The sequence below is a fragment of the Neolamprologus brichardi genome, chromosome 23 (genome assembly GCF_056152115.1).
Source record: "Neolamprologus brichardi isolate AB-2024 chromosome 23, ASM5615211v1, whole genome shotgun sequence".
NCBI lineage: Eukaryota > Metazoa > Chordata > Actinopteri > Cichliformes > Cichlidae > Neolamprologus > Neolamprologus brichardi.
The window spans coordinates 11,295,607-11,401,420 of NC_142125.1; the positions used below are offsets into that span (position 1 = coordinate 11,295,607).

The following is a 105,814-nucleotide window of genomic DNA, read 5'->3' on the forward strand; positions in this document are numbered from 1 at the left end:
AGATTTTTTGATGTTCTAAAGAAATACTAGTCTGGATCCAGATATGATTACAAATTCAGGGCCTCAATTCACATATAGTGTGGGGGGGATTTTTGGCCTTGCCAGAGGCTTGTAGTCTCGCACCACTCTCAGCGTAGGTTGGGCCTGACCCAACCGGAGCAAAAAAGTCATGTGACCCTTAAAACGAGCACGAGGCATTGCGTGTTGCAAGCTGCTCACAGCAGCAGCAAGTCCAAGCATTCGTGGCTGCACTTGTCTTTGCAGGTTGTTGCAATGTTTTTACTCCATCATAGTCAAACCAGCCATCCATACTTTTTTTTTTTCATCTTTATTTCATCATTTTCATTCCTGGTCAATGGCCAAACAGTTTTCCTGTAACTACTCACAGTGATGTCAAAGCACTTGTGGTTGGACAAGGTGTCGCAGTGGGATCTCACCCGTCATAGGTGCCACAGCCTTTCGTGTCTTGGTAAAGACTGTGCCTGGGTTTGTTTGTCAGTTTTGGATAAGTCCAGTCTACCTTTAAAAAGTGAAAATGGTGGGATGTGTTCCCATAGCCTCATTTATTGTGGGATATGTTTATTCATTTATGTTCTTGTAGGGCCATCTGTAAATATGTTGTAACAGTACATATGTTCTGTGTCATTCTGAAGTACAATACAGCATGTCGAGAAAACCACAAACCATGCATTGCTGAGTATTTAATCATCACAAGGGCTTTAACATTAACAAATGCATTGGGAGAGATCAGTCACTGACTCCCGGCAACCTCCGATTACTGGGAAAAATGCGTACACTCCCACCAGTTGGTGAGTGGTTGCTGGAAGTTGTTGTCTCTTGCAAACAGGTTGCAACCCTAAAAAAGTCATTATGATTGCTTTGATCACAAGCAGATTTCCATGGTTACCCAAACTTTGCATGGAAGATGGCATCTTATCTGCAAGCACCTACTAACTAACCTACACAAAGTGCATGCAACCACAGCAATCTGCTAGAGGCCAAAGCAAACACAAGGAGGTTTTCACACCTCTTTGCAACCAGTTTGACCTAATGAACTACTGCATCTAATAGGCAGGGAATATTACCATGTTTCCTCACAATGGTGGTTTCCAGGCGGATGTCAGCTGGTCTCGTGGCCTGTGTGAGTGGAGCAACTTCAAACCTTCAATCATAATAATACATTTTCAGTTCTCTCTATAGGCACCAAATAAAGCAAAGTCTATAAATTAAAATGATGTAGTGCTAGAAAAATGTGAATTAGAATCATGCGAGTATAGAAAAAGGCTGCCTTACCTGTTAAATCACATGTTTTAAACTAAAGAAAAAAGGAATTTACTTTGAAAAATGATGTTGGGAAAGCCATTGGGAAAGCCTTGAACAATACAGAAAAAAAACTAAATAGAAAAAGGTAAAAGAAAATAGTTTTAGCCCATAAACAGACTGGTCTTAGCTCTCCAAAGGAAGATACGTATGCTAGATCAGAATTCGGTCCTCCTGCACATATACTGCTGTTTCATTATGTTGCCATAGCCGTCACAGAGAGTCCAATTCAAGCATTCAATTCAATTCCTGCTGTCAGCTGTTTATTTTTAAATAGACACTCACTGGTCCTGCAACAGCAGGAATTTAACTACAAACTTTCTTTGCCCTTATCAGTGCTGTTTATTCTGCATTGCACCAGTGTTCCCTGTGGGTGATTGAAGTCGCTTAAGCACTTTATTTAGTTTGTCTCCTTGACCAATAAGATCGATAAGGTCTGTGCACTCAGTATCCACGAGTGGGTCAATTAAGCTGTTTTATCTTCATGTCATTCCAAACACTTTGTCAGCATTTATCAACCAACAAATGAGACATCATCTGGTTAAAAACAGAAAAGAAAAACTTGATGAAAACTATTAAAAATAATAGGCCACGTGATGATAGTTAACTCAACCTGTGCATAAATGGATATCAATCTGCACACTGGATAGAAAATTAATACGTACACAGTCACTGCAATGATGGTCCAATGTAAAATTCAAAAAACATTAGAGCCTAAGTTAGTGCATTATCTCCTTTTCAGACACGGAATAATTTAGCTGGCCATGACTGAACGTATTGAAAAAGAAGCAGGAAGGACATTTTTTTCTAAAAATGTTGGTGAAAGACACAACCGCAGTAGAGCTATTGCAACAAAAACCACCATACTATCTCATCCAGATAGTAAAGTAGGTAAAGATCCTACAGTATTATAGAGAAACCCTCAACAATTGACAATTCCTTATAAGCAAGCACTTGGCAACAGTGGGAAGGAAGAACTTCTTTTGAACAAGGAGAGACCCGGGATGGGGAGCTCTAGGAACCAAAAGCAAGCCAGCAGTCTGAGAGAGCTCAGTGCTCTATTGGGTTAATGTGGTCTTTTGACAGGGTCTGGTTATTCTGAGAACTTAACTAGCTAACAAGGAGAAGGAGAATTATGGTCTCTTCCTAGTCCCCGTTAATACCCTCATTGAAATGTTTTAACTAAAGGCTTTTCAAGGAGCTTTTAGCAGAGACTAATAATCACAAGTTGCAGCAAGTGCGCCCTTGAAGAAATAACGAACCAGTTTTTCAGCATCACTCTGAGACAATGAGATAGTCAGAAATAGTGCATAAGTGAAACAAAACAGTCCTGCATATTCATTTAATTATAATTCAAATACAGTAGGAGGGAATTAAAATTACGTTTTTACTAAAGCCCATGATAATGCCTTTCAGAGCCATTGTCTGGTTAGCCAACTAGTTTTTCTTTTTTTTCTTTTTTTTTACAGCAATATGCACAAATCTCACTTTTGACCAAATTTTTAAGTAGAAAATGACATTTGATCCAGGCGTTTATATATAATTTATCTAATTTGTGCCTCGTGGGTTCACAGTTAAATATAACACAGCATCATCTGCATAGGAATTAATATGTGTAATATGTGTAGAGATTAATATCCTGGCATACAACCCTGGCAAGATATGCCACTGTTTCTTTAACAAAATCTGCCTTGGCTAGATCTAGCTTGGAAGCACCTTTCCATTTAATCAATGCAGTCTTCCATGCATGCCACTGGAAAACAGTCAGCTTTGGTAAAAGCATTGGTCTTACTAAAATTAGCCCAGAATCAGATACATTCAGCCTTATCTGTTTCCAAAGAGAGGCCCAACTGAAGAATTAACATTTGACAGATGAACTAAATGATAATTTTTACATAAGGTTGGAAATTGTTGGAATTGGCTATCAATATAATCTGGGAACAAAGCTCTCACTGTGGTGAATGATCTTAGAGATTCCAGTTTAAGATTTTCTGCAAAATGCATATTATTATTTGCTTCAGAGACAAAGGCTTCGATGAGTTTATATAATATCAGTGAACTTTCAAGCTACCTGATAACCACATTATTATCAGGCTCGCCATTTTTCAACTTACCACTAAGCACAGAGCTAGTGGACTAACTTTTCAAGTAATTAATTACTTGAAAAGTAACTATTGCGTTACTTTAAAAAAAAAAAAATGTTTTAACCCTCTGGGGTCCAGGGTATAATTGGCCATTTTTAACTACTTTTGATGTTTTCTCTACATTTCACCTTTAAAAACTATTTACTTTGGCTTGTTTGGTATCATTCTTTTCAGCACAACCTCACGTGTCTGAATTTACAGTTATGTTTTTCATTTTGACATACTGTATCAACACAGCTGATCTAAAATCAGACAAAAAACATAAAATCCGAGTAGAAAAAGTTATGTTTGTTACTGTAACAACCACAAACATGTTTAATGAATCATATTTCATAACTTTAAATGCAAATAGAAATTGTAAATTTTAAAATCAGATGCGCAAGTTTTGCGAACAACAAAGTTATTCGCAGCCATTTACCTTTTACCCTTTTTTATAACCACTTTATTTGTGCCACTCCAAATAGTTCTGTCCACTATAAAGGAGAACATCACAGCCTGATACCTGCAGGTCTGACAGCAGGTGCATCACTCCTCCTGTTTTTTTTCCTGGAGACAGCAGTCGCCTCATTGTTCTGACACACAATACAAAACTATCCACAACACTACACACTAACTACACAAGACAATACATTAACTACACACTCCAAACACGCTAAATGTCACAAATTGCTCACATTTCAAAACTCGCTCTTTCTTTCTCTCTCTCTCTCTCTCTCTCTCTCTCTCTCTCACTGTCACTCCTAAAACTTTCCCCTCTTGGTGGCCATTGAGATAAACAAAATATTCGGGATAAAAATAGACTATTCATTTGATACGCTGTATCTTGGCAATTTACCTAAGGCACTTCCACATAAAGATAATTATTTATTGAAAATACTTTTGACTAGCAGCAGAAAGGCCATAACCCGAAGATGGCTAAAGGCAGACCCTCCAACTCGGGCCCAGTGGCATGGGATAGTGGAAGAAATTTTTGGAATGGAAAGACTTACCTTTGTCCTTAGACTTGAGCTTGAGAAATTCAAGAAGCTCTGGGAAAAATGGATTGTGTACTCCCTTTGTACTGAACAATTGAATATTACCATGATGTAAGTAGATACTAATGTTGGGAATGTGTATGTCTTCCATGCTGACCTAAAGTTTTGTATTCTCATACTGTAAATTAATAAATAAAAAGTTATAAAAAAAAAAACAACTTCCCCCTCTTCCTAAACAACCAAACGTCATGTTGCCATATCATTTTTGAGTGGTTGACATGGTGCATTTTTCCACCAACACAAAAGGGTGGGATTTTTTGTTTTGTTTTGTTTTGTTTTGTTTTTTGACCATGAGCAGAATCAGAATTAGAATCAGAATACTTTATTGATTCTGATTCTGCTCATGGTCAAAAAATAAAAAAACAAAACAAAACAATGAGCAGAGAGTGCTTGCTAGCGCTGTCCTTAGACAGTAAACATGAATGAAACTACACGTATATATTGTTTATCATGACTCTGGTTTTACGTAGCCTATCAACACAATTTAAAAACTGGTATATATCACCTTGTTGCGTTGTCCTCTTGACAAAGTTAGTAACACTAGTAACGTTAGTAACGCTAGTAACGTTAGTAACGCTAGTAACGTTAGTAACACCGTTACTTGTAACGCCGTTATTCCCATCACTGGTCTTAAACGGGTGAATGCTTTTTACACGTCACAGTCAACAAGAAGTCAATTCCAGCCCTACTCTTTGGCAACAGCCCACACAAACCCTATCAGATCTTCAAATAGCCTCTGAAATGGGGTACAGTGGAGCTGGTATTATCTGTTGGTTGAAATTACAGCTTAGTTGAAAGCTACTGCAACTTTGACATTATACTGTTACATCTTTTTTCAGATGAGGCAAACAGAAATGGAAGAGCATTTATGGCAACGACGGAGGTTTTATGGCAACTACACGTTCAAGCACAACACGTTTTTGTGTTGTGTTCTTTCTTATCAAATTTAAACAGAAGATGGAGGTTTACCCTTACAGTTCCAGCCAGGATACACATCTTTTGCTTGCCTTTATCAGCTCCAGCTTTTGTTCCACTTTTGCTCTCCCTTTCCATCATTGCCTCATGTCTCCATGTAATGCTTGAATTCAGACTAATCCCTTCTTCTTAGTTTTTGCCTTTTCTTTCTCCAGTTGCAGATTCTGATCAAATGATAAAGTTCCACCAAATCACTGTGAAAGTGAATTCACAGTGAAGTGAAGTGGAGCCTAGACTACCGCCAGAGGTTTGGCAGTCATAGTTAGTTCTTCAACAGTGCTTCTTAATTCAGCCCTTTCTGACCCTTTTCCAGTTTTTGACCAGCCCAACTCTGCTGCCAAATCAACCATATCTGCTCTTTGAAACTGAGTGAAAGCATTGGAGCTAGGCCTTAAACTCAGATCAGCACATCAACAATAACTAGGAATAGAAGGAAATACCAAAAAAAACATTCAAAAAGCAAAGCAAGACAGTCTGAGCAACACAATATACACAATATCCCCCCAGCAGCACATTCTTACGCACCTGCAAACTCGCTGTATTGGTGAGGAAAAACTGTCACACCCAGTTCTTCAGGGTGTGCTGGAGCTAAAAACTTCTAACCACACAGACGCACAAAAATAACTAACAGGCTTGAAAACAAAAGTCAGCAATTTGTCCTTATGAAATAATTGCTGCTACCGCCTATCAGGGGGACACAATGGATGTTCCAGTCAGACAAAAGTGCAGATTCCCAGAAACGATCGTCCCCAGAGACGTGAATACTACATAACCCACACTCACACCTCACTGCAACTAACCTCTCCAACAGACGTCCCTCAAATATGCAAATAAATAAATAACTCGGAGTCCCCCAAACCTGTATTACACCTGTTTTAGATATTTACTGGTTTCAAGTTGGTTTCTTTTAGGAAGTAAACTCCAGCAGATGAAGACAGGAGGGGGAAACTGTGGCTCAACAGGCTTAGGTTCATCACATCACTTATCTTCAGCACAAAGGAACACACAGCACTAAAAACTGCGTTTCCACAGTTCGTTCTGCGCATTTTATCGATCTAATTGAGCAATTTAGGCTTGAGCGGCTCGCCGCACTCCACATAAGGACAGCGGGAGTTCGATATTGAACTATAAACCTTCTGATTGATGGACAGTTGATGGACTGACTCTACCTCCTGAGCCACATTGCAGCTACTCCAGTCAAGAGGTATTAAATTACTTCTGGTACTGTTACCTGGTGTGTTTTATGAAGTCCTACGATAAGGCTTCAACACATGGATCTGTTATTCATACGATCCCCCCGGATCATATTTCCTCATCGTAAGTGGCGTAAAAAACACCAACCAGTGAAGGCACCTGTGCTGTTTTAAACATGGCAGTGTTTTCGATTTAAACGCCCATGAACGCTTCACCTGTCCTGTGTTTTGGGGTTCCAATAATAAATAAAGTGGCATTAGATAGCGATAAATCTGAAAGCAGTGGCACGTTCAGGTTAAAAGGCAAAAGAGCTAAAATGCTCCACAGCTGTGTTTTAGCATGTACGGCTTTTTGTGTTGTCAAATGCAATATGATAAACTGTGTTTTTAAAGTTTGCAGTGACTTTAAATGGTTTTACAAGGTTGCATGGCAAAGATTTGCGTTGGAGCTGATTTTGATTTCTTTCACGTGTGCCTGCAAACTGTAACTGCAACAGCGGTGCACAGCAGCAATGAGAGACTTCCGTCGTTCTTCTTTCTGTCTTTGTCTCTAATTATGGCAGCGCTGAAGTGCACGCAGCTTTTCTTCGCCACAGCAGAGGCCCACAGTAGCCGCTGGGTGTCAGACGGATGAAGCGGGGTGGGGAGGGTGCCGACCATTTGGGAATGGCACAGAAGAGCTTGGTGACCAAGAGGAGTGACGCAAATCAAAACAGACAAATAGACAGGAAGGCAGGCAGCTAGATATAACAGCAGGTAGGTAGGCATGCAGACATAACAGCAGACAGACTGACATAATAACAGACAGACAGGTTCAGAGTTAGGATAACAGCCGGTTTGAAGTTATATAAGCAAAGGCTTACAGTTTCAAAAATCTTTCAGTGGCAGTAGATGTGTATCGAGGCTGTGCAGATGCATTTTTTTCTTTCTCGCTATTTTCTGTGGTCTTTGCTGAAACATGTAGTTTTTCAGTTAAATAGTATATAATAGCTTACACCGTGCATTATTCAAACCTAGCAACAAAACACAGCCCGTTTGTTTATGAAGGCGGGATTTGGAGACGCTGGTTTCAATCCAGTGATGGACTGACAGCCAAGAGTTGAATAGGCAGTGTGTTTTATATTAACAATGGCTCGGTGATGTAGTGACTGATGCTGTTTAGCTTCACACTTACATGGAAGGTATGATAATCAGTGATCATTTTTCCACATGAGAGTGGTCCCGTGTTCACTCCAACCCCAGCTGCATGCACAGTGACATAAAAAGTGACAGTCTGAAAGGGCAGTTTTTCTTCTGTAAGTCAAGCTGAAAAGGGGGAGGAAAGATGGACCTCGAGTGAAGGAGAAGAGAAGAAGCAGATCAAGGGGCCACTCCGAGTCAGGGCTGACTCATATGGACTGCAGGGCGGAGGGTTCACGGCTGTCTTGTGTTTGGCTGTTTTGAGGTTGCATTCTTCTCTTTCTACTGGCTCTCCAGAACCCCCACCCCACTTCACCGTCGCCACACAAACATATATACAAACATGACCTATACACACACATGCACACACTCACACAGGCTCTGGGGACATCACTGGAGGCAGGTGCCGAGAAATGGGCTGAAAAAGGCTTCCATTCGTTTTGGCGCTGAATTATTCAACCTGTGATTAATTATAATTTGGCCACACTAAGGCAGGGACTGGGGGAATTCCTCTGTTGGTCTGGATCGCAGCTTATTGTGTTTTTCCTTCCTGTGGAGGCCGACGTCGGGGCAGAGCCGAGACCTAACAGGGGTACTAGATGCCTGCACATCTATTGCGGACCCTTACTCGCGAAGCTGTTGCATAACATGAATGGAAAGAGTGCACTCTGCAGACTGGAGCGGGGAAATGAGAATTTAACACTCATTTCAAGGAAAAGAAGACCACTGTGGTTAGAAATAGCTCGTGTTCAAGGCTGTGCAACTACACTGTTTATCTGAATGAGGATAAGCCCAACCAAAACAAAAATAGAGACAGAAAATAAAAGGAAAAAGTAGAAGTATTTTTATGGCGCGACACGAGGCACAAACAGTTTGTATCTTTGTTAGTTGTACACTTGGTTTTATTTAAGGTAAAACACACGACATGGTACTTTTATATTGATATAATTTCAAATTACAGTTTTACACAATTAAATTAAACACTCAGCCCACTAATTTTATTCATTTATTTACTGCCCATCCTGTGAAAACGGGAAACCTTTTTTCCTGTTTACGGTATAATGCACAGATCACCTTGTGCAGTGAGCCAGCATGATAGGTGAGCATGTTACAGGATATAAAAGATCAAAAGTACATCCTTCCTTTACGCTTGGGTAACAAACGCCACAAATGTGACTTACTTAAAGGATCTAGCAGCTAATCACAGGAGCTGTTATACTGAGCTGATCACACTCAGTGATACGGAATAACATGCTACCTCCCTACAGCTGCTTTGTAATTGGAGTCAGATATGTAAGTCCCAGAGAAAGAAGGGGGTTACCCTTGGGTCACTGAGGTGGCAGATTTGGAAAGAGTAATAATAATCCATCCCGCTTTCGCTAACAAGAAACCAGCCAAAGATTTCGCCATGAGACGGCGGCCTTGTGCGAGACGTGAAATACAGTAGAAGCTTTGATCCGACTGCAAGATGATTGCTCTCCGTGCAGAGCAGCGAGTGTGACTTGGCACAGGACGCCGCTGCTGAAGTCTCCCTTGTGATAACCAAGAACGCCCTTGATTAACTCACCGCTTCTCGATCCAAACACAAACCCTTCATTATTTATTCTTTAATTATCTGAACGACAAAAGATCTTTTGCCGCTGAGAAACCAGATTCGGTGACGCAAACCTCAGAGCTGTTTGTAACATCTGCTCTGACAAGACGGCAACAATGCTTCTCATTCGGAGTCAAATTTGTCAGAACTGTGAATAAAGAGGTGCGTGAGTTATGAACTCGGAAGATTATGAGGAAAATACAAGTAGAAATAAAATCAGTGAGAAGAAAAAATGCCCGGCGCTCTGCCTCTCTGTGACAGTGCGAACCAGTGATGGATGCTGTAAACACAGTTCAAGCAGTTTCAAGGTTCAGCCTCTTGTTAATTCAGCGTAGATCGATAGTTGGTGAAAAAGAGTCTTTTTTCCTGCGTTTAATGACATGTTCAGATGACCTTCAACAACATCAGGGTCTGACTCATGTGATGACAAGGTTTAACAGGACAGGTAATAATGTGCTGACCGCTGTCGTGCTACCTGACCCTCGGCCAACACGCACTCTGTGCCTGAAATCCCCTGGTGACGCTCACAGAGTTCATTTCCATAACAGATCATAGAAAACAACAAGCTAGGTGGCAACATTAACTCACTGACAAATCCACAGGGGCCTTATTTTATCTTATTTATTGTGCATAGCATGTCTATAAGCCCTCAGTCATGCAAACCTAGAATCAGCCAGCAACCAAGAAAATGGATGTTGGTGAATGTACGCCAAAGGTAAAGTGCTCACAAAGAGGGTGCTGATGCAAAAGCCTCCTTCTGGCTGCTTTGTTAGCTAGCAGATTGTCAGCAAACACTTGTGCACAGAGGTTTTATTACCCGATGACTCGCTCCCTTTTAGTCTCCTCCTTCTCATTTATTGTCCTGAAACATGGTTGAATCTCTGGAAACATTTGTGTGTGGTGTATGTAACAATAAAGTAACCTGAACATGACTGCAGAAATAATGGAAAGATGCCATGGGACGCGCACAAATACGAAGCACGACTCACAACATACCAGTGCAAGCAGTGTTTAGTGCACTGAGTCTGGTACTTTCTCTGTCTTTGTGTCAGAGAGTGCAAAGTTTATTTCACTGTGATCAAAGTCACAAACACAGAATGAGTTAAAAATGTCACACTATGTTCGCGACCAGAGATGGGCAGTACTGTAATCCGATTACTTTTTTCAAGTAACGAGTAAAGTAAGGGATTACTATTGCAAAAACGGTAATTAGATTACTGTTACTTTCCCGTAAGCACGCTGCGTTACTGCGTTATTAAAATCGTGATTTGTTTGCGAGAATGTCTCATGACAGTGACGCAAGCGAGTGCAACGTTCGTGACAACAGCTGTGTGCAGATCAACAATGGATAATATATGGAGTGCGGGAGAGAGTATGAGCGTGCAGCGTTTAAAGCGTGGAAGTACTGACCTTACTTTGAGTTTGATTCCGTAAAAAGTGACAAAAACATTAGCGTCCGTTGTGCGTGGGAAGAAAACTTCTTTTTACAGCGAAAAAAACCCCCTAAACTTCCAAGCAAGCACCGAGTGCGCTATGACGTAATGGGAAATTCACAGAGAAACTCGCGGATTCTTCCACTGACCGCTGCGGCACACCTGCACCAGGGTAAACCTCCGCCTAACCCACTCCTGCTTTACAGGTGAAAATAGAGCAACAGGACTGCTAGCCTTTGATTTTATTTATTTTCTGCTGTGTTTTACTTGCATCTATTTGAAAGAGTGAGTGTAAACACAATTTTTTTTATTTTATTTTATGTGCTGGAATGTGCAGAAAATAGGTTTAAATGTTAAACAAATTTCTTCCAGTCAGAGAATGTTGCATATAATTTAATTTTTGCTTGATGCATAAAGTTAAAAGATTAAAACTAATAAAACAAGTTTTAAAAAGAGACTTTTCTATTTGATTACATTTTGTATGATGGATTATGCATAAAAAGTAGAATTGGGCTGAAAGATCTATTTCTTTATCCGCTATTCAGGTTGTAAATCGTAAAAAGTAATTAATTACTTTTGAAAATAAGTAATCAGTAAAGTAACGGGATTACGTTTTTGGGGAAGTAATCAGTAATTAGTTACTGATTACTTTTTTCAAGTAACTTGACCAACACTGTTCACGACTTTAATCTAAAGATGTTCAGAGGTAGCCTGGTGCAAATAAACCCAAAGCACAAATGCTATCGTGCAGACACATAGGGTAAGGGTGAAGTTTAAGTTTAGTTGCTTCTATCACAAAAAAACTGAAAATATGCAATAACTCAGTCACAGATCAGGAACACTCAGGGCACATATGACTTTTATGTAGAGTTACAGTGAAGTAGGGCTGTAAACTTTACAGTTTGGAGTGGATTTTATCACAAGACAAGAACATCAGCATTAGAGGATCAGCTTCTGCGATATCTACATGTGGAGATAAACTGGCTTGGTGAAGTTTGATGGACAACATATCGATAAAAGTTCTGGACCACACCTTTAAATCTTCAGGTGTTTTCAGCCCCACTGAAGTAGGTGTACAAGATCACCTAGCTGTGCAGATGGCCCTTAGAAACATTTGTGACAGTATGCTTCATTGTTCTAAAGAGAGTGGCATGCCAGAATCTCCCTTATCCCTAACCCTTTCGCTGAGTGCTGAGAAGATCAGCTGAGCTCCAAACCTCCAGCAGGATTACCATCATCATGGAAAACGTACACCAGGAGCTTCACGGATGATCAGCCCCTGTAGATGTGACGTGTAGGCGACCCAACACACTGGACCATGTAGTGTATGCTTTAGGTAACTAAAAATTCACTGTTGTACAAATTTACTAAATTCTGTTTCCCGTCGTCTATTTTTTAACTACTTCAACTACTGTGAGCTTCATGTGTGCATGAAAGTTGATATGAAATTAAATTGGAATTGAATTTATGATGGAAGATAAACTGAAGGAAAGTCAAATCCACACCTCCAACCTCCACACAAGTTCAGGTTCATTAAGTAAATTAAGTCTCATTTTTACTGCGTGCACAAGAGGCCGATGTGCGTGGTGTGCCTCTGTTCCTCTGCAACTTCACGACCAGCGTGCAAAGGAGGAAATGATGGTGCTGAAGGGGCTAATCGGGCTAAACGGGTTCAGTTGGAGGGGTAGATTTAACTCCAAAACATAATCCACTGGAGGAGATTGCTAGAGTTATTCTAAAAACATACTTACACCGTATTTCTATAACACCAGACGGCTATCTCTGGAGATCCACCTTGAGCGGCTCTTACCCTGGGAGGGGTGACAGGCAATAGTAATAGACAGCTAAGCATTTCTGTTGGTTTTCTCATTATTAGACCAGAGCACAACACTGTTTGTGCCGTTATTGAAAATCAAAACATCACATTTGTTCTTTCCATTGATGTTTAAAAAGTGGCGGTATCACCAACTAGATAGCCTCGAGTTATGAAGCTTTGAGTTTAGCGTTTTCATCATTTCCCGTGTCGTGGGTTGAAAAACACCCCCTGAAGCACACCCTGCATAAAGTGTCTGACATTAATAATGACCATAATTTAAAAAATGAACATCATGCTTAATTCAATATGACCCGAAACTGTGGACTAAGCCTAAAAGCTCTATGAAAAAGTGTTTACTTTGGACGTAATGGAGGACCTTTCCCTCCATAGACTTCTATAAAGCAGCAGTGTTTATATAACCAGAGGTGACGCCCCCTGCTGGCTCCTCTTTGGGTTCACCTTTCAGAACACCTCCATCCATCTTTAACACAATCCACATTAAAAACAAATAACCGACAGGTAAAGGTGCGAAAGCGCTAAAAGTGGGCACTGACATTTAAATTCACGGGATGAAGAAAGGAGAAAAAAAATCGCTCCACAGAGCAAAGTCCTCGCCAGCGTGCATTTCCCATCTCCCCCTCCTCTCTCCTCCTGCGGTCCGCAAACAAGAAGTGTGTGTTTCCCTTTAAGGAGCCCCCACCGTTTGCTTAACAGAGGGAGGAAGAGCAGGCCTGCGGAACAGCGGCTGAGGAGGGGAAAAAAATCCAACGGAGGACGGTTTCAAGTCCCCCCCAGTAGAAACTGTGCCTGATTTGTGGCCAATGTTGGAGATGTAAAAAAAAAAAAAAGAGAGAGAGAGAGAGGGAGGGAGAGGAGAGAGAAGGAGGAGGGAGGAGGAGGAGGAGGGGGAGGAGAAGGGGGGAGTAAAAACACTAAAGGGGTAGCTATGGAGATGGAGCGTTTTGCTGGCTGCTTTCTTTGACAGGTGTTGAGTGGGGCAAAAGTCTTAAAACAGAAGCAGCATGTACGCCAAAGGTAAAGGAGCCGTCGTCCCTTCCGACAGCCAGGCGCGAGAAAAGTAAGTGACCGAGCCGCCGTGTGTGTGTGTGAGCGCGCGGAGGAGCGAGCGGCACAACTTTGTAAAGTAGCGAGGGTAATTTCACAGGAGCCGCTTTACTCTTTCCTCCCTCCTCCCCGTGACCCCCTCGGAGGTGCGCGATAAACTTTTTCCTCTGCTCGTGGCTCCAGTTTGCGTGTTTGTGTCTGAAACACGGCTGCCGTGCGCACACTTCTGTCACTCGTGGGGAGCGACACTGTTGCCGTTTCCTTTCCGTCCTGATACTTTGTTGCGGCTCTCGGCATCAGAACTTCCACGCGCGTGGAGAGGAGCCTGCTCCTGCTCCTCTGGAGGGGGCAGGAGCAAGTGGCGGAATGGGCTGCCTGCTCTGCGGGGTCCCGAGGCGTGAAGCCGGGTCCACGCAGGGAAAGTTCAGTGAGCGGGGCCAAAGTTTTGCAGTCACGGGAAGCAGAGCCTGAATGTTGAACTGCTGCTTCTTGCAGGACGCCGAGGAACGTTAGGCTGAAGTCTGCGCTGTTATTGTGTGAACACATAATATTGGACAAATGATTAGAATTTCGTTTATTGCCTATTTCTGCTGTGCCTTAGTATTTGTCCACATCGTCCTTCTTGCCTGTGCATCCTTCCAGGATTTGAGCTCACTACACAAAGCCAGTGTAACTTTTAAATGCCCCTGTCTCTCGTGGATGGGAGGCTGCCGCCCTCTCTCCTTTATGTCCCTGCTAAGCTGGAGCATGTCTTTCAAAGAGTTGGACCCTCTTTGCATCACAGCACTTTAGATCAGAGCCGTGTTTTATCATCATTAGCTATTAACAGTCTGAGGTTAGAGGAGTGTAGGGATCCCTTCTGGGATGCAATTGTAATCTAAAAACACTGTCAGGTCCTGGGAGGCTGTGCTGTTCCGCTGCACCTCATGCATCTGTAATAGAAGCCAAATTTCTTTAGAGACTCTCTTGTATTTTTTGATGCATTGCCGTGTCATATTCAATTGATTAAGCCTCCTAGAGATGTGGCTCGCTTATGTGCTTAGTGGAAGCTTCCTCGAATACGACTTTGTGCATGCCTTGTGCCACAAGCCTTTGATTTCACTCTGAATTCCCATCAGTTTATTGGAAAATTGAGCAGTTCTGTGTGTGTGTGTGTGTGTGTGTGTGTGTGTGTGTGTGTGTGTGTGTGCTGAGGAGTGAATCCTAAATGAAAACAGTCCCATGTGGTTTTCATGAACAGCAGGCAGGGTGACCTTTGAACCAGCATATGATGCTTTAATATTGCACATGAACCGCCAGCAGACGCCGAGGCTGCGTTTACACCTGTTTGTGTGGCTCAGCTTCATTAGTTTATTTACAATACGCTGAAAGCCATCTATCATTTGAGTTCTGTGTTCCCGTTGCTTGTTCGGGGACTGTGGATTATGCTCCGTGTGTTATTGGGAGTGAAATCAGTGCAGAGGCAGCATGTATTTCAAATGATAGTGTAGGAGGAGATTAATAATTGAACTCATAAGAAATACAAGTCTTTGGAGAGCTGGAAATGATGAATGCTGCTGCGTTAAAGCTGCTTGTGAATAACAGCGTTTCTGAGTTTGTTTTTCTGCATTTATTCCCACCTTTTCTTTACGTCTCTGTGTATATTCGCGTCCTTTCGGCATGTCACAGGCTTACAGGTGTTGTCCACACATCACAGATGACGCCTGCCCTCTCCGCTCACCTGTCTTGTCACCCTAACCTGCCCTGCAGGGCCAACACATGTTTCCTTGTAAGTGTAGAGCTCGCAACAGCTGCCTCAATGCATCACTGAATTGCCTCATATTCATATTTACATATTCATACGACTCTTTACATATTCAGATATTAAACAGAGGGCATCCCGGATGGGCTCGTATCTTATTAAAGCAGGCGTGCAGTGTGGCGTCACAGCTCCAGCTCTTGCGTAGAAGATTATGGTGTGATGTGCTCAGTTAGGTAATCTATAAAGGAATAATATGACTTTACGCTCTTGGTTTTGTACAACAGCTCTAATCATAATAAAGTGTGAATGTTTCCCCACTTTTACTTTTGTGTCCTTTTGATTTTAAAGGAGCTGCACGGCTCTTAGATTTGACACACAAATTTGCAGAGGAACATCAGATCCACATATTTAAGGCCAGAGAAAAATGTAATTAGTTCAAAGCATGTTTTCCTTGTGTAGCTGAAAGCAATTGGACGATTCATGACTGTGGGCAGGCCACGTGAGTTACACCAGGGGAAGAAGTTATAGAGGGACTATTTACTGATAAGTTTATATTGTGTTTTATTAAACTGCTTCCTTGTCTTGTGGCTAAAACGTTTCACGCATGTGCACGTGCATAATTTAAAATCGACAGCGTGTTTTCTTCCTGTGGGGTGTCAGAAATGTGGTGATGGCCAGCTGCTGGAGCTTTTCAGGGATTAACCTCACACTGGAAATAATGGAACCAAAACAATCACGATATGTACACTAATTTTTTTACACCGCTCTGTTTACGGAGCCTAAAAAGGGCCTGTAACTGGGAGCACGCTTCAATACCGAGGTGGCAGCCTAACTTAGAAAGCAGTGCTTCATTTACCGAAGGACTTGTGAGGTTTTGTTCTTGATGAAGTGTTTAATAAAGCTGTTCTGTATTTACAGTACTGAACACTGCAGGTATGTACAGTAGCTCTCAGGGTCACTACACAAAATGTTCCAGCATGCACTCTCAGTTTTGCTGTTAATTGTGTTGTGACATATGTACAGTGTGCTTTTTATTTCCGTCACAGCCTTGAAGCCAAGGCTCGAATCCAGCCCGTTTGCTCAGAAATGCCACATGAAACGGTCACACGAGCGTTTCTCACTTTTGTGGATTCCGCTGCACGACCAAGGCCTCACCATACAGCTGTCTTGAGATCACAGGTAGCAGGAAATGCAGGGGGGTGAGGGGGGGAGAGTGTTTTCTTTGCAGATCCTTGAGAAACGTTGTTGTGATGAGGCGTCTTGTAAAGCGAAAACAAGCTACTAATACTAATAAAGGTGGAGGAGGAACCGGTGCCCTCACAGCCAGAGAAATTAATTACTCTCTGCACTTTTCAGTGTTTTATTTAATTTAATTTGGACGGGAGTGACACAGAAGCTTCCGTATTAATGTCTCCTATGTAACTGGAACCTCTTTGAATTGTGCGCTGATGGAGCCAGCACATTAATTAAAGGCGCCATTCACAAAAATGTTTCACAGATCGACGCCACACCTTATTTTTATTGATTTTCTTCTTTTGTAAACTCGTGTTTGGTTTCTAAAAGAACTTGCTCCTCGCGTTTGTTTTCTAATCCTCGGTTTGTCCGTGTGGTTTCGAGTGCTGTTGGATTTATGCGGGGAAAGAGCTTCAAGAGTAAAGTTAATCAGTTTGTTTTGAACATGGGTTTCTTTACATCCTCTGCTCCTCCCCCGACTCCTCCCATGTATTTACATGCACTTTAATGGGGATCTTCAGGTCTGAATGCATGGTTTTGATTCTACACAGATGGCTCTGCCATCTGCATTTTAGTCTTTTGAAGGAAGCATAAAGAGCTGCGCGCTAACACAAGCAGTAACACTGCTCTAAAAGTAAAGAAGCCCTCGATTTACCCTCAGCACCCTTTGGCTGACTGTGCTTTCATTCAGATATGTCAACAGTCAATTAATGCCGCCTTTCGTCAGCTGCTTCTGGTGCATCCGCACAAATTTGCTAGTTTTCTCACTTGAAATAAAGAAGAGAGTATAAATATTGAAGCTACGTGCCTGAAGTTGTTAATCAGTTTGGCAACAGAGCACACAGATGAGAAGTGCACGCCTTTTATTAGCACACGGGAAAAAGCCTCCATCGAGCAAACGAGGCTCTGTGTGTTCCTAAACATACGTCGGTTACAAAACAAAAGCTCCTTTTTGAAGTTGCATCATGTTATCGTCCTCATTACCTGCTGAGGATGGTAGTCAATCGCTCTCGTCTGCCTCTTTCACCTAAAAACGGCTTTTGTGGGTTAAAAATCCAGTTTTGCTGTTAAACTCTGAGAAAAGTTCCACGTGATTCTGTCAGCAGGTAACATCACAGAGCCGAGAGGGAGCTGTGCTTGTGTTTGTCTAACAATGTGTGGATTAACCCATGGCTAAAGCCACTGCTGTTTACATGCTCGGTGACGCTGATTTGTTTTGACAAAGGAAATGCCATAACTGAGCCCAAAAAATATACACAGCCGCTGCGCAGCGGGAATAAGCTTTAGTGAAACAGCTTCACTCTATCACGGATGTCTCAAACGGGCATCCACCCTCTCATTCACCTTTAAGTGATACATCACTGCATCCACACCGGGCACAGCCGTACTGTGTTTATATGCTGGGTGTAAATGTTTCATATTTAGGACAGAAGATATCGTGCTTTTATCCCGTCGCGTTTTAAAATCAGTATTTATTGTTTCTAAAAGGCATGTATGTGAAAGCAGATGCAGTTAGAGGCCCTGCCTCATCCTCCATCGCTTCCTTCCTCGGCCTGCCGCCGCTCTCGCTGCTGAATTATTGAAACAAAGACATGAGAGTTAATTTGCTAACTGTCTGTGTTTTAGCTCGCTAAACTCAGCCGAGATGCCCTTGTCTCCTGAGGCGAGCTGGGACAGCCTGGGGCTAAATGTCAGGTGTGTGTTTCCCAGGGACGTGACAGTGGGAGAGATCTCCTTGATGTGTGGACATGGAGCGAAGTCTTAGTTTGCTTGCGTGACGTTGGCGACGAGAAAGGAGGGAAGATCAGAAGCGATGTTGTAGAGGGTTTTCATTCTTCTCCTTTGGAGCTGCTTATGGTTTAAAAATTGTTATGAATCATTTTGCGTCTTAAGATAAAGAAGATGAGGACGAGACAGATGCTCTGCCAGTTGGCTTTGTGGCTCTTTTAATACAGCCTGACACACTTTATGTGACGGGCCTCGATATTTAGTCGGCAGTCAAAGCACAGGTCAGATGTTCTTCCTCCCACTCAGACTGATCTCCCACGTCTCATCGACTAATTTGCATCAGCAATTTGTTTTTTCTGTTAAATTTCCTTTGTGAACCTCTTCAGAGGGCGCATAAGCTGCGGAGAGGGCTGTTTGTGCTCGTGCTTTGTCTCGTAAGCATCTCACCTTTTATTCCTGACTGACACGTGTAACCGGAGCAGGGGTCATGGGGAAGCGTTCTCACCGGTGCTGTCCGTAGAGCAAAAAGCCGAGGCCCTGACCTTCAGTTTCCCTCTGCCACAGCTAACCCCCTCACGCCTACTTTATCTACCTGTTCTTCCTCAAGCTCTGCTCCACCGGCTTGCAAAAATGTCTCCTCCTCAGCCGGGTTACACTAACTGGTTCTGACAGGGTAACAAAAGGTGTCCCCTGAAGCCTGGATTGAATGAGTGTTTTTAAATAATGCATTGCAGCCAGGGCAGGTGCCCATCGCTGGGGCACGGAGCCCCTCAGATCACACCAGACTCTGCCATGAAAATTTCATCGGCGCAGTGCTCATGGGAATCTGTTCGATCCTGTACAGCGTAGGTGCAGCATATAGGACCTGGCGCCTGCTGCTGGGTGTTCGCACTGAATAGGCAGGGTTGATTTTGAACGTTACAACATGTGGCAGTCCCGTCTTCTTGTTTTGAGGAAGACCTATTTTTGTTTTCTTGCTCTGCTGCTGTCGTAAAATGGAGCAGCTTCTTAGGAGGTTGTGAAAGGGTCTATTTTGACCTATGATCTTTTGCTGTGTCCCAACTCTAAACAAACAGTGAGCGAAAATAAAACTAAAGAGCAATGAAGGCACAATTTCAAGTTTAAAGACAGAAAACGTGCCAGAACATCGGTAGGATACAGGAGTCGAACCCTTTTCTTCTGTATGAAAGTCCTGTTGTTTATGTCACTTTTAAACTTTTAGGTGGGAGCAGTATTAGCTGTCCCACAGAAACATCACTGAGAAAGCAGTTTAATGTCGCGTGAACGTCATTTTTAGGAGACAGGGTCGCTTGTGGAACCTTGCTAAACTGCAAGTACAGTTTCATTGCGATTCATTATTTAGCATACCTTCTCTCACCCCAACCAGTCACGGTAGATGGCCCCCCCTCCCTGAGCCTGGTTCTGCCAGAGGTTTCTTCCTGTTAAAAGGGAGTTTTTCCTTCCCACTGTCGCCAAAGTGCTTGCTCATAGGGGATCATATAATTGTTGGGTTTTTCTCTGTATGTATTATTGTAGGGTCTACCTTACAATATAAAGCACCTTGAGGCGACTGCTGTTGTGATTTGGCGCTGTATAAATCAAATTAAATTGAATTGAATTCAAATGGCATCCTCTAAATGTGCAGCTGCCAAAATGCAGATGTGAGAAAAAGGACGGGCGACCTGAGTTGGCTTTGGTTGGCTGCTTCCACGCGAGTCCTTTCCCACACGACTGAGACTTTGACTGGAAGAGCGCGTCGGCCTCTGCTGGTTTAAATGCTCAAATAATTAACAACATAACTCTTTTGAGCTTTACATACGTTATTGACGCCTGTGTCAAAGGAGTCATTTTGGTGTTTGATGCTCCAACTAAAGTGATCAGTGTTTCTGTAGCAGCTCGTTTTCACATTATTGCATATTTTCACGATTAGCTCCCCGTGCCAAAGCTGCAGTCGTTACTCTTGGCTAAAAACAGGAAGCTTACAAAGCTTTCTGTGTTTATAAAATTGATTGCTGTGATTATTACCGTGCAATAAACTGAACCGGAAGGCTGTATATGAAGAGAGGGCGAGCAGGCTCTGATTCCTGAGGAAGCTGAGATCCTTCAGTGTGGGCAGCAAAATGATGGAGGTTTGCAGCAAGGCCTGTTGTGCTCTGTGATTGGCTGCAAACTGGACACTGTTGAAGCTGTGGTGGAGAGGAGCCCACTGAACAAACTGTGATCCATCACAGATAACCCCGCCACCCTCCGAAACACAACAGGCAGGGGAGCTCCTTCTCCAACACACTGATTCAGCTCCACTGCCCAAACATGCTTTACCCTTTATATTACAATACATCTGTGTGATAGAGAGGGAGCGTCCAGATATTATTATTATTGGATGAAAATAGTATTTCTCTTTCTCATTAGAAGTTTACATTTTTTGCTAAAAAGCACAAAAATTGAAGATGAAACTAAAATAAGTACCAAAGTAGTGCCGTTTCCTTCGTGTCCTGTTCTAATGAAACACAGCTTAAGGTAAAGTCATAATCTGGGTCATGTTAGAGCCAACAATCCTCTGAAATGTTAAAAAATAAAAATGATTTTGCTGCACATTTTTGCAGATGACTCTTAGTTACAGGCGATTTTCCTGAACACCGAGCTGATCACTTGCACTTCAGCAGAACAGTCGCTGCATCTGAGATCAATATTAAACATTAACAACAAACAATTTGCTCCTAAATGTGACTCTGCACAGAAACCCTGCCCAGCCGTCTTTCATCGTGTCCCCTTTACAAACAAACACACATATCTTTGTGGGGACATCTAATTGACATAATGCTAATTCACATAGCCGCTTACCCTGACCCTGACTATCAAAAATGAATGCCTAACCCTAAACCTAATCATAACCCAATTGTAACCCTGATGCTAAAACCACATTTGAGTCTCAAAAATGCCTTCAAACTCATGGGGACTCGGATTTTGGTCCCCATAAGGGCTGTTGGTCCCCACAAGCATAGCAAACTTCCGATTCTTGGTCCCCACAAAGATATGTAAACACGGCCACACACACACACACGACATATATGTTTTCCTTAAACTGTGTGTTTACATTAGGCGCTGATATGGGCATAAACAGGATGGTTTCAGATGTTAGAAATACCGCAGGTGATGGGATCGTGTGTCTGGCTGAAACTAGTCTGGACCAGCTGCAACACTTTAGCAGATAGTTCTCAAGACGCTGCAGTGACATCTTTAAAGACATAAAGAGTCAGATTGTTCAACTCTGTTCTGGCTCATTATTGATTCATTCAGTATCACCCAGCAACAACCCAAACATCATAACTCTCTGTCTGGTCTGGGCTTGTTGCATGTGATCAGCATAAAATCTATCGCCCCCACCGTACACAAAAGCGCAGCACCTCCCCGCACAGTGCTGTAGAAGCGGGGGGAGCTGAATATAGATGGCTGCATGGTGTGGCGTCTGTCTGCGCTTCTTCATCGTAGTAAAAATATTTAGTAGTGCAGATTTATGCAGATGAATTTGTTGTCTAACCGGGAGTGGGTGCCAGTATTTGAGTTCTTTGTGATAATAATGTTGGTAAATACTGTTTACCTGAGTTTTGTGAGTCTGGCCAAGTGGCAGTAGGATGAGTATTAATAAGGGAAGAGAAAGAAAGTCTCTAAAAACTGATGCTATTTATGATATAAAGTACATTTATGTTTGTAATAAGTCCTTTGCAGCCACTGAGAAATATGTTTGTTTCCTTCTCTGCTGTAACTAGTTGAGAAGATCAATACCACTTTCAAATCTGTGCATCGAAGCGGGGCAAAGACGCTTTTCTTTACTTTCTGTCAGTTTAATTCTGTTACCACAGCACATTCTCATATTAATCACAGACAGAGTTTCATTTAAGGTTGTGCAAGTGATCCCTGTGAGCTAAAAGCTCAGGTTACCGTGAGCTTTTTTTACTCTCGCCTCTGTGTGATGTCAGTGAAAGTGGATATCTTTAATGTGGTCATCTCAGGCATACAGCTGTGGCTGTTTGCACAGCAGCACCACGGGAAGCCAATCAGGAGTCGGCTTAAAGGGTGAGCAGGAAAACCGGCTTGTTTCACACGGAGGATAAACCGAGTGGCTGTGTCGACGCTCCGTATCAGATAAATATTTTTTTGAACTATGAATCGTGATAATTTACTTGACTGAAATCTAAGAGCTGGAAATGTTCATAATGGGTTTAAAGTAACTACGAATAACTATCCTGTATAAAGACAGGAAGCAGGGGCAGGTAGATCACCTGGCTCTGTCCACAGAATGCAACATTTGCCTGTCAGTACCTCTAAAACTCAAATAAAAATCACATGGTTTTAATCTAATGTTCCACAAGCTGACGTAAAAAGAGGATATGGTGGTTTGTAGTAGGATAATGTGTCGTACAGACAAGCTGTGAGAGTGCGAAGATGGCCGAGGAAGGGAGACCCGTGCTGGTACCGAAGAGCAGATCTGTAGTAATTACAGTGGAATAAAGCTGAGGAGCCATACCATGAAGATACGGGAATGGGTTGTGGTCTGTAATGAGAGTAGGGAACAGGTGGAGAAGAGCCTGGAGAGGTGGAGGTATGCTCTGGAGAGAAGAGGAATAAAAAGTAGCAGAAACAAGGCAGAGTACATGTGTGCAGCAGGGAGGATGCTAGCACAGGTAGTGAACCTGGGGTTAACTATCCAAAGCACAAGGGAGGTGAAGAGGAGAGTGCAGGAGGGTGGAGCAGGTGGAGACGAGTATCAGGGGTGATTTGTGACAGAAGGACAGCAGCAAGACCAAAATTGAAGGTTTCCAGGATGGTGGCGAGACACGGCAAAGTCAGAGAGGCGAGGCGGAGGCGCTTTGGACGTGTGTGGAGGAGAAAAGGTGGATGCTGAGGGTGGATGTAGTGAAGGAGGACATGCAGAGCATTAGTGTGACAGAGGAGGATGCTGGGATGGGAGGATGTGGAGGCCGATGATCTGCTGTGGTGACCCCTAAAGGGAGCAGCCAAGAGAGGAAGGAGACGAAGAATGTGTCGTACAGTTTCTTGGCGGGAAGCGATGACTTTATGAAGTCCCACCATCTTGTTGCTAGGCAACCGGACTTTTACTGGTTCTCGGATCGACACATCACATGAGCCGAATTCATTTTCTACAGCAAAAGTTAAAAAATGTGTGTTTTTATTGGTGACTGGTGGGAAACTGTGCAGTCAAAATGTGCACGACTTGTTTAAAGTCATGAACCAGCACTTAAAAAAAAAGATTAATAGTAGAATCGAACATTATTCTTTTTTTCCTGTGCATGAATAAATAGTTTAACTCAGTAGTTTGATACTTTGTGATCAGGCCTCATAGATAGCAGGCTCTGGGTTGGGAGCAGCCGGCTGACTGGGGTCTTTATCCCTGTGCTGATGCTCTGGTTGCCTCCATCAGTACAAAGACATGCAGACTGTGTTAATTGGTAAATGTCACATGCAGGTGTGAGTGTGAGCTTGAACAGCTTGTCTGTCTTTTCGTACACGATTGACTGGCAGGTGTAGCCCACCTCTTTACCCGGTGATTGGCTCCTGCTCACTGAAACCTCTAAAGGACATGCGAGTAAAGCTTCGGTGATGAATACAGGCTGAGCTGCAAAGTGTAAATATGAGGACATAAAGTCTATTGTTTAGTGTGAGAAGAATACACTATATTTCTGATATCAGCAGAAGTGTAATATTAAAGGCTTGTTTGCAGAGCCCCCTCAGTATTTCCAGCAGCTGTGTTTCTGCTCTTTTAGCTGGATGATCCTAAAAGATTTTCTTTTAATGGACCGAGCTTAGACAGCAATATTTGATTTAACATTTGTCTCACAGGTGATTGAAAAGCTGCTAATAATTATCAGCTGTGCTTCCGTCTTAAACTAATTGCTGTTTATACTAATGGATCATTTTTGTCTCTTAAAGAGTGATTTGTGTTATCATTTCCAACACGTAGAATCCACAAGGGTGTGTTCGCGTCTGGGAGTCCTGTCTGAGGATATTCTTCATCCACGTTTTTCTCTGTGCCTCAGCGGCAGTCATCCTGAAACCCGCGCATCACACATTCATCACCCCGTCGCTGTGTATATGATATCTGTACTGTAAAATCACGTTTATCTGAGCGCCATCTCAGATGACACGGCGATTTTCCGCCAGTTGTGCACAAACGTTTGACTTTTCCTTCACTTTTGAAATCCTCCTGAATGAACGCTCACTGTGATCCTCAGCGCTCACTCCTCCTCTCGTCTCTGCTCTTGTTTTTCAGGTTAGCTTTATATGTGTACGAGTATTTGCTGCATGTTGGTGCGCAGAAATCAGCACAGACCTTCCTGTCAGAGGTAAGAAGCTCTTTTAGTTTGACTTCCTGTTCAGCGAGGATGAGTGTGATTCCCCCTCTATTGTATGACTAGGAATGGAATTCACATTATGAGCTGTTATGTGTTCGAGCAGGCAGCTGAGGTCCCGACTTTAAGAAAGTGTAAAAACATGAACATGTTACTGAGCCTAGTCCTGTGTGTGTGTGTGTGTGTGTGTGTCTGTTTTATAGTTGCTGAATAACAGCAGTACTTTGTAGTGTTTGTTAATGTGGGACAATGTAAACATGCTGTCAGTTGGGCTTCTTAATGTGATTAGCATCCCTTCATTATTAGTTTCAGTTTAATCAGCTGTTAAATTGGAGCACTTTGACATGTTGTTAGCTGGTCCTGTTGCTCCTGTCCTGTTCTGACATTTAACAAGTTAAACCAATCGTACCTTTAGTATTGGAAACAATTGCAAACTTAACCATTTGTTTCAGGTCTGATAGACTTATTAGCCTTATATTATGCCCTTGAACTGTCGAGGAGGTAGGGTCTCTAATGTGTTGCATCCTCTTCCTTAATGTACATCCTTCCTGCTAATGGTCCCATGTCCAGGCCTCCTTCAGGAGAACACCTCTGCTGCTCATTGGCTTTATTCATCTCCGCTTAATACAGTCCACAACGCAGAGAGGGCTTTAATGGCAAACAAAGGCGGGCCTGTATCATCCAACTTTAATACCGACGTGATTTATGTGTCGTTTAATCAGATGAAGTCAGGGTGGAGTCGAGTAGAGATGCTGGTGCACATGTGTGCTGCATATCTGATACTGACCCTCAGAGCAGGCTTCCTGCATATTAGTCCCAGCCCAAAAGAGAAATTCAATGAAGACATTCACTAACAGAGGTTTATGGTCTCCGAGGAGGCTTAAGCATCCGGAATCAGCCGATTTCTAGCTGACTGGTGACAGCCAACCGAATGCGAGCTGGTCTGTTTTGCAAATGGGCAACAAGCGCAGAGCAGTGCAGGAGAAAAGCCACATGCACACTAGCAGCCCTGCTAACATGTTGTTGTACGCACTAGAAAAGGATTTAAGCACCTGACCAAATTAGATAATTATTTGTACCTGTTTCCAATTTCTTTTGTTATAAAAGTGTTATAGAGTTATAAAGGTTGTTTTTATTTTGTTTGTATATGCTGTCAACTGTAGTTCTTAGAAAATCAAATATGACCGACTGCCGGTCACATTTAGAGAAAAAAGTTTTCATATCGAAGCTTATAGAGGATTATTTTTCACTGATTTCATAAAATAATTTAGGTATATAGTCACTACATATAAACACATGGATGTTAGAGGAACAACTTAGCCCTGCAAAGCCCAAACCATCAAATAATTACCAGATATTTCAATTATTTTTTAAATTGAGTGTTTGCTGAATCTTTGATAAATTTGTAAAAATTGATTAAGTTGCATCGTATTTGCCACAACAGGCATTTTTGTGCAATTTATTTATGTTTTATTGGGGAAAGAAAATCACACTGATGATGTAGAGGTCTCAAAAGCTCACAAAAGCCAACTTGGAAACCACCAGTTGCTAGGGAAAAATGTGTATTTCCAACTGGTTGGCGACTTGTTGTTGAAAGTGATCACAGACAGATGCACGATGCTGCACTGAAAACCTCTTGTGCCATTGCTTTGTTTGCTAATATTTGCTTTGTTTAGTACTTTACGCTAAACATAGCATGTTTAGTGTATTTATAACACTGAACAGTGAATACAAAAATAAACAAACAGCAAAATCAGTTTTCAAAATAGCAAACATCAGTTTTTTGGAGGACAAATGTCTGACTTGGCCAGGGTGAAAAAATAAGCTGTAAAAGAACCGTCACAGTCAATATAAAATATCAAAATCCCTCATTTAAATCAATAAAAAAGTTTTATCACTCCCAGCTCTGCTGAAAATGATGAGCTTTTCAATGAAAAAACACACACGTACCCGCCTCACATCGCCTTTCCTGGAACACGGATGCATCGGTTAGATATAATCGGTCTTTTTTGCCTTTGCTTCCACCAGCGTGCAGGCAGGCAGGCAGGCAGCAGGGTGGACGGGGCTGCTGGAGGTCGGCCCGGCTGCCAACAACCAGGAGTCTGAAATATGAAGTAGAGATGGTGGAGCGGCACAGAGAGATTAAGTAGCTGAGCTGCAGCGAGCCTCGCTGATTTCAGAGCCCTTGTGGGTGAATCCTCTCCCAGAGATCGAGTGTTATTGGTGAGCCGCTGGAAAGGGGTGAAGTTCTGGGTCGCGTGCAACCCGAGGCACACAAACACGGATCCGCACACACGTTTAAACGGCCTCAAACAGGAATTAAAACATCTACCCAGACAGGGATTAAAACGGCAGACATGCAGAAGAGTCCACATATCCACGAGGCACGCACACTAAGACTGCCAAGTCAGTTTGATGCCAGTTGTCTTAAATGTAGCGCCTGCATCGGTGTACTGCTTAAAGATTTTGAGTATTTCAAGCCCGTCTTCAGGTTTATTTAGTCTCTATATATGCTGAGAGTCAGTCACATGACCTGCGTAACATCAGTCTGTTAGAGTGATGACATCCTGTCATTTAGTCAGATGTTTCCATCCAGCTTCCTTTACCCACAGAAGTGACGGAGAGAGCCACGGCATGCGCACAATGTTTGCATCATCATTATCAACACAAGTCTAGTGAAGCATAGCCACACTTTTAAATGCTAAAATCTTTCAGTGTGTGTTTGTATGTGTGTGTTGCACAGTGTGGTATCTATAAAAGAGGTGTTCGCACCCGTCACACACGCACTCTGAGAGATCATGAATAGTGAAAATTCACCATAGCTCATTCTTAATCTTACTGTAGGAACAGGGCTGTGAGAGTGGTTTATCATGTATGTGTTTGTGCTCTTTAGGAAATATTCAAGAACAGTTTAATGAGCTGAAGAACTCTGACTAATGAGAGAGAAGAGCAGTTGTAACTTCTGGTGTTTGTGAGGCTTTTTTTTTTTTTAGCTTTTTTTAGCCTGATTTTACAGAAATCAGAAATTTTACAGTTTCAAAAGTAAAGCGCAAACGTCCTGGATGATAATTTCAGTCGTTTAATTCCATTAAACTTGACGCCGGTGGTGAGGTCCAGTTCAGTGACTCAAATTAGCAAAGCCGAGGCCTAGCAGGCAGCCACAGCTGCTGCTGTCTACCTTCCTAACTTTGAGCCTTAACATTGTCTAAAATGTCTGAGTTGTTTAAAAACTAAAGTCACACCATGCAGGTGAAACTATTCACAGAGACAAACCTGTGAACCCTGATGCTGGGAAGCTGGCTACATTAATATAGGAGTCTGTGGAGACTCGCTCGCTTTTGGGGTCGGTTTTTGGCACTCCTTCTTTCAGCCTCTGAGGTTTCCACTTAAATCGGACACGTAATGACAGTAACAGTAATAATGATGTATGTGAGCAAACGCAGCAGCTTGGCCTTCCACTTTCTCCTGCCTTAATAAAAATCTAGCCACCTTTAGCCTCCGTTCTATTAGTAGACTAGCTCTAACGGCGAGTCTGTTCTTAGAGCTCAAACTATTATCAGTCAGGAGAGGGACACGTGACTTTCTCTCACTTGCCGTGAATTCTGTGGTCAATCCGCTCTCAGACGAACGTCACGCAGAATTTGTGTGAGCGAGCTGGCTCGGTGAAAGACTGTAAATAGCCAACACAATTGACATTTGCATTCTCTGCCGGGTAACGTTGAGAAAATTTCAGCAGCAAGCAAACGAAGAAAATATCTGTGCCAATAATGAAATTTAACAAATGCCAGAAGTAAATAAAACAAAAGAAAAATCGAATATGTTACGACGACAGGAAAATAAAAACGAGCTAATCTATTATGCTGTAGAGTGCACTGTCAAAGATACACAGCATGCCTGTATTTGGTCCTGTGCTCTGCATTTGTAGCGCGTCTTTAATGCTTCTCGTATGTTGTGCAGTTTTATATTTTATTGTTCCTTCAGAGATAAAAATGTGTGATCTATTGGCCTCCGCATCTCCCAGCCTCGTGCACAGAAAAACACACATGCATGTTTCAGTAGATAAGGGACTTCTATCGTCGCAGGTAGACTGAAGGCGCACGCACACCTGCTCATCTAATGAGAGCACTATCACCTGGACTCTCCTGCCTCAATTAGCCTCTGTTCCTCCTTCAGCGAGAAACACACACACACACACACACACACAAAAACAGAGTCACTCAGGTTTATAGTATACACACAATACACTTCTGTCCCCAAGAGGACTTTGCCATTCTATGCTCTCCTGCACAGTGCAGCACTCAGCTCTTTAGCAGCATTAAATCAACAGGCCCACACCAACATACGGCACATCACATCATTATAGGTGGCACTGGGGAAATGTGGAGAATGGAAAACCTGAAGACTTTTTATATATATATATATATATATATATATATATATATATATATATATATATAGCTAGCGCACAAGACCGAGCACATATAGGAAAGAAATGGAGATCTTCCAGCTGTCATGCTGTCCTCATTGACTGTGGTGAAGGATCTCTCGGGTTGTATATACGAGTCTGTGTGTGTAGAGTCGTGTTAGCAGGAGTGTGTGAAGCAGGCAGTTGGTCTGCTATCTGTCACCGGATCTTATCTCGGTGTCCAGATACAGACAGGAGCTCTGCTGGTTTGTGAGGGCAGCAGAGAGGACCGCCGCTTCAAGACAGTCGCAGTTTCTTATCCACAAACTCGGCACCGCGCTGCTCTGCAGAGCGCCGTGCTTCTGATCGGCCTACTTTCCTATGCGACTGTCGCTCTGTCAGTCTAAAGTTGGGAGGACAGCTGAGCAAAATGATTACATTATGCATTAAATATGCTGCAGTGTCCAATTTTTCATTTTCCTCCTCTGTCTCCTTCAACCCTCTTTCTCCGTCCTGCTTCTTTCTAACAGATCCGATGGGAGAAGAACATCACGCTTGGAGAACCTCCTGGATTTTTACACTCATGGTGGTGGTATGTATACACTGATCTGTACTTTTCTATTTTTCTTGGCTACATACGCTTTTGTTTTTTCCAGCGGTTCACATGTATACTGTAAAGGTACCCTTAATGGAATGAAAGGAAGTGCAGAGGTGGAGAAGGACGGTAATTGCAGGGAATGCTAAGTGCATCATCTCACACATGTTTAAATGCTGCACTCCTGGCATCCCTCTGACTGACAAGTGAGTTAACGTCCCCTGGTCTGTTATTTAAACTGCTTTTTTATACCTCTCATTGAAGTGTGTGCACTGCTCAATTAGAGTCAAACTCGGAGACAGATCCTCTGTCCTGTGACAGTGTTTATAGTAACTCCAAACTGAGTAAAAAGCTAGCTGTAGGGAGATGCAGTGTGTATCTGTTATCCTCTAAAATGAGGGTAACAGCACATATTTTCAGACAGTCTGCCCGAGGAGATGTTGATAGTGTTGTAATGGGCTGTACACATGCGAAGGGTGAAAAATTGGATAAAAAATGAAATTAACAAAGACAGTTGGAAGTTGGAAAGACAGCTCAGTGGCTGTGAGTACCAGATGTTTGGTTTTCAAAATGTTCAGCGAGAACGTAGGCACCCTCTGTCCAATGGTAAATGGCCTGCATTTGTATAGCGCTTTTCTAGTCCCTAAGGACCCCAAAGCGCTTCACACTACATTCAGTCATCCAGCCATTCACACACACATTCACACACTGGCGATGGCAAGCTACATTGTAGCCACAGCTGCTCTGGGGCGCACTGACAGAGGCGAGGCTGCCGGACACTGGCGCCACCGTGCACTCTGACCACCACCAGTCAGGGGTTTTAGAAACATAGACATAATTTTTATAATTTTGCATCTGTGATCTTCCGCGGTAGATCCTAAATCAAATAATCACGATGTGCATGAAGTGCAGACGTTCAGCTTTAATCCAAGTAGTTTTAACCCTAACCTGTTTTTGTACAATGGCCTCCATTTTTCAGAGGCTCATACGTAATCAGACCGTAGACTGACGAGCAGTCTCATAGCCAGGTGAGTCCTGTTCCCTCTTCTGTTTTTTTTCATGAAAAATTGAGCAGATAAGCGATCTGCTGATGATTCCAAGTATTAAACTTGAATTTGATATCAGTTCTCTGGAACTTCCACTGTGAGGTCCAAAGAAGTGTTGATACACGTGAAGTAAGCTATCACTGAGCCAAAAACACACCTATAAGAGGGACAGCAAAAACTTCAGCACTGGCCAAATCAAGAGTTACTTTTTATTGGCCAGCTCAGCAGTACCAAAGGCCTGAAAGACCACAGAAGACAACCAAATGATGTTAGTGTTCTTTACTTGGTTAAGGACATGTGGAGAGAGCGTTCTTAGGAGGCAGGAGTACCACTGTCAACATCTGGGATCAATCAAAGTGCAAACCGCTGGTTACAGCCAAGATAAGACTTGACTTGGCCAGAAAACATCTAAAAGTGTGCCTACTTGTGGAAAAAGATTGTTTGGACAGATGAAACCCAGGTTAACTTTTACCAGCCTGATGGGAAGAGAAACATTTGGAAAAGGAAAGGAAGAGCTCATTACCTGTCAAACACAGTGGAGGCAGTCATGTCTTGGGCATGTATGGCTGCTAATGGAACCGCGTCACTAGTGGTTACTGATGATGTGACTGCTGATAGAGGTAGCAGGATGAATTTTGAAGTATAGTTCTGACTGACTTCCTATCTCACCTGCACCTCTGATGGGTATTGTACAGAAACGTTATGGCTGCAGTGAATTGGTAAAAAGATCCTTGAAATGTGTTTATTCTTTTGGTGTTTTTAGGATGACTCAGGTATGACTATAAGATAAGGAGTGTGGTTTTTGTCACAGCATGCCACGACCTCGCCTGCTGCGTGGCAATATCAGCGGGTTGAACTAAAATAAACAACCCTCTTTTTTTAAAGAACCCTGGCATGCACTTGACTCACAATGACCCTTCACCTCCTTCTGCGTGTCCGTCCCAGCTGTCCTGCTCCCCTCTGGGGAAGCGAGCCTCCCGGTTGGAAAACCTCTGCTCTGTCATCAAGCTTGTTTGGCCTGATGCTTCATTTAATGGAACAAGGCTCTGACGTGGGCCGTGCCTCTTTTCTTTCAGCTCCTTTAAACAAATCTGTCAGATCTCTTAATGCTGGGTAAATAGAAGACAGTGTTTTTTTATCTGGCTGGAAGAACAGGGTCAGTGGAATTACAGCCTGGCACGTACCATGTTTTTCTCCATGTCTGAATTAAAAGGAATAAGAACACCCAAAAGTAGGATTTCCCCTTTCCGCTTGTCAGCCAGCTAATAGAAAATCCAACTCTAATGCGAAGAGGGAGAGAAAACAGGCAGGACAGAAGAAGCTGGGTAGCTGGAACGGACGCAGACAAAGAATCAAGCAGCAGAGCATCAAGGAGGTTGAGAGGCTGAATCCTCAGCAAGGCAGCAGGAGAGGCAAAGAGAAGGGATAAGAGGTTTGACAGGGCCCGCTTTGTTTGTCATTCATGCTATCCTGCTCATCCCCAAAGCCCCCGGCTGGCCCTGTGTAATAAACCCGGACATGCAGCTTCGTTCATTCATCCTCCAGGCCCCAGTGTGTGTTGTGATTGTGTAGCCTGTTGACACGGTTCATAATGGCCCTTAAAGAACCTGGCTTCTCTCAACCTGACAGCTCTCAATTGGATCACTACCAGTAATACTGACAGAATGACATACACAAACATACAGTGCAGCCCAAGTTTGCTCTTGCCTGAACCAATAAGAGCGCTCAGGGAGCCGTGTGTGTGCACGCACGCGTGCGTGTGTGTGTATGAGGCAAATGGAAAGGGAAACTGAGCACTTCTAGTGTATTTTCACTGTACTGATATATTTCAGTAGTGCAGGATATGATACTATGTGTGTGTGTGTCAGAGAGCAGTTGGAGAGTAGGCTGCTGATTAGCCATGCAGGGCAGGGCAGGCTGAAGTGTAGTGTGACCTAGCTAAGGGGCGTCTGTCTGGGCCACGCAGCACGTGGACACGGATACTCAGTGGGAGTGGGGTCTGGGGGGTTGGCTGTGGGAGGAGAAAGAGGGCGGAGCCCCCTGTCCATCCCTAAACCAGCCGGCACCCCCTCTCCCCCCCTCCCCCCTCCAACCTCCAGCCTCCCCCAAAACAAAAGCTCCAGATGGTAGGAAAGCCACCAGCCTCCCTCATCCCTCACCCTTCTCCCCCCACCCCTCCCTCAACCTTTGTCTGGAGGCCTGTCCCTTTGTTTGCGGAAGAGAGACCCCCGAATGGATTAACTCTTTACATTCCAGCCTCTTTTGTGTTAAAAAGCCAAATCTAAGACCCCGACCCCACAGCCACCCCGGCCCCCTCCCCCCCTTTTAGTGTCTCATTGGGGCTTTCTTCCCTCTGTCTTTGCCTCTGTGGCTGTTTCCTGTAGGGCACCATTGGTGGGTAGGTTGGGGGGGGGGGCTTCAGAATAAGAGCGTGGCTCTAAGAAGGGGGAAGGGGAGGGAGGCTGGTAGCGGGGGTCACTCATCCACGTCTGTTGTTATGGGTGGACGGATAAAGAAAAGGCTCAGTGAGGGCTGCAGGTGTTGATTGTGTCATTAGCTCGCTCTCTATTGGCCGCCGCTAGTTGTCTCCTCCTTATCCCAAAATCGATTGCTTTAACCAGTTTTCACTGGATGGCCACTGAATTCTCCTTCATCCCAATGCACACACACACACAGCCACAACAACAGTATGAACTGTAGAGGGATCTTCTCTGTGATAGCCTCTAGCTGAAATTCTTGTTTGTGGGGGCAGAGCAAACAAAGTGAGAGTAGCCATCCGATGCTCCCAAATGTCTGGACTGTTCTTTGACATCCTTCTGTATCTCCTTCTGTTTAGTCCCCTTTATTTTTGCCTAAATAATCATTTATTCTCACTCTTGATTGCTTTTTTTTTCTTTTGTTTTTAAGTGATGGTGATTAAACTGTAATTTTGTTGGTTTATATTCCAAGGGGGAGATACACTACATGTAAATATAAGCTACTTTTAGACTGCTCCCTTACTCATAAGGGGTCACCACAGCGGGTTGCTCAGCACATTTTGATTTGTCAGAATTTCCTGTTTCAACCCCCACGGGATCTGTGTCTCCTTCCAGTAACAAGGAAGCGACACAAACAGGGGATTTTTTGATTCTTGGCTGAATAGTGGTGGTAAATACATGTAAACATAATCCATTATTAATGCTAGCGTCACCAGCAGTGAAATCCTCTACAGTGACAGAGACCTCAACAGCTGTGATAGTTGTTTGGCGGTAACATGAAGTGTAAGCACAGAACAAGGACTATTAAACAAGATGCGCCTAGCTTGCTTGCTAACATGCTAGCTAGCTTTGTGTCACAGGCATCTGCAGCCTTTCTCAGTTTAAGAAGTCTGTGTAGACTTAAAGTTTGAAGTCTCTCCTTCATACTTTTTAGTCAAAAGTTATGAGCTCCAAGTTTAATAACACTGTCTTAGTTTCAGTGGTGATGGCCAACCAATGCATATGCAACACTAGGAGGTAGCACTTTACTATAACTCACACTTAATACAGTCAAATCAGTGGAAACCTGAAAAATCTGAAAAGCATACAGTTTACTGCTGCAGTGAGCTGAATTTAACTTTTCACAGTGTGTGAGAGTTGGATGAACTGAAATCAAAGGTTTCCTTATTCTGTCAGTTATTTCATGGTGCAAATACACTATAAAAGAAAGTTGGTGATTTGGTGTCTTACTTTACTAAAGTTATCAAAAGGTCGCTTACTGAACTTAAATTGGTTCAGTCCAGAAGAATTAGTTCCCGTCACACAGGCCTAGAGACTTCTTGGCAACCAACCGTGTGTATTCCCCGATTGATTGGCGAGTGGTTGCTGGCACTCACCAGGTGATATTAGTCACAAAGAGGTTGATTTCAGTGCGTTGGTTTGACACAGTGGCTGCCAGCAACTTCGCCAACTGATAGGTGAATATACCTTCTTGCCAACTGGTTTCCAGGCCTGTGTGGTGGGGTCTGACTTTCAGATACTACTCTGTCGACCAACTGCAAATGTTTGTGAAATCAGCGAAAGTTGAAAGAATACTATTTTGGGATTCCTAGACAGACAAAATATTTCCTATTAGCCATGTCATGCACAGTTATCCCCCCTGCAAGGAGAGGAGGCCCGAATGTCTTTGCTGTTACTGCGTAATTATTCTGGGCATCATTAAGCTTGATCACTAAGCCTCAGTCACTGCCTCTGTGACTGTTGTTCTGTGTGAGCGGGCTCTTTGTCTTTGGGTCTCAAGTTTGACAGCTTAATTTTTCTCGTGGGTCAGGTTTGTTTTGCAGGACTTTCTTCAGTCACAGTTACTGTATTATTACACCATTTCCAAAGGCAGGTCCTGTGACGGACAGGGAACCTGTTCAGGGTGTAACTCGCCTCGTGCCCTGGGATAGACTCCGGCCGCTCTCTGCTAAATAAGGTTGAGGAAACAGACTGTTGAATGTGCACATGGAGCATTTCTGGTTTATAAGGCACGATGATGATAAAAGATCAATGCGCTGAGTTGTTTTCTTTTATACTCGTGCCGCATCCTGATCTCCATCTCTGTCTTAATTTTTATTTCCGTCTCCCTGCTGACTGACCGACGGACTGAGTGACGCACACAGGATTAAACCAGCTACCAGCAGCCTGCGTGGCTGTCTTTCAGTGTCTTTGTTTACCCTCTTTATTGTACTGGAAAAGCACATTGTAACCACTGGCTCTGTGAGGCCACAGTTAATTGCAAATAATTATCGTGATGGCATTTAATTTTAGTAATTGTCATCTTCTGGACGGCTGGACGCTAATCCTTTCCTCCTCTGTTCAGGATACAAAGAGCGCGTGTTTGTGTGCGCCGGCCACGCTGGCTCGTATATTTTAGTCTTGTTTCTGATTTGAATAAATAAAAGAGTTTATATGACCCCCAAGCTGTAATTTAAATCTCTCCTGTGACTCTTCAAAGTAAGAGCTGTTAAACTTTGCATCCTTTGTACAGAGTCGTGTGGCTTAAACCACTAGTTACATCCCATAATACTATAAAGAGCTTCCCATGATGAGATGATTAGATTGAAATGATTAGATAATTGGATAGAAATTTTACTATAACAAGGGTGTGCAAGATTTCTCGCAGATTGCTGTTGCTAATTAACTGCAAATGTTGACTCCCTAGATCATTTCTACAGATTAGTTTTTCTGAAAAGGATGGGACAACAACTGTGTGTTATTCTTCTAAATGTGGGTGGCCCTATATTAAAAAGGTAAAAAAAAAAAAGCGCTGGCAATGGTCCCATCCTACATATACCTGGATTCGGTCCTACTGATGCACTGAAGCTGCCCTATGGGGTCTAAATTGGGTGAATATTAGAAAGATTTTGCTCGTTAATCTAACACTTCCTCACACTTTCTGCCTCTCTCTATGCAGAAAAAGTGTAAAACCTCAGAAATAATATCAGAAAAATGAAAGTATTTGTTTCCGCGTTTAGTCCTCTCCGGCAGTGATCCTCCTTCAGATTATGCAGAGAGACGGAATGAGATTTGCCTGCGCCGGCTCAGACAGACGCAGGTCAGCTGTTCAAATCGTAATATATTTCAGACTTCACAGGCCAGGAGATGTTAGATCACCTTCCCCTACCCCTGCGACTGCACCTGGTTGTGTCTTTTCTGTAACAAACTGCAACCCGCGTCCCATTTCATTTCCCCGAGAGCTGATTGGATTTGCGATGGTCGCGCCTTCACGCCGCACCTCGTCTCTGACAGAGCAGCAATCTCTTTAACACCAACCGATAGATATGATAATGTACACTGGCTTTATTGCCGAGTGACAGAAGGGCGGCACAACACACAGGCACGCGCACTCACGCACAATGTGTTCACCACCAGCTTTGCACAGTCCCGCCCTGTTCCTCGGTGCCCTCCTCGTCTAGAAGGGACCCCAGCGCGCACTGAACGCCTCAGGGCACCGACTCTGCCTTTTAATCTTTAAATACTCTAATAACACATTTCTATTTTAGTTCAGATGCTTTGAAAGGTTGGTACCTCGTGCTGCGGGGTTCAAAGTTATTGTTTATTGTTCGTTTTTATTTTTAGGACACCCATTGTTGCTCTCTGGTTTCCTTGACGCCCTCAAATAGCAAAGAAAATTAAAAAAAAAAAATCAAAGGACAATGAAGGAATGTGTAGATTGCTGATCAACAATGTTCTGTAATAACTATATTCAAGAGATAATAACACAGAAGCATAAAAATCACGCATCCTGCGCAATGAAAAATGACCAGTATGTGACAGGGTGCTGCCGAGCCACTCTCTGACAGTTACGGGCGATCAGCTAATATTTTCTGCTCCATTTCGCAGTCTGTCACATCAAGTGTCACGGCTGTTCCTAACATCAGCACAAAGAATGCATGTTAGAGTTTATTTGCACCTTTAAGTGGCAAAAAAAAAAAATCCTCCCGTGACTTCAGCATTTCTTGTTTTTAATATTCTGTCCGTGAAGTCAGCACCAAGGAGAAGCAGCACTCCTTTATTTCAGTGCAGTAATTAAGAGCCCATTTGGAGCGGGACCTGGTGGCCTCCGATGCCCTGAAGGAGTTGGATTGGTCTAATTAACTAATATGAACACTGCTGATTGGGCAGTAAGTAACATAATCACAGCTGATTGGTCAATAACCTGCAGGTCACCGGGACAGGCCGAGGGGAACATTTGGAGGTCCTTCCTGGTAATTTGGACCCGAGCTGCTGGCTGGACTGCGTGATAGTGTGGAGGCTAAAGAGAAGCCTGCCGTGGTGTATGTGTGTGTTTGTGTTTGTGTGTGTGGATGGCTGGAAAAGTGCTGAGATTTTAAATGGTTTTTAAAGCAAAAATGATTAAATCTGATGCGCTCACTACAAAATATTATTTTTCTGCGGCTAGTCAGACAAAACAAAACAAGCAAATTAAAGGTGTCAGCCTTTAAAATTCTGATGACAGTAGAGACATTGATCAGCAGATTTATCAATACTGAAAATAATTGTTAGTCACAGCTAACAGTTGTCATCGTCAACCACATTGTCAGGTCAGCTCTGCCGTTTCTGTTGGACGCGTTTTGATCACATAATATCTCGTTCATATCATAATGTTGTTAATTTTAAAACACATGTTCTTAGGAACTTTTGCAATCAGGGCCAAGAATCAGCCAATCACACTGATGTTTCGGTTCATCGGTGCCGTTTTATGTTCTTTGGATGGTTTTGATGAGACAACATTGAAAAGTGCTGTCACCGGAGCTCGTGACTCATACTGACGTTGACGGCTTCTTGGTCTATTTTTGAAAAGTTTGTCTCAAACTGAGCTATCAAGAAATCATTTTATACCTGCTTTGCTTTTTTTTTTATCTACATGATATTCTTCTTCTTCTGTTTTAACCACCTTTTGCCATGAACCTGGTGTGTCTGTGGCCTACAGATGAAAGTGTCTAACTGCTGTTACTGTCCTGTGTGCACAGTGTATTCTGGGATCTGTACTGCGCTGCCCCGGACCGGAGGGAGACGTGCGAACATTCCAGCGAGGCCAAGGCTTTCCATGACTATGTGAGTGAACTTAACCAACCCTCCCGCGGTGTACAAGTACACACACATCCACATGCTCGTGAACACCCACGATCACACAGACCGTGCATCAGAAAGAAGGGACTATCTTGTTTGAGATAATGCTGCTGGTTCTTGTTTTGACACGTTTGTTTCTTACCGTCTGCGTGTCTGCTCTTCCTGGTTGCAGCCTCCGTTTGTGGACGGGGCTTGCTGCGAGCCAGACGTCTGAAATGGCGTGCTTTTAAAAAATGCAACACCCGTGAACACCACTTGTATATTTTATGGAAAAGCCCTTAGACTTCCATCTTTAAATTTTTAAAATACAATAGGGTGTTTGTGGCAACGTTCAATATTTAACTCAATCTGACTGATTACATATATTTTTCCTATCAGCTGCTTCAGCGGTGCAGCTCAGCTGGTGGCCACACTTCCTGTTCTAGTGAATCTGTCGCCGAGGTTAAAGGTCACTGTTCTGCCTGACTATTTATCGTTCCACTCGTGGCTTCAGTAAAGGTCAAATCACATGAAGCAGCTGGTTGATCGCACCATTACATCTACACACACATTTGCACACAATAGCTGCTTATGATAGTTGTGGCAGAGGATGGCCCGGGTGCTGCAAGGTCAGGGCCTGAGCCCCCGTGACCCCTGTCTTCTGCACAATCAGACCAGTAGATCAAACATGCACATTTTCTGCAGGCCAGCACAAAGCGAGCGTCTGTTTTCTCGTGACTGCGGGCCACGCAGGCTTAACCTCCTCACTTTGTCATCTTTTTTCAAATTGTTTTTTTGTTCTTTAGCTGCAAGGGTTTTCTCTTTTGGCTTGTCCACACTATGATAAATATTTGCATCATGCCGCGTGGTGTATATTTGAGTAAGGATTACACGTTGTGCGGATGTTGACTGGACAGACTGCTTCAGCTGCGAGATTATCGTTCCACCCGGGCAGAAGTTAAACCTGAAATGGATTAGAGGCGCGTTTCTCGCCATCCGTGTTTCATTCAGGCCGTTTTAACTCGTAGCCTGTCACCCGTCCAGTTGAACTCTCTTATGAGGTTTGACGGCAAAAGTGCGAGCGCTTGTCAGCTGAACAGATTACATCTGTCGCGCATGTACCATGCATGCACTAGTTGATGTGTGCGTCTCCTCGCCTCGTCTCTGTGTGTGTGCATGTGTTGGACCACCATAAGATTAATTACATGGTTAATTAAACCTAGTAGTTAATTAAATCTGACAACTGTGTCTAATTAATCTAAATGCCATATAATTTCTTACACCTTTCTCCAGAGGTAGGCCAGCTGGATACCTGCATGTCAGCTATTTAACGGCTCTGGTTTGACAGCCCTGGTCAATATATGTCTGAACCTCTGGCTGGAAATTCTGCCAACCTGCCGACATATTTTAAACGTGTTTCAGTCTTTGTTTGCGTAAACTGGTTAGCTGAGAATCCGAATCGCTGCTGCTGCTCCTCGGCATTGGACTGCATAGACAAAACATAGAGTCAAGCTGTAGTTTAGGGGTTAAAGTGCTGATGTGAATCAGAGGTTCAGAAGTATATTGAGCTTGTTTTTACTAAAATATAGTAAAGATAGGTAGAGAGAGGAGGCAGGTGCTCTGTTGGTGTTGTGGTAAAGTGATAAACGCATCCTAAAGAGGAACTTGATGAGCATTTAGAACTGCTGAGACGCTCTGTTTTTGATCTTCGACCTCACTCAAGGTCACAAGGTCAGCCTGTGCGAACTCTCAGCTCGTGACTGCTGATTTGCTGCGATTAGGAGTTTAAAGATAGAAATATTTGTCATTTTATGGTTTCGCTTAATGATGCATGCGATGTGCAGGTGTTTTTCACAAACTTTCAAAAAAAGCTAGTGCAGCCTTCCGATTTGAGATAGACACAGGGTGCAGGAAACTGTTTGAACACAAATGCAGAAATCTGAATACAAATCCAACGAAAAAGAAAGTGTAGAAAAACTGCATTTTACGCAGGGTCCTCTTTTATAAATCATTGTACCCACGTACTTCCTTATTTAATCAATGGCATATAAAATCAGTGTTTGCACCTCAAGTTATTGGACACGGCAATTAAAAGAAACACAAGAAAGAAGCACAAATTTCACAGAATTTAAAACTCAGACGCTCACCTGAGAAGTGGGGAAAAGAAACGGTCTCAAATCTGTAATTGTGAACGGCAAAAAGTGCAAAAATGTCACGCAGGTTATCGCCTTGGCGAGGACCACAGCAGAGAGGAAAAGGAAAGGCTGTAATACAAATAAGAGACAAAAAGGCATCAGTTCACACAAGGAAAGCAGGCGGCTATTTATAGCTCCCGCAATTAATTTAGTGTTTGCTATGAAGAGAGAATTCTCTATATCAACATAGGTAGGCGTGTTTGAGAGGCAGAAACAACTATATTTATGAGAAGCAGCTGTCCGTTTTATCTTATGTTTACATACTTTCACTTTTCACCTTTGCTTTCACTCACTGGTTTGGTATAGCCACAAAACTAGTTAGTGATGTTTAGGACAAAAAGACTGCACCTGGGTTAAAATATCGTCTTTACAGCATTAACTTTCCTGTTTAGTGTTTTACGTCGACGCCGACGATAGAATGTGCTTGAAAATCCAGGCCAAAGGTCAAAAGGAAAGGAAATCGTGTGCCGTCAGTTTGAGTCGGTAATTGAAAAAAAAGAAAGTTTGAGTCGATAATCGTGGACCTCGTGCTACCTTATTATAAAAGAAAAGTATAAATTATACTGCTTTGAATTCATGCTTTGCTAAATAAAGTTGCAGAGTTGTTTTGGCTTAGGAGTCCTAATAAAGCATAGAGGGTGTGGCAGAGGCTCTGACAGTGCACGACAAGGTGCGAGTAAGCACATGTGCTATTGTGACCATTCCCGCACGTGTCTTTGTGTGTCTGCGTGACGGCGAGAGCCAGAGCATCGGGGTCGAAGCGCGTGAATCCCCAGGGTGACGAGGGGTCTGTCTGCCTCTGATTAACTCTGGCTCTTCGGTCCCCGCAGACTGACGGCCCGATCGAGTCTCTATCAAGGCCCCTTGCTGATAACGGCTCCCTCGCTCCCCCGAGTCCGCCCGGATCACGGAGTGAAAAACAACACGGCTCCCGGGAGCCGCGCACTCCACTCTGTGTGCAAGCTCAGCAGGAGCGGTGGAAGGGGAACGTGTGTGAGATAAACCAGGATTGCTTTTGTTTTTATTAATGCTTCTTCTTACATGTAATTTATGGTCTGCCTGGCCTCTATAGAGGTGTACGCTGTCACTTTGCTGCGGATAACAATGAGAAAATATCAGCAAAGTGCCATAAAATTGATATCTAGAAACACAGTTTGATTATTTGTTTCCTCAAACTAATTTGGTTGCCAGGCAACGCTGAGCCGGAGTACAGTCTTAGTTACAGATTTGGTTTGGCTCAGCTCAGTTTGGCTCAATTTGGCCCGATTTGAAGGCACCTCTTACTCAGCCCTGTCCTGCTGGCCCCCTCTGAGAGCAATGATGTAGACTTTGTGGACTCTCCAGTTTGGGAAAGATAATGGAATATAATGTGCTAATCCCCAGATCTGGGGACTGGTTGACAGCTAATCCAGGGGAATGTGGTGGGATTGGAGCCCTGGCCTCCCTCCCAGAAATGGAGGCCTCTGACTAGAAGGGTAGCTGGTTGCTTTCACCCTTGAATGGCGAATCTGCTATTGTAGACACTCTCACGTAAACACTCCCACTTGCAGCAGCGCTTGTGTGCATATCCCACTCCCACACGCTCTCATGCAAATGAATACACGCACTCAAAGTAAGCGAGATGATGCCGTATCATAAAGAGCTGGAACAGCCTGAAGTCTTGTACCTCTGTAAAGTAATTTGAGTGTTCGCTCTTGTCGTCTTAATTGTCGGAATTGTGTTTCTGTCCTTCCTCTTCACGTCGCCCTTTAATCACGTTTATTTCCTAAAAGAGATCCGCGCATCTCATGGTCCTCTTTTCTGCTGGAATTTGGATGTTCCTCAAAAGAGCACTTTGTTGAGGAAATGTGTTTGATTATAAGAACATGGCACGTCTTTAGTAACTCAATATGAATGATTAAAGCACGTGAGCTTTGTGATGAAGAAAGCATACATATTGACGGACGAGCACGCACACACACAGAGAATGAGTCGCTGTCTTCTCCATCTCAGACACGCGTGCATGCACTTGCAGTCTCAAACAAACAGTCTTTCAGGAAGCGAGCCGCTCGCCTCGCTGCTGCAGACATTTTGCTTTGCCCCAGCCAGAGGTCGCAACCCCAAACATCTGCGATTCACGCCAATCCGGGTTCACCGCCTGCAGAGCGACACGGATTTAGTGCCACAAGTGCGTCACTCACGTCGCAGTGCTTCACTGACTCCTCTCAGCTCTCGGCTTACTGATGCAAACTGTCACGATAATGGCTGAGATGGAGGAGTCAAAAACAGGGATTCAGCTTTGAACGTTTCACCTTTTCCCGAAATAGAGCGCATTAAGAAAACCGTCATGAAAGCCCTCGTGAACATGATAAGGCGCTCGAGCATTAGCTGCATATTTGATTGTTTGATCGACAGAAAATTTTAACATTTTGAAAATGCAGTCGCTCTCTCACGTTCCGTCTTTACATCAGCAAAACTTCCATTTACATTTTAATTTATATTTTCAGTTTGTCTGCTAATTATGTTCTTGATTAATGTCAAAAAAGTCAGAAAATATTCCCCGCCAGTGTTTTTCAGAGACCAAGGAGACATTACTTACAGTCTTGTTTCACCATTCTGAAATCATATTTGCTTTTATTAAAAGACTAACAGATTAATGACAGTCAAACAGTTGTCAGTATATTTTCTGTTGGTTGACCGGTTGATTGAGTAATTAACTTCTTGCTTCTGCTCTACACTGAGTCACTTCAACCAGGAAAACGAGTGCCGCAGCTCTAATCTGATCTCTTCCCAGCATGCCGTTTGCAGACCGTAGATAGATGGAGATGCAGTGTTGGCTGTTGCCTGGCTATTCTTTGAGCGGGTTAAACATTTGTTAGGCTCGACCACAGTAACAGGTGGCACGATGGGAGGAGCTGCGCTCTGTAAACAAGCGTTGATGGCCAAGCCTTTGTCTGGACTCTGTGTGGGATTTTGTGTGGGTTTTTTTTTTCATCACTGCTACTCACTACGTTACCAGGTGCTCACTTGCCATTTTTTTATGCCACACGTCTGCATGAAACCTTCCTTCCCTGTCAAAGCGCTCTTTGTCCCCATCCTCTTTTTTTTTTTTTCATGAAATTTACTCATCCTGCACCGTTTTTTTTTCCTGCTTCAGTTCCTCTCAGGTCTTTTTCGCCATCCTCCAACCCCCTCCCGCCGTGCTTTCTTTGCCTTCCTCTCTGTTCCACGCTCTCTTTCTTATTCCTCCCCCTCTCTCCTTTGCCGCCCTCCCTCCCTCTCACAGGAGATTGATTGGGTAATCTGGCTGGGTGCCAGCAGTGCCCGCTTCCTTGCTCGGGGGAAGGAGAGAAGCAGGGGCGACATGACGACATGCAGGAATAATAATAACATCCATAATATAGGCAGAGTAGGTATGGATGGAGGCATGAGGACAGAAAGCGAGAGAGAACGCAGAGGACTGGAGTCTGCGTTGGCACGGCGATATCTTCCTCTCACAGATTCTGCTGGCTGTTTTCACTTTAAATATAGCCTACACACCATGGTGTGCCACAGCATTGTGTCTCCATTCCTGTCCGTCTCCCGTCTTCTCTACCTTCCTGCCACCGCCACTGCCTCCTCTGTTCACGCCCGTGTCGTCTTTTAATATCAAACAGTGCGTGGAGTGCAGGCTGCAGGCAGACGGGCGCTGAGCGAGAGGACGCCGTCTTTGTGTGCCGTTGTTTACCGTCGTTACAGTCTAAATGAAAAAGGCCGGTCGGCTCCTCTGTCTGTGTATACCTTTCGCTATCTGAGGAAGGCAGCAAAGCCTGAAAGTGCTGCCCTCAAGCTGCGTGCGTGTTCGGCTGGAGGTCTGCAAGTGACAGAAGCAGAAGATCAAATGTTGCTTATGATTCCCTTCCTTGCAGGTTCATTCTGGGCAAGCTTAAACCGAGCTGCGGTTTAGCATTTGATCTCAGCTATGTAAGCACGAGCCGCTGGATCTGTGTTTGACAGGGACAGACCGGGACATGGACGGATGCAGACGGCCATCCGGGGACAGAGGCGGGGAGGGGATGTTTCTGTGCAGGGAGAATGAGGTGTGCGAATCCACTAGGGACTCTTTTTGAAGTCTGCATGTTTTGCAGTTTATCTGAGTTTTGGTACTAGCTATGCTTTGCGTCCCACTAGCCAGAGCAGCGTAAATGCCATCAATCTGCCCGCGCAAAGTTATTGTAGAAGCCAGGCCCTGCAGCGTATACTTTCCCTCCTTGCATGCAGATTTCCAACCCAGTCCCATTTAATTTCCCTAACCCAGTTACCCATGAATACCCTCTTAGTTGCAACATCATCATCCATAAAATTTAAACGAATGCTTTAAATGAATACTACATTCAGGGGAATAGTGAAAACTCCTTGGGGCATTTGTTTATCTCTCCCAATGAAACTAGCGGGTGAACGCTGCCAATTCTCTTTCAGTTTAGTCATTTTCAGGAAACAAATTATGGCTCAATAATTAAAAAAAGCAGCATTCATCACTTGTTTGCCCTCGACTGTAACCAGTTTACTGTGGAGAATTGAAGTGAGCAATTTGTCAGGGGGCTGGAAGTTTGAGGGCGACCTTCCGTGCTGGGGGTGCCTGCGATGCTTCTCTTGGCAAGCCTGCATCACGCACGCACGAAATTTAGCGTGTCACGAACTGACTCAAAGTTTTTGACAAGTAGAGGCAAACATTTCAAATAGGTTGACGGAGGACGGGCCAGCGTTTATAACCTGGAAGGCACGGGAGAACCTCCCATGCAGCTCAGGGCTTCCTGAGACGATCGCTTCTGATGACATCATCACAAGTTTGTCAAACTGTGCAAATAAGAGACACACTGAACTGGGAGGTTGTGTTTAAGTGTGTGAGGACACAAAAATCAGTAAGATAATAGATTAAATGAGCATTAAATATTAAATATTTCAGGTCAAGATAAGACCGCATGCGGTGTGTGCATAACAGCAATTGTAAGTAAAGAAAGGAACCCAGGTTATGCAAGGGATCAATAGAGATATCTTTCATAAGATATGGAGATTGAATGAAGCGGTATCAAGGGCAGGTCTGCTTTCAGAAGTCAGTTTCTCTTCCTCTCATGGCCTTGCGTCTTTTCTTTAAAGCGTGCCGTCCTTTACTGTCCTGAATCATGTTCAGTTTATGCCTTTTGGTCTTTTGGGTGAATAGAAAACAAATAGAACTTTTCATTCAGACTAGAAATGACAAAAAGTGTAAAAAAAAAAGAAAACGTAAATCGCTTTGAGTAAAAACATTTGAGATCATCACTCACCTGAATTGTGGTGGCCAGACAATCTGTGTTTAGCACAAAAACCTTCCTGAACCTGGAAGTGGGCACGTCGTTCCTGCCACACGTGGTTTCTATGGAATACTGAGCTTCCTCCCATGATTATTTATGGTTGTTCCCACTGACAGCAACTGCATCCCATGAAAACTAAGTTAGAAACCAGCTTAACTTTTACATAACCTGAGTTTTTCTCAGTGACTAGCACTCACCTGTTCATCCATAATATGAACTGGTTAATTCAAACATTGCAAATTTGGAGCGGCAGCTTTAAATTGCTTTGAGAAACTAACAGTTTGTGGCAACTTTCAGAGGAAGTCTTTTTTCCTGTCAGACACTTTGAGCCTTATCCTTTCAAACACCGTAATTTCTCTAAAAGATGCTCCTCGGCTTTTTGTTTTCTTTTTCATATCTTTGTCCACTCTCACATCGCTCTTCTCTCTCGTGCACGCACACACACACACACACACACACATGCACACACAGACACAGTCTATCCTGCCCTTTCTCCTCTGCCTCTCTTTGTAGCAGTGGGCAGGCTTGTAACTGGCAGACATTGCAGCTTGGCACAGTGTGTCCCTGGAACTGTGTGTGTGTGTGTGCGTGTGTGTGTCTGCTGTCTCCTACTGCTCTGCCAGTCCACCAGTCTCAAGTACCAGCTGGGCACCCAAACTCACAACCAAAATAAACTGGCGGCCCTAAGCCCATTGGTTGGTGTGTATGTGTGCATGTGTGTGCGCGCGCGTTCTGGTGAGTGCATGCACGTGTTCATGGCTGTGTGTGTGCGCGAGCGCGTGATGCCGATTGGACGCCCTTCTTATTAAGTCTCATTGAAGCGAGGGGTGACACAAACACAGACCTTCCTCAGATGAATGCCTGAGATGTTCGCCTGTCTCAACTTTGCATTACAGTGAGGCCCTCCCTGCTAGGATTAAAGACTAAAACAATTACAAAGCCTTATTTGCAATTTAAATTCTCCCAAATGCAGACTTAATCCCCATTTTCCAAAGGCAGCAATACTGAGAGGCGGAATAAATGTGCGAGAGAGATCCAATTCAAGCCTCTGTTGGGGTTTCTGTTGCTAAAATAACACTTATAAGTTATAGGGGGGGGGATAATGAATGTGCTTTGAGTTGGTTGAGTTATGTTTGGAGAACAGTTGCTTCTGTTAAAAGCTCGTCTTGGTAATGACGGGATGAATGTTGCAGAATCAGCAGGAGGGCTGATTTTTTTTTTATTTTTTACGCCATTTGTGCAGAGAGACGACTTCACATCCTCTGAAGTATTTGCATTTATGTTGTATGCATTTAGAAATTCACGTGTGCGCGCGTTAAGGTGTCCTGATAGCAGGAGCCGTGGCAGGCATGCTTTACTGCTGCTCGGGGTATATTTACAGACAGTGACTTTAATGCGGTGTAATGATTATTTTTATTCCAGGTACTTCGGCAGCCAGTTCGCTCTGAGTGGAATGACTCCCCATTGGCCCACTGATTACCTCTGTGGTTGCTGCCACACCTGGCTCCTTCAGCTCTCCACTCGCTCCACCATTATAACCTCAGCCCTCCCCCTTTTTATTACTACACCTTCATCTGTTCCCTCCTCCCTCTCTCTGTCTCAGTACACCTTTACTAATGCAACAGTAAGCTGCTCCTTCTTTTTATTAGTCTGCTTTTATGATACAACTCCTCTTCTCTTGTAACTTTTCAGATTTAGTGCTATAAATCAATCTGCCTATTTCATAGATATGCATATATATATTTGTTTACCTGTTTTAATCTTAAAGTACGTAAATATGTTAGGTTAAAAACAGTGGATGGGGACGTCCGGGTCTTTGGATAAACTGCACCGCAGCAGTTTTATTAGATGCCAGATAAATAATAGCCCTCCTAATTATTAAAATTAAAAATGTGTCGATTTCAGCCCGTGCATGTTTGCTGTTCATTCTTAGGTCTCAAACACTTTTGCATTTCTGTCACTGTTTTCACACATGAACTTTGGACAATGTCTGGGAAATCGAGTCGTTCGCTGTGAATTCACAATTACCGGGAATATTCTCACATTGGCTCGCCTGAACGTTAGCAAGACTTTCTAGCAGAGAGCTGGCAAATTTAAAAAAAAAACCCAAACACTTAATGTCCACTCTGCTGGGTAAAGTCTCAAAATTCGGCGCTGCATGTGTGAAAATGTCTCAAAATGTGCACAACTTTAAATACATCCAATGTGCTTTTTTCTTGTTCCTGCAAGACTTTGTGCATCAGTTACAGTCAGTTTAATTTCAGCTACACTTACCAACTAAACCTTTCCTTTTTTCCGAAGGAAATATGATATATTTATTATTATTATTATAGGGCGGTAAGTCGCTTTTGAGAACAGCATGTATGTGCAGAGAGAGCGACACCTTGTTCAGATTACACAGTTTGAAGTCAGCATGTTTTCCATTTGTGGCCATTTTATAAGGTCAAGTCTTTTCTTTTAATTCGGCGTCTTCCTTTTCTGGTTCTCATTTGAGCTCAGAGCTCTTGCTGTCTGTCTGCTTCTTTCCTTCAGTTCCTTCATCAGCCACTCTTACTTCGATTAAAGAAGAGAAAAGTAGCTTTCCCAAGCAACTACAGCGTTAGCTATCGAACAATACTATTTTAAGATTGGCCTCCTTCATTAAATACAGGTAGAAAGTTTGATTTGTACCGATGTACCTATGAGTTATGCATCTAATAATAACCTGTCATGGCTAATGGAAACCTCTAAATTAGTTGTAATGAGTTAATATTCACGGGAACTATTTCAGAGTTCTTTTTTGGGTGGTGGGCAGATCTTGAAATACTCCCGCGATTTCTTTTCATTCATAACTGCAAACAAAGGTGGAAAAAAAGATAAAACCTTGAGTCAAATGTTGTAGTACTTGCTCCACCTCGCTCTTTTACGTAGCGATGTCACTGCGATTCCACTTCTAAAAACAGCTGCTTTACAGCGACACACTGAAGAAGCTCAGTGGCGTTTGGGTTTAAGGACAGAGGCCGTCTTTGCTGCACTGTGAGGCTGGGTTTTTTGTGACGTATTTATCTTTTAACTGTTTGTTAGTTTAAATAATCTGTTATGCGTTTTTTTTTTTCTTTTTCTTTTTTCATATTTCCTGAAATATATCTACAGGTATCGTACAGAGCCTATACAGGCTTGGCTCTGTGTGATGTCAGAAAGAGCAAAGTTCCCTTGGTAATTGTCTCAGTCACATGGCTCTGGCTGTCACTGCAGACACTCACCTGCTGTTCAGTTCCCTGTTTTACGAGGGGCAGCCAATCAGACGAGAGCTGGTTTCAAGGTAGCCTTAAAAAAAGAGGACCTAAAAGTGCTTATTTGTGGCACAGAGTCCCTTTCAGAAAGAACTGACTGTCTCCAGCAGGAAAAGATAAGGAGTTTGTTATTAGAAAATGTCTGCAATTTTTATAGTAAACATAGACCATTATTATTAGTGTGTCTGTTTGGGCATATGTTTGATGTTGTTCCCCTGAAATCAGAGCAAATCCTGCCCCTGCTGCCGTTTGGGGTTAATTCTTCCGAGAGAGCCGGAAAATCCAAAAATCCACATCGTGTACTTAGCAACAACAGCGACGTGTGAACTTCCAACCTCCGTTGAGCTGTCTGGATCTAAGCCTTCAGATCAGTTATTTATATCTCCCATGATTAAGTTCAGTGGATAAATAGGGCAGCACATCTGTTTCACTATTGACTGGATGCTTGGACATGTTTGAGCTTTAGCTCGTGCTCACAGAGCCATGTGTGCTTGTGAAAAGACCAAGAGTTGCACAGGGATGCGCACACGTGTTACTCCTCGTGTGTCCTCTCTGCTCTTTCTCGTTTCTTTTTCTTTACACCACATCAGATCTTTAGTGTAAAAAGTGACATTTGGGCCAGAGATCCACTGCACTGCACTGCACTGCACTCTATTGCACACTGAAAAGGTCAGCTTTCATTGAAGGAGTGTGTGGGACCAGCCACTGCCTTGTGAGCATGAGGGAGAAAGAGAGAGGAGTTTCTTTGAATAGCTGGGCCACTTCAGTTTGCTTGGATAAACTATACTGTGGATTCCTGCTTCGTGTCCTCACGGCGTGGACCGTCGCCAGAGTTGCTCTCTTCTGTGCTGAACTGCTCTGTGGATGCTGTAATCTCCTCAGTGCATGGCCAGATTACTGTCTGTTCCATATTGTCTGGTGGCGGGCTGCAGGATGGAGAGAGGGAGGGACGGAGGAGGCTCTGCTCTGATCTGTTGCTACATAAGGAAGATTACCTTTTTATTAATGTATCCATCTGGACATTTGCTATATTTGGTTGTTTGTCCAGTCCGACACACTGTATAAATCTTATGAGATTTAAATCTAAATAAATAAAGGCAGAGATTACACATAAGTGTTATTTCCCAGGAGTTGTGATGAACAAATGAGTAAATCAGAGCGTCATTTAATTGTGATTAGATAGTATTAAAATACTGTAAATGTTGGATTCTCGTCATGAGTAATACTATTAATTTATTATGCTATTAATCTGGAAATGATTTCCCGAAACTGGATGATTTTCAGCAAAGAAAAATGAAGAAATGTGAGTGTTCATTGTGGCCCGCCACCCCACCACCCCACCCTTCCATGCGTCTTCCTCTCCATCTCTTTCTGTCTCCTGTGCACTCCATGCAGAAATGATTTCCATTCCTGCTGAATTAATGAGGTTCTGCTGAACTGAGAAAAGGCAAGGGGAGTGAGTACGCACAAAGGCACACACACATGCACAAGCAGAAGCAAGCTGGGAGACACACACACACACACATACACACGCACACACACTATATCCACTGCTGAAGCCATATTTAAGTCTGCATCCACACTCGCACGCAGACAGTGATTCACTGAGGCTCGGACACTTTTTGGCTTCTTTTTAAAAAAAAATTTTTTATTTTCCTCCCTTCGCAGCTCAAGTCTGTTTTTTATTTTCAAGTAAATTTCAGGAAATGTTGCAAAGATGAAAGTGTTGGACGACAATCACAAATAAAGCCGAGCCAAACCTGAGGTTCAGTCAGATTTACATGCCTGTATATCCTCCAGTGCAGGCAGTACAGTGCACACGACACACACATACACACAAATATGAGTCAGGCCCCAGAGCTGGGCCCAGTCACCATGGTAACACACTGCTGTGTGTATTAAACAGTACAGTGATTTGGGGCTGTCGGACGTCCTTACCCCCACACATAGATGTAGGTGCAGGTTTCCCCCGCTCAGCTTCTCTCTCAGCTTTGGCTGAAGCCACTTTACGCTTCGCGTAAGTCTCAACACAACGCCGACAGAGACGTGAAGCTCTCTCCCCAGCCAGAGGCCCGATAAGCCGAGCGCCGGCTCGAGTCTGGCTCACGTACCGTAAACGGAGACAGTGGAAACACGTGAAGGAGCGCACGGTCAAAAGGATGTAATTGCGGTACGTCTGCGCCGCTTGAAAGCTCCATCAAGGATCAGCTGAACAAAGACGAGTAGAAAGTGCCGGCTGATTTTCGGGCAGGTTTCTCCTTTCGTAGCCGGTTTTTCCTCGAGCACGAGTTTTCGGGTTTGCAGCCGTCATGGGAAATGCCAGACTCGTGAACGCGGGCCACCTCCAACCAAGCAAAATGATGCTTGAGACCACCTTTAAAGAGCGACAGTATGCAGACTGGGCGTTCTTTCTTATTTCCTTTTTTTCTGGCTTCTTTACTTGCTTTCTTCATTAAATGCACATGATCATGCACATTCAGCCACACACACCAAAAGAGCGACCTCGCTCCTGCTCCCCTCTCTCTGCTGTCTCAGTATTTTTCTTTCCCATTTATCATCACTGAAGCAAAGGAACCGATTCCAATTTCATGTGTTTTCATTCCGTTCCTCTATTTACTTATTTTTTCACCCCCTCCTCTCTGTTTTGATCCCAGGCAACCAGTCAGCAGTCAATAATCTGTTAAATAGCATTGATCGCCACCATTTAGTTTCCTGGCCAGCTACTTAGGTTATAAAGCTGATCAATGGCTTTGAATGGGAACCACCTAGATAGTGGATTGACTGCTGGGACGTGCTCCGCAATCATATCATTTGTCTTCATTTGCTGTTCAATTATTTGCCGTAATGGCTGCTGTCAAAAACAGCCTCACGCTGGCCCACAATGGCACGCCGAGCCTCAAACTGTGGCGAGTTCTCCGTGCCAGCGTGCCCGACTCGCTCGGCTCACCTTGACGCTGCCCCTCCCCCTCCGCCTCTCTTACTCACGCCGCTGCTTTCCGACGTCACGGGAAAGACATTAGGCGGTAAACGGCACGAGAGGAGCACTTTCACATGTTGAAATGAGTATGAGACTGTGTGTGTGTGTGTGTTTGGGGGGAGGGTTATGAGGGGCTTCAGAGAGTGTGATCTCTGAGTGCATGCAGATGGTGCCCATGGATGGATGTGTAGATGAAGCCTGACCCAGACTGGACTTCCTCTTCCCGAGAGCCCCTTCCTGAATTCATTAATCACCTGCTGTATGACATGCTGTATGTGTGTGTGTGTGTGTGTGTCCAAGTTTATTTACATGTGTGTGACTTGTGTGATTTCTTTTCGAATAAGTATAAAAACCTTCAAAGTAAACTTTTTGGTAACAAACTATGTCATTCTAAAAGCCTTTCTCAAACATTTTCCCAGCTACGGCGGTTTAAATCCCCCATGTTTGCTGGATTTTTGAATAATACCTAATATACATTAATACTACACTGACCTGCAGTAACTAAACTAATCCTAATGCATGTAAATCACTAGCCAGGAGGCTGTTTTGTCATTCTCCCAGGCCTCATTCCAACATTAAAGAATCTTTAGCTTTATGGCTCCTTTTTAGGGTTTAATTGTGCTTTTATTGCTGGGGCATCCCCACCCTCATTCACGTCTTTCCACTCAAGCTCATCTGGCACGACTTCCCTCCAACTCTTTACTACTGTACCCCTCTCTTTAAATCTCTTGTCTTTCTGTCTGCCTCTTTTCTTCTCCTTCTACCTCCCCTGGTTTTATTGGAGAAGGAGTGTCCCCCTCCCCCCTGCTTGTTTGAAGTGGCCTGCTCATATATCACAGCCTTTCCTCGCAGGATATCCTCCCTCTTCCTGCCTCTCCCTCTCTTTCTCCCCGTCTCCCTTGTTCCCTCCCTCTCTGGGGTCATTAACTGGGGGGTCAGTTGGGGTGCGTGGGACAGGAATACCTGTTAACTCTATTTCTTTTCTACACTTTAACCGTATACTCAGCGGACACACTCCCACACACACAGGACAGTAACGGTGAATGTCTCCTCGGAGGAGCTCGGTGTGGCGCGATTCAGAGCCAGGTGGTAGGGTACCTGGTAGCAGGTGACGGAATTTAAACATAAATTCAGTCACCTGAAGAGTACAGAGCTTGTCTTGATTTCTGGGATGTGAGCAAATGTCAGAGTGACTGATTTTGTTAAACTGCTTGGTAAAAACCTCCTGACAAATAATCGGTACATCCCTCTCAGCCCTTCAAGGGATCCATCAGGATCTGTGGGTGTGTCTTGGATTACCTGGTTATCTGCCAGTGGATCATTTTGGTAGGTTGAATGGGTCGATAACCAGTCGGGGAGTTGTTGGTTCTGAAGATCTGGGATGTTTTTCTGATGTTTCTTTTGGTGTTTTTGTGGTGGTACATACACAAGTGACATCCAGAGGGATGTTTTATTGTACAGAGGTCGTCCAAGTTACTCACCCCACTGAGTTTTTAGTGTTGTGGCCGAGCATTTCCCCAAAAAGCACATTACTATAAAATATAAAGTGTAAGAACCAAGTTCTTCTAATATATATACAGACTGCGTTTGCATTCATGCTTTACCCTTGCGTCTTGAGATCGACTGCATTTACGTGGAATTGGACTCTAGCTGGAGGCTGGCACTGCGCTCATTATTGAAACTGTCATGTACACAAATTGACTTGTTTATCTTGTTTGCATCGGAGTTATAATTGTGGTTTAACTTGATTAACAGGGCTGAGATGCTCATTGAGATGATCATCAGTGTTTCAGATTACTCATTGCAGTTGTTCTTGTGTTTTCTGGTCCTCCTTTAACTCTGCCCTCAGTGGTTTGAAAGAGAAAAAGATGGATGAATGCTTTGTTTTTGGACCCAACATCCAAACGTATACAGCTTTTATCTTACTAAGTTATTCATATTCATTGGTGTTTACGGTAATTATAAATCAGTGTTTTCTTTGCTCCTGACTGGCTGAGAATATTCTATTATATTTTAATATTTGTGCTGCAGGGTTGAAATCCAAATGCATTTTTAAAAAATGGCCGCGGCATCTCGTGGCGTGGCTGTGAATGCATCTAGAAGAAGGAGTTAACATAAGGAACCACGGTGTTTCGTCGATATGCCGACTGATGAATTGGCGTCATTGATGAATCTTTTACAAGTCACCAGTGCAACCCTCCCAACCTCACAGGCTCATTTTGTCCTGCTTGTTTGATGTGTCTGACACTTGTGATGAGATCTGAACTGAACGTGAAGCGATGGCACGTTTTACCACACGACTCCCACATTTTCATTATTACAGTGTTTGGCTGGAATGCAGGGACGCAACCACTCTGGGTCAGAGAGAAACGACGGGAAGGATTTGGTCTTAATTGGCCACGAGGGGAACTGTGTCATTTCCTACAAATTTTACACAAAACAAATTTCATCATTACACCATCACGAGGGCGTACTTCGGCGCTGTTTCCCGTTTGCTTCGTTTTATTTGCTCCGCCACAAGGATTACCCCACTGTCCTTCATCGGCCCCTCTCACAGCACAGTTTATTTGACTCTCATTCGTCCTTAATATCTTTCCTTTATGAGATTCATTATTCGCTTCTTCCTTTTCATACTCCTTTAATTCAGCCTTGCACAGCCCCTCTCTCTGCCTTCCTCTCTTTTTCCCATTTTCTCTCTTTCTTCTGCTCCTTGTTTTTCCCTCTCCGTGCCCTTGTTGTCATTTAGCTGCTTCCCCCCCAGCCCAACCCAGCCCTCCCCTTCTTTTACGTCTTAGATTTCCCCTCCACATTTTTCTTTCATCCATCCATCCATCCATCCATCCATCCATCCATCCATCCATCCATCCATCCATCCAACCATCCATCCATCCATCCATCCATCCATCCATCCATCCATCCATCCATCCATCCATCGCACTCTTCAGCTCAGGACAAGGAGGTGAAAGCCAAGCGGATTACAGTGGCAGTTTAATCTGGCTGACCCACCAAGGGATTGCTCTCTACTTTTCTGTGAGGCTCCAGGGCTAGAGGGCAACGGGGCAGGGTGGTGGGTGGGGGTGTTCAGACTCGGGGGTCCAGCAGAGAGGGTGGAGACCAGGTAGTAGACGGGGAGAGGGGGTTGGGGTACTGGGGCAACAAGGAGGGAATAAAATGAGGAAGAAGGTGGAGGATGAGAGCTGGTAAACTCAGAGAATTTATCCAGTTTGAGATAAAATGCTCTCCAGGACGGCGCTGTTGGTTAGTGTGCACATGTGTGTGTGTGTGTGTGTGTGTGTGTGTGTAGGGTGCCAGAGGTGGGGGAAGGGCTTTGGTTGTTATTAAGAGATGGAATATTAATGCTACTTTGCCTCTAATTTCTTTCCATCTGTCATCAAGTGGTTGTGTGTGTGTGTGTCTTGTCTATGAATAGATACTCCTCAGATATTAACAGACAATTAGTCTGTTCTGTGTTTCAAAGACAACATCCAAACGTGTCCTTGGTGTGTTTTTTTTTTTTTGTCCTTTATTCTGAAAACATCAAATCTCGTTTTACTCCATCTCGTCAAAGTCATTCAGACTCATGTGGCTTTCATCCCCAGTTAACGCCAAATTTATCAGTTCACCAAGTACTGCGCCAGATTCTGTCTTTGTCGACCGACAGCCTCACGTGTTTGTTTCCTATCGCTATTTTTAACTAACTCTTGAAATTTGGACATGAAGAGCCAGGATAATATGGCAATTAACGGCAGGGGTGCTCACTTCGATGGGAGGAGGGAGGAGGATGGGCACATGAAGTCAGAGGTGGTTCAATTAAAAAAAACTTTAAGGAAATTGCTTATCAGGCTTTTCATATTAATGGCAGTCTAATAAAATATCATATTATTAATGCACTAATAGTGCTTGAAACACTTTTAGTTTTTGTTAATGGAGACCTCAAACTTTCTGGTACTTTCTGCAGTATTGGGTTAACTTTACCAGAACCTGAGCCTTGTTCTAACCCAGCGCTGGTATTGCTTGGATTTTATCATCATCTCACTGTTCCCTATTGTCCTGTCCTATTTTTTGTTCATTCAAAGGCCAAATCGAGCTTCTTTCTTGGAGATTGTGAATTTAAAAATGATTCAGATGGGTATGCAAGTGCTTTCAGCAGCTGCAGGTAAAGGCTGTAGTTTAGTTTATGAAGAGATTACGCTGAATAACCCTACGGACACGAGGATTTGGGTCCCCATGTCCCTCAGAGGTCACTGCACATCAGAACAGAGTTGTTCTGAGTGATCACCATTATCCTATGACGAGCCATTGAACTCTTCCAGGATAACAGTGCTTCGATTTATAGAGCACAAGTGGTCACAGAACGATTTAATGAGGATAAAAACTATCTGAATCATCACCGCGGCTATACAGGAGACGTTGGACCAGCGAGCTGGGAAGCGCTCGTATCAAAACACTGAAGAATGATGGTGGAGCTCCCCAATAGCATTTCAGAGACGTGTAGAGTCGATGGATTGAAGCATGTTTAGGCCCAACACCTTCACTTTAGTTTCTCACCTTTCTCTACTTCCGCTTATTTCGTATCCTCGAGACTTTTCTTCATTTTGACTTTTTCCTCCAGTTAAAACAAATTGAAGGGCACTAACTTTAAGTGAAATCTAATGTTCCAGTTCAGAGAAAAGCGACAGTTTTTGTTAATAGTTGCTGGAGCACACAGAGCAAACACTGTTTTGACATTTAGTGTCATAACCTCGGCATCGGATGGCGTCCACCTAAAAGAACGCTAGACGCAGCCTTGGAACATGGAAAGGACTGACAATGCTGAGCTGTTTTAATGTCCTAAATAGCTTGTTGTACAGAGCTGAACGCAGCGCAGGGGTCTGAGGCAAGCTGTGTCTGTGGCTCTGTTTGCCTCTACAATGCCTTTCATGTCCCTCATATCAGCGTTCCTTTCATCAGTCCTCCCCCGCTGCGGTGTTTCGGAGGAGGGGTCCGGTCGGCGAGCCGGATTAGCTTCCAACTGGTGCTTGTCCAGATTCTGATTTTGAAGGGGGGCTTAACCAAACTTGCCTCAGAAAAGACGAGAGGAAGGAACAGGAGGGAGGGAGGAGAGGAAAAGCGTTCCTGTGGGGGTGACGCTCCTCTTCGGTTGTTTACCTTGCAATTAACATGCTGGATTGTTCTGTGCAGAAGAAGAAGAAAGTCAAGTGTGTAGAGGACGGAGCAATAGGCCACCGTAGATACAGATACAGCAGGGAGGGCCTGAAGTGCTGCTCGACACCTGCTCTATTGGAATAGCTCTGCGTCCACACAAGCACTGCTCAGCTTTAAAATATAGAAAAACCGAGCCACCCCATACTGCGAGTGTCATGGCGAGGGCACAGACGATGGCACTGACCAATCAGCAACAGATGCCCCCTGGAGGTAAATGATCTAGACTATGATTCGTCTGTGTGTGTGTGTGTTTGGCACAGTGGTTAAGACAGACCCTCTGAGCTGCTGTCAACGATACGGCACCCTGCAACATGGCGGCCTGGGGGACCTTATTTTTGGCCACACCAGGTGCAAGTGTTTTGGGCTGGTTACATGATCTTGCATGAATGTGTGTGTGCGTGTTGTTGGTTAGCATGTGCATATATAAAGCTGCGATTGTGTGTGTCTGTGTGTGTGTGTGTGGCCAAATGCTTGAGTCCAGGAAAGGTCAGAGATTGGGTGGAGGTGCCAGGAATAGGGGTGTGAGATGCCTGGGTGTCTGCAGGGCTATAACACATACACGCACGCACGCACACACATCAAGCCGAGGCCTTCAAACCCAAAGACACATCAGAACAAAATCTGGTCAAAGTGGAGCATTTTTCTTTCCCTCCTCCATCTCCTCCTCATCCTCATCCTCTCCTCTCCTCTCCTCTCCTCACGTAAACACGATGCTGCTTTCTGGATCTGGGATGCCTGAGGGACAGAGCACAGACAGGAGCCCCGTCACCATGACAACAGCTTCTCCGAGCTGCCTGACACCCAGACGCCATTGGCTGAGGGCTGTCGGGGGAGGGGGGAGGAGGAAGGAGAGAGCGCGAGAAAGAGAAGCAGGAGTAAGTTAAGCGAGGGGTAGAAGGAGAAGGCGGGAGGGGTATTATGGGGGTGAGGAGATAAGGAAGGCGAACGACCCCATTACTCCTTGTGGGGCCATGCGTGCCCCTGTTCAGGTTCATGTGCTGGTTTGCAAAGAGGGAGAAAGGGGAGCAGAGGGCAGGGAGAGGGGAGGAGGTGCAGGAGGGTGTGTGTGTGTGTGTGTGAGACCCTTGCAGACCCTCAAGGCTTCGTGGAGTTTCTTAATGTTTTACTGTGAGACTACAGGGAGCAAAAAAAAATATTTTTTTCTCTAGATTTGCTTTTATTGAACGTAAAAAACGTGTTTACACATGAAAACTGGAGACGCAGATACGCAGGAGCTGGTTGCTTCTCGCCTCTCGTGAAGCTTGTAGCTCTGTGGGTATGTTGTGTTAGCCACATAATTTACATACTCTGCTCTGACTGGCTGTCTGATGTCACCACTGTACCAAACATCGTTTCCATTTATTGCTCAACAGTTTGTTTGCCATATGCACACAACTGTTTAATCATTAACTTTGTTTTTTGGTGTTTTTTATTTCGAGAAATGATGAAGGAGGCTGATTGACTGATGAACATGTTCGCATGTGGGTTGAAAATCCAAATATTATAAATGGTCTTTGTGGTGGGAGCTCTTCCAGGATATACTGGTGCTGTGCTGAAAATGTTTGGCTATATTTAGAAGATGAACTGCAGACTGCATCTCTGTGGATGGCCGGTCAGCAGTGACAGAGCAAACTTTAGAGATTACCAGAGAGAAGAGGCGAGGGGTGGACAGAAAACAGGAAGGAGAAGGAAGTTTTCTGACCTTTCAGTGAGATGGACACAGCCAAACACGTCACAGATGTTACGTCTGAGAGGCTGCAGAATTATGTAGACAATGCTAACAAGCTAACCTCAACGTGAAAACACATTTTTTTTCCCTTTCCAAGTATTTAGAATATGAAATATTCTTGTAATTTGTGCAGTCATTGTCGCTGATGTTTCTGCAGTTTGATGGTAAAAGCATTAACGCTACAAAGCCGAAGGTTCCGCCTGAGAGAGAGCTGCTGATGTGTGCTTTACCTGCAGAAAGGTGGTGAATGCAATGCGCCGTGTTTATGTGCAGCTTGGCAGCCTGCTGGCACTGCTCGGAGGGGAAACGGCAACGGAAAAACTGTGTGTGTGTGGTTTATTTATTTATTTATTTTTGAAGTGTGTGTGTGTGTGTGTGGCTCCCTGTGTACTGGGTCTTCCTGTCGTTCTGTGATCACTGGCATATTTAGACTAATCATTGAAGAGGGGGAGCATGTGTCTCCATGCACATGATCTCGGCTGCTGCATGGTGTGCGTGTGTGTGTGTGTGTGTGTTTTTAAAACCATACACACAAGGGGGCATAAATGTCTCAGGCTGTGTTTGCACATGTGTTGGTGTATCCATCGCAGGAGACAGAATTTACTCACTCTCTCTCTCTCTCTCTCTCTCTCTCTCTCTCTCTCTCTCTCTCTCTCTCTCTCTCTCTCTCTCTCTCTCTCTCTCTCTCTCTCTCTCTCTCTCTCTCTCTCTCTCTCTCTCACACACACACACACACACACACACACACACACACATTAAGCTGTACTGAAGAGAAGTAGAAGAGGTTGTTGCTAAATCAGAACCAGAAGTTGAGGCGGAGTGACGGAGGGGCTCAGATGGGGGGTGGCGTGTGTGCGTGTGTGTTGTAGTATGGGCTGCACAGACTGGTGTAGTCTCTCTGTCTGGGATGTAGAGGTGAAGGTGAAGGGTGGGGAAGAAATAGTCTGAGTTAGATGGGGCGGGGGGGGCAGAGAGGGATGCTGGGTGTTTAGGGGGTAAAAGAAAAAAAAATCCCCACCACCCCCACCCTTCCTGCAAACAGGAATGAAACAGTAAGCATGTTTCACCTCGGCCATTAATCCTTTGTACCGACTGGAGACCTGAAGCAAACACAAAGAACTTCTTTCTCGTTCTTTAAATCTCTCAATTTTCTTCTCCTCTCTTTGCTTCCCTTTTATTCGCTCTGTTTCCCCCTTCTTGGTCTCGTCTCTCTGTTGCCATCTCTCCCAGCCTTTATCTTCACAACTCATTCTGTGTGTGTGTGTGTGTGTGTGTGTGTGTGCGTGCGTGCCTGTTGTCCTCTCTCTGTGCTGTGCTGAGACTATGCTGGGGATATTTCTGTCAGCCTCTGTTTATTTATTGATGGTGATGCTGGTGAGAGTTCGCCTGCCTACATGTGTGCTTGTGTCAAGAGAAAGTGTGGCGCTCTCTGGAAATCTTTACCTCCTCTTCCTCTTCTCCATCCGGTCCTCTCCGTGACTCCTTCGCAGTAAATATTTGTCGGCCTCCGTCCTAATGACACTGCAAGGCCGACCCGGGAAGTGCTGGCTCTTTGACCTCTGAATAGCTGGATGGGAACCAGCAGCTCTGCGCTCTCTGGCTTTTCTCTTGTGGAGGATGAAAGGCTGGTGTCACTGAAACGGAGGCTTAAATCATCCCCGAATGAGCACCTCCCTGACACCGCTGTCTCTGAGCCACGCTGCCTGGCTACCGAAATAGTTCCTGGAAGCAAGAATGCAAATAGAGGACATTAATGTCAGTCCTCATTGTATGTCAGACCCCGCTGAACTCTTGGGAACCTGTCGACTGGTGGTCCAGAGGTCAGGAGGTCCTACCAAGGCTGTTTATCTTCCAGTATATCTCTGAAGGACAGGCAGGGAGCCGGGCATTTGAAGGTGTGATGGCAGGCAGGTTTGTTAGCAGCATCCATTGTGAATGTGCTTATGCTCTCACTCTGTGTGCGTTACTTGGTCAGAGAGGGGTTCAGATAAGGGTAAAGCTGGCTTTAAACTAAAGCAAGTTGTGCCCGATTTCATCAGCTGACAGCACCAGCGAGTACTGGACGTATAGTGTTTCTTGGTCAGTCCTTACTGATTGAATTCTTCATTCACCGACGAAGCAGTGCAGGTTTGTGCCGGCTTTGTTTCCAACGCGTAGACCGCTGAATCTTTCTTTGACATCATTTATGTTGTTTTTACAATCACCAAATCAACCAGATCCACAGCAGCTCACAGGTGGTGCTGTTGGTGCACATCAGCATCAGTGGGTAACACAATAACACCTTAATGTACAGCTCTAATTTAAGCCTACGGTTTACAAGCGTGGTGCAAATATAACCAGATATACGAGTGCCGATAAGCTACACTTAAGAAAAAAAAGGTCAAAGCAGTCAGACTGGAGTCTAAACAGTCATTACAACGACAGCTTCCGAGTATAAAGTCTGTCCGTTTGAGCACATAAGTGTTTGGAGGATCTCGTCTCGTGTCCTTCCTCCAGTGTCTTCTACCCAGGTGAGACTCCAAGCTGATACCTCGCGGAGCATTTCGCATCTGAAACGTCCGCACACGACAGGCGACAGTTTCTGGATACAATTGTTGCAACATCGTTAATTTGCGAAAGCAGTTATAGTGTTAGTTTTGGATTTTTGCACATGACTTTGCAGTCAGTTTGACTGGCTTTTCGCAAACAGGAAATATCGTTGCTGTCAGCAAATCTCCATTTCTCGTAGTCCTAATAACAGCTAAAGAGATTCTCTAATGCTTTAGACGACCTCTCCTGAAAGAGACACAGCCAGAAGTAACCAAGTTACTGTCTGAAACGGCAAACATGGTGTGTTTAATAGTAGCAATTCGATTATGAAGTGACATGCGTCGGGATCTCTGGGCTTAACCGTTTCCAGGTAAAATTCTGGATTTTTCATCAGGGATTTTTTTTTCCAGTGGAGGTGCTGGTTTCTGTGATGCTACATGATGAACAAGCACAAGTTTACAGTTGAAACACATGTACTGAACTGAAACTGCTCATGGGTCAGCTAAAGCAGCTGTCAAGCTCTTTTTCTCCTGTTACTGAAACACCCACCACCACCACCCCATCCAATTTCCTCCTTATCGCTTCCCTGTGGCAGCAGTCCTTCTCTTTTACCTTCGCTCTTATTTTTCCACCTGTTTATTCTTTTCCCTAACAACTTTCCTTCTTTTCTTTCTGCCTTTCTTCCTTCATTTTCCCTCTCTGCCTCTCCTCCACATGCCTCGGGGTCCTCAAGAGTTTCAGGAGTTCCACAGACTGTCCATTGTCTTGGGAATGTGGTTTGCTCTCTCCCCTCACCTCCTCCTCCTCCTCCTCCTCCTGTCTGGCTGGAGACAAGGTTAGGTGGTGTTCAGCTTCTGGGTCCACAAGGCCACTGGGTTACAAGACGCTAACCTGATTAACTCCCTGCACCTGGACCAAGTCAGCTGATCAGGGTAAAGTTGAATATAGGCTCTTTTAAAAGAGGAGAGAGGATGAATGTAACTGTGTCGAGATTCTGGGATCAGCAGATTTACCACTGCGTGAATAACATGTGAAGGGAATACAGCGAATGATCAGATCTTAAAGATCTGAAAACAAGAAAATAAAAACACGTGTCAGTGATGGCTTTCCCGACCGCTTAACCCATCTGAAGTCTGTGTGTTTGGTTTAAGTCATTCTTAAAATCCATCCAGTGTGAGGGAAGAGATGACATGCCTCCGATTTCTTATCAGGCTTCTTGTGAATTTCTAAATTTATCAAAATACTTGAATCATTAGTTGTGACTTATGAGGTGGATGCTCCCTATGTGGTGGTGCCTCTGGGATACAAAATGGAAATTGGTAGCGCGTGCCGTGTGTGTGTTTCTCACTGTGTGTGTGTTTCTGTGAGCGTATATTCATATCTTTGTGGGGACCAAGAAGTGGAAGTTTACTATACTTGTGGGCACCAAAATCCTGTGTGTGTGTGTGTGTGTTTCTGACTGTGTGTGTCTCGCATACCCAACCCCCCATCCCAGCGTCTGGCACTCAGGAGGACTGCTCCTTCGTGAGCGTGTCTTCCTGCCAGGGCCTACACACACACACACACACACACACATTAAAATAGAAACGGGGTGAGTGGATTAGGCTGGTGTGAGATCTTTTTAAATGTGCGGTGTGTTTCTTTTGGTTGCTAAACATAATCGTCAGACACAACCTCAGCTCAGCAGACGGGATCGAATTTGGGCTGTGAGACAAATCTGCAGGCTGTTACAGTAGAAGACAGTAAAAACTTTGGTGTAATTCATCGAATTTTCTCTATCACCACATTACGCATTACAGCAACGGTAATTGTTTAACTACTGCGATGTGCAGACGTCTGACTTCAGCTTTGAGGTTCGCCACATTGCTTTAGGCGCTCTGGAATGTGTACAGCCCAACTGGAACTCCTTGGCTGCTCGCCCTCTCTCCATATATTTTTTATGTTCACGGTATACGGTACCACCACTTCCTTCTCCTTTTCATCTTGCACCTTCTCGGCTCTGCAGAAATAAAATCCAGTTGTGTGAGCACAACACGAGGAAGAAAGCAGAGCGAGAGAGAAAGGAAGAAGTGAGCATGAGAATATGAAAGAATGCCAAAGAATAAGGAGGAGGTAGATATTGCTAACAAGGTTGCCAGAGACTCTTTTCATTTTTAATAGTCCCGTAGGAGGTCTGGCTGATAAAGTGTTATGTTATATTATTAAATCCTGGCAAAGTTGGAGCTGCAACAGATTCCAACAGTGGCAATTGTGAAAGCGAGTCTGTGGGTTTGATAAAATTCACCAAAATGAATGGACGGGATCTTTAAACCTTTAAACAACACGTGTCCCACATGTCTTTTTTTTTTTTTTTACTTTTTACAGGTAAATAATTCTTTAATAAAAGCATCTTATATTTTATTTTCAACTTTCAAGTAAGGGATTGCCGGTTGTCGCCTCGTTCCAGTAGATTTAAGCAGCTTCTATCACCTCTTTTGCACTTAAAAAAAAAAAAAAATCCCTGCAGATTTGATTCCCATACAGCCGAACACAGAGTCTGTCCTATTAAAATATGATTGTTTTGGTGGACTGGGACAAACGGTGGCACTGTGGTCCAGCAGGTTTTTCCAGTGTTTCTGAGTAGGATGCTTCTGCTTCCTTAGGCGCTAACATCAGTGAGAACAATAATCTCACGTATTGTCTTCTTCTGTGCCCAGTCTAGTTTCATTTTATCTGTTTTTATTTTTAAAGATCAGGCCTTATTTTCTTGCCATTTCTCCATTTCCATTTCCTACTAATGGCAGAGACGTCGAGCCATTTTTTAAACATACAGATGTTTTTTGTATTGTTGTAAAGTGTGTGATATCCACATTCTGCTATCAGCATTTTCTAGGATGCATGAATATGAACATGGATGTCTGAAGCTACAGAAAATAAATATTTACAGATATATGAATGCTACTTGTGCGTTAAATGTCAGTGTGTAGTACACGCACACTACAGTTGTCTCAGAGTGAGTTCATGTAAGTCAGTGTGCGTGCGCGCGTGTGTGTATTCATATACTTGTGGGGACCAAAATACTGGTCGCCACATGTTTGAAGGCATTTTTTGAGACTCAAAATGTGGCTTTAGTGTCAGGGTTACAATTGGTTATGGTTATGGTTATGGTTAGGTATTTAATTTTTCAGGGTTAGGGTTAGGGGCTATGGAAAGCATAATGTCAATTAGATGTCCCCACAAGATACCCTACATGTGTCTGCATGCGTGTGCACATTTAGCCTGTGTTTTAGTGCATGAAGGTAAAATCCACTGATGCTTTTATTCATCTGCCGAACAGAAGTTTGGGTCATTCCTTCCTTTATAATTTATATTCTGTAATTTTTTGTGTTACCAGCTTCATCTCAGCATTTCCCAGAATTACATTCTGCACAGCCCAGACAGCGGCTGTGAACCTGTTGATTTTCTGCTGTGGTGTTCTGTTTTCTTTTTTTTTTTTTTTGCTTGGAGATGGCAGAGGAAAAAGTGATAATGAAAGCCATGGCAGAGGTTGAGGTTTTGTAGCTGAAAATAGGGAGCAACTCGCCTGCTTGGCAAAAAAGCAACATGGCTTTTGGCTGCATTGCGTTCTTGGTGTAGCGAGGATGAGATGTCTGCGCCTCCTTTATGAGGGATTGCTCGCCGTGTAACTGTTGAATCTTGGTATTAAAGGGCAGCTGATGAAAGACACGGACGCGCGGCGCCTGACACGCTGTAGATGTGGGACTGAGCTGTAAAATGTAAATAAATGCCGAACATTTATTTACATTTTTTGCAAACACTGAGAGAAAGCTATAAATGCGACACATATCATCGGGTCTGGCTTTTTCCGGGGATGATCTGCAGCCCTGTCTGACCTGCACACCTGAGCATCTCACCTCAGGAAATAGCCAGACATACTTCAGAGGGTGGAAGGATGCATGATAAAACCTTTTCTCCTATCTCTGACAAATACTCAAACACCTTTCTTTCTCTGTCTATTAGGTTTTGTTTCTGAGCTCCGAGCGTTCTATTATTCCCTAATTAGCAGCATTAATAATCTTCAATTAGGCATTTAGCTTTGTGCACGTGTAACTCCTCATCCTTTGCTTAAAGTGTGTATGCGCGTGCTCGCCGACAAGCGTCATCGCGGCACCCTGTCCTCTGGTTCTGTCGTGGCTTTCCACCCAACACCAACTGTCTAATGAGGGAGTGAAAGGCCACGGGCGGAGTGGGAGGCAGGGGCTGAATATCAGTGTGTGTTTGTGTGTCTGCACACATGTTTGTGCGTGTAATTAAAGAGAAGTGCCAGCAGGGGGGACCGGTGTCAGAAAGGGTCACCAAGAGAGCAGCGGGCCATCGCCAAGCTTTGGTCATTAACTGCCGAGCGCCGGTAAAGGCGTGTGAAGGTACACAAGTGTATGTCAGAAGGCCAGGAACTAAATTAGTCTCCGTAAATATGTGTTTTACTTAGTTTATCCGTGTTTGTGTCACATTTCACTCAGAGTTTAGCTTTAGCGTTGAGTTAAAGACTTCATAAAGTATGCTGCAAGTCATTTTCAACATGTTTTGTTTATTATATTACTTTTATTATTAATTTCATGAGATTTCTGCGAGCCCAGTGCAGCATTTTTAGATCGCTTGTTTTGTACTAACTACAGTCTTAAACACAAAGGAAAAGAAAAAGATACATTTGGTCACGGTTGGTTGTTACGTTACCCCTTTAAAAAATATTAACATTGTGATATATCAAAGAGATAATTTACTTTTCCTTCTTTTTTTTAATAAGATACAAGATGGCAGCTTCTTCCTCCTTTTGAGGTCGGCAAAATCCTCTTCCTTCACACTGATAGCGGTGACGTCAGTCAACCTGATTTGATTGGTCAGATGGTCAGACTGGAGACAAATATTAGGTTAACGGGATCCTCAACAGAACCACTTATTTTGGACATAAAGCCATAAAAGTGATCGTCCACAAAAATCGTGTATCCACACAGCAAAGGTCATCTGGTGAAAGTTGAACCAGGCTGTTGCTGTGCGCCTTTGTTCTTTAATGCAGATGAGACTAAATCCTCTTAAATCCTCCCCGATTGTCCGACTTCTCGTGTTTTTGGTGATGACGCCTTGTTCTCTTTGCTTAATTTGTTTTTATTATTAAGACTGTCAAGGACCAAAGGTAAAGTAAAACTTTACTAATACATTGAAATGATCCAGAAAATGCTAATTCCTCCCGATTTACGTATAAACATCAAACAAAATTTCTGTTTTTGTTTGCTTGGCTTTCCTTATTTCAGGCTGTTTGTTGGTCACGTGGTGTTCCCTCCTCTTCACTCTGTCAGCTGCCATCCACAGAGAGCCACCGCATCAATATGATGTTTACAAGAGGCAGCAGTTGACGAGGAGAATAGTCTGTGTTTCTGCATTTGTTTGTTTCATCTCACTGTTTGTGTCTGCGTGTGTGTGTGTGTCCACAGTAATTTGTTTTCTTCCCTGACAGGTAGTGTGTGGATTGCCATGGGTTGATTGGTTATCCTGAGAGGTGTAGTGGGAGTTTAGGTGTGCGCTCCGGGGCTGCGTGGGGAGATCCGGGCGGCGTCCCCTCTCACAGAGCCTTCCCTCTGGGCTTCCAGCTCAGAGCAATAACTGGGTAGCTGGGAGGCTGCTCCGGGCGTCTGGGGCCCTAATGTTGGGAGGAGATGGTTCAGAGACAGGAACAGTGCGAGGAGGAGGGATGTGTGTGTGTTTGTTTGTGTGTGTGTGTACTGCGGGGGGATCCCAAGCAGATTTGTTTACCGGTAATTAATTCACCTGATTGACATAACAGCTGCCAGAGCTATGGGAAGGCAACAGCATATGTGTGTGTTTGTGTGCAAGAACACCCCTGTGCATACTTACCATGCAGATTTTTCTGCATACCTGGTGTGTGTGTGTGTGTGTGTGTGTGTGTGTGTGCGCCTGCACACAGAGCAGACCCAGCCATTGAGGGGATTTCCATGTGGCAGGGTTTGGAGCAGGGTTTCTGGCAGAGCGACCCGGCAGTTCTCTGTCTTCCATCGATCGGAGCCGTCTGTCGGCCGGCAGCACCGCTCACGCCGAGCTGCCTTGCTGCTAATCTTTATAGAGTTGACTTCACTGACAGTTATTGGAGCACTTGAAGCTGAGGGGAGGAGAAGGAGGGCCGTGACAGAAGGACAAATGGGAGAGATGGGAGGAGACGGCGATCGCAGTGACAGTCAGCAGGGTTGTGAAAAGTAATTCCTGGTTTGGTTTGCACACGGCCCACATGAAACCAACAGGAACTAAATACATAGACACATAACAGAGCGCTCACTCTGGCGTGAGACACGCGTGTGCAAACACTCTACGTGAATGTCAGCCATAACCGAATCACAAGGCTTCGCTCTGTCTTCGTTGTTTACATTAACAACTTCATCTCACCTGCTCTTCAGCAGTTTATGCTTTTTTGTGCAGCAGGCAAAGAATGAAAAATAAAGCGATGCCCTGTTTTGGGAAACACGAGCTTGGACTGGACTCTGTTACTCTGTGTGTGGCTGCATGCGTGAACTTTGTGGTCAGAGGATCTCGGTTTGGGCGGTTTCATGTGTTTCTGCGTGAGTACAGTCAGGTCAGGCTAAACCCTTGGAAACGGAAATAAACACAGGCTTCCACACAGATATTCAGACACACTCACACAGATACTAACAGGTCAGTATCAGTGTTGTTGTGGCCAGCAGGTAGCAGTGTGTTGGCCTGCTTGTCTGGACCCAGATAACGGCAGATCCATTACCCCCTGGAAGCTGAGGTCTGATCACTGGGCAGATAGAGCCGCTCACTCACTGTCTGTGGACCTAGCCGGTTAGCCAGCCTCCACCGTGGCACTAAAGAGGATCACAACAAGGGGCCAAAGGAGGGCAGACCCCCTTCTGTTAGAGGAAATTGTCAAATGCACGTCCTCCGATAATGCCTCTCTCACATCTCGTGCAAGGCGGCGATGGTAAAGATTGCCGTGGTTATGTCACATCACGGGACACCTCAAAATGGCAGCTGCTGGTCGTCTTATCGCTCGTTGGAGAGATTCGAGTCGTCTCAATTAATAAACGCTAAGAGAACAAACTGAAATATGAAGTTTATTCGTTATTTAGCCTTTGTCTCAAGCACAGTGCAGTCTGTGTTATTATGGAATGACAAGATAAGTCTGCCTTTGGAACTCCTCTTCTGGCTAAAGAGGATTACAGTTTGAGAAATGCGCTCCTTTGTTTTCTTGCTTGAAGAGTTACACGGAAAGATTTATGCTCCTCTTCCAGCGGAGCCTCGTGTGCTGTTCTCCAGTGTTTGCTGAACTTGCTGGCTTCTGGCTTTAGCTTATTTACCAGAAAAGATATGACAGTGATATCAATCTATTCGTCTAACTTTTGGAAAGAGTCTTTCCAACAAGTGAAACTACAGCGTTAAACAGATGCACCTCACAGACACAAAAAGACTTCAGATGCTGTGAATCTCGTCACGCATCAGCAGAGACGAGAGAATATCCTTAACTCGTTTAGCTCATTTGCAAAACATGGAGGCGGCATGGATGGATGCAGGGTTAAGAAATGAAGATGTCGCATATCAATCGTGTAAGTTCATTAGTTACAAGTGAACCAAGAGAAAACCTTGTGTTTGGGAACGACGGGATCACGAAGTAATGTTATAAAAGTGGCGTATTGCAGGCGTCACTGGTCGTAAACGTTTCTGCGGAGAGTCGCTGTTTCAGTCGAAGAGCTGGATTCTTGGCTCATTTTTTTGAAATAATGACCAAATTCGCAGTCAAATTTTTTGATTGTAGCCTGGAAGAACGATTGCAGTGAATTTGGCCTATTCATGAAAAAGCGCGTGCTGATTTGGACGAGGTGATGGCTTTTGTGCATCAGCAACTTCAACACAATGGACTAATGCAACAGCATCGCCGCTTACATCAGCATCGCTCTTGTGCGTATGACATCGGCGGGTATTTGTGATGAAGTTATCGTTTTATAATCTCCGAAAATATTTTGTCTTGGAACTTTGCGAGGCTTTGTTTCGCCTAGATGCTCCACTTTAATCTCAGAGAACAGCTGAGCTTTTCGTGACTGTATTCTCTCTGAATATTACCCTCTCGCGGCTTTGTAATTTTTTTCAGCCCACAATGGGCCTAATACGTGTCGTAGAAATGCGGCGCTGATTATTGGCTGGCTCGGTGGGGATGGAAAGAGAGCTGAAGGAGAGCGACGGTGGTGAGGAGTTAGCACTGTGGAGGTTTTGTGTATCGGGTTTGTTTGTGCGGAGGGAAGAAAAGGAGAGAGATAGCTGTGGCAAAAAGGGCAGCAGCTATCAAAAGCCACAGGCTGCTTTAAACTCCACGTCTGTTTCTTTTTCTATCTTTTCCTCCTCTTTCTCTTCTCTCTCTTTCTTTTTGCTTTTCTCTCCCTCCACCTATCGCTTTCTCCCTCTCTCCCTCTCTCTGCTCCCTGGCCATGCTGATGATTGACGGCCTGAGGGTTTTAATGGGCACTGGAGAGCAGGAGCTGAGGTCGGGGTTGTCATGGCAACTAGGAGAAGGGGCCTTTTGCTGCTGCTTCACCTGAGTACTGTGGAGCCTCGTTGGCTGGCTGAGGCAGGCAGGCTCGCGCGTACGCACACACTCACTCGCCACACACACACACAAACACACACTCGTCACACGTACTTACATGCCAGCACCACTTCCATTCACTCTTCCTCCTCCCTCTAAGATGTCCTGCTGTCTATCGAGCTATCTTCTCTTTTCCTTTTTCTCATTCTTATTTCATCTTCCTATTTTCTCCCTCCCTCCCTCCGCACGGCCGTTAAAGCGCTGAGACAAACCGCAGTTGGTTAACCGTGCGCACGTGTGTTTGTGTTGGTGTGGACGCATGTATGTCAATATGTACAGTATTCAGCCCATTGTTTTTGCTGCCCATTGTTCAACAGGAGAAAAAAGCGCACCACTGCACACTTTACAGTCTCGCGCCCTTATTTTTATTTTTCAGTTGCTCCATCAATATGGCTCCTAGAAGTACAGAAGCCCAAATTATGCACCAAAGAGTCCCTCACCAAAACCAAGTAACAAGCAGCGACTTCTTTTCGCAGTTCACACACTCCATCTTGATTCAGAAAACACTTTTTTTTTTTAAATCCTCCACTGATTATTATCATAATCAGACCTAATAATGGATCCATTCAAACCCTCTCATACGCAAACACACACAGGCTCGAGATCTGAAACAACACAAATCATCTGCCACAATCATGCTTCTATGGGACCCAATCTGTTGCTTAGGCCAACCCCATTACCTGACCTGACCTGACCTGTCAGGCCCCATTCAACCTGGGAAGCGATTGCTGACTAAAGCCCCGCCCACACGTGATGGTCGGGGACCTTCGAGGCTCTCATGTCCTTCACGGTAAAAAGTAATATTGTGAAATTCGGCTACATACCAATAGTGTGTGCTCATATACAGGACTGTTTCTTTACATATTTTAACTACTCAATACTCTGACATTTTTTTTATGCATCTGTCCTAAACAACACATCCTGATTTGCTCTGATGGTCAAAAAGACTAGTGAGAATTTCACGTTTTTATGTTTAATAGTTTTCCACCTGTTTGTGTTGCTGCTGAATGGCTCTGGTCTCTGGTTGCCGAGTTGCTGCTCGTTGCTTCCCGTGCGGACATCGTGGTAGCCTCTGGGGACAATGGACAACTACACAAGACTTCCTGTTCCATCTGCTAATCACTGTTTACAAATACAGATGTACTTTAAAAAACTGATTAACTGTTTACAGACTGTAGCCAATGATTTTGAGATTGTTTCTGTGGGACATCGGTGTAGTTCACCGGGTTAAAGCTAATACTAAAGCTAACTGCGTATCTACCCCGGTCTTTCTCCCAGCTTTCTTGTCTTCTTTTCTCTGTCCTCTCACATGAAGGCTAAACAGACTCCAGATATACACTCAACCACAAAGTCTTTGGGGCCAAAGACATTGTCCCCCTGTCGCAGATGTCTGTGAGACTGAGTTATTTGGCATTTATGCGTTAAGAGAAACATTGGAAGAGTTCACATGCTTCCCAGGCCACCAGGTCACAGTGGAAGGAAGAAAAATTATGCTTAGCACTTATTATAAGAGGGGTGAGTGTCCATTTTTTTTTTAACTGTGTGCTGTATTCTTTATTTTAAGGTTTGGAAGATCCTCTTGACCTCTTCCTCTTCGTGCTTGTCTACTGTTGAGGCTGGAAAGAACTGACAGTTCACACATAGACCTGAGAGTAATATAGAAGCATCTGTACTAAGCTCTTCTTCACTGTCTGACCTCTCCTCACCCTCTGAGAGAGCTCTCCAGCTCTTCCTCTCTCGGCCCGCTTCCTATTGTTTGCTAGCCTTTTCTGTTTAAATGTCTCCCCTCTCTCCTTTATGCCTTTCTCTTTCCAGTTTTGGCTCTTGCCTTACTTCTGTCGATGCCACATCCGTGCTCTGTCACGGTTGTTTTCAGAGCCCCACAGATTCACACCCTTTTGCCGCTGCAGTTTTTGCATGCACGATTGTGCGCGCCCTGCCTCGTGGCCCCAGGGCGTGCTAGTTAGTGTCTGGACTGTGCAGGTCAGGCGAGGCACGGAGGGAAGTGAGTGGAGCTCTGGTTACAGTGGGGGAAGGGCTGGAGGAGAGCGCTGTGTATGTGCATTTGTAAATTATGTGGATTTGCATCCATGTTCAATAGCAGATATTGAGGCTTTTAATTGGTTATGTTTAATCAAAAGACCCATGGTTATGGGTGTTCATCTTTAAGAGAAAGCAACAGTGACTATTTTGGTACACCCATCCATCCTCCACAGCCTTTGGAGTAACAACATCTAGGTCGTGTCTGGAAGACATTAAGACGGGCTGCTTGTTAGATGTCAGGGTATCTGTGCGGTCTTAGCTTTTCAGTTCTTCTTCCACAGGAATCATTGCAACTTTTTTTTAATTGCTCCTCGCATTGCCCTGGCCATGCCAACGATGAGCTGATGGTCGGCACAACTGAGGCAGCGCCACATCTGTCTCTTCTCCCTGATGTTTAGCATCATTATTACTGTGAAAGAAAAGATTAAATACAGTCTAAAATCAATACATGTCATAGATGCATTCAAGTGACACATTTATGCCCTGTTTTTGTTTTTTTTTGTTTTTTTAAACTTTAGCAGTTATTGGAAAAAAGTGCTGTCCATTCCTAGCGCAACGGGGAAACTAGTTTACTCCAAACCCACAGAATTCCTTCCTTAACGTTCCCACTAAATTACCATATTTGCATTTTGTTTTTGTGTCCATCGATTGGTTTATCACAGCGCCCAGACAATCATATCTCCGTCAGATATCGTGAGATATCTGTAATTGCTCCATTTGCTCCAGAAAGAGCGCAATCAGGGTGAAAAAAAGGAAAAAAGTTTGATGGCAAATCGTTTCCGAACAGCGCGTATCTCTTTCTATTAATTTCGGCAGACACAGGATTGTTTTAACACCTTGCCGATCGCTGATTGTCCCGTGACTGTGTGTTAATCCGCTGAAGGGAAATGCAGAGGCTTTTATTTTGGTTTTGTTGTGGTTGTTCTTTCAGAGCGCGGCCGCTGCTCCCAGTCCAGTGATGGGCAACATGCCACCCAATGATGGCATGCCAGGAGGACCCATGCCCCCGGGCTTCTTTCAAGTAAGAAAAATGACCTTCCGTCTGACTTCATCCCTCACCCACCCCCACAATCACCTCCAACCATCACCCCTCCCTTAGCCATGGCTAAGCCTATCCCTCTGTCTCCTCCTCCTTTTTTTAGCCTCTTTAGCTGTCCTAATCCCTGTCCAGATGTGTTCCCTTCTCTGTCTCTCTGCGTCCATCCCATATGTCCATATGCCCGGGATGTTAACTCCTGGTGCTCTGTCTGCTGCTCTAGACTCTACCCGTAGAGTTTTCTGTGTTACCGTGTGCTTTCCAGAATATAAAATGCCTTTGCAAGTGAAGGAGGTGTTGGGTTTGCTGGGAGGGGAGGAAAAAGCAGAGTGAAGAGGAGGCTATTTTCTCTGGTCTGTGTTGCTTCACTAATTCCTCCTGTCATCACTGTTCTCTGAGGGCTGTCTCAAAGGCTGACGAGGTCACTCGCACTCTTTTCTCTGTTTCTGTCACTCTCTCATATTCAAATGAGGACATATAGGAGCCTTATTTGACACTGTGACACACATTAAACTAGTAACATTTACAAAATTGAGGTTTTAAAGTAACTGTACCCCCAAAGATATGCTGTGAATTGCTGAGGGTGAGAACAGGAAATCTGAATTGGCTTAAAGCAGCTTTTCTACAGCAGACGGTTTGAGTAAGAAAGAAGTCACCAGCAAATATGAGATTTTTCACATTATACCACGAGCAATTCAGGTGAAACGCCTACGGAAGGAAGAGGGCATTCATCCCCTGCAAAAGTTTGATGTCATTTAGCGAAACCCTGGACACCTTCTTGTGGAGAGGAGCCTTTAAAGGAGTAGTACAACATTCAGCCAAGACAGCTCCATTTACTGACAGTTTCGACGCAGTCTGTAGGTCACGTAAAGGAGCTGTCTGCAAAGACTTAAAAGTAGGTTGGCAAACCTGCACCAAAGCAATCGCAAGGTTGTTTTTGGTGGCTTTCAACGCAGCAGCCGAGAGCAACCCTTTCCCTCTGGTCTGTAAACGAGCGCTTTTCCCTAGCGACCATTGATTGCCAAGGAGTTGCCGACCGGCTGCTGAATTTTATTGGTTAGAGTTTGGAAAAAGTCCTCTCTGTCCAAAGATAACAAAGCTCCTTCAATCGATAATGCTAGCTAGAAGGGTTGTCCTGCTAACCATGTAAGATCAATAACTGTCAGCAGAATATTGAATATAAAATATTCAGTCACCAGATCCCAGCCTCGTGCTCACATTGGTTGATATATATATATATTCTTTTAAATTTAATTAATTTTCCTTAAATGAATAAACAAAGATGTTTATTAATGCATTTATTGTTATTTTATTTTTAAAGTTTTATTTTTGAGATTTTTGTTTGTAAATCCCCGTGATGTGTAAGAGTCTTGCTAGCGTCTCAGCCATTTAAAGACTTTCTCCTGAGTTAAGCATTAAACACAGGAGTCGGCTGACCAGGCAATGCAATAAAATTACAATACGTCTTTAAGAATAATACTTTACTTTATTAATCCTTTGTGAGTATAATTAAACATGCTCAGTGCTGTAAGCATGCTGCACAAATTTCCTCTCACTCTCTGTCTATAGCGTACCTGATGTTTCCATACGTACAGTTTGAGGCTGTACAGCCTGTTTTTTCTTGTTTGATTGGCAGCGTGTCATGTTCTGTGTGTGTGTGTGTGTGTGTGTGTGTGTGTGTGTGTGTGTGTGTGTGTGTGTGTGTGTGTGTGTGTGTGTGTGTGTGTGTGTGTGTGCACATGTACATGCTGGGGTGGTAGAGAATGTTAATGATGTATGAGCAGTGAGCAGGCCAGGGAGAGAGCTATCTGATGGTGTTGCGTGAGTGACATTGCTTTCCATAAATAGACGCTGTGTGCAGGGCAGACAGACAGACAGGATGGGCAGAGAAGAGGAGAACAAGGAGGGATGGATGCTGTATTCACTTTCATCTTTTCTTCTTTTTTCATCCATCCTTCTTTTCTTTCTCCTCCCCTCTTCAGCTCAGATTAGCTGAGCAAAGCAGGCAAAGGTGAAGAAAACAAGAAAACAAAGGTGCGAGCACAGACCCTGCACAGTGCACCGAGACAAAATGCTCCCAGTGCCACTGCAAAGATTTCCCTAAATCAAGCTCACACTGTTAGTGGTACAACATTATCCTTCAACATGAGCCAGAGCCGAAGCCCCGCTCATTGCTTTCTGTAGGTAGCTGACATTAATTCCCCATTGAACTAATGGCTGCGGTCCGCGCTGAAAGTGCAGGCTGCTGAGAATTCTGCATTGCATTTGTTCATTCAAATGAAGGGGAAGCCGTGTCACCCCCCTTCGCACACATTGTTGAAATTGTGCTCGTGTCCTCAGTCATTCCTGAGATACGGTTAGTCGAGTGGACCACAGTCTTGCCGTAGAATTGTGAATGGATTACATCGAGCTAAGCGAAATTTCCTCGGCGTTTCGGTCATTTCTCATCTGAACTCTGGGTCGGCTTCCTTTCCCACCTTCTCCCTCCCTCACCTTCTCCTTCACACGCCAGGCATCCTTCTTCATGACATTTCTTCACTCTCTCCATTTCCCTTGTTTTTGAAACTATTATTTCTCACACGCCGCTTCAGTGACACATGCTTACTCACCGACTGTGTGTGAACTGCTCGTGTGTGCTGTGTGTGTGTTTTTTCCCAGTTGCTCTAGCATAGCAATTAACATAGGTGACCCCAACACTGTTATTGGCTCCAGTCCTGGGAGAGAGGGATGAGGGGCAAAGACAGGACACTGGAGGAAAATAGAGATGGGAGGAGGAGGAGGAGGGTCTTCCTTCATGTTATCCTAATGTGTAGCTCACTGGGTGAGCCTGGCATTCAGGGGTGGGCAGTGGGGGGGGGGGGGGGGGGGGGGGGGGCATCATTTAGGCAGAAAGACAGAAGAAGAAAGAGAATAGAATAAGTGTCTACACGTTTGGTGTGTAGTCCTTCGTCTCTCAGCAGAAGTCCATCGCTGCTGCATCATAGCCCTCTGGGGAGGGCAAGCAAAAGGGGAGATGACAAGGGGGAGGAGGGGGGAGGGAAAATTAGGGACGAGAGGCAACAAGGAGAGATAGAGGAGGGTGGAGGAGGGGAAAAAGAAGAGGACAGTGAAATGTCAGGGGAGTCTTTCCAAAATCTTTTTTTTTTTAAATGATAAAATGAACATTAAATGATCTGAAGCGCCTCGCTCTCGAGCTGCTTCTGTGATCTACACACGACACGTAACGCAGTCAAAAACACAGAGCGCACTCTCGTAGGGGTGTAAACCAGCCGGGGTGGGGCATCCTCTCTCTACTAAACTGGAATTGTTCCTCTTGCCAAAAAAAAAAAAAAAAAAAAAAGAGGATCGAGAGTCAAAGGCTGTGCAATTTACGGCAGGTAATTGCAGCTCTTCAGGGACAACACGAAAAAGCACAACAAGAGGATTAGGTTTGATTACACATTTAAGAACAAGCAACCCAGGTATCAAAGGCAAATTTAAGAACCTGTTCAAAGCTGACACATGGCACGCACATGGCGAATTAGGGAGACATCTGCGCTCGGTAATTTATTTATCAAAGGTAAGACTGGGCTTGGGGTTCAGTCCGGTCAGTCATATTACAAAGATGCAGATAAATAAGGTGAAGTGCTTTGGAAAGTGAATGACAGACTGCAAACCGTACAGAAGTGATTGAGGAATAGCGTCTGAAATATTATTTCTTCTGTTAGGGCCGGCGCCGGTCCTTTAGTGGAGATTGCGGACTTTACAGAGGGATAATCACAAAGTTGCCCAAAGTTAACAAAGTGAGGTGTGACGGTGTTCAACCTCTCAACAAAAACCACCGACATATTTAAAAAGTTATGCAAAAATGTTTAATCTGCTTTTCTAACACATGATGTCAAAGGACCCAGACGAGTCAAAACTTTCCACTGAGAAGAGGGACTCTGCTTATCCTTGAGAGGACAGCCACAAAAACCATACCCAACAATTCCCCTTGAATGACAGACTTAAAGTGAGAAGCAGTACTCAGGAAAACCTTTTCTCTGCATCGTGTACCTGCACTTTCCTTTAGACTTGGCTCATGAACATTAATGATGTATGATAATAATGAATGAAGCCTTTTTCTCCTGCTGTTCATGCTTCACCTCCACCATCACGTGATTTCATCTGTTTAGAGGCAAACATCACATGTTTCTCTGCGTGTTGGTGAAAGAGCTCAGGTCCTGGTGTGGTATTGCTTCAGTATCTCTGCAGACCGTGTCTGCATGTTGTAGTCGTGCACTGCAACCAGAAGGCAACGTGCTGTTGGCTTTTTGGAGGACGGCATCACCTCGCGATGAACAACACGCAGAGAGCAGAAGAATGTGGGCGAAGCAGTGGCGAGCGGCGTCGCCGCCACGTCCTGCCAATGAGCAGACTTCCGCTATATTGCGTAGCAGCCCCCTCTCCCCATACGTGGCGATTAAGTTGGCAATACATCGCTGCTCCGTCTGGAAATTCACAATGGACAAAGACCTTCTTTGTCGTTTCGTGAAGCTGAGAGTTAAAACAACGTAAAGTGTCCCTGCTGCCGTTGTTTGAGGTGTGCTTTTGTGCTGCTTTGTGCTTAACTCATTTGTTGCTCCTTTCAAAAAGACAAATTTTCAGCCAGTCAACATTCGACCAGCACGTAGCATCACGAGCTGTCGTACTGCATGCTTTTGGCTTTTTGGAAACGTGTCCCTGCGGCCTCTACATTGGTTGAATTCCCACAATCCTTCTCACAGATCCACACTGGTGCACCAATGGATGGGTAGAACCCTTAAGCACCAACGGTGAAGTAAGCATGAATAGTTTTCATCAATTAAAAAGCAGGTGGCTCCATTTTGGGGAACTTTCCATTGATACTCATGATTACTGAGGCCATGCCTCTGGGAGGGGGGGCATTTCGCCTGTAGCAGTACCCCTTGTTCTTGTTGCTAATTTTTATTTTCTGACTCTGGACTCGTCCTGCTGCTGATCAGATGCTTCTCGGCCGTGCCGCTTATAAATGTTTTAAACCTCAAAAACCTTTGCACGATACTGTAAATAATTTGGCGCCGTCCCAGCGGGTTAACAGCTATCCTCCGGGAGAAAACACTCCTGATCGCGTGCTCCCGTCGCTGAGCTGACATGTTGCCATGTTGTATAGCATGAGCTAGCAGGAGACCCACTGCTGCCACTGCTGCTCTCTCTGGAATGTTAGCAAGGAATGACAATGAGTGTGCATTCAGTGTGTGTATGTGTGTGTGTGTGTGTGTATGTGTGTGTGTGTGTGTGTGTGTGTATGTGTGCCTGCTACTCCTGGCTTTGTTTGTTGTGTTCAGTGATGCAGGCTGCTTTGTGTTCTCACTCTTTGTGTGTGTGTGTGTGTGTGTGTGTGTGTCCAGAAGTTTGACAGAAGTTACACACTGCCCTCTAGTGTTGGCAGCTATAAACAGGTGAAAAACCCTCAGCAGGCTGCTACTCTTCCACCCCTCTCTCCCTCGCTCTCACTCTTTCTGTTAGTGGTCCATCAGGGGCAGCAGTGTGGGTCTTCCTTAAGCTGAAATGAGCGGTGAGGAGGCGAGGGGGTTGCGTTGATGGGTTTGTGGTACTGTGCCAAGCTGTTATCTCCTTAGCCGGGTAGAAAATGATTTTATTAATTGCTTCATTTAACGCTCCCCGTGTCCCCCCCCCTCCTCCTTCCCCTCTCCCACACGAATACACAAACAACGCCACACAAGCTCACGCACACTCGCACACTCTCCAAGCAAGCTACTTTTCAAACTCGCCCTGCATATACCTCCACGACAGTTGAAATGTTCTCTCGCTCCCTCTCTCTGCGGGGACCTGTAGAGGGAACAGTAGAGCCATAAAGGCCATATGCTGGCCCATTCAGATGTAATAGCAGGAAGGCCTGGGGAGGCCCAGTCAAAGGAGCTACGCTCCATTATGGTACATTATAGAGAAGAACAAGAGAGGAGCACTGTGAGTGTTTCTGTGTGTAGTTTCTGAGCAAGTGTGTGTGAGAGTGTGTGCGAGAGAGAGCGTGAATGAGATTGTGTATTATCTACCCTGCAGGAACAAAAAGTTGTTCTCACAATCATCATGTTGAGACCTCCATATGGGGACGAGAAGATGGTCCCCACGTGACCAGCTGGTAAAACTGGTGAAAGTAGTTTAAGGATTACGTGATGGTTATGTCAAAGATTCAGGTGAGGCAGGAAGCGCTCATGGTTATGTGCGAGGGTACGGCTCTGAAAGATGAATGCAAGTCAATGCGGTGTCCTCTCGAGCGACTGAAACTAGGCTGTGTGTGTGTGTGGGGGGGGGATGAGAACCAGACTGCTGCAGCTGGGTCAGTGCAGTCAGACCCCGCAGGGGTGTCTTGTTAGACACACACAAACACACACACACACACTCTGGCCCGACAACAACAGTAACCTCTGAGGTCAGACAGAGCTAGCGCTGCATTAGCCCCAGTGTGAACCCGCTGAGAGACAGAGCGAGCCAGTACAGCTGGTGTTAACCACCCAGAACATACACACTGCACACGGAGTGGCAGAAAAAACCCACAGTGGTACCGGCACAGACGTCATAACTGTGCCGGCACGCCGTCTGTGTGCTGCATGTACAACTAAATAAACACGTCCAGGTTTGCGTGTCGCGTTGCTGGTTAAAAAGTGGCTTTTGTGGAGACTTGACTACGTCTCAGATGATGATGAGATTAATAGAATCAATGAAAGGTAAACTGACACATCTCACAGGGAGAGGAAGCACCTGTCTGAAGAGCCCTGCTTCTGCTTCTGCCTTTTATAAAGGGTAACAAGTCCTTGAATACGTGCTTCTGCTCATGAGCAGTGTTATTTTCATGCGTACGTACGAGCTCATCTTTCCTGCCAAAATCTGTGCTCTTGTATGGCGTACCTGGCGGTGCAGCGGTACTGTATCCGTGCCCGTGGGAACTCGCTTGTTTCGAGCTGTCAGTCAGGCGTGTTTATTTTTCCGCTGTAGTTCCAGGTTCCTGGTGTCCAGCTCTGTGGCTTGGATGGCGGAGCGCCGACAGAGCGCTCACACGGGGAGGGCGGAGCAGTGGGCCGGGTGGGAAAGTGAGGTAGAGCCGGAGGGTGGATGTACCTGCTTCTCTCTAGCTCCGATGCAAAAGAGAAGCAGGTACATGTGCAGCTGCCTCTTACATGGAAAGCGATGCACACGAGTGAAGAGGCACGCTTGCCTAACAGCTGTGTGTGTTTAGCTGAAAGTCAGTCAACTGAAACATCATCAGCAGATATGATGATTGATGATTTTGCTCTGATAATTCAAATTAAAAATTGCAGCTATTCGGCGAGAGAGCAGTAGTATCACAATGTCGTGCAAACTTATGTATGCCAAACTTACTCTACAAGTTCTATATCTTTCTGATTGGCTGCCTCTTGCAAGCAAAACTATTTGAACAGCTTCTGGGAGGAGCTTCTGTGCATACAGCCAGAGCTGTGATATCCCTGCTCAGGGACATCACACAGAGCCAGGAGTAGAAAAGAACAGTCTGAAACTCAGCACTTAGAGCAATCTGAAGCACGCTCACATTCATACCTACAATTTAGAATAACCAATTAGCCTCATGTGCGTGTCTTTGGACGGTGGGAGGAAGCTGGAATAGTCCAAGTATGTCAACAGGAAAGCCCCACCCTGCCAGTGGATTCAAACCTTTTTGCTATGAGCTGACAGCGCTAACAACCACTGCACTGTAGTTATAATATATATTAGTATAATAGGTCCACTTTAGGCAAGAGTGCAGAATATTTGCATAAAGTTATGTTTATTTTAGATTTTTATACATTTAAATTTTGAAATTGGCCCTTTTATTAGGAGAAGTGTAATCTAGTGTATTTGAGTAAACTGCACTAATACTGTCAACCAGTGAGTGTCAAGGGCACTCCCATAATCCTTTACCTTTAAAATGATGTTAAAGACACACCTCCCCCCGGCAGCCCGCTTTCAGTGCTCATACTGTACCTGCAGGTATATCAAAGCCAGCACACACTCAGCACCTGAGACAAGATCCTGCTATCACCTGTGAAGAAAGAGGGAGATCTTATATTTGCACTCACCGCCACTCATCTTGCACACATGCTCACACACACACACACACACCTGTAATGTTACTTGATAGCCAAGTGCTTGACAGAAGCTCTGGCAGACTAGCAGATAAGTCTGGTCTGGCGGTGGGTGGTCCCGTTTCTCCACATTGATGCTAGTAACAGGTTTCTAGCGGCGTGACTGCTGTCAGAGTCAGATGATGCTGCTGTAGTACGAGATGCGGAGGTCAGAGTTGACGTTAGTCCCGTGATACGGCGTCACTTTAACGTAGAGGTGTTTGCTGTGAGAGATTAACTTATGAGTGGTTTCAGCTCATTTGCTCTAAAAATATAAACTGAAACTGTAGTTCACATAGCAGTGATTGAGTCTTCAGTTCAATGTTGATTTAAGTGACAGAATAATTTCAGTTATTTTCAGAGAGGGATTTATTCTTCTATTTCATTGCCATAATGATGTTTGATTGGGTTTAAATGTTTGGCACTTCTTTGGAGAGTGGAAGTGAGCTCCAGAATTAAGCTTGCTTTGGCCCTTGATTCTGTTTTGGACGGTTTTAACTCTGGCAAACCGGATCAAGTGTCATCACGGCAGAATTTAGAAAAATAATACCACGTTTGAAAATACCCTGAATTATCCTTTGGCAGCAGTGCTGTAATTGAATGCTGATTACAGGCCACTTCGTGAATTGATCTGACCCCATCCTGGCAATTAACAATTCCTGCGCATGGAAGTCAATGCGGCCCTTTGAAAATGTCAGTGACAGATCTTATTAGAAGCATTCTTTGTTGGTGTAACAGATTAAATATGATGGTTGTGAAGAAATTCTACATATTTACAGTGAAATTTAATTTTTAATTTTCTCATTTTGACCTCTGATGAAAGAGATAAAGAGGGCTTTGCTATTGTATACAAGCGGCATGTTAACAACGGATTGCTTTGTGCACAATGAAGTGAAGTGAGGCAGAATTAGAGTCCCAGTAGAACTTTGGTCATCTCTTTCAGATCATTTACTACTTTGTCTCCCGTCAGTATCGTGTTTTTCAGATATTATGCCATACTCATTTTCCTCTGAGTGCTGGTGATGTGTTTTTGATTTCCCGTAATAATGTCCAGGAGAGTTGTTTGAACTGAATGTTACATACCGGGAAATAAAGTATTTCCCTGTACTTCAGCATTAGCATCAGCTACATAAAACACGCTTATCTCATTGAAGTAGAGTGATAAATTGTGCTTGTGTAGTTGATCATTTTTTAGACTCAGGAGAGTTTATTGAAATTACAGCCTTTTAATATACAAGCACACCCCCAAAATACCAAAGCTCCAGTTATATTTAACGCAGTGGTGTGCAGTGACTTTTACAGCAAGGCAAGCGGGGAGACAACCAGAGACCAGAAACTCAAGAAGAAACACAAATGTTCTTCCACTGGACCACATTAAAGCCTTTTCGAGTTTTTCTCCTGTCCATCTTTATTCTTATATACATGCTGACAGCCCTGTGCATCTCTGCGTGCTGTACCTACCCTGAAGTATTCTAAAATATTGTACTTACGTCTGTAGTGTCATCAAAATGTTTTGGATTCGCTGAGTTCCCGTGAATTCTAAAGGAATTTTCCTTTATTGAAAGCAAGATTGAAATATTATTTAAAAAATGTCATCAAACACCAAACTGTATTATTGGCAATGGTAAATAAAGTATCAAAAGTAAAAGTACTTAGTGTGCAGAAAAATGTTCCCCAACATGTTATATGGATGTTAATATAACATCCATATGATGGATATGAATGTTATTGCTGTAGGTGTTTAAGGTTGGGTGAATTGTAAATGTTGTAAATACTATATGCTAAGTATATTGCATTTAGTATATTAAATTAAAACGCTTGAGCAATGAGGGCCATGAGTAATCACCACTTAGTGATTGCCTCCATTGTTGATTGTTTTTTTATATAAACTGTATAAACAAATGATTTCTCAGAGATGCTAATCTGCCTTACCTGTTAAACTTCTTCACATTGCACTCTAACCCCTCTAAATTACACTTGTTGGTATCGGTGGTTAGTAAGCGAAAATGTATCTGATGATAAATCACAGAGGGTTTGTTTAGTTGCTAAACAAACAGGCAGATTGAAACTGATCTCAGAGCAGTGAAAGCAGAGCCAGCAGCAGATTGTCTATGTGTCGTATGGACTGCGAATGCCTCTGTTTTCCCCCAGATGAGCTGGAAGAGTTTGCCAGAGTGACAGAAGTGTGAGTTTCTCTGCTTAGACTCCTGACCTGAACCTGGATAAGTAGATAGATGGATGCAAACAGATGAGAAGCTGTAGACAGAAAGTTGTTTAAAATAAGAGATATTGGTTTCAGGATTTGATTGATCTCTGCTTTTAGATTTCACTGTTCAAGCACTGCTTGCCTTGCTTGCCCTGATGGAGTGCCGCTAATAGATTTCCTAAAATCTGGCCAAGCAAAACTAAACCAAACCTATAACTGCAGTACTCACATTAAAAGTGATTTATTGAAGGTTGATTGCTCTAATAATGTTTCCCCAGAAAGATTTGCATTCATTACATTGTTGAAGCTCGTTTTTTAAAAACAACTTTAAATCTGTTCTTCACCAGGGTCCCCCAGGATCTCAGCCTTCACCTCACACGCAGCCTCCTCCACATAACCCCACTAATCCCATGATGGGACCTCATGGACAGGTAAGAACCAAACATTTATCCAGTCTGTCACTTTGCTTGTAGGTTCCTTCTTGAGCCTACCCTTGATTCCACTCGCTCACTCGCTCAAATAACAGTGAAAAGTGTACAAACAGCACACAGGTCCCTTGTGCTAACAGGCAGGACGGGCAGCATCCACAATGGTGGATTGGATGAATAATTTAGCTGTGTTGGCCCAGCTGTAAAGAGCGGAGGTGCATCTGGAGGGCCTCCTCTCTTCCTCAGCCCAGCACTCACCATCCCGTAGTCCATCAATAGACCATTAATATTGCAGCACAGCCTGACATTGTGCAGCTCTTCATGCACAAACCCACCACAACACGGTCAAAGGAGGAGAGAAGAGGAGCCGAAGAGAAAGCCGACTTAAGTGACGAGGGTACAAATGAAAACGGTAGTGAGTCGGTTCTCACTTCGAGGACTAATTGTTATTATATAACTCATCTTCCACTTGCTCCAACCACACACACACGGCGACACACAAAACATGTAGTACATAATTATAATTTAAATGCAGTCTCATGCTGTATTTGTGTTGTGTGTGCTTATCTCTGTGATAAGATGATGATACAAACATCATGCGGCTCATGCTCCGTGACCAAAACACCCAAGTCTTACCCAATCAGCATTCAAATCTGCACGTTTCCTCTTGATACTAAAATAGTTGGACTGACTTTTGAATTAATTCTTATCGTCTAACATCGAAATGTGGTCCACCGGGCGTGGATATTTGTAGTTGTAGCAGCATATTCTCAAAGGTAATTCTGAAAACCATCTGTCTCTGGTGTTTTACATTATTCACTAGTTGTGTGGCGGCTCTGTAATGCATGTCCCGGCCAGCCTTGTCTTGTCCCCTCTCTGCTGAAACATAGTGAACGTGTCTTAGGTTTCTGGTATGAATCACGCAATCCAGGCAGAATCTTTGTAGCTAGACTGCCTGCGTATGCGAGGTCGGTAGTAAAATGTCCACCACCGAGTGGCACAGAAACAGAGACGGGGTGTAGAACTACTGCTTTCAACCAGCCGTGTGATGTTAATGCCCCCCACCCGCTGCAACATTATTGTCCTTGTATTGTTCTTCCGGTCCAGATTTCTGTCCTGCATGCCTTTTTTCCCCATCTTCCTAACTCCCCCTTTACCTTTATCCTAATGGCATTTATCACCTGAGGTCTTACTTTCCAAAACTTAACAACAAGCCCCTCTTTACTTGGAAACAGAACAAAAATACAGCATGCACATTGTTCTTCAGCGCAATAGCTCCCCCTGTTGACGTCCAAAGATAAAGCCTCAAACATGAGAAGGTCAGCTATAGAGAGTCAGGTTTGCTAATCATCTTGTGCCTTATGTCATTTCAAAGTGTCACTTGTCAAGAACAGTTTGGCTCTCACCCGAGGGGAAACATATGACTAATCTATTTTACATGGAAGTGTTCTTGCTTCCGGAGAGCACATTTGTACACGTTTTGAGAGACTAATAGAAGCTGGTTGAAATGATATTATTATCATAACATCAGTTAAATTTTTTATAGAGATCTGTGTTTATTAGTTCTCAATCAGAAGCACCAAAAGGCAGCGTACACTGTGATTTATGGATGCAGTGTTTTAAAAGCAGAATCTGATGTTCGCTAAGCTAGTAATGACGGTGGCATGCTGAGACATGTGTACTGTGATGTTTTGTGTATTTTTAATATGTGCAGCGCTTTCTATCGTTTTATCTCAATTTAATTTCCGTTGTGTGTTTAATGACTCCCGCTGCAGTCGTTTTACAAGCCCTGCTATAAATAAATATTGTCATAATATCCTTATGATTACCTTATGTTTGTTTTATTTACTTGATACATTATGTTAATATCTAATCGTGCCAGTCGCTTTAAATTGCTTTTCTTTAGATGCTGATTTCATTAAACTGAAGCCACATTCTGCACTAACTGCACTGTGGCTTCTTTGTGTTTTGGGGCATAACCCTAGCTTTGTGTTGTCATTAGCACAAACATATTTGAAGGACTCTCAGTCAAGAAATGTACATGTGTGTTAGTGTTTTGGCTTCTGATCATTATTATTTCATATTGTGGGCCACGTAGAGCCCATTTTGTTCTGAATTGGGCCAGATCCTGAATCCTGAATTTGTATAGTAGAAAGCAAAAAAACTGCCATTTCATTGTTTATTTACTTTGGTTTAGTATGAGTGGCCATGGAGAAGGAAAAGCTGTAAAATATCTGAAAATACAGTTCTTTCACATTTTCCAAAGCTGTCCGGCAGGCCGGATATGAGTTTTTGACTGACCACTTCTGGCCCCCAGGCCTTATGTTTGCCATCACCTGGAATAAAGTTGTTGTTTTTTTTCTTCGCTTGTCCTTTCTGCAGCCATTCATGTCTCCACGGTACCCAGGTGGCCCAAGGCCCTCCCTCCGTATGCCAAATCAGCCTCCCGGGAGCATCCCCGGGTCACAGCCTCTCCTTCCAAACAGCCTGGACCCCACCCGACCTCAAGGTACTGACGGCCATCGAGTGCTGTTTTGCAGAGAAACTTTATATTGGCTTCTAAATGAGAATCTTCTTTCTTCCTCCTGTATGGATTTGTTATTGATCCAAGTGGTGCTGCCATGCCAACACTCTGTGTTTTATCACAGGACATCCAAACATGGGCGGTCCAATGAGAATGAATCCCCCCCGAGGCATGGGAGGCATGGGCCCACAGGTAAACCGCCAGTGTTTTTTTACACAAACGACCAAATTAGTCATATAGAGTAAAACACAAAGGGCCGCGTTACTAAAGCAAGTCACGACAGTGGAGAGTGTCCTTCAGCTCCACCAGCCCACTGCACTCCCACTCAGCAGCTGCCACACAGCCAGGTTTGGTGCCTGGTCTTTAGTTTATGAGCAAACTCTGTGTTTGGTTGCCCTTCATTAGGGGCTTCCATAAAAAACAGCTATAATGTCAAAGCAACAACCTATAAACAGCATGCAGATAATCCTTCTCCTTTGCTGAGCAGGAATTTTGGTTCTGCCAATCTCTTAACTTTGCCTTTAAATGTCAGAAGCGCTCTGACGCTGATCTTGGCTGCGGCCAGAGCCCACCCACTGCTAACGCCAGTTCTACATGTTAAATCCTACTTGCTGACTCCCACCTGGAGAGACAGAGACTGAATGCTTAGAGTGCTATGAGCAAGCCACCACCAACACATATTTTTTTAAAAGTGGTGCCAAAGACGGTGCTGTCGGTTTCCTTTTATCACTTTAATTTGTGTTAATGTTGTTTTTTCTAATACATAAGATGCTTAAACAGCGGCGTCCTTTTGAATTACCATTACAAGACAGCTGCTTCATTCTGCACCCAGCCACCGCGCGCACACACACACACGCACACTCTCTCCCCGTGCCCTTCGTCCCCTCTCTGTGCCACCCTGGCTCGGTGACTTTGGCAGTGAGCGTACCAGCAGCTGGTGTGGCATCTGCTCGACAAGTGTAATCGTCTGCTGAACAAAACTCTTCCTCTGAGTGGAGCTGCTCTCTGGCCTGCCCCCCTACTCACTCACTCAGTCATACACACACACACACGTGTCCAAAGACACACGTGTAGCGCCAGCCAAAGCAGCCCACTGGGCAGCGATGAAAACATACACGCAAACACGCGGGAGGGCGCGCACACATAGAGACACTTACTGTATACAGAGACTCACAACATGTGCAGAGTGCGCAGGCACTTCCACACACAGCTGTCCTCTTTCACGCGCAGCCCACACACAGCTCATACATCCACATAATTAAACACTAGTTAGTGGGAGACATGATCGTCGCTGACCTTCATTAAGATTCAAACCTTTACACAGAGCAGGTGCGAGGCTCGGTGCTGACTGTGTGTTCATCTCTTTGTGCAGAATTATGGCGGAGGGATGAGGCCTCCTCCAAACTCCATGGGGCCAGGGATGCCCGGCATGAACATGTTAGTAGACTGCTTTCTTTTTATGGCTGTAAATTCTGTATATACTTCTATATGGTAATGTTTAAATCATCTAAATAACGGGCAAAAATAGTACTGATATATTAGAAACCCCAAATTTCATCTCAAACCAGCTTGGTGACAGATGAGGGAAGAAGAAACATCCCACAGAACCATCAGGCAGAAAAAAGACTTGCACTGAAAAGAGATATAAAGACTTACACTGGTTTAAGGTAAAAGTAGAAAGTCAGGATAAGCTCTCCGATAAACGCAGACTTTAAAGATGTCACCGACATCAGAGGCCTTGTATCCTGGCTTTACTCTGACCCTGACACAATGGGTCTCAGGGTAGGCACCGGCGCATACGGCAAAGAAATTTTAAATGAGAAGAATTAAATAAAATAATGGTGTATAGGGTTACAGGGCAATTTCCTCATAATGCGCATGCACGCAAGTTTTAAGACGTCCTGCTGGAGCTCTGCACTTCAGGGTCACTGGGCCTAAGAGGAAAGTACAACAGAGTGTCATCAGTAAAACTACAGGAAAAAATCCAGTAACCACGAATGCTGTGACCCGGGGGAAGTATGTAAAATCATACTGCAGCTACAAATGAGCCCCGAGCCACACCGTGCTTTATGAGTGTGGATAAAGAGACATAGTAGCTATTGATAGGTGCAGCCTGTTTGAGAGATAATGTGAAAATCATTATAAAGCTGAGCCAGACACCCACAAGGCACCAGAGTTTGTAAAAAGTATTGTGATCAATTGTGTCCAATGCTGTGCTCGAGTCCAGCGGTGCCAGATAAAGAGCACATGCCTGCTCAGAAGCCACTGGGAGATCGCTGGTGACCTTCAAAAGAACAGTCTCTGTGCTGTGGTATTTACCGATGCCAAATAGAAACTTTGCAAAAATGGAATTATTTCGTGGAGCAGAAACATGTAGCTCAGACATCTTTTCTTTCAGAGTTTCTTTCGACGAAAGGCAGATTGGAGATGATAATTCTCCAGGAAGGTGTGATCCACGTTAGTGTGGCTGCACAGAAACAGTCAATGAACTTTCAACCCCAAAGAGTAAACGTGGCACTAAAAAAACAACAAGTCGTCTTCTGTTTCAGAGTCTCAATGCTTGTCCTGTGACTGACCGTCACTCAAATAAAAAAGTCCTTTCCCTCAGTAAAGTTCCCAGAAAGCCGAACAGGCAGGTTTCTAGATCATTCCTGCACGTCAGCTGATGAACTCTACTTTTGCGATAATTTCTAGAGTCCACGTACATAACAAATAATAAAACCTCCCCTTTATCCTCGTACCTGTCTGCATTTCAGGGGTCCTGGCGGAAGAGGTCCGTGGCCGAACCCCAACACCAACTCAGTGAGTCACACCCTCTCACATCTTCACGTCCACGTGACCGAGTGCATTTACAATAACTGTGCTTCATGTTGTGTTTCACCCCGGGTCTCTCCTCCCCACAGATAGCTTATTCATCTTCATCTCCAGGCAACTATGTGGTAAGTGTCCCGTCACGAACTCGTGTTCGACCACGGGCCATAAATTACCTGTCACGCTGTGATATCTAACAGGCGCGCTGCCGTCTAGATGCACTCGGTGCTCATTTCTCTCCCTCGCTTGCTCTCACCCCTCAGGGTCCTCCAGGGGGAGGCGGCCCACCAGGAACTCCCATCATGCCTAGCCCTGGAGGTGAGTTATACATTTCAGTTTCCCTTCAGGTTTCTGCTTTAATCCGGTGCTCACTGAAGGAGGGTTTGTCTAAGAAACATCAAACGTGTTCTCCGTCAGATACACATTTCTCTCTGGGAGACAGATCGGGCTCTAAATACGTGAAGAATTGAGCCTTTAGGAGGAGTTTTAAGTGTAAAACACTGAAAAATGGAAGAAAATATATATTGCACCGAATGTGCTTTTGTTGGAACTCTCAAATGTGATGTTTCCTTTGTCACACTTTTTTTTTTTTTTAACTTAAGGCGTAGAGTGAAAAATACTCGAGTGGAAGCAGAGGCATACAATCAACTGACTAATCCCTTTCAGGTCTGACCCATCAATAAGGTGTCTCTGTGGAGGATTGACTGCAAACAAAACACTGCGGGCGGTCGTCCTGTAGATGTTCTGTTTCTGATGGCCCGTAAAAAGCTTCTTTTTGTGTTATATGCACGCCACTATTGTGATATGTTGCGGGGCAGCCCTTTGCAGTCCTGTTCGCACCTACACTGAGAAGGAAAACATATTCCACTGCAGTCACACACACACAAAAGTGCTCTCCTCACTCTGGAATTAGCCCCCTTCCTCCAGTCACGACAACAAAAGCCACATTCAGGAACACTAATGGGCAAGATTTCTCTACCCCATGTGCCGTGCATGCGCTCTGTCCATCTCTGCTCCTCGTCTTTCAGCTCGTCATTCATCTTTCTCGTGCTTTTCTCAGTTATCTGCTCACAAATTTCTACCTGCAATGTCAGATCAAGGTCACCTCACTCTTCTGAATCTTTTAAGAACAGACCAACTCGCACGCGAGGAGCGACACAGCGTGTACTCGTTGATGCCAAGTTGCCAGGGTGTCCGTATAACAACTAATCTATTTGTTACAGGAATAAGATGGGTTTCTTTGACTGTGCGTTGCAGAGAGCAGCGAGTGCATTGACTGGCAGAAAGAGGAACTGATGTTTTTTCAATTTCTTCTTCGGTGGTGGTCTTTGTCCTGTACTGTAGCAGAAACAATTACACCAATGGTAAAATTGGTGCTGCCTATGTGTCTTCAGTTTTCCCCATTCTTTACCTCAAGGACCAAAACTTCTTTCAATAATTTTTCATGGATTTTGCATATAAAAAGAGGCAGTTTACCTGTAAGTGCTTCCCAGGCTGGGGGAAGTGAAGCACAGTGAGCCTAAACATCCACCTGCTCTTCTGTTCGTAGATTCAACAAATTCAAGCGAAAACATCTACACAATGATGAACCCCATCGGCCCTGGTGGTAATAGACCTAATGTACGTATCGACGTTTGGCTCAGTTTTCATATATTTATTTATTTTCCTTTTTATAAACCAGTCAGCTAACATGTTTTATTCCCCAAGCTGCAAAAATACTGAGAGACAGTACCTTATTTAGCTATAGCCGTTTTGTCTTAAAACCCTCTGATGGTAACTTTTGATCTATTATATTGGACTATAGAAATAAAAATGACTGACGTGCCTGTTTTTTGTTTTAGTTCCCAATGGGACCAGGTCCCGATGGGCCCATGGGTGGAATGGGTGCTATGGATCAGCATCATATGAATGGATCACTAGGTGCGTACCTAAAGATGCGGTACAGTAAACTATGAGCCCATACACTGAATCTTATGACACTGAAAAGCTTTTAGAAGGTGGACTCTGCCCTCTAATGGCAGATCAAGGAAGTGTTGTCTCAGTATTGAGCAAAGGGAAAATTGATTAGTGGGACAGTGAGTTAGGCCAATTGATCCTGTTGATGTATGAGACATGATTGTTGAAGCCAGCTGAGTTAGTGCTCATCTGTATGTGTAACAAATAGCTTAATTAAAAGCCATTAGTTGTTTAAGTGCAAGCAATTTCTGCTAGCTCTGGATATCCTGCACTGACACTGTTTTTCTTTTTCATTTTCTAATGCAGGCTCTGGTGACATGGATGGGTTGCCAAAGGTAAGACTGTCCGTGCCTGCGTGTTTCTCTTTGTCCGTCTGTATGAGTTCTTTATTCTCATTGGTGCGTTTCGTCCACGTTTGTAGAATTCTCCCAACAATATGGCAGGCATGAACAATCCTCCCGGCACTCCACGGGATGACGGCGAGATGGCAGGCAACTTTTTAAACCCATTCCAAAGTGAAAGTGTGAGTACCGTGTCGTACGACACAAAAAAAAAAACACCCCTCAAAGTGTTTGACACAGATTCCCACCGACATGAGACTCACTCACGCCCTCCACGTTAGATGATCGTAGCTGCCAATTGTCCACTTCGACCTGGGGAATGGTTTTCTAAAGACAACTATAGATGGAGGTCTGAAGTGATCCATTTTAGAAAGCTGGCAAGTCCCCTGCCGTCTCAGGCAGGATTCATTTACCACCAGACTGAAGTGAGACGTTTTTCAAAATTAAGACATGACAGTCACGTGAAACTACTCCTTTTACTCCAGAACATCATTATGTTAACAGACTGAGAGCTTTGAAGATGTTTTACTATGAAAACTCAGGGTGGAGAGTGTAACAGCACAAAAATCTTCTGTCAGCGTGAAATCTCACCTCGGTGCAGATATGTGGCTGAGCTGAGAGCTGTGATTTTTAAATATGGAGGGCCTCAGTGTTACTACAAGCTTAGACTGGATTTAGTTGGCTTATTTTTGTTAACATTAAGAGACAGAGCAATGAAAACCTTTCATTTCCTCATTGCTCAGTTCAAATCTGTGTTCAGATGCCACAGATGATCCATATCCTGCTGCTGGTGTTTGTCAGTTTTATTAGTTTTATTGTATTTTTACTGATCCGTGCATGTTAATCACAGTCTCCTGTGAACTTGTGAGTTAGCTGTCAGGAAACCTTGTAGTGCTGCCTTGCTTTACGATGATAAGAGCTAAATTAACACTGTGTTGTTTTGCACACAAAAGTCTCCACGGTTTGGAAATCTGCCCCCTGCACAGTCCTTCGTGTCACGCCCCATGTTCCCAGCTTTGTCCGACTCTCTCGCAGAAACACAGCATGCACACACACAAGCATGGACAATAACACACATCATGCCTTCTCTGGTGCATGGAGCGATTGCCGTAGCGTGATTAATGTCAGACTGTACCGTCACTGTGATCTGAAATTCCCTCACATTTTCTCTCTGGGCTGGGCTTCGCTCTGCTTGCTGAGTTTACTGACATACAGAATAAACTAGAAGGAGCTTTGTGTACTGTTTGCTGCTGAAGGCTGGTGGACTTGACATGGCATTTAGTTTAAGTAGCTGAACTGCTTTTATATTAAACTGGATAGTGGAACAAGTTAAATATAGTATTAGCTTATCTTTTCTCCCTTGCTCTCTTTTTCTCTCTCTTTACAGTATTCACCCAACATGACGATGAGTGTGTGATTTTTTTTTTTTTAATCTTTTATTTTATTTTACTTTTTCATCTCCCTTTATCTCAACCTCCCTTTCCCGTCCACCCTGATGCGTCTTGCATTACCCTCCTCCTCTTCCTCCTATTCGTGGATGGTGTGCTGTGCCACACAGCCCCTGGGGATTCCCCTGGAAAGCAGGATTCGCCTCAAGGCCCCCCATCCCACCAACACCTCCAAACTGGGTGTAAGAACATGAAAAGGCCTCTGAGCAGCAGGAAGGATCTCGTCTTCGCCCGTCGAGGGTCCGAGCGCCGTGAGACCGCGAACCTGCCCCAAGCGTGTCTTTCTCGCATCCGAAACCTGCCCTAGTGGGTGACGTCCAGGCCCAATCGAGACGCCCCTCCGCATTCAGCTCCGCCCCGCCGTCACCCTGTTCTCACATCAAGCTGATTAAAACTGACAAGGGCGCGCAGCAGTCCTCCGACCCGGGGCCGAGAGCCCTCATTTCAAAAGCTCTGCTCCTGTGACAGGATTGGTTAAAAAAGATGAACTGATGATGTCATTTTGGGGCGAGAACGGTTTTCATTCAGTGTTTGTATTTTTTGTTGTTGCTGATATTATTGTTCTAATTTTCATAATTGATATCGTTTGACTAATGTAGTTATGATTTCCTGTAAAGGGCACATTTTCTCTCAGCAGCAGCAGCGACGGTGAAAGAATAAGCACACGCTCGAAAAATGCACAATGATTTTCTGTTTACGTGATTTGATTTGTTGTTCGTCTCGTTTCTGCCACCGTCAGCCTCGCGTCACAAACCTCCTTTAATGTTTGTCTCCTAAATGTGTTCCCCAAACTTCACGGGAAGAATATCTGGGTAACCGAGTTGTGTTTTCAGGTACAGTGTGTCTGTAGATGCACCTGACGATCACACGTCTAACTGTACTGTCTTAAAAAGTAACCCTTCTCTTAGCTTCCTGCTCTTTTGCTGGTAGAAAACGGCTCTGATGACACCCTGACGTGATTGTCAGGCGCCATTTTTAATTCAGAAATTTTGTGAATCCACTCGTCTCCTCTACGGATTGGGTCTTTTCTGTAAATGTAACATATTTAGCTTGTACTGTGTTTTCTTTTCTATCTTTTGTTTTAATTATTTGTTATTTACAAGTCGTCTGTGACTCCTGGAACGTGTTTCCCTACACTTCATCCTCTTGCTTTGTTTGATTTCACTGTTTTTATGGACTCCAAGTGGCCCCTTTTCTCCTCCCAGGATTCATTCTGGTCCATCCAGCAACTCCTTTTGGGCTGGAAGCAAATGTGGGAGACACTCGTTTGGGTTGAAATCACAAATCCTGCTGGGTCCACCTTCTTAACTGTGCGTTAAATACCTGCCTCTGTGGAGTTCCCATCAGTGAGTCCCACATGTGCGGGATAACGGACCCGTGGGAGCGCTGATGGGCTGGGAGTTGATCGTAAACCATCTAAAGAAGAGGATTACTTGCAATCAATAAGTTTCCATTTTGTTTTTGTTTTTAATTTCAAATGTATGAAATTGATTAAAAAAAATAAAGCCCATAGAATCTGCACACAGAGACGTCAGTGTCACACAGTACGCTATTTAATTTGTTTCTGATAAACGCTCGCTGTCACCGGTTCAGAGGGTAAACTGTTTCTTTCAGTTGCTTCGCAGCTGTTTTCAAACCAACGACAACTGAGCAACCAGTGTTGCCTCTATGGGTGGTGGTGATGTACTTCTCAATTTCCTGATATCAATGTGAACAGTTTGTACACAGCGTTAAACAGGGACATCTCCAGGGTCTGGCCGTCAGTGGCCTGGAAATCACTCAGTCCAGTGTTCCTCCTATGTAGTGACACACGCCTCCCGCACCCCTCCCCCCTCCTTCCACACCCCTCACCCTTTAATTTCCCTTTTTGTAAATACTGTATAATGCATTTTGATATCATTGACATGTTTTGATATGTCAGTCACTACCAATGAATACAGCTGAAAGTAAATTATAAATAGATCTGTCCATGTTTTTCATAGTGAAAGGATGCACTGACTATTTGGCTCATGTGGCTAAATTTCTAGAATACAGTAAACATGGCTAAATGTATAGAATACATTGACACGCTTAATGCAGACCGTACGCTAAAGGCGTGCGTGGCGGGGAGGACGGGACAGAGAGGAGCAAAGAGCCGCGGCGTCCTCGCTCTGCCCTCCACTCCTCTGTTTTGGTTTTGAAAAATCGTGTGAATAGTTTTTCCAGAAAAATGACAAAAAAGGGCATCTTCTCACAAAAAAAAACATGTGACCTCATATTGCAGTTTTTAATATGAAGGATTTTTATCAATTTAAGAAACTTTTAAAAAGGAAAAAATACTTAAGGAAACCTCATTTTAAATTAAGAAGATCAAAATGTAATACTTATGGGGAAAACTGTGTCCTTTGCTATTCGCTCCTGTAATAGCGTTGTATAGTTTGAAGCTCTCTCACTGATCCTCTCTCAGTCCTCTGTGTATATCGATCGTCGGCCATCTCTGTACTTCTATTGTGATGTATAATACTGTACCATTAGGAAGATTTGCTGGTCGGGCGGGGGGGTTGTATTGAGACGGGGAGGGGTGGGGAATCGGGGTAAGGGCGTTTAACGATTCTCCTGTACCGTTCACGGTCCTTTCTGATGACACGGCAGTATTCAATATGAAGCAGTCTGTCTCTTGGGTTTGCTTTGTATTTCATGGTAGGATAGTTCAGAATCTTGTCTTAGGGACTTAGGTGTCTTGTGTAGGTAATAAAGATGTTCTTTGTATGTTTCTTTATATTGTAAAGTTTCTTTAGACTGAAAGAAAAACAGATAATTTGCTTATCAAAAAAGAAACAATGCATCAATAATAAATGTCATTTGATTTTTCCTTGTTGTTTGACTCTCTCTCCCTCCTAGCGCTCATTTAACTCATCTTCCATATAGTCTCGGGCAATCGCTCTTGAGTCATCCCTCGTTTCTTCATATTTTGCTTCCAACGAGCCGGGCTTTTATCATATTTTGAAAGTGTGCTTGAGCAATAGTCCTGCGAGCTTTCTGAAGAATTTTCTACGTTTTTCTTTTGACATCGACTACAGATGATTCATTCAAGAGAATCCAGGCTGTGTTGAAGAATATAGGTGGTCATACCAAATACTTTAAAGCCTCTTCTGTACTGTATTTCCATCTATGTTTTCTACATGTTTGAATAAGGTGCTGCAGTTATTTCCCATTAACCAAGCCCGAGGGGTGACTCAAGACTTTTGCTTGGTTGTGATGATGTTAATCAGTAAAAACATATTTCCACTGGAAACATCTTTTTCCTGGAAAACTTTACATCAGCATTGTTTATTTGTGTTTGGATGAAACGCATGTCTAGCCATTGTGAATATGTAAATCACAGTTTTAAAATCATTATTCAGAATCAATCAAAACATTAGAGAGCTGCACACAAAGTCTTCATGTGTAAATTCACCCCCTAAATCACTGATACAAACTGTTTTGTTTTGTTTTTAATTTAATACATTTTGAGTGTTCTTAGCTTTCAGTGTGTTCATCGGTGTTTTAAACTAGCAAAAATAAGTCATTTTATATCATTACAAACAGCAGCTGCAGGCGTACATCGCTGCCTCTGAGGTAAATTATGAATAAGCATGAAACATCCAATAAACGTGCAGGGTCTCAAGGTTAACAGGAAGCAGCCTGCTTGGGGCTGTTAACAGATCGTGGCGAAGTCAGGTTGATATTGGTATGCAGCGACACATCCAGGTCTCACTGGCTTCATGTTCCCCAACAGCAACCTAACTTCAGCACTGCGAGCTAAAGGAGACTGCTCAGAACCAAAACACGGCTCTTCACAGACAATTTCAGGGTAAGTGTCCGGTTGTTTTGATACAGGCTTTTTATTATAAAATCCCTAACTCTGACTCACTCCACCGGGGATCGGTATAAGCAGTGATAAACACTCAGAGACAGTAAAAAATTGCTAATTTAATGCTGACAACTAGCAGCTAGCTAGCTGTACATCCTCGGCTAACGTGTGCTAGCAGCAGCCTGCCATCCGTGTGGGAACACATGACAGCAGGGCAACTTGTTAGAAACTTCTGGAAACGTGTGGTTGGCTTTCTTGCTGTAGAACAACAGTTAACATGTAATGTTGAGGTGAAATCGCATCACATCACGCTAAAATCGATCAATAATCCCGATCGATTCAGAGCGAAAGCAGGTTTTATTTCAGTGCTGTTAGCCTGTAACAAGCTCAGTGGTGTGTGACTGACAGGGGATCTTTAAACACTGTTTTTGGGCTTTAATCTGAATTGGACTCAGTGTTTTGGGAGGGCACACACATTAAGAGTTAGGCAAAGGATCATTTTTGACGTTGTCTCCCGTCTTTTTTTTTTTTTACCAGAAGGGTCTGCTAATGACTGACAGAGAGGAGATTATGGAGTCGGATAGCCACGATAATGCGCAATCAGCAAAGAAGAACAGCAAAACGTCGCTGTTGGACAGCGGAGAAGACTTCGAGGTTTTAGAGGAGGAAGACATTGACGACGACGAGCCGCCTCCTCTGGAAGATGCCGGGGAAGGGAAGGTGAAACCCACAAATTCAGAAAATGCAAACGCTGACCCCGACCCTACAGGTCAAGTCGATGAATGGCTGGATGTTTTGGGTATGTAGGACCCATGATGTGCTCCACAGCAGTGTAGGCTGTGCTGCACTTTCCTTGATTAGTGATGGGCATTGAGCCTGATATGGACAGTGGTCAGTGTTGTAATACTTGTGACTGTGTCTGATTCCAGGTAACGGGCAGTTGAAGAAAAAAGTCCTGAAGGAAGGCGAAGGGCGAGACAGTCGACCACAGAAAGGACAGAATGTGAAAATCCATCTTAAAACGAGCCTGGTGGACGGGACTTTAGTAGAGGAGAAGCCTGATCTCTCTTTCACTTTGGGAGATGGTGATGTAATCCAGGTAAAGACCTGTTAGATTAGTTTATTAATGGTCTTTGCAGAAGTTTGTGTGCAGAGTTTGCACACTTCATGTGTGATTCCTTAATTTTCTGAAGAGAGCTTTTCTCCTTTTCAGGCACTGGATCTGACAGTCCAGCTCATGGCGATGGGAGAGGAGGCGCTCATCCAGACTGATGCCAAATATGCATATGGTGCCAGAGGAAGGTAAGGAAGTGTTTGAGGCTGTTTTTGCATGTTGTTATTTTTAAACTCTTTTGCATCAAAGTTTAATAATGGCCCTCTCACAATGCTAATTCATTTAAAAGTGGGTTTCAGTTCTCTGTCTTGTCCACTTATCTAATGAAGCTTTAGTGACTTTCTGATCACACTTTGGAGAGCACAGGTCTTGGCTTGTGCCACTGTTTCTCACAATAGTTTTTAGAGTTAAGTGAGGGTTATCGTGGCCGATAAGGCTGTATCGGCACATAGCTAATATTAGCCGATCTATTGGTGTGGTTCTGGTTTATAAAGAGCTTTATCTTAACCAATTAAAACAGAGGAATCCTTCTACAATAATGAATAACAATAATAATCTCATAGTGATTTAATATTGTAACAGGAACAGGGAAAACCCAACAATCAAACAACAAAAATCAAAAAGTAATTACCCCCTAAACCTGATAACTGGCTGTTCCACCACCAGGCATTTGTGATGCCTTCAGTGAGTCTTTCACGTCACTGTGGAGGAACTTTAGCCCACTCTTCTTTGCAGAAATGCTTTAATTCAGACACATTGGAGGGTTTTCCAGCATGAACGCCTGTTTAAGGTCCCACTGAAGCAGCTCAGTCTGATTTAAGTCCAGACTTTGACCTGGACACTCCAAAACATTCATTTAGTCTTTCTGAGCCAATCAGAGGTGGACTTGTTGCTGTGTTTGGATCATTGCTCTGCTGCTTGATTTCGCTTAAGCTTCGGGACATGAAGTGATTTGCGGACATCCTCCTTCTGGTATGAAGCAGAATTCATGGTTTCCTCAGTTACAGCGAGACGTCCTGGAGCAGCAGAGCCCCCCAGACCATCACACTACCACCATTGTGTCCACCTGCTGCTGGGATGTTCTCTTTATGAAAAGCTGTTAGTCTGATGCAGATGTAACAGGACTCAAACCTTCCAGAAAGTTCAGCTTCTGTCTCATCAGTCAGAAGATTTTCCCAGGAGTCTCTGGGATCATCCCGCTGTTTGTTGGCAGATGTGAGACGAACCTTTGTGATCTTCTTGGTCAGCAGTGGTGTTCTCCTTGGACTCTCCCATGAAGGCCATTTTTGCCCAGTCTCTTTCTTATGGTTGAGTCATGACCTCTGACCTTGTTGTTCTGGTTCTTCTGTGACCTCTTGGGTGAATTTTGGTTGGCCGGTCACTCCTGTGAAGGTTCAGCACCTTTCCCAGTTTCTCCATGTGTGAATAATGGATCTCTCTGTGGTTAACTGGAGTCCCAGAGCCTCAGGAATGTCTCTGTAATCTTTCCCAGACTGATGGATGTCAGTGACTTTGTTTCTCAGCTGTTTCTTTAGATCTTTTAGCCTGCGTCACTTTGTCAGACAGCTTCTATTGAAGTGATTCAGCAGCTCTGACAGTGATCAGGCCACAGTTCATTTATCATTTCACAAGGGGAGCAGTTACTTTTTCACACAGGGCAGGTAGGTTTGGATAGCCCCCCCCAATTAGTTTAATCTGAAACATTGAAATGTGACAGATATGCAAATAAATAATACATTGGGAAGGGGGAAATAATTTTTCATGGCACTGCACACCCCGTCATTCCCCACAGAGCTGCCGAGTCACACTGGTTTGTGAAGCTCTCATCTTTCTGATTTTTGTTTATATCGCCCATCTCGAGAGAGACACAGAGAGGCGTTGTTGTCTGCCCAGTAGCTGGTGGCATCTCAAAGAAACGCTTTATTGATGCTGCGCATTCATTAAACCTGAGAGTATTTTTAGACTCGCGAACGCAGCAGTGTTTAATCGTCTGTGGATGTATCTAATTACTGCTTGTAAACTTTAATGCAATGTTTTCAATAGCTGCAGAATACTTTTATATAAGAAAATGTAGTAATATGACAATGTAACACTTGTGTGTGTTAATAAAAGAGAGAGGGAGCGAGTGAGAAGAGTGATGCTGTACCCGTCACTGCTGGTCTTCAGTTCATAAAGAAGTCCATGTTTTTATTTCAGAAGATTTTTAGGTTGCGTTTTTTTTTTTCTTTCTTCATTTGATTATGTGCGTCTTTGATGCAGTGCTACATTGTGACCATAATGAAGTTCCTAACTTTCATATGAGCTGAAAATTGAAGGAAAGCCGTAGTGCTCCTCTGCACTGCAGGCTTTTTCTCTTTTCATTATGTAGAAAAGTGCAGTGGTTTCTTTCCTCGGACCAAACTACCCTTCATTCAGCAGTTTTAATATTGCTGCCAGAGGCTGCTGTTCTGTGGAGATTTTTTTTTATTTTTTAAGCATCTTTTTAGAAATGTAAGTGATCCATCATCAGGACGCCTAAAGAAATACATCTCCAAACGCTGAAGCAAACCTGGATGGCTCTGTGCACAGGTTAAGCTAATCTCTAATGCAGACTTAAATGTCGATTAAAAAAAAACCAAAAAAAAAAACGCATCCAAGCACTACATTTTAAAAAGCTAAACCTACTTTTTACTGTACAAAAAACAGTTTTCCGTTCTATGCGGGGACATGTGACAGGTCCTGTTTCCTGTGTAATCCAGTGATTGTTGACTTTTACTCTCTTAAACCCTGCCTCTGATTGTTTGTCTTTCCCTTTCTAGTCTTGAACCTGCAGTTCCTGCAAATGCTGAGCTGTCCCTAGAAGTGAAACTGCTGGAAGCTACTGATGCTCCAGACCTGGAGCTGCTACCCCCTGCGGAGAAGATTGCCCTGGCCAGCCGAAAGAGAGAGCGGGGCAATGCCCATTATCAGCGCGGAGACTACGCCTTTGCTGTCAATTCGTATAGCATTGCCCTGCAGATAACGGAGTCTAGTTCTAAAGGTGAGATCTGCCGATGCTCACGTTGACGATGCATTCCTGTAAATTTGGATTTGGCTGTTGTAGTGAAAAGACATTAATAGCTTAACCAGTGTTCCTCTAATGTAATGACGCACCATTTGAATAATAACTTGCACTGTTCTTTTTTTTTTTTTTTTTTTTTTTTTTTTTAAACTTCTTCTTCTTTTGTTCCTGCTGTAGTTGACATCACCCCCGAGGAGGAAGAGGGACTTTTGGATGTGAAAGTGAAGTGTCTAAACAACATGGCTGCTTCTCAGCTGAAACTGGACCACTACGATGCAGCGCTCAAGTCCTGCGTGTCAGCACTCGAACACCAGCCAGACAACATAAAGGCACTTTTCCGCATGGGCAAGGTGCGCATAGCTCTCGTGGTTTTGGTTTCCTTCTGTCAGTAAACTCGTTGGTTCTCTTATTCACAGGTACCTGTCTTTGCTTTAGGTACTGGCCTTGCAAGGTGAATACACAGAAGCCATCCAGACTTTAAGGAAGGCACTTAAACTGGAACCAAGCAACAAGGTATTTTTGGCCATCCATTCTCTTTCTCTTATCTTTATCAGGGTCCTGCGGGCGGTTGGGTGAGCGCTATCTCAGCTACATGAGGGGAAAGAGGCGGGGTAGACAGGTCGCCAGTCTGTCGCAGGCCTAACACGGAGACAGACGAGCGTTCACACCCACATTCACACCTATGGGCAGTTCAGCATCACCAGTTACTTTGGACTGTGAGGGGAATCCAGAGTACCTGGAGCAACAGTGCTAATCACCGCTGCCCCTACTTTTGGACTCCTGTGATTAAATGTTGGCTACATGTTGTGGTGTTGACAAATAACTGTGTTCTTATGGCCAGCAGATGGGGCTATAGGGTAAAGTATCTCTGTTTGTAGAGCCAATTGATCAGTTTAATGGGTCCGTCTCCAGATTGTTGATGTGAATAGGTTCTACTCACATCCAGCACATAAACACTGTTTCTGTTCTGCTTATACAGCCGGGTATACGTGGTTCTTTGGCTACGCGAGGCCGTTTGACGAAGCTCGTCTAAACGTGTGGGCTTCTTGGATCAGCTGTAAGCTGCAGCAGCTTGGTGCTCGTGCCCAGAACTCCCCACTTCAGTCCTACACAAATCTGTCAAACAGCACATGGCCTGCATACCTCTTTTCAGCCAACACACACAGTGCAAGTATAATGGAGTGTTTCTGCGGCTCGGGTGAATTGCTAAGTTAATGGGCCTGTGAGAGTAGTTGGGGAAATGCAGCTAAATGTCTGATATCTGCAAATCTGAAACAAGTACAGAGGTGTAGCAAATGGAATAAACCAGAGGTATTAAAATGAAACGTACCAAAGCTACATTTAAAAACAAAGTAGATTAAGAAACTGAATTAAACCTGGGAGGGGGGGGGGGAAGAATTCAGATTTCATAAGAGTCATCATTGTGTGTCACCATGTTTCTAATTTGGTGCTATATTTCCCTTTTTAATGCTAAAATATGCCACAAAAGCTGAAAAGGCTCCTTAAATAACCCGTGTTCTAACAGCAAGAAGCGTCAACAATACCGCGGCACTCTCGTTATAATAAATGAGGCGGTCTTGGACAGGCGCAGGCGTATGAAGTGACAGGATGACGCACTGTCGTCCTCTTCTCTAATAGACACACTGTCTGCTTTTTTTTTCTTCACTGGTGTCAGCCATTCACACCCCCATCTCAAACTCGGATGCGTGAGAGATGATTTTCCTGTCTATTTACTTTTTTGAAATGACATGCGGATATGACGGGTCCAATTTAGACGGCCTTCGAACGTCTCAGCACAGCGTTTGGACACACGTGCTGCTAGAACAGGATGTTTAGTTTACCCTTATCATTTGTCTCAGGGACAAGTTAGTCATCTGTCAGTTTTGTGTCTTTGGTGAGCGGTTGATGGTACCATTGCGGCGTCTTAGGCGGAAACTGACAAATCCTCTGTGTTGAAACATTTCCACAGACAGAATACACGGTTAAGTGAACATTACTGTAAACTCAATCTTTGATCAGGTTGTTTTACTAAGCAGAAAAAGTTTTTGTGTCTGAAAAAGCTAGTTTGCTTAGTCATTAGCAAGTGACTCATGTAGCAGACCATCCTGGAACAATAACTAGACCCATATCCTGGAATAATTGTCACCATGTGGGCAAAATGATTTCTTGGAAGACAAAAACATGCATACACAAATCAAATTTCATGTTTCACCAGGATTCGATTATGTTAAGTGTTTCATCAGTACTGAAAAATATTGGTCGTATTCCTCTTGCAAAGCTGTGTTTTCTGCTTATCGTCGTCCTGACGTACGTGGGACGCAGAAATCGGCACTCCGGCTGCGTGTCCTGCACGTCAGCAGGTGTGCTAGACTGAAGAGCAGCTTTGAATCGTCTAATTGTCTCGCCTGTTGTGTGCAGACGATCCACGCTGAGCTTTCCAAGCTGGTGAAGAAGCACTCGGAGCAGCGGGGAGCAGAGCAGGCCATGTATAAGAAGATGCTCGGTAACCCCTCTGATAACAGCAGCACGCAGAAACCACGCGCCAAGTCATCATGGGTGAGACTGTCGCTAAAAAGCTGAGTTAAACCTGCGGTTCGCAGACTTAATCAGTATTACCAATAAAACAGGATGTGGAGTTTTGTTTGTTTGAGCTTTTCAGTGAGTCAACAAATCATTCGACTTGCTTAACATGCACTCTACTTCTGTTTCCCCAGGGTCTCAGCTGGAAGTGGCTTTTTGGCGCCACTGCAGTAGCCATCGGTGGCGTAGCCTTATCTGTTGTCATAGCTGCTAGAAATTGATGCGAACCTGTAGCGACGGCCTGACCAGTCCCACGCAGCGGGCCAGCCGAAACACAAAAGCACATCTGGCAGTGCCTTCTGACCTTTGGTCAAAGGAGGTGGAAATGTCAGTCGGTCAGTTGCCTCTTCGCCGTCACTCTCTCCTCTCTGCTATGTTTGAGAACTTTGTGACAAATTCGACGTCATCGGTAATGATCTAATATGGGAGATGTAATTCCAACCTTGTAAATGTGTAGGTTTATTAATATCTGTCGTTTTGAATCTTTTCTTTTGCTGCCATCGTTTTTCCAGTCTGGTAGTTCAAAGCGATTATCGGAACGCTGAAGCGAAAATTGTAAAAATAGATTTAAGAAAAAAGAAATCAGCTGCTGTGAAATGTTACCATTTGTTGCTATAGTTCAGTGTCAGATTGTGCATTTGAAGTAATATTTATTATGCAAGAGATACAATTTCACTTTCTAATGGCGCACACACGCACGTTTCTAATGATGATGAACATTGTGCACTACCTCTGTGACCCTTTGTACTGATTCTACACACATACACACTATTATTGAAACACCTGTAGAGCAGTACTGCGGTCTTTGGATATGTTTAAGTTGGTGGGTGTACGCTGAACTTTGTGGGGGTGCGGAGAGATGGTCTTAAAATTGTGCCCACGTCATTAGGAACTGCGAAGGAGCCTGCAAGTGAGAAACACCTCACGAAGAGTCGCAGGTAACGCAGACACCTCTCTGAAAGCAGAGGGAAAGCAACAATCAGAGGCAGCATACATTATTTAGCACATGACTGCTGGATTACATTTTAAAACCAGGAGATTTATTCATCCTCGGTCATGTGTACCATCATTCAACCGCCAGAAAAAGAGAAATATAGATCTATATTTTTTTTTTTTTCCCCCTAATTGAGATGCAGTTTTTCCCTTTAAAGTGACAGCAGAGTACGGTACAGTTAATTTCTCAGCAGATGGGTGAAAGTGGAGTTTATTTTTCATTTTCAGTAAATTATACCTCAGTATCACAATTAAGACCAAATGTTGAGTGCGTGCGTGGGTTTGTTTTTTTTCCACCTTTGTAATTTTTTTTATGTAGTTTGCCTTAAATTAAGTTCCATTTGGTGTTAATTTATTTTACTGCTTTCCTACCTAGAGTAAATGAGACTCCAGTAAATCTGTGCTTTTATCAGAGTAGCTGGTAGCCGCATCGACTCGTAACACTTGCTGATTAAAGTAATTATGCCATTCCATGCATTTGTTAATTTTGTATTGATCCCAATAAAACATGTCGGTCATGAGACTACGGTTTCCTTTGTGTGTCACTTTCTGCAGTTGTGTTTCACAGATATCGACGGTTGCACTGATTCATAAAAGGACCGCAGCTGCGCTGCTGCGTCCATGTCTTTTAATAGAGAACGTAGAGAACATGCTCCAGATCATCTGCCTGTTTTCAAGTCAGACTCATAGTTGGGCAGCTCCATTCTGAGGTTCCCCTTAGCATCTCCTCCTATCCAAGCATCCTCTTCTGTCACACCAGCCCTCTGCATGTTCTCCTTCCCTACATCCATGATCCTCCTCTGGGCTGATCTTTTCCTCCTCCTGCCTGGCAGCTTCATCTTTATCATCCTCTGTCCAGGATATCCACTCTCCCTCCTTTGCACATGTGCAAACCACCTCATCTCTCTGACTCTGAGCTGTCCCTCTGTTGGACTTATTTCCTGTACTTCTTTCATCACAGCAGCTCTCACTACCAGCTTATAAACCAAAATCACCTACTTCTATACCTCTCTTGTGCTCATCCGCCTCATTTCCTCTGCTCATT

The 105,814-nt window shown here is 44.0% G+C and overlaps 2 protein-coding genes across 3 annotated transcripts; both read left to right on the forward strand.

The window, feature by feature from the left end:
• Positions 1-13,557: 13,557 nt before the first annotated feature.
• On the forward strand, positions 13,558-96,060 carry ssbp4 (single stranded DNA binding protein 4). 2 transcript variants are annotated; one of them, XM_035907531.2, is made up of 17 exons: positions 13,558-13,766; positions 24,745-24,817; positions 29,759-29,820; positions 38,344-38,428; positions 73,257-73,346; positions 84,050-84,133; positions 86,513-86,639; positions 86,779-86,846; positions 88,027-88,091; positions 89,411-89,456; positions 89,558-89,593; positions 89,729-89,783; positions 91,015-91,085; positions 91,307-91,385; positions 91,728-91,756; positions 91,843-91,944; positions 93,321-96,060. In XM_035907531.2, exons 1-17 carry the CDS (start codon positions 13,711-13,713, stop codon positions 93,402-93,404), a joined length of 1,212 nt encoding a protein of 403 aa, XP_035763424.1. In that variant the 5' UTR covers positions 13,558-13,710; the 3' UTR covers positions 93,405-96,060. The 2 variants fall into 2 exon arrangements, with proteins under 2 accessions (XP_035763424.1, XP_006790400.1); XM_006790337.3 differs by having other exon boundaries at positions 13,559-13,766; positions 93,150-96,060.
• Positions 96,061-96,926: 866 nt separating this feature from the next.
• fkbp8 (FKBP prolyl isomerase 8) lies at positions 96,927-105,286 on the forward strand. The gene is made up of 9 exons (XM_006790338.3): positions 96,927-97,042; positions 97,580-97,841; positions 97,972-98,141; positions 98,256-98,344; positions 100,955-101,175; positions 101,374-101,546; positions 101,632-101,709; positions 103,615-103,752; positions 103,911-105,286. Exons 2-9 carry the CDS (start codon positions 97,592-97,594, stop codon positions 103,995-103,997), a joined length of 1,206 nt encoding a protein of 401 aa, XP_006790401.2. The 5' UTR covers positions 96,927-97,042; positions 97,580-97,591; the 3' UTR covers positions 103,998-105,286.
• Positions 105,287-105,814: the final 528 nt, after the last annotated feature.

Bases quoted from the DNA above. Each gene is read 5' to 3' on its own strand.
- ssbp4 (XM_035907531.2), top strand. From the start codon at position 13,711: ATGTACGCCAAAGGTAAAGGAGCCGTCGTCCCTTCCGACAGCCAGGCG. The intron at 88,092-89,410 runs GTTAGTAGACTG...TCTGCATTTCAG, and splicing joins GGGATGCCCGGCATGAACAT to GGGTCCTGGCGGAAGAGGTC. The intron at 89,457-89,557 runs GTGAGTCACACC...TCCTCCCCACAG, and splicing joins CGAACCCCAACACCAACTCA to ATAGCTTATTCATCTTCATC.
- fkbp8 (XM_006790338.3), top strand. From the start codon at position 97,592: ATGACTGACAGAGAGGAGATTATGGAGTCGGATAGCCACGATAATGCG. The intron at 101,547-101,631 runs GTGCGCATAGCT...TCTTTGCTTTAG, and splicing joins CACTTTTCCGCATGGGCAAG to GTACTGGCCTTGCAAGGTGA. The intron at 103,753-103,910 runs GTGAGACTGTCG...CTGTTTCCCCAG, and splicing joins CACGCGCCAAGTCATCATGG to GGTCTCAGCTGGAAGTGGCT.